This window comes from Watersipora subatra, chromosome 5 (genome assembly GCF_963576615.1).
Source record: "Watersipora subatra chromosome 5, tzWatSuba1.1, whole genome shotgun sequence".
In the NCBI taxonomy this organism is placed as follows: Eukaryota; Metazoa; Bryozoa; class Gymnolaemata; order Cheilostomatida; family Watersiporidae; genus Watersipora; species Watersipora subatra.
In genome coordinates this window covers 61,258,400-61,373,707 of record NC_088712.1, presented here as the reverse complement: position 1 = coordinate 61,373,707, position 115,308 = coordinate 61,258,400, and the positions used below count along the sequence as shown (strand labels likewise).

Below are 115,308 nucleotides of genomic sequence, written 5' to 3'. Positions count from 1 at the left end.
TTTTATTTATTAATTTTTTTATCATGCAAACATATGTGACCTTGACTGAGCAGCATATTAAATATTTATTTAATATTTTCTGACTTTGGCTTAAAATTGCTTTAGGCTTTCTTGTTTGGAAGCAGCATTTGTTCTTTGGAATTATTACTCGTATTTGGGTCTAGAGATGGCATTGTTTTTGCTAGTCTGTATTCGAAATGATAAAAAACTCCAACCTTTTAAATCACTAAACTTGTCATAATAAAACTAATTTTAGGAGTTGAAAATAAGCGTCCAGTTTTGTTGTTCTTGGCGGTACCAAGAAAAAAAACCAAATGGGAGATTGTTATATAACCGGCCTAATCATAACATGATTCCCTCATTCTAGAATCATCAGTCAAATAAATGGACAGAGTGAAGCATTCATGACAATACTTTTCACATTTTTTGTTGTGAAAAGATAGATAGCAAAAGATTTATAAAAACTATGTTGGTATTTTACATTTAACATAGCCAAGCAACTGAATCCGTGCGTATCTTTGAACCAAAATATTAAAAAGAAAGATTGGATTTTTCCAACATAAAAAGACAATAGAATAGCATAGTTCGTAATTTCTCTATTGAAAGCAGTCATGGCTACAAGCAACAAAAGTCCATGCAGGCAAACTTAAACTAAACTGTAAAAGAACATTAAAATTGAAATGGGAAAACTCTGCCACAGCAATTAAAGATGATCTTATACAAAGTTGTAGCAGATTTTATCAGAAAGGATCGGTATTTTTCTAACACTCGCGATTGTTTTTGATGTTTGAGAGGATCTGACAGCCAACATGTTTCAAGATTAAAATCGACAAAATGATTTGTTTGTCGGGTAAAACGCTCAGATCAAGTGAAAGTGTGATTATGATGTCTATAATTACAAATAGACTGACAGAATAGAGACACACAACTCTACAACTTGAATACAACAGCTGATATCAATTATGGCAACAATAGCGATTAAACTGCTTAGATCAAACATAAGTGTGATTATGACATCTATAATTACAAATAGACTGACAGAATACTGGTACATAACGCTTCAACTTAAATGCAATAGATGATATCAATTATGGCAACAATAGCGATTAAACTGCTCAGATCAAACATAAGTGTGATTATGACATCTATAATTACAAATAGACTGACAGAATACTGACACATAACGCTTCAACTTAAATGCAATAGCCAATATCAACTATCACAACAATAACAACTAGTGACATCATTTTGCATATATTTTTCTGAGCATTCTAACCGCGATCAAGCTTTGTCCCTTTTAATCTAGAAACATATTGGCAGTCAGATCATCACAAACATCAAAAACAGTTGAAATTGATGAAACAATTCCGGTGCTTTCTGATAATATCTAAAATGTTGTGCCAGTTCATCTTTTGAGAATGAGCTAAGAGACATGCAAAACACCCAAATTTTAAAATCTGTGATTATTGTCTAGAGGTTAAAATAACAAACTGCATACAGTGTAGAGTGGACACATATTGAACCTTTGTCAACTCAAAAACTAAAAACTAGAAACATATAAATTGCCAATTTACACTAAAATTTAACAATTATAAGTAATAAATTTAAAAATTAACAATGGCTATTTAATATATCACCTTAGTAACTTCTAACTATACCCATTACATGGACACAACATAGCAGTGGACCTATATAACTGATATAGCTATGTAGCTAATTTGCAGCAATAGTATCAGCAAACACTATTTTTATGTACCACATACTAATTGTTTTAATGGGATTGACAGTAAAATATCAGAACAGCAAGTCAGCATTATTGAATATATCTCTATCCCTTTTGCTGCTATTAGCGATAATTTATTAAATTGTATATGTTTGGTTGACATTTCTTTTAAAGGATGGTCGGAGAATATACTTACTTTCATAAATTGGTTAAAGTTGCTTACATGCCCCTGACAGCACAATGCATAGAAGCTTTGCTAGCATACGACTAATTGGCTAAAATTATTGACAATGCCGCTCATAGTTGACCATGGACACAACAGGTACGTTATTTGAAAATAAGACAGAAAGTATGACCAGCCTACCCAAATAAGCAAACCCTAGAATCTATTATCAGACTGGCTCAGCAGCTGAATAGACAGAGCAACCTGTAATAGTTAGTTAGGCCTTGAATTGTTCTTTCACCAAGTGATCTATCCAAGCGTAGCCAATCTGTTATAAGGACGCAGTCGACTGTTTCCTAGCCCACTTCCAGGGGAAAAGATTTTAGAAGATATTGATATTTAATGGCTGACGGAAATCTCCTTGATATACTACGGAGGCGTCTTTTAATAGATAAGCTTTGGAGATAGCAAATCTTTGTAACTGGCAATAAGAGATATTTCCTCAAGCCTGTCAGTCGATAACAGGTTATAGTCACTCAACAAGTTATGAATAAGAAGTTATATAACATAGTATAATCAACGGCAACATTGTGTCAATTTGGGCTTGCTTTTAAAAAGCTACAAGAAAATTCTTGAAACATTCTATCCATAAAGACAACCACACTCCACTTTTAGGCACATCAATTATTTTGATTAGCCAGTAGTAGCTGCTGCCCTATGATTAATAGGTCAGTGGCTTGAGTCCCATAAGGACCATTGGTGTTGTAAGAAGGGCATCCAACCACAATTACAACCCCATCTGCACTCCAGCATGGAGGAAGAGGGAGGCTAGCAACCCTGCAGGACCAAAAACCAAACCTGACAAAGGGCGGAGGAGCTCCTCTGTTAGCCAATGCCCAGCTAGCTAGCGATGATATCTCAATAAAAACACCCAACAGGAGACAATGGCAATCCACTGTTGAAACCTGCCAAGAACAGTTGTGGTTATAGGCAGTAGAGAGAACCATGATCTCCTACGTCCCCACAGGACACGATAGTTAAAAAAAGAGAATGATTTTGAAATGTGCAACACTGTCATAACAAAATAGTCGTATAAAAAACAGAGTAAACCAAAGCTATTATGGAACCATTTTGGAAAGTTACACAAAACTCTTTGCTTTCTTCTCTCTAACTGCTAAACTAAATTCTAGCTCTCTTTCAGTCGGTCTCTAGACCGCAGTCTGCAATAGGTGGTTGTGCACAAGAGCTCCGATAGATCTCTGTATATCGGCCTGTTCTGAGCTGCCTCCACCTAATAAATAGTTTTAAACTGGTAAGAAATCAGTGATATCTCAAGTCAAAAATCTTTTGATGTCACTCGGCAGGCAGCAAAAATAAGTTGATTCTGTTTTTCCCAGCAGCAGAATGCTTCATGTAAAACTACCGTAAGTCACCACCTTTGTGATTCATGATAGATTCACCACCTTTATGTCTCATGATACAGTCACCACCTCTATGGCCTATATAGCAGACTGTTTTACGTAAAACAGTCACCACCTTTATGATTCATGATACAGTCACCACCTTTATGACTCATGATACAGTCACCACCTCTATGGCCTATATAGCAGAATGTTTTACGTAAAACAGTCACCACCTTTATGACTCATGATACAGTCATCACCTCTATGGCCTATATAGCAGAATGTTTTACGTAAAAGAGTCACCACCTTTGTGATTTATGATACAGTCACCACCTTTATGACTCATGATGCAGTCACCAGCTCTATGGCCTATATAGCACCATCTTTGTGACTCGTGATACAGTCACCACCTTTATGGCCTATGTAGCAAAATGTTTTATGTAAAACAGTCACCACCTTAATGGCTCTTGATACATTTTATGTATAATAAACAAAAAGCGAGTTAAAAAATTTTGAGCACGTATGACAAAAGCAGTTTTTTTTTGTGAAGTGGTTTTACCATGTTTCAAAAGGCTGCTGTTCACACAGGCTTGAAAATTTTCAGTTTTTTTTCAGCTACCAGAGTAAGGTAAGTCAAACAGATGAGTCACCACATATCTCTGTTGACATTTCACACATTTATTTCATAAATTTATTTTCCTTTATTTTATTTTATTATTTATCTAATTTATCGACTTTTCATTGAGCTTTATTACAACTTGTTGCCGTAATCAGCCTTAGTACCATGTTTATGTTTAACTATAGATGTCAATGTGAAGTGAAAAGCTCCGTAAAGATAAGCAGAGAGCTAAATGACCTTGGTACCAGTCTAGACAGGTTGACTTCTCAGGTGGTAAAAGTGATACATGTAGTTGTTGGTATGATATAATTATGATAGCTCTTTGTGAGATCATAGCCTACGAGTTCTAGTCGGTTTGAAAACTGCGTAGCTGTGTTGGCGATTATAGCACATTCCATAGTTACTTATCATAGTTATTATTACTGTTATTATTATACATATTACTCCATAGTTGATTACTATAGTTACATTATAGTACAGAATTTATTTTTGTGTACATTCCGCAATCGAGTTAGGAACTGCGAAATAGAAACTCACATATAGCTATATTTTTTTAATTTTACCTCTAATGAGTCACTTTCGTCCAACAAGCAACAAGTCAGTGAACTTGCTTGGAAACTAATATTTCTGTAACCGGTTTGGGTCGCGTGACTCTCTTATACTCAACACGGGTAAGCCAGTATAAAGTATAAAAAAGTCCCGCCACCAAAACCAGATACAAAAATGCTATTATGCTACATTTGTCTAACATTCCGCAACCGAGTTAGGAACTGCAGGCTAGAAACTCAAAAAAAGTTATCTTTTTTTAATCTTACCGTAGTTGTTAAAGGATTAAGAGATAATCCTCACCGTTAACACCTAGCGAGGAGATTTCAGCGTGTTTTAAGCTATTATTACGATCGGCATTATAGTGGAGGATTGTTGCAGTGTATCTAGCACAGTGAACGTCTAGCATATTTCATCGTAATAATTTGGTACTTGCATCTAATATAGCCGACACCTCATTAATTTGATGATCAAGATATTTGCATGTATTCAATAGTTACATGTGAGATCTAATGAAATTTATGACAGCATGCAGTACTTATACAAGGTACTTCAATTCAAAATCTACCTCGCTTATGTTAGGCTAAGTTGAGCAGCTCTTTAACGACCTTCACCTCTGTTTGGTTGTCTCCAAAGTAATGTAATAAAAAACAGTTTTTTATTATAGCCTTTTTAATTTATTTTCTTGTATATAACTTATGCTTCTACACATACATTTTACAAAATGTCTTTGTTTTAATGTAATTGCAGTTGCTAGCAGTATTTTAATGAGGCATACATGTAGGTTTTTGGGCTAAAGCGCTAATTAAACTATTTACAGTGCATTCTTACAGCAATACTTGTATACCACATGAATATTAGCATCTGAATAAATTAATTTTGTCACATTAAGTATTTAATTATTAAATACTTAATGTGACATGTGCAGTCTTCAACCAAAAACATCCACACAATTGTATTTTAATGCTAATGTCTGAGATACCAATAATTTCCCAAGTTGAAACTTTATTATGAAAGTGCTTAAATCACTTTTAAAGAGTTGTCAGCATTTAGATATTCAATTCACTTTTATTTTGTTTCATAATTCAATTTCACTTCCATTTACTTTCTTTGGCTGTTCGAAATAGTCAAAAGGAATTATTACCTTTTTTTTACAAGCGACTGCTTTCCTACGGCAAAGATCCTATCTACGGAGTAAATCAACAGAGTGCTGCCAACACTCAAATTTATATGGTTATTAAAATATTTTTAAAGTGTTACAAACATTGGAATTTGATAAACTGACAGCTGTCTTGCCCGGCTCAAGTGATAGAAAAAATCTTAAGGATTTTTTCAACCTATAAAAGTTTATGAAGTGTTCAAAGGAATTGATTGCCAGCTATTAGTGATTGATTAGCTATAACTGATCTGCACTGTGGAAGACAATAAAACACTTCCACACATTAATTTCAGTTCATCATTGGGTTATCTTATTTGGCATCTAACAGCGGTCCTATATAAACAAGCTGAAATTATGAAGCTGACACTGTTGACAGGTGCTTGTGAGTTCATCCAAACAATCAGTAAGTTTCTAAGTGCTTGTATTGTCATCTTTATTCATTTTTCATGCTGTGCATAAACTTTGAAGATGTGTATATTTAAATTAAAATGCACACCATTTGAGTTTTTTTGACAAGCTTAAAAATGTTTGTACTCTAAACTACCTTCTGCAGATTTACATCGAGTTCAGCGTGTGGCAACAGCTGTTTTATTTGCAGTCATTTTCAAAATTGATCAGCAATAACTAAAAAAATTTAGATTATCATGTTTTTGTTTTTGCTTCATTCAAATGTATAAAAATTTAGAACTAAGTTGACAACATATTTTAGGTTTACTAAGTAATGTCAAGAACTTGTTTACTAAGACATGTTAGCTAAAACGCCTAGAGTAGGTTTTAATTAATAAGCATCCATAAAAACCCTAAGTACTGTTAATTGTTGCTATTTACTTTTTAAAATAAGCTACTAACAGGCAAATGAATGATCATTAGTGTTTTTGAAAAGCTGATAAAAACTACTGAGTGCTCTTGGTTGACACAGCGACAGCGCAGTTAAAAATATTGGCAGCTGTTTACAGAGCTTCCTGCAAGTTTTTATGATTTCATTACGCTTGTATATCTAGTTTGACAGCTTCATAGTTTTAATGCCATTTATTTTTAAAAATCAAAGCAACTGCTTTGGTGTTCTAAAATAATGGGCCGATTTGAATTAGACGAGGTTTCTACTGTTTTTATATAATTTAACCAGATAGCTTTGAGCCAAGCCTATCAGATGTCAGTTTAGAAAGTATTAGAATATTTAGAAGGCTCAAAATGTGTAAAATCTACAGTGTATATATGTGTTCTACATGTATGTGTAGTATCTACAGTGTATCTATGTATTCTATGTGTATGTTTAAAATCTACAGTTCATCTATGTGTTCTACGTGCATGTGTAGTATGTACAGTGTATATATGTGTTCTACATGCATGTGTAGAATCTACAGTGTATCTATGTGTTCTACATGTATGTGTAGTATCTACAGTGCATCTATGTGTTCTACATGCATGTGTAGTATCTACAGTTCATCTATGTGTTCTACATGCATGTGTAGAATCTACAGTGCATCTATGTATTCTACATGTATGTTTAAAATCTACAGTGTATCTATGTGTTCTACATGTATGTGTAGTATTTACAGTGTATCTATGTGCTCTACATATATTTGTAGTATGTACAGTGTATATATGTGTTCTACATATATGTGTAGTATCTACAGTGTATATATGTGTTCTACATATATGTGTAGTATCTACAGTGTGTATATGTGTTCTGCATGCATGTGTAGTATCTACAGTGCATCTATGTGTTCTACATGTATGTGTAGTATTTACAGTGTATCTATGTGCTCTACATATATTTGTAGTATGTACAGTGTATATATGTGTTCTACATATATGTGTAGTATCTACAGTGTATATATGTGTTCTACATATATGTGTAGTATCTACAGTGTATATATGTGTTCTACACGTATGTTTAGTATCTACAGTGTATCTATGTGTTCTACATGTATGAGTAGTATGTACAGTGTATCTATGTGCTCTACATATATGTGTAGAATCTACAGTGTATCTATGTATTCTATGTGTATGTTTAAAATCTACAGTTCATCTATGTGTTCTACGTGCATGTGTAGTATGTACAGGGTATCTATGTGTTCTACATGCATGTGTAGAATCTACAGTGTATCTATGTGTTCTACATGTATGAGTAGAGTCTACAGTGTATCTATGTGTTCTACACGTATGTTTAGTATCTACAGTGTATCTATGTGTTCTACATGTATGAGTAGTATGTACAGTGTATCTATGTGCTCTACATATATGTGTAGAATCTACAGTGTATCTATGTGTTCTACATGTATGAGTAGTATGTACAGTGTATCTATGTGTTCTACATGTATGTGTAGTATCTACAGTGCATCTATGTGTTCTACATGCATGTGTAGAATCTACAGTGCATCTATGTATTCTACATGTATGTTTAAAATCTACAGTGTATCTATGTGTTTTACATGTATGTGTAGTATTTACAGTGTATCTATGTGCTCTACATATATTTGTAGTATGTACAGTGTATATATGTGTTCTACATATATGTGTAGTATCTACAGTGTATATGTGTGTTCTACATATATGTGTAGTATCTACAGTGTGTATATGTGTTCTACATGCATGTGTAGTATCTACAGTGCATCTATGTGTTCTACATGTATGTGTAGTATTTACAGCGTATCTATGTGCTCTACATATATTTGTAGTATGTACAGTGTATATATGTGTTCTACATGTATGTGTAGTATCTACAGTGTATCTATGTGCTCTATATATATGTGTAGTATCTACTGTGTATATATGTGTTCTACATGTATGTGTCGAATCTAACGTGTAGATATTTTACTAGTTAGCAATGTTGCAACAGAAAATTATTTTTATTTTTGTAATGCCACCAATAAAACTCGTACACTGTAGGCATAAAGGTGTGATGTATATTATATGTATTTTGCTTGTTTTAGATCATGGTTCAGTTAATCATCACTCTGGTGGTTGCATCATTCATTGGTAAGTCGATTTGGAATTCTAGTAACTAAAGTACATGTACTTTTGATGAAGTTTGAAGCCTTCTGTCCGAGTGTGCAAACTGCTGTGAAATTAAATTTTGCTACAAAGCATAAACTTGAGATCAGTTAGAGTCTAGTAGGTCAATTAAGATTATTAGTTAGCATGATGACCAGGTCAGAAAACTTAATTTAAAAATTGAAAGCGATTCAGCAGGATTACAAAGCAACTTAGTTTATATATGATTGCAGGTCTCGCGGCAAATGGAGTACATGCTGGATACGCACACCAACACCCAGCAGGTATTGTATTTCTGCTAATATCGCTGTTGTTTGTGTCTTGTAGAGAATCAAAAGATAGAAACAAATTTGATTGCATGAGAAAAATACTGACAAGCGTATTTAAAACAGAATTTAAATAAAATTAAAACAAAATGGATTATCTATCGTTGGTCTGTCAAACCAGCCTGTAAACATACATGTAGACTCTCAGAGTTTCTGTCTCCGCCATCATAGCACGCTAACTTAATTATGAAACTTTTTTGAAAAATCTGCTTTGATTCTAGATGCTTCTGTTCATATTACTATTTATGCTGTAGCCTATGGACATTGGAGCTACTGGGCAGAGTGGTCAAGCTGCAGCAAGACTTGTGGAGGTGGATACCAGAGCAGGACAAGAGAATGCGAGCGACCTTACCATGTCTATGGGGAGTACAGAGGGTGTCTCGGAGAGGAGTCAGAAACAAGAGTGTGTAACTCCAACCATTGCCCTGGTATGAGATACAAGCCTTGCTGAGCACAATTAGTCTTCAAAAGGATGTTTTCAGCTAGGCTGTACTATGAAAACAATGTTTTGAACAATTAAATATTTTCTTGCAAAACTACATTTTTTATTTAAAGAATGGTAATATACTTATGTCAGTTGAGTTTTACACAAAATACAAACTTTTGGACAAGTACTTTTAATGCACGATTTTTATTATAAAAGTACTTTATTTCACTGTTAATATTAATATGGCTTTTTTCATGAAGCCCATACCGAATAGTCTTTAATTTCAGTGGATGGAGGCTGGTCAGCCTGGTCAGCATACAGCGCGTGCTCAGTCTCTTGTGGAGGAGGTGAGAAAAGCAGAGAGAGAACTTGTACCTACCCTTCACCAGCATATGGAGGTGCCTACTGTTACGGTGACAGCACTGAGACAGTATCTTGCAATGAACAATACTGCCCTGGTTAGTGCCTTTTATATCAGTTGGGCTCTATTTGATGACTCACCCATTATCTAACAACACCCAACAGTTCAGTTCGAGTATGAAGGTGACACAATAATATCGCTGCCTTTGCTGATAATGCTGCTTTTAAAAACACAACATTTTTCTGCACCATTTCTTACAACCTCAATACGCACAGTTTCATACTCATTAATATTGTTAAAAGTCGACCAGTTTATAGACTGACAATTACAAAGTGGTACTTTCCCGTCTGTTGCTTTGAATTAAACAACTAAAAAAGCTGTTTTACTGCCAATAAGATTCATCAGGCTGCCTCCATGAATGAATTTGCAACTTCGTACTCCTTGCCGGTGTAGTGGATGGAGGCTGGTCAGCTTGGTCAGCGTACAGCGCGTGCTCAGTCTCTTGTGGCGGAGGTGAGAAAAGCAGAGAGAGAACCTGTACCTACCCTTCACCAGCGCATGGAGGTGCCTACTGTGAAGGTGACAGCTCTGAGACAACATCTTGTAACGAGCAATACTGCCCTGGTAAGATGCTGTTCATTGCTTGTATAGTAGATCCATGATAACCCTTCAGCAAAATAAAACTGTCTTTTTTCTGGTACAGTTAAATCTTGGTTATCAACTAGTATCAGTTTATTTTGACATAACCAATTCTTAACCAAGCGTCTACCGAGATAGTGGGGGAACAATTGTCAAACAGTACAACTTTCTCAAAGCCATATATAGATTGTAGCTTTGAATTCAGTTCGTTGATTACGTAATTTTGACTATATATATATTTTTTGGTATTATTTCATAATTATATATTATTATTTTATTATTTCTATTTTTTTACAATCTGGTTATTAGCCAGTAATCATAGGAATGCGTGTGTGTTGAGCGTGAATATATGCAACGTCTTTACTGTACAAGAAGCTCAAGGCATCGCCTAACACACTATCCGCCATCACACTGTCATCTAACTGAAAAACTAATTTTAGTTGATGGAAACTGGTCAGAGTGGGGTCCATACGGATACTGTTCAGTCGAATGTGGCCAAGGAACTAAAACTAGACACAGATCTTGTGATAGCCCAGCACCAGCTTACGGAGGAGACGACTGCTATGGTTCTGACAAAGACTCTACTTACTGCCACGCCTCTGCATGCCCAGGTACACTCAGGCTACAGGATTCTATTTTATTGCTATGGTATAGGTTTTAAGTTAGCCTGTGAATCATGCATTGGCGGGTGGGAGGTGAAACTGACATTCCATAACAAAGTTAGTCCATAACAAACAATTATTGTTCTGAGTCTAACACAACATTAAAATGTGTTGGCATTTATTCATGATGCTGATGATGTGGATTTGGACTTGGATTTGTGTGCAAGTTGAGTTGCCATGTGATAAATGTTTCAATGGAAATTTGCATGTTGTCGATTATCACAGGATTATCACAGGATTATCACAGGCGCATTGTGAAAAAGATAAGAGTTTCTATGCCAGTAGTCACAGCGATGAATTTGGGACTTCTCAAATAGAAATAGGAATGACTGAAATGTAAAAGACCTTTCAAACGGAGTAGCTTGCATGGCATTTATTGCGTATTATTCACAATTGGCATTTCCATCTCTCGCAAGCATGCAACATTCAGTGAAAACTTGTGAATAACAAAACTCGCTTGACTTGCAGATTTTTGTTAATTTCATCTTGCGGTTGATGTAAACTTGCAGAGGAACCGCGTCATGAAAACAAAGCGGTTAAGATAGCGAGTTAATTTATGTTATATCTGACTCAGTTGACGGAAGCTGGAGTAGCTGGGACAGCTGGTCATCTTGCTCAGGCGAATGCGGAGAAGGCTATAGAGTGAGGTCAAGGTCATGTACATACCCAGCCCCAGCAAATGGAGGAGCTGATTGTGAAGGCGCTTCTTTTGAGACGGAAAAGTGCCAGCACTATAACGCCTGTGAGTTTATAGCATCAGTATTTCTTATTTACAATCCCCATGTCGCCATGGGTGCAAGATGCGACCTGACTAACAACCTGATTAACGCCTGATTAGGCTTGTCAAATATTAAAATTAGGGAGAGACGGATTTTGAGAATGTTGCGAAGATGAGATTGGAAACTGCATCTTATTCTTACATGTTTACTTCCTGAGTTAGTTTGAGAGTATCCAATAGCAAATCATCTACAATTTATTGCAAATATCTCTTTCACCAGAAAAATCATTAGTAATGACTATGTCACGCAGATATCAAAACGAATTTTTGTAAAATATGCCTTATCTTAATTTCTCCATTTCATCCTCTTTCTTTTTCTCTGTCTTCTGTCTCACCATCTCTCTCTCTCTCATTATCTCTCCCTTTCTCCCCGCCTCTGTCTCTTTTTCATCACTGACTCTGCTCCCCCTTTTTTTCATTTCTTTTTCTCCCTCTCCCTTCCTCTCCCTGCCTCTTCCTCTCTCTCTCTCTTCCTCCCCCTCTCGCTCCCCCCTCCCTCTCCCTCTCTCACTCTCCCTCCCCTCTTCCTACCTCTCCCTCTCCTTTCCCTCCCTCTCCCTCCTTCTGCTTCAATTGGTAACCTGCCTCATTGTAACTATAATGAGATGATAACTCCTTGGAAACCATCATTTTATGCTCACCCTACATTTTAACCACAAGTTATTCCATCTATTTTATCTACTATATATTGCAGGCTACCATCATTCTCACGGTTATTCCTATGATAATCAGCAACATGGCTACCCTTCCCAATGGTAATCAGAGCTTCTCACTGACAACACGGTTGATATTAAAACTGAGTTCAAAATCGAAAATGGAAATCTAATAATCTTCCCTTTAACTACCAGTCATAGCGCCATAAACTTATAAAAGTCTTGCATTCTCAGGCTGTGGCTAGATTGTTAGTAGTCTGCCCTCAGGCTAAATATGATACTCAAGATTCGTAAAGAATGACAGGTCTACCCTTGTTTTAGGATAACCATGACCTTTTTGTTGCATATGTTCAAATGTTGGCTGTTTTTATGCATTTTGCATTTACTGGTTCTATGTTTGTCACTCAAATACAAGCGTATTATGATTATACAATCTCATGAAGATTATACTCTTACAAATATCAGTAAGTTCTCACAGACAGGCTTCTAATCATAGCCGCTAGACCTGAGCTGGTCACGCGGAACTAACATGATGATTAACAATGACTCAAAGTGATATTGAACCAAACAGTCAATCTTAATCTGACATAATACTAGATAGAGGGACAAAGGCTAGTTTTACTACTTACACTGACGATATGTTCAGCGCGCAATGACTCTGACATGTGCAATGTTTCTGCCAGCCTTTGCATATGCATATGAAAAAAAAACGGCGAAGACATTCATAAAGATAAATCAAAAGGTGCATCCATTTAGTATTTATCAGTGAATGGTTTGACTAGGAACTACATAATTATAATAACTGTAATAAGATGCCTTTACACTATGCAAATCATGTAATCTTGGTTATTATAAGGGCAGTGTCTGTCCATCCGAAGCCAAATTTCGCTGAGAAAAAGATTGTATCAAACAGGATTTGAACCCATGGCATTATGCTTTGCCACTACCCACCTCACCCTACCACTTGCTCTAATAAACCATCTTGCAGGTTTTCAGGATTATTGTGCATGTACTATAAAATCTCTATTTAATGCCACTTTTATTTGAACACCACCTCTGATACACCGCCACCACAGAACAATGGTTGAAAAATGCAATGCACCCTTTATTTGAATGACACCTTCATTTGCGGCCACTTTAATATTTTTTGGTTTTTACGAACCCATAATAGAAAGTGATCAGTGCTAAACTGTCCACAAAACAGTACAAATAATGACTCAGTTACATCAATAAAAACCAACCTTTTTGTTGTTGCTGTTGTGGTTGAAATGATTTTAATGATGATGTACCTGAGAAGATCGATTGTCACAATCATCAAATGTACACTCTGATTAAAAATCACCAAGGCCTACATCCTATCTATTGTTCTCAGACTTGTCTATAAAGTGGTTTACAATTTTACCTGATGACTGTAAAGCGTTTTCATGAATGATGACAAAACTCTTCAGAAAGATCGGACGACGTAATAGCCGCCATTGTCATAGCGTTTTCTAAGTTGAAACTGTGAAAAAATGTCTATAAAACTTTTAAAAAAATGTCCGTTTTCTAACTCTAAAGCTTTATGGTTTTTAAACTCTGAACTCTACATCATCGAAATAATTAATTACAAGGATGGAGCTGAGAGGTTAAAACATAGTTATTGGCATGAGTCATGCTGTGAGCTACTGCAATAGGGTTAGTTACGAGTTTCTTCTAGGTCAAATTGACAGATATTGTGTAGTGAATACAAAACCAAATCTCTTTGTCATAAACTGGTTTGTATTAACATCAAAGCTACTGAACTTTTAAAACACTTTCAGTTTTTATAATCTGAAAATTATAGGATTTTTCACTTAGATATAAAGGACAAAAATGAAAATGCTTTTTTGCAGCTCAATATATAATACGTTTCTGTATAGCTAAAAGAAGAATGACTCCATAAAAGAGCAAACAAATGTCAATCCTGTGTTGAGCACCTGCTGCCGGTGTCGTTCCAGGCTCATCATCAAATATTGTCAGTGCAATCTCATTAATCGTTAGCTGTCTTCTAAAGGGGTCTTTATCAAAGTTGCGACCCATTAGCACAGCTGATGAAATCATCTTATTTTTACCAGTGATCTTGTTTTCTCTGCCTTCCTTAGTGAATATCCAGTCAGTAGTAAAATTTGTGTCTGGTGTGACAACTTCAGGGAAAACATACTGCGTCTGCATAGAACCGAAAAGAGAAAAGAAAGTAAATTCTGTAACTGTTTCGTTAGTGACCAATGTGTTACAGTCAGTGTAGTTGTCTGTACATCGCACGAGCAAACATATTTCGAAATAGTACTCTCCTTCAAGGGTGTGCATGCCATCAAACGCTCCAAGAGCATATTCATCAGCTGTAGAAGTTCTGGTGAAATCAAGATTACAATGAACCTCTCCATGGGACAGAGCAACGTTACCACTTAGACCGGTGAGAGCGGTAAACGTAAAAAGATCTCCAAATATTTCCAAGGAAAATGTTTTATTCTGAAAAGGAAGCTGAACAGAGACTCGAGACTCTGAATGTTCTGCAAATGCTTCCAATTTTTGAACGACTGGAACTTCTGCTACCAGGAGGGTACCAAATTGTTTAGTAGTGTTAAATACAAATTCGATAACTCCTTCAGGACCATAAATTCCACTCCCTACCAACCGACCTTTAGGATAATGAATATTAGAAGCAAGGAAATTCACACCAAGGTTTCTCGCCCATCCAGAATGGTAGGCAACAGAGAGGTAGTGAGGATAGACGTTCATCCAGGCGGTAGAAAATATTACATCAGTTACACCATAGTCCTCAACGAGAGTTATCGCTGGTTCTTTGAACACTGCATCAAAACACACCATCAAGCCAAACCTTCCAAACTCTGTATCGAAGTAAGAATACTCAACCTCTGGAACATCCCACATCAGCTTTTCTACCTCAAAGAGATTTCGCTTGTGGTACTTGGCTATGAGACAGCCTTTTCTATTAAACACCACCTCCGTGTTATACTGATAGTGGCCATTAGAAGGACAGTAGAAATGCTTACCTAAACATGGCTGCTGATCAGCCATGTTTACTGCCAGGTACATTTGGTTTGCTCTAGCCAAACTGCTCAGACGATAAAGCACTTCCGGTCCAGCTGGAATGGAGCTGTTCAGACTTGGGCAATAAGGAGTCACAATGGACGGCTCTGGGATAAATTCCGAGAACATGCTTGCACTGGCTCTTCCATCTAGGCTGCCGTACAGTCCGTACTCAGGAAATACAAATATATCAGCTCCCTACAAGCGGTCAGCATTAATTTAGGTCTACCACACATTTAGTTACCATATGATAAGCGTTTCAGCGAACATTCTCATAATGCGGATTTACGCGGGCGCTTTGTTAAATAAATAAAGATTTCTATGTCCAAGGTCATAGCGACTCATTCAAAACTTTTCAAATTGAAACAAGAACGACTGAACTATGGAAAATGCTTAAAAGGGAATAGCTTGCTAGTAGCAACTTTCTAGAACTTTCTAGTAGCAAGTGAGTTCCAAAACTTGCTTGACTAGCAGATTTTCGCCGTTTCTATCTTAAAAATGACGTGAGCTTGAGGACTACCAGTACCATGGAACCATAGTTCGTGAACCACGGGCTAGCCGGGTCACGCGTGAACCTTTCATACAATTTTATTTCCAACATAACAAGCAGGCTAATTAACTTCAACTACAGCTATTATAGGAAAGGCCTTCGTTAGCTGCTTCAAGCAACACGTTGAATCTCTGCTTCACATTATATTTTAAGAATAAAATAACTTGCTTTGCTTTTACTTAAAAACTGCATTTATCACTCAAAGGGAAAAGGAAGTAGCATAAATTGATTCATAAAGTGAATGGTTGTATCCAGAAGGATTACACTCGGAATCTGTCACAGCTATTTGAAACCATAGCACTTTCACAAACTTCAGCTAAGAAGAGGAGTATTAATTTACCTGCAACTTTGCCTCAGTCATCTGTACTTCTAAGATATCCAGATTTTTGCTCATTATGGCAAGGGCAGCTGATCTGTTGGTCGCTTTATAAGTATTGAAGGTGATAGCATGGTCATAGACAGCAGCAGTGTAGAATTGAGGTCGGCTAGCGGCAGCTGTTAGAGAGAATACTACAGCTAGTAAACCGATAACAATGTGGTACAACATTTCAACCCAAGTCTGTCCTGATGACTGGTCATGTAGTAACCTCATGCAGTAAACATTTATTTTTGTTATAATAAATGGCTGCCCTCTACATTTGGGGCAAAGTCCATATTTACTTGCTAAACATAAACTTGTTCGGCACAAGTAAACTAGAAGAAAGATGTCCTAGCATGACTGCAAATAGTGCAAGTGTAAAAACTTATGTTGTGAATCGAGTTTTATTTGTGTGACTAGTAAACAAGAAATAGCTTTACATTGACTGCTAATCTACCTCACAGGATCTATTAAAATCCTCTGTTTTTCTCACATCTTTTACTCACATATATTTTGAGTTTTCTTTCACTAGGTGACAAGTCAATTCCTCAAATCGTTGGTAAGCTGCTATCAAGTTTTGAGTGCTTCGTAAATAATAGTCTGTAATGTTTACAGTATCATAGTCGGAATAAGTTGGTTGATGAGCCAATGAGCCGCAATCTTTAAAACATGCATAAAGTTTTTAAAATTTGATTTATTCTTTTCCTTCGTAAAAGGCATGAGGTTTGTTATTTCCTTACCGCTTACCCCAGCACATGTTCGGCCATGTTACTGTATATATTGTGTGTGTACTACAGTTCAATCTTGAATGGGAATTGAACTTTGGTTCAGAAGCTATAGATAAGACTTTCACAGCTCTTATCATAAAATCATAACTAGCAATCTTGTAATCCTCCTGTGTGATGTACGAGTAACCAGTGACACTAGGAACTTGATCTTAATTGGGGTATGACACGGGCGAGTTTTAATAGCTTTTCCATTACAGTAAAGTCTCCTACAGCGTAAATATTGGTTCTCAAGAGTTCTGAGAATGTTTAAGCTAGAGGGAAATCCGTTGTTTGAACAGTAAAATACCTGTAAATTACATAGTTCATTGCATTCAATGACCTTCCTAAACTCACCCCATTGGTCCTTCAAATTGAAAAAAGCTAACCGTAACTTTTTAATCTAGCGACCGAACAGTAGCAATAGTATTGTTAGTTTGTATTGGAAACTTCTCTCATTTTATTATCACTTTCACTCGCTTTAGTGTTTGTGATTACCGTAATTTTATGTCAAGGTAAAAAAACCGCACACCTTCAATTTCAATTTAAATCAGTTTTTTTCCTACTTTTAGAAAGAAAAAATTGAAGGTCTAAAATGATGTAAAACACAGATATTCATTTGCTATCAAGACAGGTTTCTGTCTGTTCAACCGTTTTTCAGAAGCCATGGCTAGATGAAACCAGGAGTCAAGACTCCAACTCGTAGCATTCAGATCGGTATATGGACACTCTAACACCTGCACTGATCGACTGTTTTAGGTATTTTTGAATAATTATGCAGCTAGTTGTTATCTAGACTGCCAGGGTACTAGTATACGTGTATAATAAAGATTATCCTATATATCATTGTATCTCCCAAAAGCGACAAAAGAGAAAATGATATTTTGCAAAACTAACTATGAGACTCTCGTTATTTAAATCGAACTTGAGAACTTGCACCGACTTGGAGCTTTACATTATATGGAATTTTTTACATAATGCAAAGCAAAAACTTTAAGTACTCAATTTTTGTGTTCAGTGGAATTTATGCTACATGAGTGCTCACTATAACAATTTTTTTATGCTAGGATTTAGACCAAAACTGATTATAAATTTGTTTGACATGCGCTGGCTTTTGTACAACGTGCTGCTAATCCGCTGAGCACCATGCAGTATACCGTGAAACTGTTATTTAAACAACCTATGGCGATGCAAATTTCAGCCTTTCTCTCACAGTAGCATATTATTACAGCTAAAGTTCCACAAAAAGGTTGCGCTGTATTTTTTGACTAGCTCGTTAGAATTTTGGGGAAATGAATGTAACCCTTTTACATGCAAAATGTTGCTAATATTGCTTATAATTTGCACTCTTCGGGAAAAGCGACATTAATGCCATCGACCTTATCTTTTTTGTTAAACATTTTTTTATAAATGTTGAAGTGTCAGATCGAGTTGAACAAAGAACCACTTTGATTAAAAGTTATTAATTAGCAAAATACAGTTATTAATTATTGGAAGATTTTGCATGTTTTTCTATTATTTATACAAGTTAAATAAAACTAAAGCAAATGACCCACTAATATCACACTTTCTAACCTTTGACCTATTTCTCCAGGATACTGTTGTGTTTGCATACTTGCAAGACAACTCCCTTCTCTGCGACACACATTACTTTTCCAGCTACTGTGAAGTTTTATTGCTCGGATAACCCACTAACCCAGTCCCAAAGTAGGTGGCTAATCTTAACAAACATGCATACTTTTGTCTGGGCTGCATTCTTCCTCCAGAATAAGACGTGAATTTCACAAATTCTTTCTGCTGCCTCTTTTGTCCAATCAGGTTTGTGTTTTGAAGCATGTATCTGTACTGATTGATTTATTGTCTTCAGTTGGTAATATTCATAGGTACTTCTTGGATCAAAAGAGAAGACAACTACTTGTCACAATAAAAGGAAGATGAAGGTACTGCTGATTGAGATTCATCTGGTCATGACTTTATCACTTTGGTTAATATGTTTATATAAAAACTAGTGAAATGTCCGGCGTTGCACAGGTATTAAAGGTTAGCTTATAAACAATGACATAAAGTTTAGTTGCCTGCCACTCATTAATAGCCTGGCAAATTGCCAATGGCTAATTTGAGTAAACTTACTAACGAGAGCTAACTACTTGCTCTCAGGATTGAGCACGGATAAAATTACGCTATTTCTATCCATGCGCCATAACGGAGAGCAGTAGCTTATTTGCACTCGTATAATGACATACCTATATTGCCTAATGAAACCATCAAGCTGGTGTGGCTTAATTGGCAAGAGATTGGACTGGTTATTGGTAGGGTCTGCGATCAAATCTTCTGAAATATGGATTCTTTATTTTAAGAATTAACTAGCCATAGCTGGACATACACAGACACACAAAATTTAAAAAGTATACATGTATATAAATAATGAAAAATGAAAAAATTCAAATGAAAATATGGAAAAAAAGGTAATTGTTGGCGTTCTTTGCTAACCAAGCCGAGTGATTTTTTTCATTTTGTAAGGTTACACTCAGTAGGGATAATAAAATAGGGACAAAGAAAGTTTCCACACACAGCCTGGTTTTCTAACCAACACAGCGTTTGTGTCATAAATCAATTTGGTGCCACTTTAGAGAGAGTGAGGTCTGCTGCCATATGTAGTCTACCAAAGCACAACTGGAAGTATACTGTGTGACGTACCCTCCCTGCACCTGTCCATCGCAAATACCGCATGACACCTTCCTCTCACTTACTTATTGAACAGGGAACCTAAAATAGTTAACATTTATTAAGATTATTTCAAAATTTATGTACCGTATATATAATAATATATACGGTATATAATTATATATTATATATATTATAATATTATATTATTGTATTATAATATTATATATACGGTATATAAGTATATATTATAATATTATATTATTGTATTATAATATTATATATACGGTATATAAGTATATATTATATATTTATATAAATATGTTTCAATGAATATCACAAAATGCTAGATTTTTTGTTTGAAGCTGCGACGTTATAGTTATCAGACTTGTAGTGACCAAACGAAATATCGATGAATATGTAGAAGTTTCTCTGCAATCAGAAGATCAGCACTTTCTTGGTGGTCAGCATTCTATCGTCACACTCGTCTTAAAGGTTGCCTTTTGATATTTTGGTCCTTCCGCCTAGAAAATATAACATTAAAGCATGGCTTGCAATGTATAGTTTCATAAAATGTGCAAAGCAATGAACAATAGCATGTGTAGTAACTACTAGCAACTAGGATTGGCCCTTGCCTACAATTACAACCGATAGCCAGAGTTATTGACACTTGCCAAGAGAAAGCGCAACTCCTACTCTTTTCTTCACAAGCCATACAGCAAACAGATGATACACTGTTTAGTGAAATACAATGTTATAGTCCAAGTTACCAATTTCAATGTAAAATACGATGGTATGGGTGTGCTGGTAAAGTGCCGGAGCTAGCCCTGCGTTGAACACAACGTTATATCCCCTGAGCGCACTCTGCAGCTTTCACACTTTCATTGCTGGCTCAATAAATATTTAATGTGAATGATCATAAAGAATCATAGCATTACAAATGGAACGGATTTTGGCGTATTGTTTTTTTAAGGAGCTGATAAGTACTGTATGTAGTTATTTCATGATTTTCGTTTATATTTTATGTATAATTTTATGTACAAGAATTATGTACATTGTAATTTGCAGTTGCCACAATTAGGATCTGCTTTTCGGTTTTTATTTTTATACTTTTTGTGTTTTTTGTAAAGTAAAACTTTTAGCAGTCACAAAGACTTATCATTTGCAATTGTTTTGTGATGTTTGATTGGGTATGACTGTCAGGATGTTTCAGAATGTGATTATGATGTCTATAGTTGCAAAGAGATCGATAGAATAGAAAAGCATAATGCTGCAACTTGACTGCAATAGCCAATATCAACTATAGCAATGATAGCACCTAGTGATACCATTTTGCATGTATTTACTTCTGAGCGTTATAACAATGATCAAGTTTTTTAAAAATTTTAATCTTGAATCTTACTGACAATCAGATCATCTCAAGCATGAAAAACAATTCTGAATGATAAAAAAATACCAATGGTTTTTGACAAAATTTACCAAAATGTTGTGCAAGTTAATTTTTAAGCATTATTGTAAGATGATGGAGTGGAGTGGTGAAACTAAATAGACGACTAACTAGAGTATATCATCTGTTGGCTTTTAGTAGTTCAAAAGTAAAAAGTTAGTTGAAAACAAGAGAAAAAGTGGAAACAAAACTTTAATGAGCCTAAAGAAAATTTAGGCTCATTAAAGTTTCCACGGAGACAGACAACTTCCGATTGTTCATATTGGGTCATGTCAAGATATTGAAAAAGTCTGGACATTGAAATTGAGTTCTGTATTAAACAGCCTATATAATCTCATACAAATAATCCCAATATACATAAGAGAGTAGAATATGGTTATATCTACAATAGGGTACAGTATAATATTAATAACAGTACTAGTAACAAATAAATATTACAGTACAACACTCTAGCGGGAAAATCAAACACACCCATGATACTTGCGCTGTTTGTGGCGAGGGCAACCTATTGACTAAATTGTTATTCTTTAGACAGACACGGTCACCTTGAACAGACGTCCAAACATCAAACGTTGTTCGGACAAATGGTAATAAAAAAGTGGATTCTAAAGAAACGGCGTCAACTATATCGTTGAATCGCTACATGCGGAACATAGCCATTATTATTATTGCTGTAACTCGCGGAAGAAACAGCTTGTTACTATTGCAACTAGTCTATTTATGATTTTATATACAACAAGTACACATTTTAATATGAATAAATACAAGCATGATTCTTTTAGTTCATAAACGGAAGACTATTGTTTTTATTTTGCTCAAATCTGCAAAAATATTTCATCTTTGACTCTCAAACTTATAAAAGTAGCAATTATAATATAAAACAATTAATTTCCAGTATAAAAAATCAAGAAAAAGCACTTAAAGTAGTTTTATACAATTATTGCGTCATATTACATTAAGGCATAAGTTCGGAGTTGTCAGCTCTGAGTCTGATGATTTCTAAAAATGCATGCTAGTTGTAGCGACAAGCCCTATAAAAACTATCTTTTAATATCATTGAGCTTTCTAAAATGCAAAATAACATTTAAAGAATGTTTCAGCTAGACTTTGCATATTTCATCTACGCTCTTTAAAATTTAGCAAAGAATTAATAGTTTTCTCTACTGAATGTGTTGTACAAACGAGTGTGTAATGTAAATGCTTATACTATTGCCTATCTATATTAATAGATCTTACATTGTTATTGTGTGCGCTTTTGTCTCACTGTTAGTTTGCGGAAACGATATTTTTTCCACATTTTTTGCTGATTTCATCTAAACTCAAAATAAATAAGTTCAGTGCATTCTGCCAGATCGCTAAAATATTTGGTTGCAAACTCTTTCACACTTTTGAGAATCAGCATCTTAAACACCCACTCGGGCATCCACTGCACACCCACTCGCGCACCCACCGCACACCCACCCGCGCACCCACTGCACACCCACCTGTGCACCAACCCGCGCACCCACTGCACACCCACCCGCGCACCCACCTGCGCACCAACTTGCGCACCCACCCGCGCACCCACCTATCTCATGAAAAGTGAAAAAAATTCTAGACACCACTGAGCTTACTTCTAGTCTGTTCATAAACTTTTTATAAGTTTTTAAAAACAATCCTTCACAAACATGACTATTCTGAAAATAAATAATGATAAGTAGATTTTATCTTTACATATTTATTGTTTTAAAATCTTTGGACTTAGGGTATCAAAGTAAGACACTTACTTCATTTTGATTTTTACTCAATATAATTAAAAGACCAGTGAGATGCTTGCGAGCCAAAAGCTTGTAGCCTGAGAACCATGAATGTATGTATCATAATATGATCATCTTTAAATACCCTGTTTAATACACCGAACTAAGTTTAGATAAATTACTCCGAAACTGAAGATGCACAAAATTTTGATTCAAAGAAAGGAATCTCTAGCAGTTAAAAGGTTGCTATTCTTTGACAGCAGGTACAATTCATGTCAATATTTGTTACTCCTTTTATTAGAAGCTTGGAGAAGCATCCAACAAAGCGGTTATACAGATGAACTAATGAGAGATAATGATATCTTCTTAACTTCACTCCCTGGATTAGCTTCCATAAACCTTTGTGCCAACATATGTTGGCACAAAGGTTTACGAAAGAAACTTGCTTGATAGCATATTATGCTACCAAGAGGGTTTCTACGGTTTTTATGATATTTTGGAGTTGTCACTTCCCTATATAGCCTGCATTTCTCTGTACACTAAGTTAGGAAAATGAAGCATTTATGAAAAAGCTAAAATGCAAGCCAATGAGGTTTTTTGCATTTCGTCGATCTTGTTGCAGCAAATTCATCACCTCAAATCAAGTAAACTAGATGTGGTGAACTAGTGATGGTAAAATATATATGTAATATAATACATTTGTGTAATAACAAAAGGCAACAATGTTTTGTTGTGCTAATGGGCTGTCTTGGCAACAGTGCAGGTACTTTTGATTTTAATTACCAATGTTAGCTATTTTTATGACTGGTAAGCATAATTGATCAGATTTTTTCACTAAATATAGCACAGTTTAGCTACCAACTAGCTAGTCAGTCACCATTTACTGCAGGATCAATCAAATTCAGCACCGACTATGTAAATATAACAGATACTAGCACCGCTTGTACATTGCTGCCTCTAGCCTGAGTTCAAACTTCAGTTTAATTCGTAATGACTTATTTAATTTCATATTTGCAAATAAATGTTTTTTCAATGGAAAATGATAGGAATCACTAATATGCTGTCGTGCTACTATTGGAGCATTATAAGCTGCTTTTTGATGCTCTCTCCCTACTTTTACTCATCCAGGCTTTTCGTTCTTTGGGCTACAGACTTACAAAGAATACATTTTGTAGAGACTTTTATGAAATACTGGACTCATCAACCAGAGCTTGGTCAGATTTTAATTGCCCTTGCGAAGGTAACGACATTGAGTTTTGATATGATATCTCAGTCTACAAAATAATTACAGGTAGGCTGTACATTGAAGGTATGTACTTATTTAAAAATATAGTTGCACCAACTTTTAGTTGATTTTATCATAAAGTATAGATATTATCGTATCAGTTGCTATTTTTTTTAGGTTTGAGATGGCCTGACTGCTAAGATGTTTCAAGATTAAAATCGACAAAACTTTATCTCTGTTAAAACGCTCAGAAAAAAAGTTTGCATAGACTTGCCCAAAATGATGTATATAGTAAGACAGCCTGTCTCTACCTCTCGTATTTACATCGACTATTGCAATAAAAATCTAATCCTATACGTGGCTCTATTGGCATATATTTTATTTTGTATTTGCTCAAGATTGCTAGAATAAAACTTTAAATCTAGCTACAGATACATCATTATAAATGTCTCAAACGCCACAAATAAAGGTAATTAGAAATTTGTTATATCAGTTTCCTCTAAATGCTGTGTAAACATCTGAGTACTGACTCTGATTCTGCCGGTCTACAGTAATTAGGTCGTCGAGTTAACTTATTTCATCACGGGCTTTATATCAGCGAAGTTCTCAGTTCCTAACCACACCGGAAACTAGTTACTAGATAAAATAAGCGAGCCACATCTTTGAAAATAATGTGTTCGAATATACAACGAAACCAACTGCATTCCTGAAAAAGTCATGTGTAGTCAACGCTATCTAGTCATTATTGGTATCAATTTGTAGGAAAAATTTACTGGTCACATTTGATTAGTTAATTCAAGTACCAAACAAATGGTTTTTGAGTTGACCAAACTAGTGAATGCCAAACAGTGTCAATTTTTATGAAATCAATTGACACACCGATTCTGGTAAAGAGTTAATAAAGCCATTATTGCACCGGGTTAGCGGTTTGTAGCGTGGACTCACCTGTTTAATTTAGTAGTGAGGCCCATATAATTTCTCGAGTAGCTTTTAATATTTGGTCTGTTGGAATTGAGTCGAGCTATGCAAAAATACTTCGTCAATGCAACTCAGATTTTGGCATAGGTGGCAACCGAGCTATGATGTGTTCAATATGTTCTGCAAATCGTGTTTTGCATTATCTTCAACATTATCATTTTATTATATAGTTTTTACAAGTCAAAAGATTTTCATCTCAGCAAAAAGTTTTCATTAAACAAATCCATTCAAGTCGTGACCACTCACATAATTTCAGCTCATATAATAAGACAATTAACTTTACTGCAGTAAACTCAAACTCTGTATGTATCGTATCTGGATATTCTTCTTTGTCTTTAGTCCTAGGATATGTAGCGCTCACTATGTTGTGTACGCAGGTTGGTAGTGATCACCACTATGCTTTTATAAGTCCTTCTGGGTATGTCCAAAATACCAATGATCTGTAGGTGCATGATTTCCTTTGTCTTCACATACCAGGTTGAACATCTCATGTTCCTTCAGCTTTTCAGATGGTTTCAGACATTTCATATCTGGATACTAACAAAATATTAAACTTTTAATATCTTCAAATAACTTATTGAATGTTGCTTTGAAGTGATAAGAATCTAGTAAAATAATTAGCAATAAAAATACAACTAGCTACAAAACTTACCTTGGTAGTGTCGGTCATTATGAAAGGCCACGTTCAATTGACCTGGTTTTATAAGGTCTGTAATCTCCTGCAATTCTGCAACACACTTGACACCAGTCTGAGAAACAGAATGCCACATATCATAGTTTGTGCAGCACACATTCACGTCTCTCTTTTCAGTGTATGACACTTTTCACACTGGCACCCCTGCTGGCGCTACATAAACATCCTTTAATCAATAAAACAAATGTAATCAACATATTTCATTCATCGATATACCGTTCTAACATGTATCTGCTGAAAGTTTTCAATTTAGGAGTTAGATTAAGAGTGTAAAATTGCAAAATGAACAAATGTTTAACAAAAGCATAAGTACGCCAAGCCAACAATTCGAAGCTTTGTTTCTGAGAGTTGAAGATGAGTATTGATCGATACATTTTCTTTCCTTTTTACAAGTGAGAAGTGAACATAAATTCTAATCATAAATCTAATTTACTAGCTAAAACTGTCTAAGAAAATTTGAAGCAAACATAATAGTTAGGTGAAACGATAAAAAAGTTATGAAACAATGAGTGGTGACAGCAAAAATGTATAATTTTATTAATTAGTAAATGTATTCATGAGTAGTAAAATTAGTACTTTTAGTTTAGTATATAATGTATTTAAGAGAATCAAAGTTAAAGATAGATTCACCTCCATTCTCCTATCTGTCTGCCGCAATTTTTAACCACCTGATGCTCATGAAACTCTTCGTCACTTTTGTTGAAACTGGAAGAATTGTTACAATTCTGTTGTCCATCAATAAAATGTGTCTATGCAGCGATCTACTAATATAGTAAATTAACGATGTCAACCAATTCAGTAAATTAGATAGCGATGTCGATGCGCAATCTAGCAATTTAACAAATTCCCTAATAATGAGAATCTTCGAGATCACAGACAACGCGTTTTACTAGCAATAACATTTATTAAGACCTATATAAAAATTTCGTTCTGATGATTGGTCAAAGAAGAGATCATATACATGTATTTATCCCTCATGGGTTTTTTCATATACGCTTGCTATATATGTCGCGAATAAAGCACCTGCTCGAATCTGAGCATTTCAAACAATGGTCTTGTTTAAACGCCTATATCTCTGGACAGGGTTAGTCTACAAAGACCAAAATGACATTAAATTGTAGCTGATGTTTTACCCTTATAGTGGTCCTAATTTCATTTAAATGACTTCAATGGTGTAATCACATCTTTAAAGACAGCTGCAGCATCGGCATCATTAATCAGTTATGGATGCGATAATTCCTGTTGTTAGTTGTAATCATATGGTGCCAGCCAGTGTTACGGACTCCATTAATAGCTATATTCATGTGGTGCTAGCTGGCGGGCTAATCACCAGTACAGTAGACGGTCCTATAATGTACATAATCCAATCTAGGAACATTTACGTTATAGAGAATTTACGTTATAAGAACAGTAAAATACATGTAAACTGCCTTATTTGTTCTAAGATGTTTCCAAACTCAACCCTTTAGCCTTGCAAAAAAGAAAAACTTTACTTAACTCTTTTGATTTGTGGGCTGTACCGTAACCGCAGTATTATTGGTTTGCATAAACAACTTTTCTCACTTTTATGATCAATCTCACTGGTTTTATAGACCATGATTGCGGTAAATTTACAATAAGTTGATAGGGACTGCACATTTTCAACGATCATTTACAATGGTTTGCTTATTTTTCTAAGCAGCAAAGTCTATTCTGCAAAGTATGACTAATAACAAATATTTTGTACGTCTACAATAAGACAAAACAACAAAATCCTTTTACTATAAAAAAGCAGTTCTAGCTGTTTGTCATCTATCACTACTCAGGGGTCAAGGTTAGGATAAAGATAATTTTCGACGATACTCCAACTCGTGACATTACGACTAGTAGACTGACGCTGTAACACCTTCACCAATTGATCCCCTTTGTATTTATGAACAATTGAGCAGCTATCCTATTTGGTTTTTTTTCCGACACGTTTAACGATCTATTACGACAAACTAGAATGTCGCGTAAGTTATATATAATAGATATAACACTAAGCGCAAGGCACTTTTTCTTCTACAAATAAATAAACTAACATTCAATTCAATTTTGAAAACTTGCCCGACTTGACACTTTATGCTATATGAGATCTTTTACATAGTAAGAAGCAAAAACTTCACATAATTTTTTTTACGTCATCTGGAATTTACGTTATAGGAGGTAAACGTTATAAGAGCGTCTACTGTACTTGCTGTAATAACTTGGGGCTAGCCAATATGCCAGTCATTACTGCTAGCTGTAATCGTATGGTGCTGTCCAGCGTGCCAACCATCATTATTAGCTATAACCAAATGGGGCCAGACAGTGTACCGGCCACTATTCTTCAAGGTTGACTTGCAACAAAGTTCACATTACAGTTACTTGGTATAAAAAGGTTCAAAATGTCTTACACTGCTGTGCTGTAGGTGCAAACTATGCAGAAATGTGATTACAAGCTCTTAAAAGCTAAAAAACGAACAGTTAATCGCAGCCATCACGAAAACGCCGTAGGTTGGAATTCCTCTCAAAATGGCTCAATTGTGATGTAGTTGAACATGATGTGCTCCTGCTTATGCTTTCATGCAACCTCTTTTGTTAAAATATTTTTACAAATATACTTCTTGCATTCAATAAAACCGTGTCTATTGTCTTTACGTGTCTATTTCATCATTATTGTAATGCTGTCACTTTGAGCAGTGATATCTCAAAACCTAGTCTTAAAATTAGTTTAATTTTATGTAATTTTAGTTTAATACAGAGGCCCAGAGGCCCAGCAACAAAAGGAGCCACCTGCATAGAAAAAGATAAAACACAGACCAGACGGCCCTAGATCCTAGCCACTAGGCCACTAGATCATCAGTCATCCACTAACAATAAAAAGTTGATTAGTCAAGAAACTACCCGTTTTGAACACCCTGTTGAGCAGCTTGAGACATGGGCCCGGCTGGTTGCTCCACCTTTTTGTATTAGTTAGACACGGTCTCTTATGAAGGTGAGTGTGTGGTTTTGTATTAGTTAGACACGGTCTCTTATGAAGGGGAGTGTGTGGTGGACACCAGGCCATGACTTTCTATTTCTTGTAACTATTCCTATAGGTATATATCTTGCATGTTGTGTTTGCTCTTTTATTATATCGTTAATAACTTATTCGTTATACTAAATCGCTGTTATTTTTTGCCTTTGTTTATGTCGTATTGCTATTGTAATGTATTATAGCCATGCCAACGCATTAACGGCTCCATTTATATTTATTGTTATACGGTTTTTCTTACTTGGCTCCATTATTCGGAATGGGTAACATGAATGTATATAAACGGAGCGCGCTCGATAAGAGAGTCAGAGCAGTAGTCGTAAGCTCCTCAACTAATGGGTTTTCCTTTATAAATAAAACGAATGAAAAGCCAGACTGACTTTCTTTTCTTTATGCAGCATTCTAGATTGGGCTAAAGTAAAGGCAGGCAAATTCCTTTACAGAATTTACCTGTTTTTTACTAATCACCCTGTTTATTTTGTTAATATTTGCGCATATTCTTTTTGTGTTTGTATGCATGGTTGTTCTGATATGCTGTATACAGGGCAAAATTAAACGAATAAATCAAATCAACTAATGAAAACATCTATTTGTTGGTCGCCATTTATATATCCTAATCAGATACTACCAATTACCAATGCAATTTCGTAGTTACTAGTTGGTTGTTAGTTCGTGGTCGCCTACAGCTAATCGCTCATAGTGTGTACACCTTATCGTTGGTGATGAAGTCAAAACAGCTAATCGGCAATGTCAAATTTTAGTGATAGTGTATGTGGACCTTTAGCTGCAACTATATGGTGCTAGCCAGTAAGATTATCTATTAAAAATAAGTTGGTATGTGAGACAAGCGTTGCCATATGTCTCATGTTTAATGAAATATGTGTCTTTCAAAACTGATTTGTTTGTTTCTAAAAACTTCTGTTTAGAAGGCTTAGACTTCTAATCAGAAGTCCAACTTGCTACACTATAAATCTTTGTTTTTTTTTAATAAAAAGCTTAAATTTTCAGAATGTTAAAAATATAATGTTAGTTTAATTAGGAAGTGTTAAAAACTACTGACGCCTCTTTGGTGAAATTTACCACTCGTTAAAGTGGTAATAATGGAGTAGTAGAGAGTAAATTTGAACGCAATAGTCGATATCAACTCTAGCAACAATAGCAACTAGTGACATAATTTCCACATTTCTTCTGAGCGTTTCAATGGAGATGAAGTTTTGTCAATTTTATTTTGGAAACATCTCGGCAAACTACCTCAAACATAAATAATGCAAATGATAAACTTTTTTTCTATAAAATTCGGTAAAAGTTTTTGTAAGTTAATCTTTGATGAGGGTTTATGTCAAGAAGCCAGCTTAGAAAAGGGCCTAAAGAAAGCTATAGATTTAAGTAGTCTGCTCAAGACTGTTTTTCTGAAGATAAACTGGTTTTCGTTGAAAGCTTTCCTAGCTTGAAACCATAAGGTTTATATGCTTACTGGCTAATTAGAATTCTTACAGCTTAATAAGATAGAATTCTGAAACAATAAAATATTCTTAAATCTTACAAAACAATAGAATTCGTAATTAAATTCTATTGTTGTGTGTAGAGCCTGCAGTAAGCAGTGGTTTTTGTTTAATTTACACTGCTATTTTGGAAGGTCTGCCTGGTGCTAAACACTCCACGAATTATATATACTTCTAGATTGTGCAATGTATTTAATAAAATATTAAGTATAGGGATAATGTACAGCAACATATTCAAATATTTTATAAACACATGATGTATACACATGCATTAATACTTGAATATAATATGCAATACATCATATTCAATGTATAATGACCTTGTTCATTTGAGCTTAGCTTGCTGAACTTTTATAGAGTTGCTTTCTTCTGCAGGTTTTGGAGCTGCCATGAAGTATGTATAATTAGAGAAAAAGTGATGGCATGCTAACTGTTTCAGATACACTGCCTGCAATAAAAATCTTTTCACTCAAGGGTTCATTATCATTACCATGTACATGTAGATAATATACGGTAGCCATAGTAAGGTATCGGTACCATATATTATCTACCATCTAGATAATATATGGTACCATATATTGCATATAAATATACATATATACATATATATACATATACATATATATATATATACATGTACATATATATATACACACACACACACACACGCACACGCACACGCACACGCACACGCACACGCACACGCACACGCACACGCACACGCACGCACGCACACACATACATACATACATACATACATATATATATATATATATATATATATAAACTAAAAGCAAGTGCAAAAGCATATAAATAGAGAACTCTACACTAAAAACCTAAAAGATTATTAGTGGAGTATGAAATATTTGAAAAATTATTGCGAAAAAAGTAAACTTTTAGTATTTGCGTTACAAATTTGTTTCGTGCGGAGCACTCATCAGACGCGATTGTACTAAAATGGAAAGCTTTTTATTTTAGTACAATCGCGTCTGATGAGTGATCCGCACGAAACAAATTTGTAACGCAAATACTAAAAGTTTACTTTTTTCGCAATAATTTTTCAAATATATATATATATATATATACATGAGTATATATATATATATATATATATATATATATATATATATATATATATATATATGTATATATATATACTCATGCTACAGACAGGACTGTTTCGGCTATTGAAGCCTCATCAGTGCAGCTCAGAGCTCAGGCAAGGGACACGAATCATATTACCGATGAGAGTAAATACTTTACTTCTATAAGTAAAGTATTTTACATATACTAGCTGTGCTACCCAGAGTTGTCCGGGTAGTAAAAAATTATTTGGACAGAAAACTGATTTGTAGTTAACATAATTATAACAACAATTGCCGTTTTAACTTTCCAACTACATATCATGAGAAAAGTGTTTGGTGTAGTTGAAATAAATTAAAAAAGAAAATAATAAAACCGGTAAAGGTTTTCAAACTTTTTCAAACAACTGTAACTTTCAAACTTCATATCGTGAGAAAAAAGTTTTGAGAGGGGCAACTAAATTAAAAATTAATAAAACAATTGTAAAGGTTTTCAAACCACTGTAAATTCAAAATTTCATAAATTTTAGCGACGTATATCTTTTAATAACGTACAGTGGGAACTCGATTCAAAAAGCGACTTGTTCGAGATCCGAAACAATTTTTTCCATTAGAGTGAATTAAAGTAAATTTTAATCCAATCCAATGCGAAAAACAACTTCGGTCAAGTATTTTACATTTTACCCTGTAAACTGTACTGTATACTGCATACTATAAAAACAGGTAGATATAGATCGTGTTTAATTTTAATAAAAGGTTTTCTATTTATGATGAAGGAGAAAGAAAACCAAAGTAAACATTTTGTATGTTTTGCTTTTAAAACATTAAAAGTATTAAAAGTTAAAATACAATGACAACAATTGCAGAAATTAATGATGGAGCAGCAAAAAAATGCAACAGTTTAGTTACATCAAAGATTGTACGAAAAGTAAAATATAAACAGCAATGGCACGTTTACTTCACATCTTTGACAGAAAATCCTCTTTCAAAACAATTTAGGGTAACTCGACTGGAGGGGGTATTTCTTTAGCAAATAATTATGTTCAGTAAATCTCTTTGTCCCAGATGGTTCCTCCCTCTTTGTAAATAATATATGAAGCGTAAATTGCTTCCCCGCTTGTTAACGATTGTTTTCATGCTGTTTTCGGAGCTGTTCTAATTTCAATGCGCATGCTCTTGAATTTAGGTTCGAGATCCAAGACGAACAAATCTCAAAATCTTTGGTTAATAACTGAGTTGGTCGAGAACCGAAGCGTCCAAGAGCTGAGGTTCCACTGTATATAATCAGTACACAAATCACCAAATATTAAGTTTGAGATAAATTATTGTTGATATCGTGGGGCCGAATAAATTAGCCCTAACGAAAAAAGATGAATAAGCATCACGTTGCATATACTTAGGTCCCAGTATATTTCTGAACAGGAGCATCATAACTTGCGGACACAAGGCTAAAATAATTCGTACGTCCATAGGGTATGCGGTATATGATAAAGAAACAGATCACTATGTCGTGCTGGCTGAGTGGTAGAGCGTTCGAATAAGAACCTTGTTGATGCATTCGTCGTGAGTTCGAGTCCATCAAAAACAGAATTTTAAAATCAAGATTTTAATATATATAGCTTGAGAGACACACATGTCCACACACATAACCACACACATACTTTTAGAAATATATATAAATATATAATAGATAAGTAGTCAGGCCTACTGCTAACAGCACTCTACGCTCTAAAAAGCGCTGAGTGTTATAACTAACTAGAGTGTTAGAATAGGTTAATGTTACTTATCTTTCTTCCAGATTAATGTTTTACTCTGGGGTCAAGACAGGTCTGTTTTGTGTTGGTGCACTCTTCAGGTGACTTGTGTTAAATGGCTAGTGGAATTGCCTCTCCTGGTGTTGTTGGTGGTAGGTGTATCTCCACCTCTGCCTGGATCGCATTGGCTCGGAAGGTATTCAGCTTAGATAAAACATTGGACTATACAGAGACGATGAACTAGCCATCAGCACAGCCTGCCCACAAAAAATTGAACGACTCAAAAAATTGATATGCAAAATATTCAATCAGCACAAACTAAAATTAACCATCAAAGCTAATAAAAAGTCTGTAAATTTTCTTGGCGTAACCTTTAACCTCAACGCAAACACCTACTCACCCTATGCCAAACCTAGCAACACAACACTATATATTCACAAAAACAGTAACCACCCACCTACTGTAATAAAAAATCTACCACACAACATTAATTTGTGACTAACTACAGTACACTATCCAGTAATGAGAATGAATTTAACAAAGCAGTACCACCTTACCAAAAAGCACTCAATGACAGTGGTTACAACCACACACTAAAATACAAACACATGCCTACTCAGCTAGTGGCTAATAAGAGACAGCGTAAGCGGCACGTAACATGGTACAACCAACCTTTTAACACCAACGTACAGACTAACATAGGCACACAATTTATAAACATTATACAATGTAGATACATGCTTCCCGCCTACTCATTCGCTGCACAAAGTATTTAACAGACACACAATAAAACTCAGCTACTTTTACATGCCGAACATAAAACAGCACATAGACTGCATAACAGACGCTAGTTGAACAACCAGCAGAGCACGACTACAAGTAGGGCTTGCAATTGTAGAGTAAGGAACAACTGCCCACTAGAGGGAAACTGCCTAGCTACAAACATAATATACCAGGTCATAGTGACTCAAGAAGATACAGCAGGCACCGAGAGCACCTACATAGAACTATGCACAACTGACTTCAAATCCAGATTTAGAAACCACACGGCCTCTTTCACACACAGTGGCAAACAAAACAGCACAGAACTTAGTAAACACATCTGGAAACTTAAGAATGACAATACAAGCTACAGGATTAAATGGAAAATTATGCAGAAAGCTAGACCTTATTCAAACCAAACAGAGAAATGCCATCTGTGCCTTACTGAAAAGTATTACATCATTTGCAGGCCAGAAACAGCCACCCTAAATGAAAGGAACAAGATAAACAACACATGCCGACACTCCAAGAAATACCTTCTGAGCCAATACAATCTAGGCAGAAGCGAAGCTACACACACCACCAACAACAGCAGGAGAGGCAATTCCACTAGCCATTTGACGCAAGTCACCTGTAGAGTGCACCAGCGCGAAACAGACCAGTCTTGACCCCAAAGTAAAACATCAATCTGGAAAAAAGATAAGTAACATTAACCTATTCCAACACTCTAGTTATATATATATATATAAATATATGTATATATATATTTTTAATTATATATAAATACAGTAAACTTGTAGAACTGAAATCAGAGTACTCAATGCATAAAGCAGAGCTAAAATTAAAATATTACAGGAAAAACATGAGTCGGAGTTCAAATCAATTTATTACTAAATAGTTTCATGCATCTGCGAGGCAATCATCAGATAAAATGACTTGCTCAATAAAAGCAGTAAATATACACAGGTTGTGGTCACAAACATACAGATTAAAACTAAAGCTGAATCAGGCAGATAAGTTGGTAAGAGCTAAGTTACACTACTGTTCTTAAGCAGGTATTTGACCGCGTGTCGACATGTAGAGACAAGTTCATTTCACTTATTTAGAGATGACATAACAGGCTTGCATAATATATGAAGGCTTTGCATAATATGAAAAACTTGCAGTTTTTCATATTATGCAAAACTGCAAGTTTTGCATAATATATATATATATATATATAAAAATATATATATATATAAATTCGTAGGTGTGTAGGTGTACGTAGGTGTATATTACGTATAAATTCCTACGAATTTATATGTAATATAAATTCGTAGGTGTGATAGTTGTTTTGTACTGTAAAATTTAGGACATTATGGATATACATATATAGATGTTGACTTCATATATATGTATATATATTTATATATATATTAGTTGTTATATATATATATAGTTGTTATATATATACATGTATATAGTTGTTATATATATATATATATATATATATATATAGTTGTTATATATATATATAGTTGTTTTGTGCCGTAAACTTTAGGACATTAGGGATATACATTTACTAGCTGCATTACCCGCCTACAGTAACAGATTCACGTGCAGCATAAGGTTTATTGAGAGTTGGCTTTCATACTGTAAAACAACTCCAAATATGCAGTTACATCTCCCTCTCTCCATCTCTCCCTCTTTCCCCTCTCTCCCTCTCTCCCTCTCTCCGTCTCTCCTCTCTCTCCCCTCTCTCTCCCTCCCTCTTCTCCCTCTTTCTCTCCCTCTCTCTCCCTCTCTCTTTCCCCCCCCTCTCCTCCTCGCTCTCCCTCTCTCTCTCCTTCTCTCCCTCTTTCCCCTCTCTCCCTCTCTCCCCCTCTCTCCCCTCTCTCTCTCTCCCTCCCTCTTCCCCCTCTCCCTCTTCCCCCTCTCTCTCCCTCTCTCTCTCCCCCCCCTTTCCTCCTCGCTCTCCCTCTCTCTCCCCTTCTCTCCCTCTCTCTCTCTCCCTCTCTCCCCCCTCTCCTCCTCGCTCTCCCTCTCTCTCCCTTTCTCTTCCTTTCTCTCTCTCTCCCTTAGTTCAACGCAACACTTGCGGATAGACAACATTTTTGGTTTTTCTGTCGGGCGTACGAAGAAACAGTTTTTGGCGTGTGCCTACTTTTGAGCAGGCGACATATAGCCGGTCATAGCTGATGCAGGGTGACAGTAAGTCGATAGCAGCTGCTCTCATTCTTTTCACAATAGCGTATCGCAACCCTCGGAGCACTCGTGAAAGTTCTGTAATAGTAAGTTACAGTAGGCCTACTCGTAGCTGGAAAAAATTAGTAACTCGGCTGCTGAAGGAAATGAACATGACCCACTATCACGAACAGCGGCAAATCCAACGTTGTTAAGTAGTGGAGGTGTGGCAATTTATAGACAATACAACATCGTATAAGAAACACTTACCTTTTTAATGTGGAAATTTAGTAGGTGAGAAATGCGTTTTTTCAGTGGCTCCAAGAAACAAACGTTTACGTGACCTTCTCGGTACACGTTGGCAGTAAATATTAATTGCATGTAAATAACTACTCGTTAATTTATTTTATTTAATGGATAGTACATTTGTATAGCTGTATAGACACCTTTGTATAGGCCGCAGAACTCAGGAAAGGTGCTTTTTAACACGGCAGAAAATTTGCCGTTTAAAAAGCGTGCTAACCAAGGATTTCGGTTAATGCGCTCGAGCCGTGAAAGAAAAACAACAGAATCGCCACACCTTTATATAAGCCGTTTGGCTCAAATCGTCAGAGAAAAGTAGCGGCTAATAGTCCATATTACGAAATTACGATAATTAGTACTGAAATGGAATTCGCCCTGGTTAGGAGCAGACAATTCGCACTTCGGTAATTGGGGTCTTTTTCCCAGTGATTATTTAATCTGGTTGTCCTACGAGCCTACGTTAAAGGTTCAGTAGCAATAACCAAAGAACAACACCACGATCAAGATCAATACAAGTCAAATTATTATTAAGCACCATATAGAGATATCATATAAAAGTTAGCTTACCAGGGTTACCGTTATTACAAAATATCATAAAGGAAAGTCAAGCAAAATATCGTAAAGCAATTAAATTTCCGAAACACAGTATATAATAAAAGAATGAATAAATATACGTCTTGACGCAAACAAAACAGAAACGTTTCCTAGCTCGGCCAATTCAAGAGTGTCTCTAAATCCTAACACAACAAATCCGTCCTAGCTTTTGCGAGACTTCTTAAGAAAGCTAGCCTTAGGGCAAAAGCAGACTACTGCGGCGACAGGGCAGCTAACCAGTCGTTGTGGGTCCACGGCCAGCAAGCCACAGAATCGAATCTCACTGACTCGCTAAATCCGGAAATCCATAACAGTACTTATATTAATTCGGTTGGCTTCGTTCAACCGAATGGAAAAAGAAAGACCGCTCTATAATTTATTTACCGTTACTACACATATTAATTCAGTTCGCTTCGTACGACCGAAATTCGTACGACGATAAAAGGAAAGACCGCTCTATAAGGCGGACAATCAATCAATCAGACAGACAACGCTTGCCGTTTATATAGTAGATAAATGTTGACTTCATATATGTTGACTCCGGTGTCATGTTAATGTCTTCTAACAGCTTCTTAGGTATGGCCCTGCTAACTCTTCGTAGTGGTACCCTGCTTCCATAATCATTAGCAGCTGACATCCTGTTGATGATATTTTCCGCAAGCTCTCTCACCCTTGGGTCAAGGTCCAAGTTTGACCCTTGGGTCAAGGTCCAAGTTTGCATGTCTTCTTCAACCCGTGAGTCAATCTCAACTGGATCAATCAGTAAGACTAATGCCTTAACCTACAGTACAGCAACCGTCATCTTGGAGGAGATGGATATTAAGCCAATGCCAACAAGGCTTCAAGCCATTCCATCCTGGCAGCTGAGGCTACAAACGGACGGTCTGTTAAGACAGCAGGAGAAGGCAAACCAATCTTGCCATGACTTGGATTGGCTACAAAAAGGCCTATGACTCAATTCCCCATAGTTGGATAGTTGAGTGCCTCAGTATGTACAATGTTCACCCTGTTTTTGTGGCATTCATCAAGATGTCAATGACCAAATGGAAGACAGAACTGGAGGCTAATGGCAAAAAGCTGGCGAGTGTACAAATTAAGCGAGGCATTTATCAAGGTGACTCCTTATCACCGCTGCTCTTCTGCATATGCCTAAACCCTCTAAGCGATATGCTGGAGGAGACTCAATATGGGTACCAGTTTAAGAGTGGCACCAAGATAAACCACCTCTTCTACATGGATGACATCAAGCTGTACGCTAACAAAGAAAGAGACATTGATTCGCTAATACACCTCACTCAGGTATACAGCAAGGAAATCGGAATGACCTTCGGTATTGAGAAATGTGGAAGGCTAATTCTTAAGAAAGGCCATTCTATGCTCACAGATGGCCTAAGAATGCCAAATGGTACTATCAAAGATATAGAAGAAGGGTACAAGTACTTGGGGATTGTGCAAAGCAACATCAACCACAAAGCCGAGGTACGTCACATAGCCATTACCGAATACAAGAAACGCCTTCGGCAGGTCTTACAGAGCCAGCTCAATGCCAAGAACCAAGTCATGGCAATAAATACCTACGCACTGCCAGTAATAAGATATCCAGCAGGCATAATGAAGTGGACTGAGGAAGCCATCAAAGAAACAGATATAGCAACTCGTAAACTGCTGACCATGCATGGAGCATTTCACCCAAAATCTGATACTACTAGATTGTATCATGATAGGAAAGATGGCGGTAGGGGACTCAAAAGTGTACAGCAGACAGTGAAAAAGTAGGAGCAAAGCATCAAAGCATATGCAGCCTCCATGGCCATCTCAGATGAGTTGCTAGCTGAATTTCAATCGGCTGCTCTTACAACGGACCTACGCCCTGATGATGAGGAAATTGACTGGCACACGAAACCTCTTCATGGTGCTTACCACCAACAAATATCTAAGGTTGGCGATCTTCACCAGACATATTTGTGACTGAACAAAGGAAACCTAACGGCCAATACAGAGTCGCAAATCATGGCAGCCCAGGAGCAAGTGCTCCCAACAAGGCAACTCCAAACGAAAATCTATCACACTAGAGACGATCCTAGATGCAGACTGTGCAAAGATGCACCTGAGATCATCCAACACATCATCAGTGGATGCAAGCAGCTAGCAGGAAACGCATACACTGAGCGGCATAATCATGTCGCAGGTGTTGTGTATAGAAGTCTATGTGATGAGTATGGCCTTAATAAACCACAACACTGGTGGGAAGCTCCTGGTAAGGTCAATGAAAATGACCGGGCTAAGATCCTCTGGGACTTCTACATCCAAACTGACAAACATGTCCTAGCAAACCAACTAGATATAGTGGTGGTAGACAAGGAGAACAAGAGGGCTACTGTAATAGATATAGCAGTACCCAATGACTACGATATAGCCAGCAAAGAAAAAGAAAAGGTAGAGAAATATCACCCTCTTGGAGAAGAAATTGAAAAATGCTGGAATGTAAGAACAACTGTAATCCCAGTAGTCATTGGGGCACTGGGCGCAATAACACCGGCGCATAAAATGTGGCTTGCCCAAATACCAACAGCAATCAACTCAGGTGAGTTGCAGAAAAGTGCGCTATTGGGAACAGCTAAGATCTTGAGGCGAGTGCTCAAACTCCCAGGTCTCTGGTAGGAGACCCGAGTTAGAGCAGAATTTACCACCCATACGGGGTATCCGCGGTGAAGAAACAATTTATATATATATATGTATATATATATATCTATGAAGTCAACATTTATAAATGTGTATCCCTAATGTCCTAAAGTTTACAGCACAAAACAACTATCAAACCTAAAAATTTCCTAAAAATGAACCATTTATGGTGAATGCAAGTAACAAACACAGAATGATCTATTGAAAGAAGAATAACTTGTAAAACATTTATTAAACTTTTTGATTTTGTAAAACTAAATATGATTGAATGGATTTAAAAAATTTATTTGGGCTGTCAGACATTTTCTTGATTAGCAATGGCAGTGTTTCTCAGATCTTAGGATTGACTATGAAATGTATGAGCAAAGAGTTTTAACATTTTACTTTGATAACACAGGAAAGTTGATGGCATTTGAAGCAGGTGTTACAATTACAGAGTTTTCATAAACCAGAAAATCTGAAGGCATTTGATCCAGGTGCTACAAAATATAAAATAGTTTTATCCTAATCAACAAAGAAAGGCTGTCACAAGCTAAGGCTGGTGTGATTTTAAATGACACAAGTGCATTTTAAACCACAACAGTTTAGTACCACACTGCTATGGGAATAGTTTTTAATAAATAATTTATTGTAGCAACTCTCAGTGCAATATTTAAGTGCTTTTCAGTGTCATATAATATATATTAAATGTTTATAACATAATCAATAGACAGCTACACATGACAACCGTTCAATTTAAGTCGACGTCATTTAGCTAGATCAATGTATGGACAATTGATTGTAACAGAGAGTTTGTGTGAAACCAGTCGTTGACTCATTTTAAGCAGGTTCATGAGTAAACTGAGGCATGAAAGAGCACCTGAGTTGTGACATGTTCAGCCAGTGTCTGCTGAGGCTCATAGTGCTGTGTTATGGTGGACTACTGGTTATTATTTCACTAGGAAGAGGTAAGACTGTGTTTAGTACTGCTGTCATTTATGGGAAATAACAATATGCATGGATGCTGCCCTTTTTCTGATTTGTGTAAACATGAGCATTAAACAAATTTCTTGTGCATTAAAACTTGTACAATTTAAAACAGTTTTAGACAGCTAAAAAGCGATGAAGCCAAAAGCAATAAGGAATATACTCTGATTAACTAGTATTAGGCAATTTACTTGTTACAGCATTCATTTTCTTTTGAAGTTATCTGACCATTTCTGATGCAGTTACACTTAAATCAGTAAAGAAGTTCAAATTATATCATAGCATGAGAAAAATCTGTTAGGTGGTACATTTCTAAAAGAGTGGTTATGTAAGCAAAATGTTAAACCCTCTTGACATGTTGTTATGGCTTTGCACCAAATAAAAAGCGTTGAGTGAAGCTCATTGTCATTAATGAGCTTCTATAACGAGGACTAATGCTTGTTCACAGAATATCTCGTACATCAGTGTTGTCCTCTTGGCAATTATACATCGATTATGTGCACCGCAAACAAAAGGCATCTTTGAGGCAATGCAGATATTTCAGCATAATTTGAAGCTGTCAAAATTTTCCGATAATTCGACGAACATCCACAACAGCCTGTACAATGCGTACCACTTCAGTAATGGTGATTGGCCATCGTGGATGTTTAAATCCATCTTTGATTTTATATTGGTTGCTGCGGGATTGGCATTTTGTAGCTTCCGCGACCGCGTAGTACAATTAATACACTATACCGTGGCCAATTCGATGATGTAAACGCGGATGGCTTTGTGTGAATGTGAACATTGTCATGACAGATGTTCATCAACGTATCGTGCCATTACCACCGATATACAAGGATGCCATGTAGAACAGCCTTTAATCACGATTAATGAAGAGTGTTTAGCCATGGTTAACTCTATGCTTATTAAAGCTGCAGGACACTATTTGGGAGCATTGACTAGCTCTATGTGCAGTAGCATGAACACAGGCTAATGATATTATTAGCCGTTTTCGTCATAATGCTCTTTGCAGGTTTTTGGAAAGAAAACAGTTGTCTTAAGCAATTAAACTAACCTAATTTGATATCTTGGCACAACTTCATCATAATGGCTAGCATAAGACTTCCCACAACTTTTCAAGTTGCACAAAGTGCACTGATCCGGCTAAAAGATTTAGATAACCAAGAGTAAAGATGCAATGGTATCCTAAATCAACACCAACATGCTGCCTTTAAGGTCAAGGCTTCCCATGATGTTACCAATATTTGAGATAGGACCCAAGCTGGTATACCTCTATCTTAAATGTGTTATTTCTTTTTCTACCCAATTAACTTTTTTACCAGAATACAATGCAAATTTCACATTGTTATTGTGTATTAAATTCTGTTAGTTAAATTTTCGGTACCACCTATAATTTGACCAAGGTATACGGTATATAAGCTGTCATAATTTTTGAAACACAAACTCTATAAAAAAGATTATGATGCCAAAAAGTTGATCTACATGTAAGTCAAATTTTCCATCAACTGATGCTATGAAATTAGGCCTGAATATGTGTTGCAGAATGAGCTCTAACATTTTGTTGGCCCCTTTCTAACTGCGGTGGGTAACAACTCGAGTGTCTTACGGAACAAGAAGGTTACCATTACCATTGCTTACGGCGTTATCATCATTGTTTTAAATAAACTGATCACAGTTGCTTCGCAGTCACATGTAACGATTAATCATCAGAAGTTCATTGATCTACAGTTTGCCTTTGATCGGCAGCTGTATTGCGCCACACATCCGAAGGCATTGTAAAGGAAATTTTGAGATAACTATTATCATTTTTGTCAAGCGAAACTCAACTGTAAAAAATTTTTCTATTGGTTCATTGCATCCAGAAAACTTTTCCCTTTCATTTAAGAATGGCCACGATAGGCTAATTAATTAATTAAGCGCTAATCAAAAACAATTCGTATGATGCTTACTAAAGCCGCACAAGGCGACTCTTGGCCAAATGAAAATGCTGTACCACGAGCTGAGCTGGACATAGAGTTACAGCACTCTTAGTGTTTAACACACGCAGTGCTCAAGGATTTTTATAAACCAAAATTACAATCACATCATTTCTTAGAAATCCATAAGAAGTTACTTTCAGTAAATTCAATATGGTTGCTAGCTACATGTAACTTAGAATAACCTTCTGTAATTTTCTGTAAACTTGATCGTAAATAAAAACTTATTGTGCTACTACACCTCATGTACATGTATATTAATCAACACATGTTGTCATTGTGTACGTATGACTGTTAGTCTGCATAGGCTATGTATTTCCACAAGTTATGGCCAATTTCATCCACATTTCACAGGCATTTGCTCTATGCTTTTTCTAGGTTGCTAAACATATTTATTTTCAAACTTCTGTCTGGTTCGTGAGACTCAACCTCTCAAACACCCACCTTTGGAATATATTATTAAAAATCAAAGAATTTCTGGCAGCGTCCGGCTTAATGATAGTAATAAATAGAATCAGATACTCTGACGAGTATAGACAGAGTTTACTCACGAATGCCATGCGGTGATTGGCTACCACAACCAAGCTTTCCACCTCAACTAGTCAGCGCTAACTATTGCCAATGGTTGCTGACTTTACCAGCTTTTTTTCCTGTACATTACATCAGACAGGTTTCAGAATTTTATTGAATGAGTCCATAGATTGATGCCAATTGAAGCACTAACGTAACAGTCTTTTAAAGTAGTTTTTTAGTTAAGATATTTGTGTGTTTGATTGTAATTGTAAAGTTTTGCAAGTTTCAGTGGTGTAGTCAGCTATGTTTATTGACCTGGCACACATTTCATGAGGTTTATATGCTTTACGTGGGTTAAAGTTATCTCTTAGCATTTAAATAGTTTGAAGCTGTGAAGTAATATTTTCAAGAGAATCCTCAGTAAAGCCTGGTTTCCATATGACAGCGCAATGATTATGCGCGGCCCAGTGATTGTGCGTAATGCATTTCTCGAGCTTCGATGCAGTGTTTCCATAGCGCGCATTGGACAGGGTGGATAACTTCCTTACCTTTTCATATGGGAAACCAATTTATTTGGAAAACAGCCCTCCGCTGCGACCTTGCGCTGTCATATGAAAACCAGGCTTACTCTTTCGTACGGGAGACCGGTTTCTTCAGAAAATAGCCCTCCGTTTGAATTGTAGGATAGGCTGAAAAGGTCGAGCTGTGTAATGTGGGATACATCATCACGCGCACCAGTCGCAAGTATCCATTCTGTTGGATCCATGCGATCAGCGCACGCACGCACGTCACGCGATCGTTGTGCGTTGACGTTTCCATATCCCAGCCAACCTATGCATGATGTCGTGTGCCTTGTTGCGCGCCTTGCGCTGTCATATGGAAACCAGGCTTTACTTCAGTTACTGCTGAGTTGAAAACTGTCAGCCCTGCAATATTGTGACTATTAATAAACCTGGTGTTCCTACTTTTTGACCTTCATAATACGAAGTAAGGCAAAAGTCTAATTGTCATAAACTGATCATTAACTCTTTCCGGAAATCATTTCTGAAAATGTCCATATTTCATTAGATGAATGACTAACTCTTTATATTGATTTGACTTTAAGGTGAGTCACTAAAGCTGGTCTACCAGGGATGCTACGAAGACTCTACAGAGAAAAATCTCTCCTTTACCCTACTACCTGGACTGGCAACAGCAACACTTTGTGCAAACAACTGTAACCAAACAGGTTGGGAGTTTTTCTGTAACATTTTCGGGTCACAACAGCTGCTATGATTTTACAAAAAAAACTAACTTCTGCTTTGGCAGTGAGCACAAGTGTTTCGTTTTAATATTACTGAAAAACTTACTTTAGACAGTAACCTTATCATTAAGTGAAAACCAACAGTAAAATGATTTATTTGTTTACATGTATTCAGTAGATTTGGTTAATGAACTTCTATAACAATAAAACCACTAACGACTAGTAGAAGTGTTAATCTTTGTAAATTGTCCTTTTGTTTGTTTTAGGTTTTCAAATATTTGGCTTGAAATCATCCAATCAGTGCTTCTGTGGAAACATAGATGGCCGGTACAGTGGGCCCGCTATGGCTGAGTCTGAGTGTGATCAACCTTGTAGTGGGGACAGCAGAGAGTTCTGTGGAGGTGCTGAGAGATACTCAGTATACAGGACAGAGAAAGGTAATGTGTACATGCCTAAAATAGTAGCTTTTAATAACTGATAAATTCCATGAATGCTTTAATTTATAATAATGAATCACCGAGACAACCACTACTGTTCTTGGGGTCAGATGCCCAGTTGACCCCAGGACCGACAAAATTACTGAGCTGAGCCCCGTTTTGGCAGAAGAAACAGTTGCCGATACAAGACCGAAAGACTAATGGGGCAGAGCCAGCAAGTGCTGAGACGGTATGTAAAGAGACCAGATGAGACGAGAGAGCAGAGACGGCTGGCAGTCTCTCGCATGTTATTCTTTCTATGATCACACACTGAATTACATGCATTCATATATATTGTTAAAGTATTAACACTTATCCTATTGCCTTGCACTCAGTGGTTTTGATTCTTGTGAAGCAATAAAGGGGGCTCGACAGTTCCCTTTACAAACCTCATTTTGTCATTGAGTGTCTGTTAGTGCGCATAATGGCTATGTGTTCCCGCACAGTGTTTGCCAATTTCATCCAAACTTTGCACATATATGCTTCAGGGGTCAATAGGTCAATAGGTCAATAGGTTGCTAAAATTATTCTGCTTCCTATTAACAAACCTCCTTTTACTAAGTTGGAGGTTTAATTTAATTTAATTTTAATTTTCATTATAATTATTTGGTTTCAAAACTCCTTTTGGTTCATGAGAGCCAGCGTCATAAGTAACCACCAGAGAGCTATCTGATTGAAATTTAATAAAATAGTAACATCGTAAGTCTTACTGCAATGTTATACAAAAGTGTTAGATAGATTACTTGTATTCTAGCAATCGCATATGCAACAAGCATTCAAGTTTACTGTAAATACAACCTTTGTTGATGATGTAACTATTTTAGCCTCACAGCCAAAGTAATTTGTCTTTCTCTGTATACTCTTCTAAAAGAAAAGTCGGAAAAATAAAATGTTAGAACAGTGTGAATAAATTATAGTAAAATTATTAGAAACCTTGCAATCTTGTTTGCCATTCGTTTGCGTGTCTTTACAGAAATGCATTGATGCTTCAGTAACGAGCAAAAGTTTTCCGTTTTTTATTATTCGTAAAAAAGCTTAATTTAGACATGAATACTTTTAATTTACATGTATACATTAATTCAGTCCCTCATGAAGAAACTATAAAATGATCTATCCTTATTTACTAGCATTTTACACATGATAGCTAATGATTCAACAATACGCAGTCAAAGCACAATCTTTTGCTACTTTCAACTACCTACTAAATAGCTAGTTTCGTGTCAAATTATGAGTAGCTTTAGTCCAAAGTCCTTTGTTTGCTCTTTTGCAGTTTTATGACCTCTAGTTTTCTAATCTCAATTCAATCTGATGACTTATTTTTGCAAATTATATTTCAATCTTAGTTGATATTATTATTGCTAGGTGAAAGAAGCTCAAAGTGTTTTATGCATATAAACTCTGTGTTTTGGTTATTCTAGAAGTAAACATTACATCAAAGCATGTTGGATGCTACATCGACGGAATGAACCGTGTCCTCAGTGTGATGAAAGACGGATCCGTAGCAAGTGTTCAAGAGTGCTGCCAATTCTGTTATGATAATGGTAAACTTTTAATGCAACTTCAAGTTGCTATAAAATTGTTACAAATGATAATATTTGTAATATTGCGCGCCATACACTAATACCATAATAATGAGTACAAAGGTCTGTTAATACCAATCAATAATTTTCTCATGATTCTGGTGCTATTACCTGTAAGGTAGTTAAATAACAACAGTTTCCTCGTTTTCCATAGCCTCGGCTCCTAATTTCAGTTTAATTTGCTGGCAGTATGGTCAGAATGAAAGACAGTTGTTTTCTCATCTGCGTGATATACATTTTAAACTATAGTTTATACATTTTTTTTAAGAAGTGGGCAGTATGTAGCTGACTGTATATAAAGTTAATAAATGTATTAAATTTATGGATTAAAGTTGTATTGCATTTTTTGAAAACTCAAAATTTGTTAGACGATGTACAATTCAAACTGGTTGTTTTAGTTAACTGTAACCAAAAACCTGATATTAATTTGTAACTTGATTGCCAATCAGTCAGGACAGTTATTGACTGACCTTTGTATTGCTAAGCAAAACGTGGTTTCGCTGTTGATAGGAAACTAATTCTAGTATTGCAAAGAGTGAATATACTTGCTCTTTCAACATCTTGATTATTTAACTAGCAGCAGAACTTTGAATGAAAATAAGATGCGGCAAGCCACAATATGAAAACCTCTAGGGTCTCACCATAGGGTTGACATTGACAAGTAGATAAATCTCATTCACCATTATAGCGATTGGCATACCTTAGCCATTATAAATTAGTTCCAGTTCCATGTTTTACTTGAGTTTGCAAAAGGAAACTTCAAAAAATGATAGTGACATATTTTGTTAGTTGGTTTTATGCCAGAATAATCGTTCAGCTAAATTGGTTTGTTTCAACGTTCAAACTATTGGTTGGCCGGTTTGTGACCGGCATTAAAGAAAATTTATGCAGACCTACCGATAAGTCAAACATTTGCTACATTTGTCCTTATGTTAGATCTGAAATTATTTTCAGTTATGTTTAGTTACTTTTAACCACGTTTAGTTACGTTTAGTTATGTTTAGTTATGCTTACCCATGTTTAGTTACATGTAGGTTTAATTATGTTTTTGACCTAAAATGGTTAATGTTGCCTTACACAAAAAAAACGAATAAGCGTGTTTGTCCCAAACATGTTTATTCATTTTATATTCTTGTTTTTTATATCAGCCATATACAGTATTTTATCTATGCTGTGTATATTAATCACGTTCAGTATGTTGCCTACGGTGTGTATATCAATCATATGCATTATGTAATCTAAGTTGCCTATATGTTTTGTATACAATATTTTATCTACCCTAAAACCTATAAATAAGTTTTTCATCTCTTCCTCTATTATTAGTGGCGGTCAGTTTGAGACAGCCTTCAAATCGAGGCTAGCAGTGTATTTTTCCAATGGCTCGTCGGACTTTTGGGAAGATTAATTTAGCTCTTATTACGGGCGAAGCAAATACCATCTATATTTTGTTTTCTTTTACTGCTAGAGCAATATTAAACTTTTCAGATGCAATGAATTTGCTAACTTGCCTCCACCATGTTAAAGGTCTTCTAATAAATATGCATCGAGAAACTGAGAAATATCGCCATTAGCTCATATCCATTGTTTTCTAATGACCCGCGATTACATCACAGGCAGTGTCCTTTTTTACACTTTGTTGGCATTTAAAATTTTTATTTCATTTTGAAATTGAAAACATATTATTTTTTATTTCTGTTTAAAAATGTTACATAAAAGCTCATTGCACTAGTTGATATTTTCGCTACAGTTTGCAGCTATTTATGTGCAATAGAAAAGGAGATATGAGCGTCGATCAATTGTATGATCAGATTACCGCAATGAAGCTATCAAATAATTTGCTATAACTTTTAAAATTTATAAGTCATTTAATGATAATCTACCAAATGCTACACATATATATGTACATTCATGAACAAGTAACATAAACGTACCATACTTATATTACATGCAGAAACAAAAAGTAACGTTTTTAAAACAAAAATATTTCATCATTTGCCCAAATAGCTGCATACTGGTCGTAGCTATCGATGGAACTAACATTTTTTGGTTGTCCAATACTTTCCAAAAGATCTTCTGACCTCATATCTTTTTCTGCACTGCAGAACTAGTCAATATTAGCATCCAAACAATCATTTGGCATAGCAAAACTTTTACGCATTGCGTTTAGCACAATTGCAACGCGAAAACGTTTTGCTCGCTAAATGTAGCTTTGGGCCCAAAACTTGAAACAGGTTTTTATATATGTAGGCTACTTCGAAGCAGAAAGAATGCGTTTATCAAAAGATTACCATTAGCCTGAGATAGTTATTAATTATTTCTAGTGTTGCTTCAAAGTTCATCTACCATTGTAAAATTGAACCGTATTTTATAGATGTACATGTCCTTCGAAGTATCAAGACCGCGTTAAACCAGGAGCTACTATTAGCTTGAGACCACTATTAATTATCTTTATGGTGTTGCTTTCAAAGTTTTAACAGGAAAGGTGAAAAGCTTTGGAGTTGGACAATGAGAGAGTTGATTGTTATTAATGTAAACTATTCATTATTACTACGATTTTGTGGACACTTTTCTCTATTGATCACTTGATATCATGGGTTAATAAAAAACAAAGATAGTCAAAGTGGTGGTCAAATGAAGGTGGCGTTCAACTAAAAAGAGGTGCTCTATTTTTTGAATCCTTTTCCCATAGTGGCGGTCAAAAACAGGTAGCGTTCAAATAGAGGTGGCATTCAATTAGAGGTTTCACGGTATGTTGTGTATATCAGTCATATAAAGTAGGTTACTTATGACTCCAACTCAGATTAGACTTCAACAGTCTGTAGGTGTTGAAGTCTAACATGAGCAGCACCAACAAATACTAATCTGTAAGGCAGAAGCGCAGCATGGTCTATGAGACGGCAGTTTTGCCTTATTATGGAAATCAAGAAAAAATTATTTACAACATTACTGCAACTTGCAGGTTACAGAGTGTTTGGAACAGAATACGGGGGTGAGTGTTTCTGTGGGGACAGTGGCTATGACAAACATGAATCAGCCGATGAAACAGAATGCTCTATGAAATGTGCAGATGGGTTGCCCTGTGGAGGCCCGTGGAGAATATCGATATATTTACTTACTGAAGGTAATGAGTCTCTCTAGCTTGCATTATCAAAATTAGTATGTAGTATATTGAAACTGCATACTTTCATTGCTGCGCAGTACACATACAGTATAACTATTTTCTAATGAACAGTAAGCTATATCAGTGCAGTGGCAGTATTACCTACTGAACAGTGTGCAGTGGTGGATACAATGGGGTGTTGCTAGTGTGTATTTTGGTTATGCGCATGCTTGAACTTTCATCTTTACTGATTCTATAAACAAGCTTAAGAGTTAACAAAGAGAATCCTGTGAATACGATGATATGAACAGGTAGACTAAATATTTTATAGATTATAAATATTTATCTCATTATATATTAGTTTTTATTATGCGTTTGACATGAGCCTGTTTTTTTAGATTTGTTCTTCTAGTTTTGAGTTGGGAGAAATTGTTGCTTCTAGATAATGAGGCCAGCTTAGTTTAGCAGTAATTTGACACACCTGTAATGGTAAAGCGCCTGCCGAGCTGACCCTAGGGTCGACACCGCAGCCAAGCCAAGTCCTGGCTCAGCATAAAATCTAGCCAACAATAAAAACTTGATCGGCCAAGAGTCGGCTAGAGACAATGCATATATAAAGAGGCTAGAAAAACAACGAGGTCAGAAATCGCTAGCCGCTTTTTGTATTTAGTTCTGTTGTAAGCACAAGCACTGAATCTGTGTATTCCTGTATACTCAGTAAATATATATCTGTCTTATTAGAGTGTCAGAGTGGCTTAGTGGTAGCATCTTTGACTATCAACCATGTGGTTGGGGGTTAAGTCCTGCTTAATACTGATCTGACAAAAAGCTTTCAGCAAGCTTTAAACCCTAAATTGCTGGGTCTTTCGGTTCTAGACCATAACTTGAAGGCTCCGTGTTCCACACTGAAAATGTGGACACGGTAAAGATCTATCTCTATCATTCACACATTGGGCAAGTGAAATGGCTACCTGGACATGAAAATGGCATGAAATGACATGAAATGGCTCCGTCAGACTGGACATGTTGTGAAATTCATATCTACAGGTTAATCTAGCAGTTCCAGAAGTGGTATATACTGAGAACTGTATCCCCTAGCCTCCATTCTCCTATCTTTCTCTGCAGCATAACACTGCTGGTGCCTGTCAGCTCTAACCACAAGCTGTCTGCTCTAATCTTTAACCATCTAATGCTCAGAAAACACGGAGCTGGTGCTAGAAGCAATGTTACATATCTGTTGTCTGTCAATAAACCTGCCGATGCAGTACTTCAGTAAAATAAAGGTGACAATTAATTCAGTAAATGCTGATGTGGATCTGTGATCTAGTAATTGAGTGAAATTCTTAATGACAAGCATCTTTGAGTTCACAGACAACGCGTTTTAATAGCAGTAACATTTATTGTGACCTATATAAACTTAGGTGTTGATAATTGGCTAAAGAAGTGATTTTATATTTGTCGCTTGTGGACTTTTTTCACATGTATCACTGTAAGCGTCACGAATAAAGCACTTACTCGAATCTGAGCATTTCAAAAGATGATCTCTTTCAAAAGCATATATCTCTGAACACGGTTAGTCTACAAAGACAAAAATGACATCAAGTTGTAGCTGATGTTATAGCCATCTATTAGGCTCAATTTCATTTGATTGTCATTTTTGGCGCAGTCACATCTTTAACACAGGCAGTGTTTAATGATTTTTATGAACCAAAATTACCATCACAGAATTTTCTAGAAATACATACTGTAAAGGTTTTGTGCCACCTTTACTTTCCTCCACTAGTACAAGACTTGGTGCATGAGTTTATACATATATTTTCTGCTTCATTCATAAGAGTACAAGAATAGTCAAGCACATGCAATGAACAGGCCCAGAACAGCTCTGCTCTCTAGCACAAATGTGACCCCGGCGGTCAGAATGTGCAATCGTGCGGTAATTCCATTGTTCATAATAGCGCGCTAAGCATGCTTCACGCTATTATATGACTCACCGTCACCAGTGTCGTATAGTTTCACAAAGTCCCGTGACCAAAAGCCGGAAACAAAACGCCCGATTCCAAACAAACCCGATCGACATACTGATCTCTAATGGAATATTCTTACCTTGCTCTCAACGTCTCACTCTTTTGCATTTACTTTACTTTATTACAAAAAATCATTTGTCGTTTCTTGTAGAGAATTTTGTCCTTCTTCAAATGGTGTATAATACAATAATCAATTTCAAAGGGACTGCTAATGGGAGTAATTTTTGTTGGTTAGTGTTGCGGCATCTCCATTATAACTTATATAAAACAATAGTAGGCGTGGCTTGTTTGCTTGGAGCCGTGCGAGCTTTGATATGCGCATCCGTTAGCAGCAAAACTCTGTGAAGTTATACAGCTATGTACGGTCAGAGTCATGTAGCTTTAAAAAGTCTCGCGACTAAAACCGGAAACAAAAACGTCCGATTCCAAACAAACCCGATCGACATACTGATCTATAATGGAATATTCATACCTCGCTCTCAATACCGCTCTTTTTGCATTTACTTTACGTTTTTACAAAAAACGTTATTAGCACCTTTATGTAGGAAATTTTGTTTTCTTTCAAATGGTTTATGATACAACAATCAATTTTAAAGTGACTGCTGATGGGAGTAGTTTTTGTTGATTAATGTTGCGGCCTTCCTATTTTAACTTATATAAAAATAGTAGGCGTGGCCTGTTTGTTTGGAATCAAGTGAGCTCCCGTATACGCTTCTGTTGGTCGCGGGACTCTGTGAAACTATACGGCTCTGACTGTCACTATTTTAGTAAACAGTGGTTTACAGTGCATTCAAACCTGCTAGAGCCATTGAGTGTTACACTTGATGGCTCTGAACCCTGCTCTTTCACATGGTCTTGTTTATTTTTGTGCCTGGCCAATCATAAAGCCAGAATTGCCATTTAACTATACCCATATCGGTGGTTGCTATGGGATTTTTCATAACCCAAGATCATAAATGTAGGCTCTAACTGCGGGTGCGCGCATGTATGTGGCCATTTCTTGTTTTAATGCTTCCGGCTAGAACAAAATAAACAATCGCAAAAATTACGGCTAGTTGATGCTAGAAGAGTATTTCTACTTAGAATCTGAATCAGCTGCCTCAGATCATAGTGAAAGCGATGTTGAGATAATACAATCTGCATACGATTAGACTGACTCATGTTTACTAATTAGCATTACTGTTCTACAATTTCCAGTTATCTTCTCCTTTGTGTTTTGTTTACACTTCGTAGTTGTCTTCTCACCACGAAACATTTTTACATAACTAGTGGGTACCAAGTGTGTATCGATGTCTATGCTATATTACTAAAGCTTATAAAAGCTATGTCTATGTTCTTTCTTTTTCCTGTTTTATAATAAAACGACTAAAATGTATTTTGTAAGATACCAAAGTTATCCATCCATCATAATGGCATCTGCTCAGAACTCAACAGGTTATGGGCCCAGGACGAGACTATACTTTGATGGTAACCCAACTTCATTTCCAATATGGGAAACTAGATTCCTGAACTATCTGTATACACAGGATAAAGATGTTCACAAATCTATTATTCCTAAACCTACTGATGGGGAAGACCCAACTAACTTTGAGGAGAAAAACAGGATGGCATATGCGGAGCTTGTGCAAGTACTGGATGAGAAATCCCTATTGCTGGTTATGACTGACGCTGCAAATGATGGTAGGAAAGCTCTGTCTATTTTGAGACAGCATTTTGCCAGTACCGAAAAACCCAGAGTATTAACTCTCTATGAAGAACTCACAACCCTTCAGATGCAGGACCACGAAGATATAACTGTCTACATTATAAGAGCAGAAAGAGCATCCACAGACTTGCGAACGGCAGGTGAGCAAATTACTGACAATTTAATAATCGCCATGCTTCTAAAAGGATTGCCCGAGTCCTGTAAGCCCTATTTAGTGGTTCACACACAACTAGACAAGGTCAAAACTTTATCTGAATTCAAGGCATCGTTAACAAATTATGTCAGTACCGAGGCCATCCGCTACCAACATGAGTGTTCAACTGCTATGACAGCTCAAACATCCTCTAAAACACAATGTAAGGCATGTGCTAAATATGGCCATTGGTCCCTCAATTGCTCTGTGAAAGAAAGTCTTACGTGCTCCTATTGTAATAAACCACGACATGTTGAAGCTGTATGCTTTCTAAAGAAAAGAGGTGTAAAACCTGTGACCTCACAGAATTCAACAAACCTAACATTTACTTTTCTGACGAATACTACTACATATGCTGACAACATTTCACAGCCAAAATCAATGATGCATGACAAACTTCTAGTGGACTGTGGGGCCACGGCACACATAGTCAACAATCCTGATCGTTTCATTGCATATGACAATGAATTTGTCCCAGAAAGACATTACATAGAATTGGCAGATGGAAGGCGTAGCAATAAGCTAGTTACAGCCAAAGCCAGTGCAGTATTCAACATATTTGACTCAAAGGGGGAGACAAAGCAGATTACTCTCAAAAATTCTCTTCTGGCACCAAGTTTCCCTACAAACTTATTTTCTGTTAGCGCTGCTGTTGGAACTGGTGCTCAAGTCACATTTACGCAGAACAGAAGTACTCTATCATCAAATCACACAGATTTCAACATTATAAAGGAAGGGCAACTCTACTTTCTGCAAACTCAATATGAATCAGCATACATTACAAAAACTCTTGACCAGTGGCACAAAGACCTTGGCCACATGAACTACAACGATATCATCAAACTACAATCTGCCACCAAAGGTATGAAAGTTGACAAACCAATACTAAAACCAAAAAGCTGTAAAACCTGCAATCAAAACAAAATAACGGTGCAACCAAAGTCTCAAGATGACACATCAACACATGCCACAAAACCTTTGCAAAGAGTCCACAGTGATATAGCTGGACCGATCAATCCCACATCAAAGGATGGACAGAAGTACATCATCAGCTTCATCGATGAATACTCAAGCATGCTTTTCCTCTACTTTCTACGCAGTAAAGAGGAATCACACCGGGCACTAAAAAGATTCCTAAGTGATGTGACACCTATCGGAAATGTTCAAGAGATACACTCTGATAATGGCGAAGAATACACTGGTACAGAATTTCAGAATGTCTTACTAGATAACAAAATCAAGTTCACGTCTACAGCACCATATTCCCCATATCAAAACGGGAAAGCCGAGCGTAATTGGAGAAGTCTGCTAGAAATATCCAGATGCCTGCTATCTGATGCCAATCTAAGCAAGAATTTGTGGCCATATGCCGTGCGTCATGCTCAATACTTACGCAACAGAAGCTACCAAAGGCGCACTAACAAGACAGCATATGAACTCCTCACGAATCACAAACCAGATATGAGACTCATTTATACTTTTGGTGCACCATGTACATACTACAATGAAGCACATAAATTAAAACTGGATGCCAGAGGTTATGAAGGTACCTACCTCGTTATCAATACAACTAGTCAAAGTTATTATGTTCTCAAAACAAATCAACAAGTGGTCACCTCAAGGAATGTAACTGTAAATTCAACTTCTCCGCTAGCCATTTGTGAACAGGAAGCCCTCATGGTTCCGCTCAGTGCTAATCAAGGTAAACGCACAGAGCCTGCTGGGGATGGTGATCTGTCATCTGGTCCAGCTACCCGGGTGTCTCATCCAGAACAGAATGATGATGCACACATATCAGCCGAAGAGCTAAATGAAACAAATGGTACATCTGATATAGCTGTACCAGAGGACAGACCAACACGAGAACGTAGACCTCCAAGGTACTTATCTGACTACTACCTAACCACCACTGATTATGCTTACAAAGTACTGATGGATATCCCAAATACATACGAAGAAGCTATTCGTTCTAAATATGCTGAATGCTGGAAGGCAGCAATAGACAGAAAAATGGATTTGCTGAATGCTAACGAAACGTGGGAGATCAAGCCATTACCCAGCGATCGATCTGAGACCAAAGGTCGATGGGTATATACGTTGAAGCAAGGAAAAGAAAAGAATCAAGTTGAGTACAAGGCACGATACGTCGCAAAAGGCTACTCACAAACAAATGGGGTAGACTACTTTGACACTTACTCTCCCACAACTAGATTCTCCTCAATTAAATCCATACTGCAAATGGCAGCCAACAGTGACCTCATACTTCACCAACTAGATGTTAAGGGGGCCTACCTTAACGCTCCAATAGATACAGATATCTACCTTGAGCAACCAGCTGGTTATCTTCAAACCGATGAAAGAAATACAAAGCTCACCTGCCACCTAAAAAAGTCGATCTATGGCCTAAAACAAAGTGGACGTAACTGGCACCAAACACTAATTGAGTTTCTAAAGACGGAAGGTTTCCAGGCTGTTCAGAACGATCCATGTGTTTACAAGAACAGAACTGCAGACGACGAGCTAATATACATACTGTTCTGGGTTGACGACATTATAGTGGCCAGCAACACATTCACATCAATCAATAGAACCAAGCAGAAACTAAGTCAAAAGTTCAGCATGGATGACAGGGGTGAGTTGAGATGGTTTCTTGGCATTGACTTTTCACGTCTTGACAATGGCAACTATTCAATGTCACAAGAACGCTATGTTGATAGTATTCTAAAAAGATTTAACATGACTGAATGTAATCCTACTCAAACACCTGCTGATAAACATGTTGTTTCAGAAAAAGCTACTGAGAACGAACACAACAAGGTTCTTAAATCAAATTATCCTTACCGTCAAGTGGTCGGCAGTTTGATCTATCTCATGACTGCAACACATCCAGATTTCAGCTGGATAGTCTCCAAACTGTCACAATTTCTGGAGAAACCAGGACCGCAACATGTCATTGCAGCCAAACGCGTACTGAGATATCTCAAAGCCACCAAAAACTATTCACTGACTTTCAAACCAACAGATAATCAGCTTATTAGTTATACTGATTCAGATTGGGCTGGGGACACCGAAGACAGAAAGTCTACTACAGGCTATGTATTCACACTCGGGCAGTCCAGTGCACCTATTAGCTGGAAGACACAGAAACAGCAAACCGTGGCTTTATCATCCTGTGAGGCAGAGTATATGGCACTAGCAGAAGCTGTCAAAGAAATGATCTATCTTCGCTCATTCTGCTCCAGTCTTGGCATTGAACAATCAAACGACAACACAATCTTCTCCGACAATCAGGGTACTCTATCACTTGCTAAAGGTGATCCAGTTAAACACAATCGTACAAAGCATATAGACATTCACTATCACTTTCTCAGAGAGCAGTCTAACATCAAATATCAATACATCCCGAGTTGTGATAACCCTGCAGACTGTATGACTAAAGCGCTGGCGAAACCACAATTTACCAGTGTTGTAAAACGCTTGGGTATTGCAGATTGAGAGGGGCTGTTGAGATAATACAATCTGCATAAGATTAAACTGACTCATGTTTACTAATTAGCATTACTGTTCTACAATTTTCAGTTATCTTCTCCTTCTTGTGGTGCATCATACTTTGCGCTTTCTCCCTCATTGTATGCGGGACGATTTCTGTATCTTCTGTAAAATCTCCTGCGCCTGGGTGGTCTTTTAGCCCCTCCGTCTACTGGTTCCCCATCTTGCCCAACATCTCCTTCTCCGGTCTCCGTGCCCTCATGCTCAAATCTTCTATAGGCTCGTCGTCCATGGCCTCTTCCACGATAGTAACCACGATATCCTTTCCTTCTATCTGCAGCATATTTGCTACCCTGGACTGGCTCTCCATCAGGACCGGTCACATTGGCAGCTTCACTGCCTTTTTCACCTTCCACTACATCAAACTTTGCAGTTTCTCCATCACCAACCAAAAGAAGGTATTTCTTAGGATTGTTCTTAACTATGGCCGTCTGATGAACAAACACATCTTCTTTTGTATCATCTCGGTTGATGAACCCATACCCGTTCCGAACATTAAACCACTTCACGACACCCGTCACCTTGCATGCTGTTACTTTTTTTTCTTGAGTAACAGGACTTTGTGGTGCAGGCTCTGGTTCAACTTCATTGGAGGACATGGTCATTTTGATGGTACACAGGCAAGTGATGTTATCAAGAGCCGCCTCTTGGATTACGTCTTTCTTCTCCGGCTTTTTCGTTCTTTTTTCTTCCTGTTTTATAATAAAACGGCTAAAACGTATTTTGTAAGATACCAAAGTTATCCATCCATCATAATGGCATCTGCTCAAAACTCAACAAGCGATGATGAGGATTGTGATAATAGGGCAACTTTAGAAATACTGCTGCTTATGCAATATGTGGCTGCTAACGATAATACGAATTCATTAAATCAAATTACAGAGAATAACGATCAGCCTATCACTGCTGATAACATTGCCATTCTAGCTGTTGACATCAAACTAAATGGGTGCAAATGTAGGAAATTATGCACTAGTTTTATGTCATCTGAACAATTAAGCCTCATTAGAACTGTGTATCAAGGATTGCCGAAGGAAACATTGGATATGGTTGTGTTGGGACAAATTGCCACTAGCATAACAAACAAACCTCTCCAATGCGCTACAATAAATCTCTGCAGCGTACTCGTGCTACACTGTGTAAGTGTTAAACTACATAAAAAGAGCTCTAGATTGAATAGTCACTTGATGAGTTGGGTTGATATTTTCGCATCACATATTTTCCGCATCGTTGACCTTACCACGACCTTCTGTATAGGTAGAAAATTCTGAATACACTTCCAGCTCTTTGTTAAGTTGTTGGGCTGCCATTATATGCAGTCATAGCAATATAGCTTGATGAGAAGTGCCCAGTTTGAAGCATACCCTTTTAATTAATATATCCAGGACAGTGAGCTTTTAGCCACATATATTAACCTTTCCATGACCTTCTTTCAAGCTAGTTATGACTGAAGTCAATAAATCCTGTAGAGAGATCTTACCTTCGCTGTCCATCTTCTCAAGTGCTCTAACCTCATCTAGAGAAAACCAGTGAAAGAAAGTTTAAAAGAAAAACTTTGGTCGCGTCCGTGAGGACCGTTTTACCACTTTCCTTTTCGACCTTTGGACCGTTTTCCGACAGTTCATGGAGCGTAGCATACCCCATCTCCATACTGTTCCAGCTTTCTAGTGGTCCGGGCCAGTTTTGGATTGCGTCGGACTGGAGCTGATAGGATTTCTGGAGTTGCAGTTTCTCCAGCCTCCTCCGAATTTGATTCCAGTTCTCCCAGAACTTTGCCTAGTGGGACCGGATTGACTTTTACTGAACTCGGCCTTTGGTGCTCCCTTTCCTTCGGTCCGGTTAGGTTTTCTTCAGGAGTTGTCTCCTGCCTTTGCTTTTCTGTGGCCTCCATCAACAGTTTTTCCCAGTTGGGGGGGGGGCGGCATTATTGGCCCTGGGCTCCTGACCTCCTCCGGCTTTCTCTATGGCCTGCTGGGTCGAGCCCCCTTCATGTTAGGGTCTCTTCTTGGCTACAGAGTGGCCAGGGCTTGTTCCAGCTTTTCTGGACAAGCATGGCAGGGCTTCAGCCTTGCCTCGTTTTGGATGGAGGACTAGCCCTGTCGCTCCACCAGATATATGTGGTTGCCCCAGGCCTCCACGACCTAGTATGGTCCCATGAACTTTGCCTGTAACTTGGGGTCTTCTCTCCATTTTCAGTGTTTGCTCATGAGCCACACCCAGTGGCCTGGGGCCTACAGCAGTGGCTCCTACCAGTCTTCCGGTCTCATCTTTACCTGACTCTGCCGAACTGCCTCATGCACCATTTGTAGCCTTTGCTGCACTTGGAAGGCGTGTTTGTAGACAAGAAAGAACTCGGTCGGTGGGGGTGGCTCTCCAGCTGGTCTGGCAACCTCAGCTTCCGTCCCAACATCAGCATGTTGGCTGTTACTCTAGTTGCGGAGTGGGGTGTGCCTCGGTATGCCCTCATCAGTTGGAGAAGCAACATACCCCATTCGTCCTGTCCTCGGGCTAAGAGTAATGCCCTCAAGGAATCTCTGAGTTCTGGTTATTCCGTTCCGAGTGGTATGTGTATTCTCTACGCTCTAGAGTTGGCACAGTTCGGCCATCAGTTGGCTCTCGCACTGCGCTCCATGGTTTGTGTAGATCTGCTTTGAAAGCCCCAGGTAGCAGAACACCTGCTCATCTAGCGCGTTCGCGACCACCAGTGCCATGGTGTCAGGCAGCGCCATCGCGTTCTGCCATCAAGTGAAGTAGTTGGTGAGGACCAGCACCTACTTATTTCCTCTTGGAGTGGCTGAAAATGGCCCGATGAGATCTACGACCACCTTCTGCCAGGGTTTTCTGGCATAAAGCTTCTGTTAGTTTCTGGCCATCTTTGTCCCTCTATTCTTTTCAGCCTGGCACACCTCGCAACTCTTGATGAGCCGTCTAACTGTGGACAACATTCCGGGCCAGTACCCGGTCAGCTGGAGGCGACTTGTCGTTCTTCTCACTCTAGAGTGGGTCAGGGCGTGTGTTTGCCATACCATGGTTTCCTGCATGGCCGGCGGGCAGATGGCTCACCATCTAGCGCAGCCTTGCGGGGCCACGCGTGCATCCAGCACGTCGTCCTGTCGTATTTGCAAAGAGCCTTGCATGTGATACAGCATAGCCAGTTCTCTGCTTCTGACTTCCAGGTGTTCCGCCAATACTACCCGTGGGGATTGTCCGGTACATTATGGCCCCCGGTACCTGTCCGGTGGCCTGTAGCCTTGCCAGCTCACAATTCTGTCCTGACTTCTCTGGCGGGTCTGGTAGCCCCTCGGGGGTACCATCGGCACTCAGGTTCATTCTTGCCACTGTTGGGCCGGAGTCCTATGCAAGATACCGGTCAGCACCCCGGGGTATGTTACGTTGCCCAGGATCAACTTTGCTCTGTCGAGGGCAAGATTCCCATCCAGGCAACTAGTCGGTACCCATCCAGCTAACAGCTCTTGCTCTGTGAGGGCCTCCATCCTTCTGTTCAATACTCGCACATTGCCGGCAGCCCTTGCAGGTTTGCCTACTCAGCCTATCTGCATTTTTGTGGTGAGTTCCTGACTGGTGTTCCAGAATGTAGAGGAACTCTGCCAGGATCTCGAGTCACCTGGTCAGTTGATTCAAAGGTTCCCTCCTCCTACACAACCACCGGAGTGAAGCGTGATCTGTCCGTAGAAGGAACTCTGGTCTATACAAATAGGGCTGAAAGTGCTTCACCGCTTTGACCACCATGAGCAATTCTTGTTGAGTGACGAGTAAATGCGCTCTGAGGAGGTGAGAGTTTTGCTGTAATAGGCAATGACCCTCTTGCAGCCCTCTTGTACGTGGAACAGCATGCCCCCTACTCCACATCTACTGGCATGCGTGGCCAAGATGTACTGCCTCTGGGGGTCCAGGTAGGCCAAGATCGGAGTGGTGCTGATGCTGTCATTCAGTTTGGTGAAGGTGATCTGTTTTTCTTCCATCCATCTCCAAGACTGTCCCTTCGCAGTCATCCGGTGCAAGGGATGCGCTATATTAGCGAACTCCGGGATATATTGTCAGTAGAAGCCGACTGTCCTGAGGAAGCCTCAGAGTTCCCTCACTACACGCGGATTCAGCCACTACGTGACTGCTTTTACCTTGTCAGGGTTCATAGAGACTTCGTCTTGGCTCACTATATGACCCAGGTAGCGGACCTAGGGTTTCAACAGTTCACATTTGAATGGTTTTAATTGTAATGCTGTTTTGTAGAGTCTCTGGAAGACCTCTTCTAGCCGATGCAAATGTGTGTTGAAATTTGGTGCAATGACTATGATGGCATCGAGGTATAGCAACAGCGTTCTTCAGTGGAGGTCATGAAAGACGCATTCCATGAGCCTTTGGAAGGTGGCTGGGGCAGATGTCAATCCGAAGGATAACACTTTCCCCTTCCACAATCCGGATCGTGTTGAGAAGGCTGACTTCTGCTGTGCTTTCACATCCACAGGCACAAGCCAATACCCGCTCACCAGGTCTAACGTGCTGAAGTAACGACTCCCAGACAGCGCATCCAGGCTGTCGTTGATTCTCGTTAGGGGGTAAGCGTCCTGTTCGGTGACGGCGTTCAGCAGCCGGATAATTGACACAGAACCGCTATTTCCGGTCTTTCTTTTGGATCAGCACCACGGCTGAGCTCCAGGCTCCTCTAGCTGGTTTGATGAGCCCCCTCTTGAGTAGGTCCTGGACCTGCCTTTCGGCCTCTGCCTCCTTTTTCAGCTCGAGCCTGTGAGGGGGCTGCCAAATCGGACGAGTGCCCTCTTTGAGTGGGATGAAGTGTTCCACCTCGGAGGTCCTTCACACGCCGTCGTCGCCCTTACTGAACACGGTGGCACGCCGACTCAGCAGGAGGGCCGACGTTGCCAACTGACTCGCCCCTTCACAGTGAGGTCGGGCCGACTGAAACAACTCCTTCAGGTGAACCGGCACTTCATTGGCTGGAGTCGGACCGGCTTTGTATAGTAAGGAGTCGTTTTCCTCGACCTGTGGAGTATCCACCATTGTGTATGTGCCAATGGTGGCTACAGACGGCAAGGTCAATGGTTGCTCCGTTGTGTTCATACAGCGAATGATGACCTACCTGCCCCTTGGGTCTCGGCTGATTTAGGCTACTTGCCACTGGGGGTCCATCCAGAAATCCTTCAATCAGCCCCATGGGGCAGTAAGTCTGTGTGGTAATGGGACAATGTATCACCATCTTTGTTTGGGCTAGAACCACCACCCCCTGACTACCTGCACTTTGTTCTGTAACCGTCGTCTATGCCAGTCCGTGCTGACTAGCTGCCTTCCATCTACTTGGACAACTGGTTGTTCATACTAGAGAAAACACTGATGGGCCACAAAAAATGACATTCCCAGTATAGCAGTCCTCGCTTAGACGACTGCCTACAAAAACTTCCTCTGTCCTCACATCTCTCAGACGAATTGTTAACCGAATTATTCCATAAAAGGGGAGCCGTGTCCTGTCAGTCAGTAGGCCGTGGCTGTCGCTTTCCTCGAGCTGGTCTCGTACAGCTCCAGGTAATCGGTCAAAGACTTGTTTATTTAGCAGGTTCGTGGTACACCCCGTGTTCAGCGAAAACTGGATGGGCCGCCCCTCCACTTTCTTGGAAAGAAATAGCTGGTGGAGTAAGGTCTGCTGAGATCTTGCGCCATAGTTGTATTCTCCAGGGCAGTTTCTGAGGAGCTTGAAGTACCCTTCTTTTGCAATTGAGTGAAGTTAGTCCTTGAGGCCGCCCCGCATCTGGGGTTGATCCGCAGCTCCTGAGGTTGCGGCCCCTGAGGCGGGGAAGGTGCCGGCACTGCCACTTTTAAGGCAGGCTTCTGACTACCCCTTTTTGTGGGAGTGGTCCTCCGTGTCTTGGGTGGGGGGATTTGGTAGTCACCTTTCTACATTTCTAGTTACGTCCTTGCCGCTTGCTCAGAGGGGCACAGGTGGCATCCGGGATTGGAAAAGCATCGGGGTTGGCCTCACTCAAGGACTGCTAATAATTTTGTGTCTCCACAGGCTTTTCCTGTGCATGAAAATTCTTCGGTCTAGTCCTTGCTGGTTGAGACCATCCGTCAGCGTTCACCGAATCCCGTGTGGCTTTGGTCCGTCTCTGGAGTTGTTTGGCCTTGGCACAGTCAGTAGCCGGAGCTACTGCTGAGGCCTTCCATCGTTTCCCAAAACCGGTTTCGAGTAGCGGGGCAGTTCTTTCAAACATGCCCTGGCTGACGACAACCCCAGCAAAATGTATCTAGATGGCTTCCTCCCTCGGTCTGTGTGTGAACTCACTCCTGGAGTCATTTCACTTCTTTTCTGAGAGATTGGACTAGCCGAGTTAATCGAGTTAGCGTTAGCCTTCGAGTTAGCCTCCTTGAATCTGGAGGTAGTCATTTCAGGCTCATACAGCATCAGCTAGTGTGGTTGTGTGTATGGCAAACAGATGTCGCTGCAGGGCAAGATCCCTCAGCAAGCTACAGAACGTCTCCATGGCCATGTTATTTTGGTGTCGGTTTGGCAGGTCTTCGTACGCAATGCATACCAGCCTTTCGACCTCTATAGCATGCTCCTAATAAGACGTTCCTTCCTCTCATCTAAGGGCGTTAAGCTGGCTTATTGCCTGTCTGGCGAATAGCCCGAGTCTTGCCCGGAGAGCATTGAGGATGGTCTCTTGGTCCTCAGCCCATCCACAGTCCTCGGCCTGTTTGCTCAGTGCTTTTCGGAAGTGCAACAGTGTTGCTCCTTCCGTCTACTGGTTGGCATCGGCTACCTCCAGAAAGCGGGCAGTAAAGTATTCTATATTTTTCTTTTCTGTGTACTGGAGAGTCCTGTAGTGTGGTGCCAGCTCCTGATCTTTTGGCATCAATAGCACCCGTTCTAGTGCTTCAACTAGTCGATCGGGTTTCGGATGGGCTCTTCGTGTCCTTCTATTGGCCATGTTTGGGGCTTTCAGTGGGTTCCTGCTCCTGTCCACAAGCAGTGCATCTGCTGAGTCTGCTCCTGTCCATAGGGTTTTACGCAGCTCTCTCTGGGTTTCTTCCTGTTGCCAGAAAGTTCTTCCAGTAGGAGCAGTGCTGCCGTTTATCAGGCAGGCCTTTGTTGTCTGGGTTTCTTCCTGCTGCCATTTTTTAGGCAGTAGAAAGTTCACCCAGAAATCCAGTGATCCAGTACAAATCTCTAGGTTCAGTGTTTTTTGGGATCGTAGTATCCCACCGCTGCCACTAGTGTAAGGGTTTTGTGCCACCCTTATTTTCCTTCACTACCACAAGACTCGGTGGATGAGTTTATACATATATTTTCTGCTTTGTTCATAAGAGTACAAGAATAGTCAAGCACATGCAATGAAGAGGCCCAGAACAGCTCTGCTCTCTAGCACAAATGTTCAGGCTTATATAGCAAGTAGGCTCCATCCCTCGTTTTTGGCTGGTCGTGACCCGGTTCGGCTCGTCTTTGGCTTGGTTTGGCTTGACTCTACTCAGCTCGGCTCGACTTGGCTCTGACTGGCTTAACTCTCACCTCGTTCTTCTGCCTGACTGAGCACAGCCCGGCTCGGCTCAGCTCAGCCCAAGGCTAGGCTTTCAATGGATCACATTTCACAACAATATGACAGTTGCTTTTAAAAAATATAATATGATTGCTAGCTAACATAGAATAACCTTCTCTAGTTTTCTGCAGATTTGTCAGTAAATAAAAACTTATTATGCTACTACTTATATTAATAAAACAAATTTTTTGTCATCGCGTGCGCCTGTCTGTTAGTCTGCATAGGCCATGCGTTTCAACAATTCATGGCCAAATTCATTCAAACATTACAGGCATTTGCTCTGTGCTTTTTCAAGGTTGCCAATCATATTTATTTTCAAAATTTTGTCTGGTTCGTGAGACTCAGCTTCTTAAACACCTATCTTTGGAGTATTTTATTAAAAAATAAAAGAAGTTCTAGCATCACCCGGCTTAAAGACAGTAATAAATATAATCAGATACACTTACAAATATAGACAGAGTTTACTCACAAATGCTATGCAGTGATTGGCTACCACCACCAAGCTTTCAACCTCAACTAATCCGTGCTAAGTTCTTGCCAATGTTTGCTGACCTTTGCAGCTCCTTTTTACGTACATCACTTATGACAGGTTTCAAAATTTTATTGAATGAGTCCATAGAATGATGCCAATTGAAGTACTAAGATGTAAGTCTTTTAAAATAGTTTTTTAGTTTAGATAGTTTTGTGCTTGATTGTACTTGTAAAATTTTGCAAGTTTCATTGATGTAGTCAGCTATATTTATTGACCTGGCACACATTTCATAAAGTTTATACCCTTTACGTGGGTCGATGTTATCTCTTGTCATTTAAATAATTTGAAGTTGTAAAGTAATATTTTCAAGAGAGTCTTTAGTTACTGCTGTGTTGAAAACTGTCATCCCTGCAATATTGTGTCTATTAAAAGACATGGTGTTCCTATTTTTTGACCTTCATAATAAGAAGTAAAGCAAAAGTCTAATTACCATAAACTGCTCATAAACTCTTTCTGAAAATCATTTCTGAAAATGACAATACCTCATTATATGAGTGTCTAACTCTTTATATTGATTTAATTTTAAGATGAGTCACTAAAGCCGGTCTACCAGGGCTGCTACGCAGACTCTGCAGAGAAAAATTCCTGTACCCTATTAGCTGGACTGGCAACAGCAACGCTTTGTGCAAACATCTGTCACCAAGCAGGTGAGAGCTTCTCTGTGACATTTTCCATTCACAACAGCTGTTATGACTTACAGAAATGCATGCCTGCTTTGGCAGTGGCACAATTTTTTCATTTTAGTATTACTGAAAAACTTATTTTAGACAGTATCTTATAAATTGATTTAAATAAAACCAACAATAAAATGATTGCACGTATAACAATAATGTAAACAATGTAAACAATAATGCATGTATTCAGTAGTATTGGTTAATAAACTTTTATAAAAATAAACCATTAACATTTAGTACAAGTGTTCATCTTTGTAGTTTGGCCTTTTGTTTGTTTTAGGTTTCCAAATATTTGGCTTGAAATCATCCAATCAGTGCTTCTGTGGAAACATTAACGGCCGGTACAGTGGGTCAGCTACAGTTGACTCTGAGTGTGATCAACCTTGTAGTGGAGACAGCGGAGAGTTCTGTGGAGGCGCTGAGACATACTCAGTATACAGGACAGAGAAAGGTAATGTGAACATGCCAAAGTAGTAGCTTTTATTATCTAATAAATTCCATGAATGCTGTAACTTATAATAATAAATCACCGCGACAACCACTACTGGCCCTGGAGTCAGGTACCCAGTTGACCCCAGAGCCGACAAAATGACCGAGCTGAGCCCCGTTTTGGCAGGAGATACAGTTGCCAATGAGAACCTGATCGGCAGAGAGACAGTTGCCTACACAAAACTGAGACAATGTTGGGGCAGAGCCAGCAAGTGTTGAGATGGTATATAAAAGACCAGATGAGAAGAGAGAGCAGAGATTGCTGGCAGTCTCTTACATGTTTTTCTTTTTATGCTCAAACACTGAATTACATGTATTCATATACATTGTTTAAGTATATACACTTATCCTATTGTCTTGTACTCAGTGGTTTTGTTTCTTGCGAAGCAATAAAGGGGGCTCGACAGTTCCCTTTACAAACCTCATTTGTCATTGAGTGTCTGTTAGTGCGCATAATGGCTATGTGTTCCCTCACTGTGTTTGTCAATTTCATTCGAACTTTGCACATGTATGCTTCATGGGTCAATAGGTTGCTAAAATTATTCTGCTTCCTATCAACAAACTTTTTATTAGGTAGGAAGTTTAATGTAATTTTAATTTTAAATTTTATTTCAACTATTTGGTTTTAAAACTTCTTTTGGTTCATGAGGGCCAGTATCATAAGTAACCACCAGGGAGCTACATTATCTGTTTGAAATTTAATAAAATGGTAACATCGTATGTCTTACTGCAAGGTTATATAAAAGTTTTAGATAGATTACTTGTATTCTAGCAACTGCAATGGTAACAAGCATTCAAGTTTACTATAAAGACAGCATTTGTGGACGATGTAACTATATCAGCTTTGCAGACAAAGTAGTTTGTCAGATACATTTATTAGAGGTGGAATGCAGACAGGTTTTTTAAGTTCGAGATGAGACTCGAGACACTGTCTAGTAAAAATTCGAGACACGAGACAGTAAAATAATGTGCATTTTGTGATGATTTCAGTACACAAGGACTAGCGCACTTGATATATGAAATTGATAAACCTCTTTTTAAATTGAATTTTTTCCTGGTGTAAACGATTTAACTACAACATTTTAATTGCAATATGCATGTAATTTTTGTAAACAAAAGTGACACAAACAGCTCTAAAATAGCGAAGTTATATATTTCCAAGAACTGGGAGCTTGATTGATAATAATTATTATAAACATATTGCTTTGTACATGTATATTTTTACCATCTGTTGAATAGGCTTTACTTTATGTTGTAATTAAATGTGTATTGAAACTGATAGCCGCCGATCTACTAAGAAGTACCACAACTAAAAGAACACGCAATAACACTTTCATTTTTATTGTTTTATTTATGTTAAGTTGTTTGTGTATTACCAGTAGTATGTGAATTATATTTAAATTTTACTCATAAAATTATATGAATTACTGTATATATTCTTAAATTGAACTTACGATAATGTCATTGTTACCCGGAACAAGAAATATAGTCGACACAGCCTTTAGTTTGTTTCTACATATCCGGCCAAGTTTTACCCACAATCAGTTGTATATAAGAGGCCCGAATTTTATGAAGGGCAGTTGGTGTTTGAACACGATACGATAAAATGCAGATATTTTACCCACAACAGTCTTATTTATTAAATTGAATTGTCCGGAGGGTAATTGGATACGACCCGGTATCTGTTTTAAGGACGCAGAACCGGACTACAATATATTAACAGGGCCGTTGTCCGGACTACATAGTTAGACTTGGTGGCCAACATGATCAATAACAACAGGTAGTAACGAACCGAGTATAACTTTAAAGTCAGTTGCCAGCAATCCTTTACAATATATGGAGTTGTTGTTACCGCGAGAAGCCATGTTTTAACAGCTGTGGGCAGGTGCTTTAGTTCTACTTCCTGTCTCTCACGTTTGGCAATAGTTAGGTTGAGACGAGATCGATCCGGGGACGAGACAGGTCGATACTCGAGATGTCTTGAGTCTCGTTTCACCTATAACATTTATATCTTCTAAAAGAAGAGTCGGCAAAATAAAATGGTAGAGCAGTGTGAATAAATTTTAGTAAAATTATCGGAGACAATTTTGTTTGCTATTCGTTTGCATGTCTCTCCAAAAATGCATCGATGCATTTTTATTAGTAGAAAAGCCTAATTTAGACATGATTACCTTTGATTTACATGAATACATTAATTTAGACCTTCCTAAATAAACTATCAGATGATCTTGCCTTATTTACTAGTATTTTACACATCATAGCTAATGATTCAGTAATACGCAGCCAAAGCACAATTTTTTGCTACTCTCAACTACCTGATAAAAACTAGTTTTGGATCAAATTATGAGATCAATATCAAAACCCTTTGTTTGCTCTTTTGCATTTTCATGCCTTTTAGTTTTCAGATCTTAATTCAATCTGATGACTTTTATCTTGAAAAGTTATTTTTCAATTCTATTTGATATTATTGTTTCTAGGTGAAAGAAGCTGAAAGTGTTTGAACGCATATAAACTCTGTGTTTTGGTTATTCTAGAAGTAAGAATTGTATCAAAGCATGTCGGCTGTTTCATTGACGGAGTGGACCGTGTGCTCGGTGGGATGAAAGACTACTCGGTAGCAAGTGTTCAAGAGTGCCGCCAATTCTGCTATGATAACGGTAAATTTTAAGTGCAACTTCAAGTTGCTATAAAATTGGTACAAATAATAATATATGTAATATTGCGCGTAATACACTAATACTACAATAATGAGTACAAAAGTCTGTTAATACCAATCAATAATCAATAATTTTCTCATAATTCTGGTGCTATTTACTATAATGTAGGTAAATAACGACAGTTCCGTCAATTTCCATAGCCTTGGGTCCTAATTTCAGTTTGATTTGCTGGCAGTATGGTCAGAATAAAACACAGTTGTTTTCTCATCAGCTTGATATACATTTTGAACTATAATTTTCAAATAGTTGTCTCTTTACCAGTAGAATAAAATGCTTTGTATGCAGACTCCTTCTGATTAAATTAGATGGTGATCACATTCTTTTTCTGATCCTAATGATAAACACAACTTAATTTCGTTAATACCGGCTTACAAAAAAAATGAATAAGCGTGTTGATCCCAAACACCATCTAAATATACTTTAAAAAAGCAAGCACATATAATGCTGGTACTAAGAGGAATTTTTGTGCTGAAAGGAATAATTATTCTGTATTTATAAACATTACATCATGTTTTAATGATAGTTCTTCAAGCTTTATAGAGTCAGCTTTATGTGTATAGCAATTTACTAGCTCTGTAATTGATATGGCAGCAGCTGCTGCTATTCAGCTCAACAAACTGAAGTTTATTTGAAAAAGTAAATTTGTATTCTTGTTTTGTATATCAGCCATATACAGCATTTTATTAGTGTTGTGTATATCAATCATGTACAGTATGTAATCTAAGTTGCGTATATCTTTCGCATACAGTTTTTCATCTACCCTAAAAACTCTAATTGAACGGTGTGACACTCTATTTTTCAACCCTTCCTATATAGTGGTGGTCAATTAGAAACAGCATTCAAGTAGAGGCTGGCAGTTTATTTTTCAAATGGCTCGTAAGAATTCTGGGAGGATAAATTTAGCCCTTTTACAGACACAGCGAGCACTGCCTATATTTTGCTTTTTTTTCCCGCTAGATTTGTATTAACCTTTTGGATGTAATAAACCTGCTAATTTGCCTTCACCTTGTCAAAGATCTTTTAATAAATGTGCATAGAGGAACGGAGAAATATTTTAAACAGTTGGTATCTATCGCTTGCAATTGACCTGCAATGATATTATACCTTGCGTCCTTCTTTGCAAATTGTTGGAACTTTCAACTTTTATATCATTTTAAATTTGAAGGTAAATTTTTATTTTATATTTATTTTACCAATGTTGCATAAAAGCTCATTGCACTTATTGATATGTTTGCTTCATTTTGCAGCTTTGTATGTGCAATACAAGAGGAGATACGAGCATCGATCAATTGTATGATCAGATTACGCGATGACGCTACCAAAAAATATGCTACAAATTTGAAAATTTATATTTTCTGTAAAGATAATTGACAAAATGCTACAAATATATATTCTTCAACAAGTAACATAAACGAACCATACTTGTATCACATGCAGAAACAAAAAGTAACAATTTCGCAACAAAAATATTTCCACCGTTTGCCCAAATAGCTGCGTTCTGGTTGTTGCTATCGATGAAACAAACGTCTGCTAGTTGACCATTACCTTCAACAATATCTTCTTACCTCAAATCTTCTTTTGCATTGCTGAACAAGGCAATATTAGCATCCAAACAATTTTTTGGCAGAGCAAAACTTGAACACGCTGCATTGAGCACAAATGCCCGTAATAGTTTTGCTCGTTATACGTAACCTTTGGCCCAAAACTTGAAACTGTTTTTTATATATGTAGGCTACCTCAAAGCACAAAGACCACATTAAACAAGGATCTCTACCATTAGACTGAGATAGATATTAAATATTTCTATGGTGTTTCTTTTAAAGTTCATCGACCATCGTAAGTTTAAACTGGTTTTTATATATGTACATGTCCTTCGAAGTGTCAAGACCGCGTTAAGCAAGGAGAAACTATTCGCCTGAGACCATTATTGATTATTTCCATGGTGTTGCTTCAAAATTTTAACAGAAAATTTTTGGAGTTTGACAACGAGAGAATTGATTGTTATTAATGTAAACAATTCATTCTTAATACAATTTTGTGGACACTTTTCTACTGATCACTTGATATTATGGGTTCATAAAAATAAAAAAATATTTAGAGTGGCGGTCAAATAGAAAAGGCAGTCAAATAGAGGGTGTTGCTCTATTTTTAAACCCTTCACTTATAGTAGCGGTCAAATACAGGTGGCGTTCAAATAGAGGTGGCATTCAATTAGAGGTTTTAGGGTCTGTTGTGTATACCAGTCATATAAAGTATGTTATCTAGGTTGTGCATGTCAGTGATTCGCAGTATGTTATTAATGGTGTGTATAACTGTCATATAAAGTAGGTTACTTAGGACTTCAACTTAAATTATGCTTCAAAACTCTCTAGGTGTTAAAGTCTAATCTGAGAAACACTAACAAATTCTGATCTGTAAGGCAGAAGCACATCGTGGTCTATGAGACGGCCATGTTACCATATTACGAAAATCAAGAGAAAAGTATATACAACATTACTGCAACTTGCAGGTTACAGAGTGTTTGGAACAGAATACGGGGCTGAGTGTTTCTGTGGAGACAGTGGTTATGACAGACATGAAGCAGTCGATGAAACAGAATGCTCTATGAAATGCGCTGATGGGTTGCCCTGTGGAGGCCCGTGGAGAATATCAATATATTTAATTACTGAAGGTAATGAGTCTCTCTAGCTTGCATAATCAAAACTACAAAGTATGCAGCATATTGGAACTGCGTACTTTTACTGCTGTGCAGTATGCAGTACACATGCAGTATAACTATTTTCTAATGAACAGTAACCAGTATTGGTGCAGTGGCAGTATTACCTACTGAACAGTGTGCAGTGATGGATGCAATAGAACTGTTGCTAGTGTGTATTTTGGTTATGCGCTTGCTTGAACTTTCAACCTCACTGATTTTATACACAAGCTCAAAAATTAATAAAGAGACACTTATGAATACGTTGATATGAACAGGTACATTAAATATTTTATAGATTATAAATATTCATCTCACTATTTATTAGTTTTCATTATACGTTTGACATGAGCCTGTCTTTTAGGCTGGGTCATCTAGTTCGGGTTTGTGAGAAACTTTCGCTTCTAGATAATGCGGGGCAGCCTGGGTTAGTAGTAATTTGACACACCTGTAATGGTGAAGCGCCTGCCGAGCTGGTCCTAGAGCTGACACCACGGCCAAACCAAGCCCTAGGTCAGCATAAGATCCAGCCAACAATAAAAACTCGGTCGGTCGAGCGAAGGCAGCCGAGATTGACAGATGATCAAAAGAACCAATAGGGTCTGTTCTCTAGCTGTTCTCTAGCTGACTCTGTTCATAGAGCCAGCTAGAGACAATGCGCATACAAAGAAGCTAGAAATACAACGAGGTCAGAGATCGCTGGCCGCCTTATGCTTGTTGTTCGGTTGTAAGCGCAAGCACTGAATCTTGTGTATTCATGTATATTCAGTAAATATATATCTGTCTTATTAAGGTGTCAGAGTGGCTTAGTGGTAGCATCTTTGACTGTAAACCGTGAGGTTGGGGGTTCAAGTCCTGCTTAATGCTGATCTGATAAAACCTCTCAGCAAGCTTTCAACCCTAAATTGCTGAGTCTTTCATATCTAGACAATAACTTGCAGACTCTGTGTACCACATTGATATCGTGGGCACATTAAAGATCTATCTTCCTTCACACACCGAGCAAGTGAAATGGCTACCTGGCTCTGTTAGACTGGTCATGTTGTGAAATGCATCCCTTCAGGACAATCTGAAGGTTCCAGAAGTAGTATATGCTGAGAACAGGGCCACCTCTAATCTATCATACTGATTGACCAATTACCATGGTCAATTTCGACAGACAGTAAAAAAAATCTGTTTTGTTGCACTCAGTGGTTTTGATTCTTGTTGAGTTGTAAAGAGAACCAACAGTTTCCTTTTATTATCCTACTACTTGCTGACAAGCTAACTATCACAAAGCTAGTAGGGAAATGTAAATTGAGAGGTTATCCTTATAACGGACATGAATGCCACTCTTGGAGACACAGCTTTCCTTTAAAGATGAACTTACACAAAATTTTGGTTGATTTGATAAGAAAGTATCAATATCTTTTATAATTTGACCTAATCTAAGAACTCTCTAAGGCAGCACTATTGCATGTTAAAGAAAAAAATAGGACAAAAGCTAATACGGCTGAAAGCTGATTCACAAAGATACACACATGTTTAGCTAACCATGATGCCTTAGCAGAGGCTCATAAACTGAGTTTATCTTGGTGACAGGTTACAATCAGTGACTTTATCAACTTTGACAGAGAAAATTACTTGTCAATTTCATTGAGCATAAAACAGTATGATGCATGAACAAAAGAAATTGAAACTGTTTGATGCTTATATGTCATATACTTATACACCTATCTGTTTTACATCTTGTTTTACACTTCTGCTGTTTAGGCTGAAAAATCTATCATCAGAAAAATATGGCCATTTTCAAAGACGGTATAAAATATTTGTTGTTACTTTATTAGCAATAATTTCATTTCAAACCAAAATACTTTTCACACTGCTTGATACAAGAATCCTAAAAATGGCAATAACCAGTCAAATCAAATAAACAGTTTGACAAACAGCGCTTAAATTACTTTTCTCTGCTAAGAGAACGGCTATTAGGTTGAAGACTGTTAAGGCAGCTGGCAATGATATTTTCAAAATAATTGTTAGATGTTGTATGCAATTTTTTCATATCACAAGTTGGAACTTATAATTGTCACAGAAAAATCAAAGAGTTCAGGAACTTGAGTCAACAAACTCTGTATAAAGTCGCTTATACACATTGCATGTGTGTTAAAATATTCCAATTGTATAACCTGTTTTGCAGTGCTTGATAATTATGGGAAGTCTTTCAGCCGCACTGACCACACTAAGCGCTATGAAGTGACCAGAGAAATCATCTCAACATCGCCTGGTCTTTGTGCACTGGACTGCCTTAGTAACAATGGTTGCGTTGGATACAGCTATGTCGGTGGAAGTTGCTTTCAGTTTCAGCCAAACTGCTCCTCATTGTCTAACCATACCTTTCCTATCTACATCAGCAAAGAGTTGGGAGTCAAACATATTGATAATGGTAAGTACCAGCCTTGGTGAATTTTACTTATTAGCAAGTGTACAAGTGGCTTCATTTATTCAGTAATTAGGTTTTATTTTGATTGGCTTAATTTAAAATTTAATTGTTTAGTTGAAATTAAAACTAAATTGATTTGTATCTAATAATTTTTAATTAAAGATGACTAAATTAAATTCAGTTTAATTTTCAACTGATTTCACTTAATTCAATTAGAATTAATTTAAAAATTAAATTAAAAATTATTCAATATAATTAAATTAATGTACTTTTTCAATATTAATTTAATAATGCTTTTTGTGTCTCTCTAGTTTACCTTTGAATTAAAATTGTGTTATTACTCAACAGACATCTTGCTGACCACTAGTTCTGGAAAGGAGACAACTATCCAAGGAAGTTTACTGCCATCCATGTTTTTTGAGCAAAGTAACAGTCACTGGCTAGCTATTGATATGAACTCAATCTACAGTGTTTGTGGACTTTGGGTTCAAACTTTTGGAATTATAGGTAAGACTAAATGACTTCCCACAAAGTTGTGTATACAAAAAGTTTTAAGAGCTAAGGTGTATCTGGTTTGATACTCAATATTAGTATCAACAAATCTTTTCGGTCATCGTTCTGGTTAGCTTTATGAGTACAAACAAGTTTCAGAGTAGCATCGGGAACAACCTCCTTTTGATTAGGTCGTGTTTAATTTGAATAATTTCACTTCAGATGAGGATCTCACGCGCCTCTCAGTGCTGTTTGCCTACCATCCAGATCTACTCCCAAATGGGCCAACTTGCTATGAAAACTCTTCGCTAGCTGATTACATTCCTTGCAATGCTGATGCAAGATGCCTCAAGATAGAGTTCATCCTCATGCGCTATAAACAACTTACTGTTGAGGATATCTACGTAGAAGGCTGGAAAAGAGAAAATATCTAAATAGTGTACAGAGATGTAGAAAACAGTTTAGTATGGCTGCATCGCAAGAAACATTTGGGACCCTCAATATTATGGCTTCTATTTATAGCCAGCACAATGTTTAAAGGACTACTTCAGCTCTAAGGCTTCCAGTTAAGGCTCTGTTTATTCTGCATGACTGCTACAGAGTATAGTTACATGGGTCTGTCACAACAATAGTTGCTAAAGGTGTAGATTTGAGCAAACTAAATATTCCATCCATTCATAAAGTGCTTTCTCTTATACGAGGTGCTTTCTTAAGCCAATTTGAAAATTATGTAATTCTCTTTGAATCACGAATAAAAACCGCCTACAAATAAAAATATAATTTCTGCATACACACAAAGTTTAGCTGGCTGCTCAAATCTTGAAATTATTGAAATCGTCTTCTTTCATCAGTTAATTAATGCTTTGAGCTTTGAAAGACTAAATATACGACCAAGCAATATGCTGCAGAGCGCTTATTACAAATAGTTCATCGACGACAAACCCTCATTTATTGAGCCCGATTTGTTCAGTGGATGGTTATATTAAATGAAATGCTAAATTAACACATCCTCTTAGAGATTATGCAAACTGCCTCTCTTTCCATACTAACTCTGCTATACTTTGCCAGTGTTTGGTGTGTTCTGTAAAATACTGATATTTACCATGTATTCCAAGCTCCTAAATGTAACGATTTGTCCATAAGACAATCAATGCTAATGTTATGATACTCATCACAGCAACTGTTGTACCTCTGTTCAGTGAAAAGGCTAAGGTTTTTGCTGAGATCTACCAGTTTAACAGAGAAGTGGTAAAACTAATCACTTTAATAGAATGAGATGTAAATTGTAATGTTGAGTTGTGCGAGCTATAGCTTGTGAGAGGTTAATCAGTCATGACGTTCACGTGTAAGCAGACAGATGAACAATTGTTAGTTTCTTTATCTCCAGTACACAAAGAAAAATATACTGGTAAATTGATTATGAGGAGCACGGCGATTCAAAATTTTAATTTGCATTATAATTTGTTGAAACTTTGAATTCCTACTCATAGGGTCATACGGCGTGGTACACATTAAGTATTCAGATTCAGGTTGCACACTGCTGACATTTTTGTAACAGCTACTGTAGTTTTTGCTGCAATTGTGATATACGAGATTATGTAACAACTGAGACAAATAAAATTCGTTGACCGGCAAGAAGTGTAATAATGGTGATGCATCACTGAAAACTGTTGCTTGAAGTCTTTAGACACTATATGTTTTGATGACACACATGATGAGCAAGTTTATGACAATCCACAAGAGATCCGCATCATGAAGTTTTTAATCCGCATCATAACAAATGAGCAAGTTAAGCAAGTTTTACTATTCACAAATCTATATCAAACGTTTCATGCTTGCGAATGATGAAAACGGCACTTGCGAATGATGCACATTAGAATATTGCGCAGGCTATTCCATTCTAAAAAAATTCACACTCAATCATTTTTAATTTTATTTGAGCAGTTCCGAATGCTGCCAAGCAAGACAAGACTGCATTGCTAATTATTGACATGTGGGGTCAATAATTAACGACACAGTCTAGTCTTTTTATCAAAGTGCTGAAGTTAAATGCATCGTGAGCATGTTCATTGAAACATTTAATTGTGCGACAACTCAACTTGCGGACAATTCCAAACGCGTGTCTCGGAAACATAGTGATAAACATTTCATTGCTTTCAGTCTGTGATAAACAACTGCTTGCTATGGTGTATACCTTTTGTGTGTTTTAGTTGACTGCAAGTGTTTAATCATAGTATAACAGATACTTTGAGTAAATATGTTATAATACTTTCTTGTAGTCATATCGTTGTCTTTTGTCTTAAATATTCTGTAGTTGCCTAACTGTCTTAATATATATTGTTTATACCTTTACCTCCTCTCTATTTATTGATCAAGTGATTGCATAACTGTCTCATTATATAGTGTTTATACCTCCACCTCTTCTTTGTCTATTGATCAAGTGATTGCATAACTGTCTTATTATATAGTGTTTATACCTTTACCTCCTCTTTGTCTATTGATCAAGTGATTGCCTAACTGTCTCCTTATATAGTGTTTATACCTCTACCTCTTCTTTGTCTATTGATCAAGTGATTGCATAACTGTCTTATTATATAATGTTTATACCTTTACCTCCTCTTTATCTATTGATCAAGTGATTGCATAACTGTCTCATTATATAGTGTTTATACCTCCACCTCTTCTTTGTCTATTGATCAAGTGATTGCATAACTGTCTTATTATATAGTGTTTATACCTTTACCTCCTGTTTATCTATTGATCAAGTGATTGCCTAACTGTCTCCTTATATAGTGTTTATACCTCTACCTCTTCTTTGTCTATTGATCAAGTGATTGCATAACTGTCTTATTATATAATGTTTATACCTTTACCTCCTCTTTATCTATTGATCAAGTGATTGCATAACTGTCTCATTATATAGTGTTTATACCTCCACCTCTTCTTTGTCTATTGATCAAGTGATTGCCTAACTGTCTTAATATATAGTGTATATGTCTTCTCTTGGTATATTATGTAATGTATGTATCTGCGGTCAGTTGAATACAAAAGTTTAGTATTGCAAAATGTACAGCTTGCTTGCTTAGAGTTACATAGAACCCTTACTTTGTAAAGCCTGGTTTCCATATGACAGTGCAAGGTGCGCAACAAGGCGCACGACGTCGTACGTAGGCCGGCTGTGATGTGGAAACCTCATCGCACGACGAACGCACTTCGAACGTACAATGATCACAAGGATCCAACCAAATAGATCCTTGCGACGGGTGCGTGCGATAATGTATCCCACAATACACCACTCGACATTTTCAATCTATCCCACAATGCAAATGGAAGGCTGTTTTAGTCATTACAAAAAATCAGCATGGCAGAGCAAGCAAAGAAATTGGTCTCCCATACAAAAGAGTAAGCGGAAATTACTCACCCTGTCCAATGCACGCATGGCGCCTACGCGCGCTATAGAAACCTGCTTTGCAGCCGACACAATGCATTGCGCATGGTCACTGCGTCGTGCACGATCATGGCGCTGCAATGTGAAAACCAGGCTTTACAAATACATTCGAGGTCATATGCTTTTGTCAGATATTATCTCAGGTCATCGATTGGGTAATCACTCTGTCAGTCAGAATTTGTGAAAGGTCATTCAAAGGGTAACTAGGGTACCCCTAGTTACCCTTTGAACAAAAGGTCGTTCAAAGGGTAACTGTAAGTTTTTCAATATGCATAGAGATGTATGAGCACTTATCAATTATCTGCTCAAGAAAGATATTTTGCATTATAACCGGCACTCTCTAGAATTGTTTGCTTTTATGTACTTTTTAAAACTTAAAATATGATGCATGCCCATCACTAATGCACGACCATTAACCAATTTGTACAGGTGCCTCTGATTGGATGAGAAAGACGGGAGATGCTGTTTTTGTAAGCAGCCTCTCACATACTCCGCCTCCTAATGGTCGCATTGAAAATTGTCTCAATTGATCATGTCCAAAATTTGTCTCATATCTCAGAGCAAAAATCTTGCATCTCAAGTTTCTTATCTTTCAAGACACAAGTATGTTGAGGTGTTACTGTACTCTCTTCAAACTCTACACAGTTAGATGATTGTACTCATAATCTAGTCATGCTACCACACTGTACTGGTCATAGGAATTGACTCAGAAAGGTTTCAAAGATGCTTTCAAGCCAAATATTGGAAAATCTGATCTACTTAAAATTTTACGAGCGGTTAGTGTACGACCTTGTAACTTTAGTGAGCCTGTTAACAAGTATCAGACCTATAATTTGATCTAAACAAACATTTGCTAAACTCTAGTAGGAATTTGGTATCACTGACAAGCATGACCTATATTTAATGAAGTCTTCCACTGTTTGACACACTAGTTAAGCTACAGTTATATAAGTTATGTTTTGCAACCTGAAATTATTATAAAAATTGTTAGCTGCTTGCAAAGCTATAATGATTGGCAAAAAATGTCACTCATTCAATCTTGGTTAAGACCCAACATTTATCTAAGCATTATTTATCTTAGATGCTCCTGACTTTAGTTGTAATGCATTCAGTAAAAAAGAGTAGAGATAAAATACTAAATGAAGATGCGTAGTTATTTTGCTAATTTTTCTGTAAATTTTTGAAGTTGTTTATACTTTTTCAGAAAGGGTGCAACTCTGACTCTTCCTCAAATTAGTAGAATGTCAGGTCTACATGATAAACCTGCTCTAATTAGTATTGGCAAGTTATGGTGAGAATATTAAAATAATACTTGAGTATTTTTGTTATCCTGTAAAAATTCGGAGTTGTGTACACCTTTTAAAGAGGGGGCAACTATGATTCAAATATGTGAATGGTCAGGAGTAAATGATGAACTATCGACAATGAGCGTTAATAAACAAGTGGTTTCTGATTTAGTAGCGAAGTCAACAAAAGTGTAGTAACCGAACTGCTTTGTAAACTTCAAGTGGTTGGCATTACAGCAAGCCTGCTGTGAACGGAGAACAATATGTTACTTTTAATTTAGGTGCCCAGTAGGTAGTCAGCCAAGGACTAGTGCAGAATATATCAAACTTTTCTATTTGTTGATCTTGTCAGCTTATTCAGCAGTGAGAAGACAACCCTTATATTTGCTGCAGTACACAACAGGCCACTTACTCACATTATTGCAAGAGTTGGAGTTTGTTACTAGCTAATAAGCTTTCAAAACTTAAGTCTTACGCAATGAGTAAAAAATTGTTAAATTAGGCAGCGTCTGTCAAGTATTTTAAAATGACCCAATCTCAACTCAATGAGGATTTTAATAAAAAGAGTTCCGATGATGATGTATGAATATTGAGGAGATAAATCTTTGCAAGAATTTTCAGTTTTTATCACATTTTGTAATTAGTGATTTTTAGTCAAAATAGACAAAAGATCTAAATTTTAGTTTTTCATGACGATAATATAACATGTACTTTAGCATAGCATGAATTGTAGCATATGATGTATAGGATATTTATATACAACATATATATGTTATGTCTATCCATCTCAGTTTCATATCCATATCAGTTACATTGCCCTTGCACTCAAAATAAATAAGTTTCTATGATATTTAGTAAGAATAATCTAGATAGTATTATTTTACAATGCATTTGACTTAGTGGTTCAAAAGGCCTGACCTGCTAACAACACGTTCAATTTCCAAGAAAGGCCACTGATGGTGACAGGAATAACATCCAATTTTAAACTACTCTCTGCAACTGGCCTGTCTCTAGTCGTCAAGGTTCTGTGGCTAGTTAACTGAAACATATCCAGCCAAGTTCACAGCCATTTTTTGTGCAATATAGCTACCATAAAATAGCATACAGCCTCTGCTTGCGGTAAGCTAAGCAGACTTCGCACTCAATCTTTGAGTGGTTGTTCATCCGTTGCGAGCCAAGCTTTTTTTAACAAATATACTGTAATTAGAAAGAATGGAAAAAAGATTTTCGAAAGCAAAAGTAAAAATAACCTAGATTGGGACTTTTGGTGGCAGATATTCTGACGCAAAAAGTTTTAGCACAGACATTCAATTATAAGTTACGAGCTCAGTGTTTATCCACTCCTTGTGGTGAGTTACGGCCTAGCAAGTTTGAAGTAAACGCACATAAGAAAAATTTGGACATAGTAGCTACATTCACACGCCTATTTGACAAATCTAGTTCACGAGATCGTTCAATCAAGTTTGGTGATGTGAACATGAGCATTCATGTAAAGGAAGAATTCACACTAAAGATGGTGAAGTGATTAATGAACTAAACTAACATGGCCACAGATAATCAGCTGCATCAATTCAATATGATCATGTTGAATGTGCAAAAAAAGGCCCAGTGAAATACTGGACTGAATGAGTAAAATATGTCAAACCCTAAACAAGTTTCACTTTATTTTTCTTAGCTGTTTAAGATGAAAAGGTAATATGTGAGAAGATGCATGAATAAAATAATATTTTTTTGCATTTCCTTGTTATTATCATTGCTTTATTTATTTACTGTTTGTAAGCATAAATATCTTCTTTATAAAAAACACTGTTGAAAAGTTTAGCTCCACAAAGACATGTGTCACAAAGTTTTAGATTGAAACTGACTAATACAAGGAGTAGTTTAAAAACCAAGAAAGGCGCAGAGTTTTTTAATAATGATAACTTTAAGTGACCTTTTCAAATCAGGCACTGTTTTCCACATTCAACTTTTTAGGCCTCCCCTAAAACAGATACACAATGACATATTGCAATAAAAACTATTATATAATGTTGCGCCGTATTGTGTCATAAATCTTTTAGCTAGGCTCTCTTTTTTCCTACTGTGTTATGCCATATCAAGCTGCCTCACATCTTGTTACATCGCCTCACCTCATATGGCCTCGTACGAACGCAAAACGCCTCACTTTTCTTACCACACCACTCGATTTAGTTCATCTCAGTGCTCTGGGTTGCATCACATTTCACTGTAATGCACCATACTAAGCTGCTTTGAAACACTTTACCATGTACTGCATCATTTTGCCTTACCCCTTGTTTCATTGCATTGTGTTTTCTTGTATTATATCATATTGTATTGAATCACTTCATTTCACATATAATCGCTTTTCTTTGTGTCATTCTATATTTCATTGGATTGAGCTATGCTGAATTACATGTATCGCAGCATAGGGTATATAGTACATTCAATTTAGGGTTGAAAGCTCTCAGCAAGCTTTCAACCCTAAATTGCTGGGTCTTTCACGTGTAGACCATAACTTGGAGACCCGGCGTACTACACAGACAACGTGGGCACGTTAAAGATCCACCTCTGTCCTTTATACACTGGGCGAGTGAAATGGCTACCTTGCTCTGCTAGACTGGACATGTTGCACTGGCATCCCTTCAGGCTAATCTGACAGTAATAGAAATGGTAGATACTGAGAACAAGGTCATCTCTTCTCTACTATAACGCGACAGACAGCAAGCCATATTCACATAAAACATATATATACTGTGTGTTATATATGAATACCCTATACACCATATGCTACAATACAGGCTATACTGAAGTACATGCTATATTATAGTCATGAAAAAATAAAATCAAATTTAAATTAGACCTTTTGCCTATTTTTCAATAAAATCACTAATTACAAAATGTTGTGATAAAAACTAGGAAATTCTAGGCAAAGATTTATTTCCTCAATATTTGTAGATTGTAGAAACTCTTGTTATTAAGATTTTCATCGAGTTAGGATTGAGTAATTTTACAATTATAAGCAAACTCTGCCTAATTTAACAATGTGTTACCCATTGTATATGACTTTAGTTTTCCAAGCTTATTAACTAATAGCAAACTCTAACGCTTGCATTAATGTGAGTAGGTAGCCTGTTGTGTACTGCAGCCAATATAAGGGTTTTCTTCTCACTGCTGAATAAGCTGACAAACTCGACGCATAGAAGAGCTTGACATATTTTGCACAATTCTTTGGTTGACTACCTACTATACGTCTAAATTAAAAAAACATCTTGTTCTCCGTTCACAGCAGGCTCGCTGTAATGTCAACCACTTGAAGTTTACAAAGCAATACTGTAAGTACGCTTTTGTTTACTCTGCTAAAAAATCAGAAGCCACTTGTTTATTAACGCTCATTTGCAATAGTTCATCATTTAGACCTGACCATTCACATATTTGAATCATAGTTGCCTCCTCTTTAAAAGGTTTACACAACTCCGAACATTCACAGAATTGCAAAAATACTCGAGTACTCTTTTAATATTCTCACCATAACTTGCCATTACTAGTAAAAGCCACAGCTACGTGTACAAATTTTCTTATGTAGACCTGATATTTCACTCATTTGAGGAAGAATCAGATTTTCACCCTTTCTGAAAAAGTATAAACAACTACAAAAATTTACCGAAAGTTAGCAAAATATCCAAGCATCGTCATTTACTATTTTTATCTCCACTCGCTTTTACTGAATGCATTGCAACTAAAATATGGAGCATTTCGAATAAATCACTGTTAGATAACTTCTGGGTTTCAAACAATTTTACCTGAGAGATATTTTTTTGCCAATCATTAAAGTTTTGAACAAAGCTAATAATTTTTATAATAGTTTCAGGTTGCAAAACATACCTTATATAACTGTAGCTTAACTAGTGCATCAAGCAGTAAAAGACTTCATTAAATATAGGTTGTGCTTGCCAGTGATACCAAATTTTTACTAGAGTGTAACAAATGCTTGTTCAGATCAAATTATAGGTCTGATACTTGTTAACAGGCTGACTAAGGTTACAAGGTCGTACACTAACCACTCATAAAGTTTATGTAGATCAGATTTTCCAATATTTGGCTTAAAAGCATCTTTAAAGCCTTTCTGAGTCAATTCCTATGAACAGTACAGCGCGGTATTAAGAATAGATTATGAGTACAATCAACTAATTGTGTATGATTTGAAGAGAGTACAGTAACACCTCAACATACTAGGGTCCCGAGAGATAAGAAATTTGAGATATGAGATTTTTGCTCTGAGATATGAGACAACTTTTGGACATGATCATTCGAGACAATTTTTGATGCCGCCATTAAGAGGCTGAGTATGTGAGAAGCTGCTTACAAGAACAGCATCGCTCAACATTCTTATCCAATCAGAGGCACCCGTACAAGTTGGTTAATGGTCGTGCATTTGTGATGGGCGTGCCTCTTTTTTATTTATTTTAGAAAGAAGAAAGAAGCAAACAATCCTAAATAATGTCCGTTATAATGCAAAATATATCTCTTGGGCAGATAATTGATAAATGCTCATATATCTTTATGCATAATCAAAAACTTAGAGTTATTCTTTGAACGACCTTTCACATTGTTTGACTGACAGAATGATTGCCCAATCAATGACCTGAGAAAATATCTGACAACACCTTATAGCTTCAAATGATTGCATTTGTTACAAAGCAAGTGTTCTACCTTACTCTAAGCAAGTTGTACATCTTGCAATACTTAACTCTTGTATTCAGCTGACCTTGAGATGTACAGTATACCATAAACAAAGAAAATACATGTAAATAAATAGGCTACTATATAATAAGACAGTTATGCAATCATTGAATGATAGACAAAGAGGAGGTCAAGTTATAAACACTATATAAAAACATTTATTCAATCAATTGATCAAGAGACAAAGAGGAGGTAAAGGTATAAAAACTGTATAATAAGAAAGTTATGCAACCACTTGATCAATAGACAAAAAGGGGTAAATGTATAAACACTATAATATTATAATAAGAAAGTTACACAATCACTTGATCAATAGACAAAGAAGAGGTAATGGTATAAATACTATATAAAGACAGTTATGCAATCACTTAATCAATAGACAAAGAGGTAAAGGTATAAATAATATATAATAAAACAGTTAGGCAACAACATAATATTTGAGAAAAAAGACAATGAAATCACCACAAGAACGTATTATGACATATTTACTCAAAGTAATGGTTATATTATGATGAAGTATTTGCAGTCAACTAAAACACAAAAACCTTGCCACTGCCTGAAGTCTTTATACTTCTCACGCATGTCATGGACACACGTGAGGAGTATAAAGACTTCAGGTGTACAAAGACTTCAAGCAATAGCTTTCAGTGATGCATCGCCATTAATACACTTTTTCCCGGTTAATGAATTCTATTTGTCTCAGTTGTTACATAATCTTGTATATCACAATTATAACAAAAACTACAGTAATTTTTACAAAACTGTAGACTGTTTAGATATTTTCTCTTTTCCAGCCTTCCACATAGATATCCTCAACAGTAAGCTGTTTATAATGAATGAGGATAAACTCTATCTTGAGGCATCTTGCATCAGCATTGCAAGGAATGTAATCAGCTAGCAAAGTGTTTTCATAACAGGTTTTACCATTTGAGAGTAGATCTGGATGGTAGGCGAACAGCACTGAGAGATGTGTGAGATCCTCATCTAGAGTGAAATTGAACACGGCCTAATCAGAAGGAGGCGGTTTTTGCTGTTACTCGTAAATTTGCTTATATTCATCAACCTAACCAGAATAACGACAGAAAGAATCTTTTGATATTTATATTGAGTTTCAAACCAGATACACTTTAGCTAGAGCTCTTAAAACCTTTTGTATATAAAACTTTGTGGGCAGTCATTTGGTCTTACCTATAATTCCAAGAGTTTGAATTCCAATTCCACAAACACTGTAGATTGTGTTCATATCAATAGCTATCCAGTGATTGTTACTTTGCTCAAAAAACATGGATGGCTGTAAACTTCCTTGGAGAGTTGTCTCCTTTCCAGAACTAGTGGTCAGCAGTATGCCTGTTGAGTAATAACATAGTTTTAATTCAAAGTTAAACTAAAGTTAAACAACAAATCATTATTAAACTAATATTGAAAATCTAAATTTATTAAACTGAATTAATTTTTAATTTAGCTGTTGAATTAATTGAAATTGAGTTAATTGCAATAAGCTAATTAAATTGGAAATTTGCTTAATTTAAATTAATTTTACTTGTTATAATTAAATTAAATACAAATTAATTAAATTTAAATTTCAGTTAACTTATTAAATTTCAACTAATTCATTAAACTGACCGAAATTAAAACCTAATTACTGAGTAAATGAAGCCACTTGTAAACTGGCTGACAAGTAAAATTCACCAAATCTGGTATTTACCAATATTAATCTGTTTGACTCCCAACTCTTGGCTGATGTAGATCGGAAAGGTGTGGTTAGACAATGAGGAGCATTTTTGCTGAAACTGGAAGCAACTTTTACCGACATAGCTGTATCCAACGCAACCATTGTTATTAAGGCAGTCAAGTGCACAAAGACCAAGCGACGTTGAGATGATTTCTTTGGTAACTTCATAGTGCTTAGTGTGGTCAGTGCGGCTGAAAGACTTCCCATAGTTATCAAGGGCTGCAAAAAAGGTTATACAAGTGGAATATTTTATCGCACATGTAACATGTATAAGTTCCTTCATGCAGACTTTGTTGACTCAAGTTCCTGAACTCTTTGATTCTTGTGACAATTATAGGTTTCCAACTTGTGATAAGGAAAAATTGCATACAACATCTAACAATTGTTTTGAAAATACCATTGCTAGCTGCTTTAACAGTCTTCTACCTAATATTCGTTCTCTTAAAAAAGAAAGGTAATTTAAACTGTGCTTGTAAAACCATTTGTTCGATATGCTTGTTTATTGTTCTTTTTAAGATTTTTGTATAAAAAATTGTAAAAAATATTTTGGTTTGAAATGAAATTATTGTCAATAAAGTTATAAAAAATATTTTATATCGTCTTTAAAAATGGCCATATTTCTATATATTTTTCTGATGATACATCTTTTAGCATAAACAGCACAAGTTTAAAACAAGATGTACAAACAAACTTGTGTATATTAATATGACATATTGTAAAGGTTTGTGTACTGCCTTCACTACTCTATCAACATAAGACTCAGGGCAAAGAGTGTATACATATATTTCGGTTTTGTTCATATGTAGTTCAAAAGCATGCAAAAGGCAATGAAACAGGCGCAGAACAGCTCTGCTCTTTAATCATGATGTGTGCTCCTATACAGTATAGTGGGAGGCTCCGCGTCTCTGTTCCACTTGGCCAGACTCGGCTCGGCTTGGCCCACCTTGGCTTTTCTTGGCTCAGCTTGGCTCTGCTTGACTGAGTCTGGCCTAATATTACTCAAACATTCCATTACACACTCTCCCCATTGGCAATTCAGGTTTCCAATCAACGTGTTGGGAGAGAGTCAGCTGGGCCAGAGCCTCGCGCTCGCAAGTGCTCCAGTGGAGGCGTTCTATCTCCTCTTGAAGGAGTCGTCGTTCTCTCTTCTCCAACTTTTTGTTACGCAGCACAGCCCGCATATCCTCAGCTGCCTTCCTCCAGTGTTTGGCAGAAGAGGGTAAAAACAGTCTCGGTGACGGCGGCTCTATGCGTTTTTATGCAGCGCCTATGGCAGCCACCCGGCAGACTTCTTCTACTTCCTCGGTTAGAGTTTTATCTAATAGTGCCCCTGAACCATCATCATTGATTTTCAAAACAACTGAGTAGTGTTGGCTTGTGCTGGTTTCATTCGTGGCCTCCTTCCATCCTCTATCTTCTTTATACGCTACCACATTTGCCGGCTCTGGTTTACGCAGTGCTCCCTTAGCTCCTTCCAAGCTTTTTGTGACCAAAGCCAGTAACTCTTGCAGAGAAGTTTCGCAGGCATTGTCCATGTTTTCTAATAAACTGAAAGCGTCCAGAGTGAGCAAGTGCTTTGATAAGGCCTTAGTAGCAACTGTGAGAGCTGTTTTGCCATTTTTCTTTTCGACCTCCGAACCGCTTTGTGGTGATTTTATTGAGTAATACATCCCATCTTTGAAACGATCCGGCCTCCTAGTGACTCAGGCCAGCCTAGGGTTATGCCGGACTGGTACCAATGGGGCTGTTTCAGTCGGAGCCCTTTCGGTTTTAGCCGAAGACATTACGGGTTCTGCCGGAGCCTTCTTGGGTCCGGCCAGATCATCTGCCAAGCTCGGCTTTTGATTATTTTCTTTACCCAGCCCGCCTGGACTTTCTATAGAAGTTGTCCTCTGCTCAAGGCTTTTTGCAACCTCTATGAGCAGCTTCTCCCAGTCGGTGGGCTGCAGCATTGGCAGGGATTCTTTTGGAGCCTCTACTAGATTCTTCATTGGTCTGCCTGATCTGGCTCCCTTCATGTTGGGGCCCTTTTTTGGCTCTAAAGTAGCTGGGGCTCAACCTAACCTATCTGGGCAGGCGTGGTAAGGCTCTAGTTTTGCTTCACTTTGTATTGATGATTTTCCCTGCTTTTCTGCCAGGTATGTGTGGTTGTTTCAGGCCCTGAGAACCTGGTATGGTCCCACAAACTTTGCCTGCAACTTGGGGTCTTTTTCCTATTGCCTGCGCTTGTCCATGAGCCATATATAGTTGCAGGGTGTGCATAGTAGGGGTTTCTCCCGGTCTTCTTGCCAGATTTCTATCTGGCTCTGCTGCAGAGCTTCATGTACCGTTTCCAGTCTCCTTTGTACTTTTAGTAAGTGCTTGTAAGTCGGAAAGAACTAAGTCGGTGGGAGATGACTTTCCAGCTGGTCTGGCAACCTTAGCTCTCGTTCCAGCATAAGCATGTTTGCGGAGGGGGGGTCATGCTGCGGAGGGGGGTTGCCTCAGTATACTCTCATCAGCTGGGAAAACAGCATGTCCTCGTCTTCTTGACCGCAGGCTAGCAATAATGCCCATAACGAATCTCCTAGTCTACAGGAAATTCCTTCCACTATTACATTTGTCTGTGGGTAGTATGGGATGGTGTGAGTCTTTCCCACATTCCAGAATTGGCACAGTTTGACTATTAGTTGACTTTTGAAGTGCGCACCATGGTCCGTGTCAATCTTCTCCCGCAAAACCAAATAGCAAAAATATCTGCTCATCCAGAGCATTTTCAACTACCGGTTCTGTGGCGTCGGGTAGTGCCAGTGTGTTTTGCCACCTCATAAAATGGTCTGGGCGGATCAGAACCCATTTGTTTCCTTTCGGCGTGGTAGGGAGTGGGCCGACTAGGTCAACTGCTACCTTTTGCCAAAGCCTGCCCCCGTATAGCCTCTGCCTCTCTCCAGCTGTCCTGGTTCCTTCATTCTTTGCGGCCTGGCACACCTCACAACTTTTTACTAGCTGTCTAACAGTAGAGGTCAAGCCTAAACAGTACCAGGTTAACCTGAGGCGTCTCGTTGTTCTTCTCACCCCAGAGTGAGCCAGGGCATGTGTTTGCTACACGACAGTCTCTCGCATAGAAGGCAGACGGACGGCGCACCATCTGGCGCGGTTCTGAGGGTTCATGCATGCCTCTAACACACCGTCCTGCCAAATGCAGAGAAAACCTCGCATGCGGTTCAGTATGTCCAGCTCTCTGTTTCCTACTTCACTGGCACTGGTTCATGACAGCCACTAGCCCTTGTCCGGTGGCCTGTAGTTTTGCCAACTTGCCTTTTCGACTCGGTTCTCCAGAAGTTATTTGCACTGCCATGAGCCCCTACGCGGGTATGCCATGTTGCTCAGGTTTAATCCTGCCTTGTCAAGGGCGGGGGTCCTGTTCAGACCACTGGTTGGTACCCGCGTAGTTGGCAGCCCCTGTTCTTTAGCCAATTCCTTTCTTGAAGGGCCTCCGTCTCTCTGCTCGATGCTTGCGCACAGCCAGCAGTCTTTGCAGGTTGGTCTACTTAGGCCGTCTGTGTTGCCGTGCCTAGAACCAGACTTGTTTTCCAGCGTGTACCGAAACTTGGCTAAGATCTCGAGCCATCGCGCTACTTGGTTTGATGGGTCTTTCTTTCTGCATAGCCAGCGAAGGGAAGCGTGGTCAGTTCGGAGAGGAATTCCTGGCTGTACAGATAAGGCCGGAAATGCTTTACCGCCTTGACAACCGCTAGCAGCTCCGTGGGTGATGCAGTAATTGCGCTTCAAAGGGGTTAGAGTTTTACTATAGACTGCGATGACTCTCTCGGCCCTCTTGCATCTGAGACAGTATGTCTCCTACGCCGTGTCCACTTGCGTCGGTGTCCAGAATTTACTGCTTACGGGAGTCCAGATAGCTTAAGACTGGTGCAGAACTGATGCTGTCTTTCAGCTGGTCAAAAGTGGTCTGTTCCTTGCTTGTTCATGTCCACGTTTCTCCCTTGGCCCCCATAGCTCACCCTCTGGTCATAAACCAATGCAGGGAGTGGGCTATTGGGGCGAACTCTAGGTAGGATATACTGTCGGTAGTAGCCAACGGTCCCCAGAAAACCTTAGAGTTCCTTGATCCTACGTGGGTTCAGCCATTCCGTGACCACCCGCACCTTTGCTGGGTCTGTCGAGACCCCATACTGGCAGACAATGTGGCCCGGGTAGCATGCCTGAGATTGAAACAGCTCACATCTTGAGTTTCAGTTAGGCCTTGGGGAGTCTCTGAAAAACTTCTTCGAGACAGTAGAGGTGTGTATCGCAGTCTGGTGCAATGACTATAATGTCATCGAGATGTAACAACAACATTCTCCAGTGGGGGCCATCCAGGACGCGTTTCATAAGCTTCTGGAAAGTGGCTGGAGCAGCGGTCAGCCCAAAGAGCAACAACTTTTATTTCCACAGGCCAATCCTTGTAGAAAAAACCAATTTTTCTTGTGTGTCTGCATTCAGCGGCATTTGCCAATATCGGCTGACCAGATCAAGTGTAAAAAAATATCGTCTGCCTGAAAGGGTGTCCAGACTATCGTCGATCCTGGAGATGGGGTACGTGTCCTGTTCGTTAACAGCGTTTAGTCACTGGTAATTGATACAGAAACGCCACTTTCTATTTTTTTTTGACACGACCACGAGGGAACTCTAAGCTCCACCGGCTGGATCGATTAGGCCCTTTTAAAGTAGTTCCTTTACTTGTTGCTCAGCCACCACCTCATTCTCTAGTTCACTTGTTCATAGTCCCAGTTTGTGGGGGAAGCTGTCCGATCGGTCGAGTCCCTTCTTTGAGAAGTATCAAGTGCTCTACCTTGGAGGTCTTTCCTATGTCCTCATTGCCTGTGTTAAACTCAATAGCATAACGGTTCAGTAGGATGGCCAACCTGGTTGCTTGGCCTGCTTCTGCACAGTTTGCTTGAGCTACTTGAAACAACTCCTCAAGGTAAGCTGGCACTCCATTAGTTTGAGCCGAACCAGCTGTCCATAATCAGGGGTCGTCCTCCTCAACCTGTGTAGTGTTTACGCTGGTATACGTGCCAACGGTGGCACTGAACTTGAGAGTCAGCAGTTGTCCCGTAGTGTTCAGGCATTTAGCTATGACCTGGCCTTTGAGTCCAAGCTGGTTTAAACTGCTTGCCACAAGGGGTTCGTCAAGGAACCCTTTAATTAGTCCCATTGGACACTAGTTCCGAGTGGTGATATGGCAGTGCAGTGCCATCTCCATCCAAACAGGCACCACTATCTACCTGATCATTTGCACCTTGCTTTAGAGCAACTGTCCGTGACTGTCGGTGCATAACAGCAGCTTTGCGTTCACTCAGACCACTGGTTGCTCAAGTTCCAGAGAACATTGGTGTGCTAGTAAAAACAGCATGCCCAATATGGCATCTTCATTTAGTTGGCTAACTACAAAAACCTTCTCTGTCTTAACTTCCCTCAATAGAATCGGCAGCCAATTAATCCTGTAGAACAGAAGTTTAATTCCATTGGCTAACAGACCATGACTGTCGCTTTCCTTGAGCCGTTCTTGCACGGATCCCGGCAGTTGGTTAAACACTTGTTTGTTCAACATGTTGGTGGTGCAACCCATATTTAGTAGAAACTGTATGGGCAGATCCTCCTCTCTTATGGGAAGAGAGTAACTAGTTGAATGGGGTCGGCTGAAGGCTTGCACCATAGTCAGATCCCCTGGGCAATTCCCCGAGAGGTTTGTGATTCCCTCCCTTTGCGGCGTGGCAAAGTTGGTTCCTGGAATTGCCCGATGTTCAGGGTCGACCTGTTGTTTTATCGAGTGGGGTTCCAGATATGGGAAAGGCTTTGACCTTGCCGCTTTTAAGGCAAGCTTCCAGCTGTTTTGCATTGTAGGGGTTGCTTCTATAGTTCTTGGTGTCTTGGGCGGGAAGGATTTGGTGAGACACTTTGAAGGCAGCAGAAAGTCCTTTCCAAAGGAGACTTGAGGGAAGGTTTATCGGGAATCGCCGTATCCCACTGCTGCCACCAGTGTAAAGGTTCTGTGTGCTACCTTCACTCCTACACTAACATAAGACTCAGTGCAAAGACTGTATACATATATTTCTGTTTTGTTCATAAGTACATGTAGTTACAGTCAAAAGCATGCAAAAAGCAATGAAACAGGCCCAGAACAGTTCTGCTCTCCAATCGTGATGAATGCTTGAATATAGTGAGAGGCTCTGCCTCTCTGTTCTACTTGGTTAGACTCGGCATAGCTCGGCTTGACTCAGCTTGGCTCTGCTTTGCTCAGCTTGGCTTTGCTTGACCGAATCTGGCCTAGTATGACTCGAAGATTTTATTACAATATAATCATCAAACAGCTTCAGTTTCTTTTCTTAGAGCATCATACTGGTTTACGCTTTAAGAATTTGACAGGTAATGACAGGTGAATTTTGTCTGTCAAAGTTGACAAAGTCATTGATTGCTACCTGTCACCAAAATAAACTCAGTTTATGAGCCTCTGCTAAGGCATAACGGTTAGGTATATATTAAAACAGTGTATTTTTGTGAATCCTCATTCATTCGTAATAGCTTTTGTCTTATTTTTTTCACAGCATGCAGTTGTGCTGTTTTAGAGAGGTCTAAAGGCTGGTTCACACTATATCGCCGTGAACCACCGTTCTCCTTTTGGCGTTCATCGTTGATTACGTGAACTGTGGACAAATGGCAATGGCGAAGCACCGCGAACACCTCAGGAAAGTTTGCAGCTGTCAAGCTTTCCTGATACCTTGCGGAGCATCCACGACCGCCTTTAAATGTGAACCATTTCAGCGATGGTAATTCGTGGTCGCAGACAGTGTGATTTATTCATATCCATTCATGATAGTCACTGCCGAACTATTTTTTTATTCCAGCACGCAAAACAAAAAGGTTTCTTCACAAAAATTTTAAAAAAGAGATGAGAACACTACGACACGGAGTATTACCTGATGCAAACGGGGACTAGTTTGTGATAGTGTGAACATTGTTATCAGCGACGATCACCAAAGTATTGTGGCATCAACGCCGAGATACGACGATATAGTGTTCGCCGGCCTACATCAGCTGGCCTGTATCAGCCGGCCTATATCAGCCGGCCTAATGGCTGATACAGCATGTTTTCGTATAAACTCTTTATACAAAATGATATAACGTAAGAGTTTTTACAATAGTAGCACTCAAGGGCCTGTTACACTCATTCAGTCAATAACAGATGACAGCATAATGGACAAGTAAATTGACAAGTAAAATAATTAGATAATCACCCAGCCAATAACAGGATAAAAAACAGTGAGCAGCAATCTGCATCTATGCAACTCTGTGTCAATTGTAGACTGGTATCAAATCAGCGACTACTGCCTATTAAAAAAACAGCTATTAGCACCAAAACATAGTACTATTTGTTGCAAAAGACTTGCATGTAAAAAGTGAGCGAAGCAGCAATCTGGCAATTGCATCTCTTCGCTTGTTGTTTTTATTTTGTACTTTGTCCAATTTTTTCAAGATTTAGATATCTTGAGTTTAGGAATTTTTGGCACCCATTTGCTGAATGTTTAATAAAAGTTTTATCTGTGAGCTTCAAAGTACATTGTTGTTTTTTGCCATTTTGTTGAGAATCAAATCTTGTGACCGGAAAACTAAGGTACAATCCATACTTCCTACAATGAACCGTTTTCCACCAAACACAAAGAATCTCAAACTGAGTTAATTAAAGATGAATTTACACAAAATTTTAGTAGATTTTATCGGATAGTATCGGTATGTTTTTATCTGTAGTGATTATCTTGAATGTTGGAAGTGATCCGACTGCCAGGATGTTTCAAGACTAGATCGACAAAACTTGATCACGATTCTAATGAACAAAAAACAAATATGTGTAAGATGATGTCACTAGTTGTTATCATTGCTATAGTTGATATCGGGTATTGCGTTTAAGTTGAAGGCTTATGCGTCTCTATTCTGTGGATTTCCTTGCAACTATAGACGGCATAATTGCACTTACGTTTGATCTAAGCTTTTTAATCACTATCAAATTTTTGTCGATTTTAATTTTGAAACATCCTGGCAGTCGAATCCCTTCAGACATAAAAACAAATTGTAAATTCTAAAAAAATACTGATAGTTTCTGATCAAATCAACCAAAGTTTTGTGTAAGTTCATCTTTAAGGGAAACTGCATCTCTTATACGGCAGCCATGTTTGTTATTATAGGGAGGACCTCTCAATTTAATTGTTTTACTGGTTTTCTGTGAGTTACCTCATCAGCAAAAATATGTTAAAAGGAAACTGCCGGTTCCCTTTACTGCTCCACAAGAAGCAAAGCCACTGAGTGCAAGGCAATAACACAGATTTTTTTTCTGGCTGATTGTTGAAATCGACAATGAATTGTATGCATCTGCTAAGATGCAATACTGGGTCAAGCAGTATGGTAGAGTGAAGATGACACTGTTCTCAGTATCTACCTCTTCTAGAACCGTTAGATTAACCTGTGTGAAGTGTGAAATGGCACAGGTAGTTATTTCACCTGTGCCATTTCTTTGTCCTTCACACTTCACCAATGTGTGAAGGGCAGAGGTAGATGTTTAACGTGCCCACAATGTCAATGTGTTACAAGGGGCCTTATTATGATCTAGATCTAAAAGACTCAGCAATTTAGGGTTGAAAGCTTGCTGAGAGCTTTTTTCAGATAACCATTAAGCATGACTCAAGCCATCAACATCATGGTTGACAGTCAAAGATGCTACTGCTAGGCCACCCTTACACCCTAATCAGACAGATATATATTTAGTAAATATATATGAATACACAGTATTCAGTGCTTGCGCTCACAACAGAACAAAACGCAGAAGGCGGCCAGCAATCTCTGACGTAGTTGTTTTTCTGACTTTTTTATGTACGCATTGTCTTTAGCTGGCTGTGCCCTATCGGTTCTTTTGGTCATCCGTTGGTCTTGGCTGACCGAGTTTTTATTGTTGGCTAGATTTTATGCTAAGCCGAGACTCATTTTGGCTGTGGTGTCGGTCCTGGAGTCAGCTCGGCAGGCGCTTCACCAATACAGGTGTGTCAAATTACTGCTAAACCAGGCTGCCTGCATTATCTAGAGGCAATAATTTTTTACAAACCTGAACTAGAAGTATAAATCTAAAAAGACAGGCTCATGTCAAACGTATAATGAAAACTAATAAATAGTGAGATGAATATTTATAATCTATGAAATATTTAGTGTGCCTGTTCATATCGACGCATTGTCAAGTTTTTCTTTGTTAATTTTTGAGCTTGTGTATAGAATCAGTAAGGATGAAAGTTCACGCATGCGCATAACCAAAATACACACTAGCAGCACTCCCACTGCATCCAACACCGCACACTGTTCAGTAGGTAATACTGCCACTGCATCAATACTGCTTACTGTTCATTAGAAAATAGTTATACTGTATGTATACTGCATACTGCACAGCAGTAAAAGTATGCAGTTCCGATATACAGAATAATAATATAGATTATGCAAGCTAGAGAGACTCATTACCTTGCATAATTAGGTATATCGATATTCTCCATGGGCCTCCACAAGGCAGCCCATCGGCACATCTCATAGAGCATTCTGTTTCATTGACTGCTTCATATTTGCCATAACCACTGTCTCCACAAAAACAATAAATCCCATATTCTGTTCCAAACACTCTGTAACCTGCAAACAGCAGTAAATGTTGCATATAATTTTCTTTTGGTTTCCATAATAAGGTAATATGGAGGTCTCATAGACCACGATGTGCTTCTGTCTTACAGATTAGAATTTGTTGGTGCTTCTCAGATTAGACTTCAACACCTACAGACTGTTGAAGTCTAATCTAAGTTGAAGTCCTAAGTAACCTACTTTATATGACAGGTATACACAACATAGATAACATACTGCAAATGACTGACATACACAACCTAGATAAAATGCTGTACATGATTGATATACACAATATATCTTGAAACCTCTAATTGAATGCCACCTCTATTTGAAAACCACCTGTTTTTAACCGCCACTATGAGAGGTGGGTTGAAAAATAGAGCACCACTCTCTATTTTAATGCCACCTCCATTTGACTACTACTCTATGTTTGATCTTAATGATCCCATAATATCATTAGATCAGTAGAAAAGTGTCCATAAAATCAGATCAATAATGTGTCATTTTTATTAATAACAGCCGATTCTCTCGTTATACACCTCCAAAGATCTTTGCTTTGTCTGTTAAAACTTTGAAAGCGACATCAAAGAAATAATCAATAATCATCTCAGGCTAATAGTAGCTCCTTGTTTAACACGCTCTTCATACTTCAAAGGACATGTACACATATAAAAAACAGTTAAAATTTATGATGGTAGATCACTTTTGAAAACAACACAATAGAAATAACTAATAACTTTTTCAGGCTAATGGTCATTGTTTAACATGGTCATTTTGCTTTGAAGTAGCCTACATATACAAAAAAAGAGTTCGCAAATTGTGGGACAAAGGTTAGGTGTAGCGAGTAAAACTTTTACGCATTGCATTTGTGCTAATTGCAGCGTGTAAAAGTTTGTTTAGACGCTAATATTGAATAGTTCAGCAGTGCAGAAAAGTTGAGGTCAGAAGATATTGTTGAAGGTATTGCGAAATTAGAAGATGTTCATTCCATCGAAAGCAACAATCAGAACGCAGCTCTCCGAGCAAATGATAGAAATATTTTTGTTTCTAAAAACATTATTTTTTGTTTCTGCATGCAATATAAGTAGTGTTGGTTTATGTTACCTGTTCATTAAAATATAATTGTAGCATTCGCTAGATTATCATTATATAACTTATAAATTTTCAAATTTGCAGCACATTATTTGATAGCATCATTGCAGTAATCTGATTGTACATTCATTGCCTATAACTCCTCTTCTATTGCACATAAAAAGATGCAAATTGTAGCAAACATAGCAATGAGTGCAATGAACTTTTATGTAACATTGATAAATAGAGATATAAAATAAAAATATGTTTGCAGAGGTAGAATGATAGGAAAATTGAAAGTGCCAACAAATTTCAAAGAAGGACACAAGCAATTATATCATTGCAGATCAATTGCAAGCAATATATATCAACTGAAAGAGATTTGTCATGGTTTCTCGATGCATATTTATTAAGAGAGCTTTGACAAGGTAGAGGCAAGTTAGCAGATTTATTGCATCCAATAGGATTAATATTGCTCTTGCGGAAAAAGAGAGCAGAATATAAGCGACAGTCGCTTCACCCGTGGTATTGCTAAATTTATCTTCCCAGAGTTCTGACGAGCCATTTGAAAAATACATTGCCAGCCTGTATTTGAACACCGTCTCCAATTGACCCCTACTATAGAAGAAGGGTTGAAAAATAGAGCGCCTCGGCATTCAATTAGAGGTTTCAGAGTAGATGAAATACTGTATACAAAACATATGCGCAACTTAGAGTACATAATGCATATGACTGATATACACAACATAGGCAACATACTGTACATTATTGATATACACAACATAGGCAACATACTGTACATTATTGATATACACAACATTAATAAAATACGCTATATGGCTGATATATAGTACAATAATACAAATTTCCTTTTTCTAATAAACTTCAGTCTTTTGAGCTGAATAGCAGCAGCTACTGCCATTGTGATTACAGAGCTAGTAAAAGTGTTATACGCATAAAGCTGGCTCTATATTGCTTGAAAACTTATCATCAGAACCTGATGTAATATTTACAATACATGTATCTGTACATGTACATATACAGATCAATTATTCCTTTCGGTACAAAAAATTGTCTAGTATCAGCATTATTCATACTTGCTTTTTAAAAGTATTTTTAGATGATGTTTGGAACCAACACGCTTATTGGCTTTTTTTTCTGGGTAAGGCAGCATTAACCACAAGGTTTAATCATAACTAAACATACCTAAACATACATAAACATACCTAAACATAACCAAGCATCACTAAACATAACTAAACATAACTAAACATAACGAAACATAGCTAAAGATAACTAAACATAACAAAACATAACTAAACATAACTAAACAAAACTAAACATAACTAAACATAACTAACATGACTAAATGTAACTAAACATAACTAAACATAACTAAAAACAATGAAACATAACTAAACGTCACTAAACGTCACTAAACATAACGAAACATAACTAAACATAACTAAACAAAACTAAACATAACTAAACATAACTAAACATAACTAAACATAACTAAACATAACTAAACATAACTAAACATGACTAAATGTAACTAAACATAACGAAACATAACTAAAAATAACGAAACATAACTAAACGTCACTAAACGTCACTAAACATAACGAAACATAACTAAACAAAACCAAACATAACGAAACATAACTAAACATAACTAAACAAAACTAAACATAACTAAACATAACTAAACATAACGAAACATAACTAAACATAACTAAACAAAACCAAACATAACGAAACATAACTAAACATAACTAAACAAAACTAAACATAATTAAACATAACTACACATACTTAAACATACCTAAACATAACTAAACATAACTAACATAACTAAACGTCACTAAACGTCACTAAACATAACGAAACATAACTAAACATAACGAAACATAACTAAACATAACTAAATGTAACTAAACATAACTAAACATAACTAAAAATAACGAAACATAACTAAATGTCACTAAACGTCACTAAACATAACGAAACATAACTAAACAAAACCAAACATAACGAAACATAACTAAACATAACTAAACAAAACCAAACATAACGAAACATAACTAAACATAACTAAACAAAACTAAACATAACTAAACATAACTATACATACTTAAACATGCCTAAACATAACTAAACATAACTAACATAACTAAACGTCACTAAACGTCACTAAACATAACGAAACATAACTAAACATAACGAAACATAACTAAACATAACTAAATGTAACTAAACATAACTAAACATAACTAAAAATAACGAAACATAACTAAATGTCACTAAACGTCAACAAACATAACGAAACATAAACAAACATAACTAGACATAACTAAACGTCACTAAACATAACTACCCAATACTAAACATAACTAAGCATAACTCAACAAAATTAAACATAACTAAACATCCCTTAACATCACTAAGCGTAACCAGACATACCTAAACATACCTAAACATACCTAAACATAACTAAACATAACTAAACATAACTTAACATAATTAAACTTAACAAAACACTACTAAACATACCTAAACATAACTAAACATAGTTAAACATAAATAAACATAACTAAACATAACTAACATAACTAAACGTCACTAATCGTCACTAAACATAACGAAACATAACTAAACATAACTAAACAAAACTAAACATAACTAAATGTAACTAAACATAACGAAAAATAGCGAAACATAACTAAACGTCACTAAACGTCACTAAACATAACGAAACATAACTAAACATAACTAAACAAAACCAAACATAACGAAACATAACTAAACATAACTAAACAAAACTAAACATAACTACACATACTTAAACATACCTAAACATAACTAAACATAACTAACATAACTAAATGTCACTAAACGTCACTAAACATAACGAAACATAACTAAACATAACGAAACATAACTAAACATAACTAAATGTAACTAAACATAACTAAACATAACTAAAAATAACGAAACATAACTAAATGTCACTAAACGTCAACAAACATAACGAAACATAAATAAACATAACTAGACATAACTAAACGTCACTAAACATAACTAACCAATACTAAACATAACTAAGCATAACTCAACAAAATTAAACATAACTAAACATCCCTTAACATCACTAAGCGTAACCAGACATACCTAAACATACCTAAACATACCTAAACATAACTAAACATAACTAAACATAACTTAACATAATTAAACTTAACAAAACACTACTAAACATACCTAAACATAACTAAACATAGTTAAACATAAATAAACATAACTAAATATAACTAAACATAACTAAACGACACTAAACATCACTAAACATAACTGAACATAACTAAACATAACTAACCATTACTAAACATCACTGAGCATCACTAAACATAACTAATCTTAACTAAGCCTAACTCAACAAAACTAAACATAACTAAACATCACTAAACATACTTAAACACCAATAAACATAACTAAACATCACTAAAAACATAACTAAACATAACTAAGCATAACTAAGCATAATTATACATAACTAAACACAACTAAACATAACTAACCATCACTAAACATACTTAAACATAACTAAACATAACTAAACATAACTAAACATAACTAAACGTCACTAAACATAACTAAACATAACTAACCATTACTAAACATACCTAAACATCACTAAAAATCACTAAACATAACTAACCATCACTAAACACCACTAAACATCACCAAACATAACTAATCTTAACTAAGCATAACTAAACATAATTCAACATAACTAAACATCACTAAACATAACTAAACATAACTAAACATAACTAAACCTAACTAAACATAACTAAACATAACTAAACATAACTAAACATAACTAAACATAACTAAACATAACTAAACATAACTAAACATAACTAAACATAACTAAACATAGCTAAACATAACTAAACATAATTTACCATTACTAAACATAACTAAACATAACTAAACATAACAAAACATAACTAAACATAACGAATAATAACTAAACATAACTAAACATCACTTAACATCACTAAACATACCTAAACACCACTAAACATCACTAAAAACATCACTAAACATCACTAAACATCACTAAACATCACTAAACATCACTAAACATCACTAAACATCACTAAACATCACTAAACATCACTAAATACAACTAAACGTAATTAAAAATAACTTCAGATCTAAGATAAGGACAGATGCAGTAAATGTTTGACCTATCGTTAAGTCTGCATAAATTTTTCTTAATGTGGTTCACAAACCGGCCAACCAGTGGTTTGAATTTTGAAACAAACCAACCTAGCAAACGATTGTTCTGGCGTAAAATCAACCAACAAAATATGCCACTTTTAATATGTGAAATTTCCTTTCACAAACTCAAGTAGTTTAAACTTGGAACTGCAAGTAATTTATAGTGGCTAAGATATTCCAATCGGTGTAATGACGAATAACACCTACCTACTTGTCAATGCTAACCTCACGGTTGGACAAAAAGTTCTCATATTGTGGCTTGCGGCATCTTATGTTCAGTCAAAGTTCTGCTGCTGGTTAAATAATCAAAAAGGTGGAGGAGCAAGTCTAGTCACTCTTTTCAAGACCAACAGTTGTTTTCCATCAACAACGAAACAACATTTTACTCAGCAATGGGAAGGTCAGTCAATAACTATCCTGGCTGATGGCTATATGCAATCAAATTACAAATTAATATCAAATTTCTCGTTACAGTAAATTAAAACAACTAGTTTGACTTGTACATCTTTCAACAAACTTAGTTTTTGAAAGATACAATACAAATTTAATACCCCAATTTAATTCATGTATTAAATTTGTGTACAGTCAGCTATATACTGTCCACTTCATAATGAAGAAAATTAAGTTGTGTTTATCATTAGGATCATAACAAGAATGTGATTAGCATCTACATATATTCTAATCAGAAGCAGTCTGCATACAAAGCATTGTATTTTCTTAGTGAAGAGACAAATATTAAAAGATTATAGTTTAAAATTTATAAATTATAGTTTCAAGGGTATAATAATGTTTGGAGAAAAAACCTGTCTTTTATTCTAACCTTACTGCCAGCATAGGGAGCTGAAATTAGCTTCCAAGGCAATGGAAAACGACGGAAATGTCATTATTTAACTGTCTTACAGCAATTAGCACCAGAATTATGAGAAAATTATGAGTTTTTATAAACAGACCTTTGTACTCATTACTGTGTATAATTTCATTATGTGCATTGTTACAAATATTATTATGTGTAACAATTTTATAGCAGCTTGAAGTTGCACTAAAGATTTACCATTATTATAGCAGATTTGGAGGCACTCTTGAACACTTGCTACTGAGTCGTCTCTCATACCACTGAGCACACGGTCTGGTTTGTCAATGTAACAGCCGACATGCTTTGATGTAATGTTTACTTCTAGAATAACCAAAACACAGAGTTTATATGCATAAAATATCTTCAACTCATTTTACTTCGAAGTAATAGTATCAAATAGAATTAAAGAATAATTTGCAAAGATAGAAGGCAACAGGTTGAATTGAGATCTGAAAACTAGAGGAAATAAAACTGCAATAGATCAAAGGGTCTTGAATTAAAGCTACTCATAGTTTGATGCGAAACTAGTTTTTTATCTGGTAGTTGAGAGCAACAAAAGATTGTGCTTTGACTGCGTATTGTTGAATCATTAGCTATTATGTGTAAAATACTAGTAAATAAGGCAAGATCATTTGATAGTTTCTTCATGAAGGTCTGAATTAATGTTTTCATGTAAATTAAAAGTATCCATGTCTAAATTCAGCTTTTCTACTAATAATAAGAAACGGAAACCTTTGCTCATTACTAAAACATCAATGCATTTCTGTAAAGACATGCAAACAAATTAAAACAATATTGCAAAGTTTCTAATAGTTTTAGTAAAATTTATTTGCACCACTTTACCATTCTATTTTGCCGACTCTTCTTTTATCAGATATAAATGTATCTGATAAAATACTTTGGCTGTGAGGCTGATATAGTTACATCATCAACAAAGATTGCATTTACAGTAAACTTGAATGCTTGTTGCCAATACGATTGCTAGAGTACAAGTAATCTAACACTTTTATCAAAGAAAACAGAGTATTTTTTGCAATCAGGCGACAAAGCATATGTCTGCAAAGTTTGGATGAAATTGGCAAAAACAATTCGGAAACTTGGTATTAATGCACATGAACACACTCGATGACAAAATGAGATTTGTAAAGGAAACTGCTGAATCTTCTCTGTTACTCCACAAGAGTCAAAATCTCTCGGTGCAGGGCAATAAGATAAGCACATTTATTTTAACCATATATACGAATACATGTAATTCAGTGTATGTGCATAGAAAGAATAACATGCAAGAGACTGCCAGCAATCTCTGCTCTCTCGTCTCATCTGATCTTTTTATATACCGTCTCAGCACTTTCTGGCTCTGCCCCATCAGTCCCTTGGTCTTGTGTCGGCAACTGTGTCTTCTGCCAAAACGGTGCTCAGCTCAGTCATATTTTCAGCCTTGAGGTTGGCTGGGTATTTGACTCCAGGGCCAGTGGTGGTTGTCTCGGTGATTCATTATTATAAGTTACAGCATTCAGGGAATCTATTAGTTATTAAAAGCTAATACTTTTGGCATGTTCACATTACCTTTCTCTGTCATATATACTGAGTATCTCTCAGTCCCTCCACAGAACTCTCTGCTGTCCCCACTACAAGGTTGATCACACTCAGAGTCAGCCATAGCGGACCCGCTGTACCGGCCATTGATGTTTCCACAGAAGCACTGATTGGATGATTTCAAGCCAAATATTTGAAAACCTAAAACAAACAAAAGGTCAATTTACCAAGATAAACACTTGCAATAAGGGTTAATGGTTTTATTTTTATAGAAGTTCATAAACCAAATCTACTGAATACAACCAAACAAAAATATCATTATACTGTTGGTTTTCTTTTGATTAAATTATAAGGTTACTGTCTAAATTAAGTTTTTTTTCAGTAATAGTAAAATGAAACACTTGTGCTTACTGCCAAAGCAGAAGTTAGTTTTTTTGTAAAATCATAGCAGCTGTTGTGACCGGAAAATGTCATAGAGAAGATCCCGACCTGCTTGGTGACAGATGTTTGCACAAAGTGTCGCTGTTGCCAGTCCAGGTAGGAGGGTAGAAAGATTTTCTTTTGTAGTGTCTACATAGCAGCCCTCGTAGACCAGCTTTAGTGCCTCACCTTAAAATCAAATCAATATAAAGAGTTAGTCATTCGTGTAATGAGATATGAACATTTTCAGAAATGATTTCCATAAAGAGTTAATGAGCAGTTTATGGCAATTAGACTTTTGCCTTACTTCTTATTATGATGGTCAACAAGTAGGAACGCCATCCCAATTAATAGACACAATATTGCAAGGTTGACAGTTTTCAACACAGCAGTAACTAAAGACTCTCTTAAAAGTATTACTTCACAAGTTCAAACTATTTAAATGAAACAAAATAACCTTGACCCACGTAAAGCATATAAACCTCATGAAATCTGTGCCAGGTCAACAAACGTAGTTAACTACATTACTGAAACTTGCAAAATTTTACAACTACAATCAAGCACAAAACTATCTAAACTAGAATAAATATTCTAGAAAACTTTTACGTTAGCGCTTCAATTGGCATCAATTTATGAACTCATTTTCGGAAATTCTGAAAAACTTCTAATGTACTGTAGGTAAAAAGAAGCTGCTAACGTCAGCAACCATTGACAAGAACTTAGCACTGATTAGTTGAGGTAGAAAGCTTGGTTGTGGTAGTCAATCACTACATAACATTTGTTAGTAAACTCTGTCTATATTTGTAAGTGTATCTGATTCCATTTATTACTATCATTAAGCCGGGCAATGCCAGAACTTCTTCTATTTTCAATAAGATAGTCCAAAGGTGGGTGTTTAAGAGGTTGAGTTTCACGAACCAGACAGAAGTTTGAAAATAAATATGTTTAGCAACCTTAAAAAAGCACACAACAAATGCGTGTGAAGTGTGGATGAAATTGGCCATAAATTGCGGAAACCCATAGCCTATGCAGACTAACAGACAGATGCACACAATGACAAAATGTGATTTATTAATATACATGTAGGTAGTAGTGCAATAAGATTTTATTTACCGACAAGTTTACAGAATACTAGAGAAGGATATTTTATGTTAACTAGCAACCATATTAGAAAGCATTACGAAAGTAACTTTCTTATGGATTTCCAGAAAATGCTGTGATTAGTAATTTTAGTTTATAAAAAGCATTAAACACCACCTGTTAAACACTAGAATTGCTGTAACTCAATGTGTGGCTCGGCTCGAGGTACAGCACTTGCATATGGCCAAGAGTCCCTCGGTGTGGCTTTAGTAAGCATCATGTAAACCGTTTTTGATTAGAGCGCAATTAATTAATTAACCTGTCATGTTGATTCCTAAATGAAAGGGAAAAGTTTTCTGGATGCAATGAACCAATAAAAAATATGTTTACAGTTGAGTTTCGCTTTGCAAAAATGATAATCGTTATCTCAATATCTTCTTTGCAATGCCTCCCGATATCAAGGACAATACAGCTGCTGAGCAAAGGCAAGTTGTAGATCGATTATTCGTTAAATGTGACTGCGAAGCAACTGTAATTAGTTTATTTAAAGCGATGATAATAACACTGTAAGCAATGATAATAGTAACCTTCTTGTTCCGAAATACACTCAAGTTGGTACTCAAAGCAGTAAGGAAGAGGCCAACAAAATGTTAGAGCTCATTCTGCAACACATATTCATACTTATTTTCATAGCATCAATTGATAAAAAAATTTGATTTTGATTAATTTGGTATCATAATCTTTTTTATAGGCTTTGTGTTTCAAAAATTATGGCAGCTTATAATTGCCTTGGTCAAACTTTATGTTGAACAGAATACTTAAGTAATGGAATTTAATACAAAATAACAATGTGAAACTTGTATTGTATTCTGGTGAAAAAGTTATTTGGGTAGCAAAAGAGATAACACATCTAAGGTAGAGTTATACCAGTTCCGGTCTTATTTCAAATGTTGGTGACATCGTGGGGAGCATTGACCTTAAAGACAGCATGTTGGTGCTGATTTAGAAAACTGTTGCATTTTTTACGCTGCGTTATCTGAATGTTTTAGCCGAGATCAGTGCACTTTGTGCAGCTTGAAAAGTTGCAGAAAGTTTTATGCCAACCATTATGATGACTTTGTGCCAAAATATCAGATTAGGTAATTTGAATAGCTTAAGACAACTGTTTTCTTTCCAAAAACCTGCAAAGAGCATTGTGACAAAAACCGTTGTTAGTATCATTAGCCTGTGTTCATGCTACTGTACATAGAAGTGGTCAATGCGCCTAAAAGGTGTCCTGCAGTTTAATTAAGCATAGAGTTAACCGTGGCTAAACACTCTTTATTAATCGTGATTAAAGGCTGTTTTACATGGCATCCTTTTATATTGGTGTTAATGCCCCGATACGTCGGTGAACATCTGTGATAACAATGTTCACACTATCACAAACCTATCTGCGTTTACATCATCGAATTGGCTACAGTATAGTGTATTAATTGTACTACTAAGTGTATTAGCTGTACGATGCGGTTGCGGAAGCTACAAAATGCCAACCCCACAGCAGCCGTTTTAAAATCTAAGATGAATTGGTTGATCCGCGATAGCCAATCAACATTAACAAAGTGTTACACAGACAGACTAACAGACACTCGATGACAAAAAGAGCTTTGAAAAAGAAGCTGCCGAGCTCCTTTTATGCTCTACAAGAATCAAAACAACTGAGTGCAAGGCAATAGGATAAGTGTATATGTGTATATACTTAAACAATGTATATGAATACATGTAATTCAGGGTGTGCGCATAGAAAGAGTAAAATGCAAGAGACTGCCAGCCATCTCTACTCTCTCGTCTTATCTGGTCTCTTTGTATACCGTCTCAACACTTGCTAGCTTTGACCCATCAGTGTCTCGGTCTTGCGTCGACACTGATGGCATGTCTTTTTGTCGACCAGGTTCTCATCGCCAACTGTGTTTTCTGTCAAAATGGGGCTCGGCTTGGTTGTCTTGTTGGCCCTGGGTTCAGCTGGGGTACCTGACTCCAAGAGTGGTTGTCTTGGGTATTCTTTATTATAAATTACAGCATTCATGAAATCTATTAGTTACTAAAAGCTACTGATGTTGGCATGTCTACATTACTTTTCTCTGTCATGTATACTGTGTATCTCTTAGCGCCTCCACAGAACACTCTGTTGGACCCATTGCAAAGTTGATCACAGTACAAAGCCAGAGATCGATTTTTTTCTGGCTGTTGAAATCAACAATGACTGGCATCTTAGCGATGCATACTTGGGTCAAGCAGTATGGTAGAGTAGAGGTGACACTGTTATCAGTATCTACCACTTGTGGAACTGTTAGAATAATCTGTATGGATGCATTTCGCAACACATCCAGTCTGACATAGACTGATAACCATTTCACTTGCTCCTTCTGTGAATTGCAGAGGTGAATGTTCAATGCGACCATGATGTCAGTGTGGTACACGGGGCCTCCAAGTTATGGTGTAGATGCTAAGGACCCAGCAATTTAGGGTTGAAAGCTTGCTGAGAGCTTTTTGTCAGCTCAGCATTAAGCAGGACTCAAACCACCAACCTCATGGTCGACAGTGAAATATGCTACCACTAGGCAACCATGGCACCCTGATAGGACAGATATACATTTAATAAACACTGTATATATGAATACCCAAGATTCAGTGCTTGCGCTTACAACAGAACAACACACAAAAAGTGGCCAGCGATATCTGACCTCGTTGTTTTTCCGGCCTTGTTATATACGCATTGTCTATAGCTGGCTCTACTTCATCGGTTTTTTTGGTTGTCCATCAGACCTGCCTGATCTGCTGCCTTTTCTCAGCCGACTGAGTTTTTATCATTGGCTAGATCTTATACTGAGCCAAGGCTTAGTTTGGCCATGGCGTCAGCCCTGGGTTCAGCTCGGCAGTTGCTTTGCCGTAACAGGTGTGACAAACTACTGCTAAACCAGCCAGCCCACATTATCTAAAGGCAATAATTTCTCACAAACCCAAACTAGAAGTACAAATCTAAAAAGACAGACTTATGTCAAACGTATAATGAAAACTAATATATAAAGAGATGAATTTTTATAATCTATAAAAGATTTAGTCTACCTGTTCTTATCGATGTATTCACAAGTTTCCCTCTGTTAACTCTTAAGCTTGTTTATAGAATCAGAAAGGATGAAAGTTCAAGCATGCGCATAACCAAAATACACACTAGCAACACCCCCATTGTATCCACCACTGCACACTGCTGAGTAGGTAATACTGCCACTGCACTAATATAGCTTACTGTTCATTAGAAAATAGTTATACTGTATGTTTACTGCGCAGCAATAAAAATATGCAGTTCCAATATACTACATACTAATTTTGATAATGCAAGCTAGAGAGACTCATTACCTTCAGTAATTAAATATATTGATATTCTCCACATGCCTCCACAGGGCAGCCCATCTGAACATCTCATAAAGCATTCTGTTTCATCAGCTGATTCATGTTTGTCATAGCCACTGTCTCCACAGAAACACTCAGCTGTGTTTTCAACTCCAAACACTCGGTAACCTGCAAAGAGCAGTAAATGTTGTATATAATTGTCTGTTGGTTTTCATAATAAAGTAATACAGCCGTCTCATAGACCGCGTTGTGCTTCTGCCTTACAGATTAGAATTCGTTGGCGCTTTTCAGATTAGACTTCAACACCTACAGAATTTTCAAGTCTAATCTAAAGGTCGGTTCACACTATGTTGCCGTATTTTGGCGTTGATGCCACAATACTTCAGTGATCATCGATGATAAACATGTTTACGCTATCACATACCCATCTGCGTTTGCATCAGGAAATACTCTGTGACGTATTGTTTTCGTTTATATTTTTAGGGTTTCGAGAAGCAACCTCTTTGTTTTTAAGTGCTGGAAACAAAAACTAGCCCCGGAGTGACTATCATAAATTAATGCATCACTCTACCTGCAACCGCAAATTACCATCGCCAAAATTATTCACATTTGAAAGGCGGTCGTCGATGTTCGGCGAAATATTGAGAAAATTAAATGACTGTCGTCGATGCCATCAATTCACAGTTCACATAATCGACAATGAACGCTTAAAGAGAAACACTGACAAATGGCGATATAGTGTGAACGGGCTTTTAGTTAAAGTCATAAGTAACCTACTTTATATGGCAGGTATACACAACATAAATAACATACTGCGAATGACTTACATACTCAACCTAGATAACATACTGTATATGACTGATATACACAAATAACACCTCATATACACATAACACCTCTAATTGAATGCTACCCTCTATTTGAACGCCGTCTCCATTTCCCTGCCACTCTGACCATCTTTGATCTTTATGAACCTATAATATCAAGTGATCAGTAGAAGAATGTTCACAAACTCGTATTATTAATGAATCGCTTACATTGATAAATTTTTTTCACTTTTTTTTTTAAACTTTAAAAGCACCACCATGGAAATAATCAATAACGGTCTCAGGCTAATAGTAGCTCCTTGTTTAACCCAGTCTTGATACTCCAAAGTATATGTACACACAATGTACATGTATATAAAAACTGTTTAAATTTACGATGGTGGATGAACTGTGAAAGCAAAGCCTTAAAAATAGTTAATAACTATCTCAGGCTAATGGTAGTTCCTTTTTTAATGCAATCTTTCTGCTTCGAAGTAGCCTTCATATATCAAAGCGGTTTGCAAATTTTGAGCCAAATGTTACGTTTAGGGAGAAAACTTTTATGCACTGCATTTTTGCTAAATGCAGCCCGTCAAAGTTTTTCTTTGCATAAATATTGTTTGAAAAATAATTTTGACAAGTTCAGCAATGCAGAAAAAAGTTGAGGCAAGAAGATATTGTTGAAGGTATCGGGCAACTAGAATATGTTTGCTCCATCAGAAGCCACAATCAGAACGCAGCTATCCGTGCAAACAATGGAAATTTTTTTTAAACTTTACTTTTGTTTTCTGCATGTAATATAAATGTGTTTTATTTATGTTACTTGTTCATAAATATTTAGTTGTAGCATTTGGTAGATTCATTTTATAGCTAACAAATTTGCAAATTTGGAGCATATTATTTGGTAGCATTATTGCGGTAATCTGATCATGCAATTGATCGACGCTCTTAACGCCTTTTCTATTGCACATAAAAACTTAGTATTGGCTTTCAAATTGTTGCAAACATAGCAATGAGTGCAATGAGCTTTTATGAAACATTGGTGAACAAAAATATAAAAGAAAAATATGTCTTCAACTTTAGAATGAAACAAAAATTGAAAGTTTCAACAAATTGCTAAGAGAGACACAGGCTATAATATCAATGCAGGACAATTGTAAGCAATAGATATCAATTGATAGATATGTTATACTAAACATAAACATAACCAAACATCACTAAACCTAACTAAACATCACTAAACATAACTAAACATCACTAAACCTAACTAAACATCACTAAACCTAACTAAACATCACTAAACATAACTAAACATCACTAAACCTAACTAAACATCACTAAACCTAACTAAACATCACTAGACATCACTAAACCTAACTAAACATCACTAAACCTAACTAAACATCACTAAACATAACCAAACATAACTAAACATAACTAAGCATAAATAAACATAACTAAACATAACTAAAGATAACTAAACATCACTAAACATAACTAAACATCACTAAACATCACTAAACATAACTAAATATAACTAACCATTACTAAACATCACTAAGCATCCCTAAACATAACTAATTTTAACTAAGCATAACTCAACAAAACTAAACATAACTAAACATCACTAAACATAACTAAACATAACTAAACATAACTAAACATAATTAAACATCACTAAACATAACTAAACATAACTGAACATCACTAAACATCACTAAACATAACTAAACATAACTAAACATAAATAAACATAACTAAACATAACTAAATAAAACTAAAAATAACTTCAGATCTAACATAAGGACAAATGTAGCAAATATTTGACCTATCGGTAAGTATGCATACATTTTCTTTAATGCCGGTCACAAACCGGCCAACCAGTGGTTTGAACTTTGAAACAAACCAATTTAGCTGAACGATTATTCTGGTGTAAACTAACTAACAAAATATGTGATTCTCGATTCGTAAAGTTTCCTTTAGCAAGCTCAAGGAATACATAGAACTGGGAGTAATTTATAACGAATAAGGTATGTCCATCTCTGTAATGACAATTGAGATTCTCTTACTTGTCAATGCCAACCCCATGGTGGGACAAAAGTTTTCATTTTGTGGCTTGCCGCATCTTATTTTCAATGAAAGCTGTTCTGTTAGTTAAATAATCAAGATGGGGAACTAGCAAGTCTATTCACTTTTTCCAAGACTAAAATTAGTTTCCCATCAACAATGCAACAGCATTTTGCTTACCAATGCAAATGTCAGTTAATAACTATCCTGACTGATGGCTATTGTTAATAATATTAAATTTTGTATCAAATTTATGGTTACAGCGAACTAAAACAACTAGTTTAAATTGTGCATCACTAAATAACTTCATGAGAAGATTATAGATTGTTATTAACAGACCTTTGTACTCATCATTGTGGTATTATTGTACTGTGTGCAACAATAAAAATATTATTATTTGTAGCATTTTTATAGTAGCTTGAAGTTGCACTAATAGTTTACCATTATCATAGCAGAATTGGAGGCACTCTTGAACACTTGCTACGGGCCAGTCTGTCATACCACTGAGCACACGATTCCAACTGTCAATGTAACAGCCGACATGCCTTGATGTAACTGTTACTTCTAGAATAACCAAAGCAAAAAGTTCGCATGCATAAAATACCTTCATCTTCTTTCCCTTTAAAGTAATACATGCAATATTAAGAAAAATTAAAAAATAATATGCAAAGATAAAAGTCAGCAACAGATTGAATTGAGATCTGAAAACAAGAGGATATAAACTGCAAAAGAGGGTTTTGAACTAAAGCTACTCATAATTTGATCCAAAACTAGTTTTTATCAGGTAGTTGAGAGTTGCAAATGGTTGTGCTTTGACTGCGTATTACTGAATCATTAGCTATTATGTGTAAAATACTAGTAAATAAGGCAAGATCATCTGATAGTTTATATATGAATGTCTAAATTAATGTATTCATGTAAATTAAAGGTATTCATGCCTAAATTAGCTTTTCTAATAATAATAAAAACAAAACACTTAAGATCGTTACTAAAGCATCGATGCATTTCTGTAGAGACACGCGAACAAATAGCAACAAGAATATGTTTCTAATAATTTTACTAAAAGTTATTCGCACTGCTCTACCATTTTATTTTGCCGACTCTGATTCTAGACAAGCTGTACTACTCGAGGTTGCTCGAAAATAAAAGTTTTTTAATATTTGTGAACATAGGTCATTTCAACACCACCCAAGAGGTAAACAAATGGCGCATCACTCATTTTTCAAAGTGGAGGATTTCCCACTAGGCTAATAAACAACCAAAATTGCATACATTTTTATGGTAGTTTTATGAATCCTTATATGCAGTACATAGAAGCTACCTAGATCTTGTCCCAGTCATTGGATATTACTCAAACCTATTTGACTTTTTATCTAACATGTTTCGGAGTCAACTTTGCTCCTAGAATGTTCTATTGTTGTAATATTCTTTTCTCTTTACTATTCCTTTTTCCCTTCACAGTTAGGATTTTAATTTATCTGTTTTTTTCTATCTGTTATAATAAAATGTGTTCACAAACAGATAAGTGATCAAATTAGAGTTAAAGATTGAGAGTTAGCCCAAACACTTTAGCTACAATGTCATGTCATGTCACTCTAGCTACAATGTCATGTCATGTCACTCTAGCTACAATGTCATGTCATGTCATGTCACTCTAGCTACAATGTCATGTCATGTCACTCTAGCTACAATGTCATGTCATGTCATGTCACTCTAGCTACAATGTCATGTCATGTCACTCTAGCTACAATATCATGTCATGTCATGTCACTCTAGCTACAATGTCATGTCTGTCATAAGCTGCTTGTCTATCTATGAGAGCTTCTTTGATATCCGTCCATTTTGGATTTCACGCTAATGTTATAAAGAAATTTGGCCTTCCATGTTGTCTGATATAAATCATAGCATATTGGACATGCTCATGCATTTATCAAGGGCTACTAGTAAAGGAAGAAGAAAGAATAACAAATTGGTCACTTTTCTGGGCATCATCTTTTAGAATAGCGTCTCTTAGATAAATTTAACTGTAAGCTCTAAGTCTTCTTTGTTTATGTCTAATATAAGACAATCTTTCAATTTCAGTTTCTGAGTACATGTCTGTCAGAAGTTAATGAAGCAAGTGTCTACATCTGTGCGAGTGGTTTGATCCTGTTTTTCGCATCATTATCCTGAAAGCATAAAAATCCATGACAGATGCTGTCTTCCTTTGTACTTCATTACTGGTGTTTAGGTCTACCTGCCTAATTGTAAGATGATATCCATCATGTCCATGCCAGTAAATGATTGGGTGCTGTAGCACATCGTAGGATATATATGTTTCAAAAACTCTTGTAAGTCCTGATTGTCACTTATGCAACACGATATCTCTCTTATCAAAGTTCTGTCCTACAATAACAATTACTGGTTTGTCTAGCTCGGGTGCATTGTATCTTCGTTCATGTTCTCTAGCTGGCCGCCTATCTGCACGTGTTACAATTTTAAAAATGTCATCTGTTAGATTTCCCATGGATGTTTTTACTTCCTGAACATAGTTGTTGTAGCAGTAAAAATAGTATTGCAAATCCTGAACAATGCTACACCTGACACCTGAGACATGTTGATATCTTTGATTTACTTCGTCTTCAGATTTGCCCATGAAAAATATTCGCAAAAACTTGTTGCTTTCATTTTTGTTGCTGGCAAAAGCAATACGGGCAAATGATAAATCTGTCCTTGCACTTTGAAAGTAGGTAAAAGACCTTGCTCGCAAATTTCTCTTGAGGTTCCAAAATATGTCATCTGAAAACAATTGTTATATTTCTGAATATTAGCGAGAAAGTGGCAAGGAAATGCACTATCTCCAAGCATTAAACTTTGCAATGCTTCAGGAGGTGCAGCAATGACTGGTATTTCAACTTTTCCATTAGCACAACACATGCCTGGAGCTTCGTCTTTCTGCTTGAATGCTTGACAATGGTGACAAACTTTATTCATATTTCCTATAAAACAAAAAAAATCCCTCTCATAGTTAAAGGAACAGTCATAAAAAAATGCTGCATTAAACTTTTCTTGCCAAGATGTACGTCTTGCAGCAATCCTCTTTTGATTATTCTTGGAGCACGTTGTCTTGGAGCACGTTGTTAGTCAGTCTCTAAAGATCTTACAGTTGCAATCCTTTCTCAATTAAACGCTTGTCTTTGTGGACGTTGTTCATCAGTCTGGGGTGCTTGAAGTTGTGCTCTCTTTTTTTTAGCTTTTGCTAAGCGTTTGTTTTTCGCTGTTCCGTTTTCAAGGCTTTAGCAGCGGCTTTCCTCAGCCTGTTTTTTCTAAGTCTTTCTTCTCTTTCCACTGATGAATCATGGCAGGTTCTTTTCTTTGGAAGGATTAGACAATGTGCAACTTCTGAGAATACATGGATTTTATCAGACTAATAAAAACGTATGACAGAATATGGTAGTAATTTGTAGCTGAATTTTTATTAGAATGATGTCTGCCAAAAATGGTTGAATGAAAATTAATATTAACAATAAAGATCAGAAACTAACCAAGTAATAATAACAGTGATAGGAAAATGAATAACGTTTAAACTTCAAATACGATACTCGAAATATGTTTAAAAAAATGCAAGTTTGTATATTAACAATAATGAAACAAACTTTAAAAATTTATATAAATTAATATATATATACACACACAAAAAATATATATATATACATATATACACATATGTATACATATATATATATATATTTATTTATTATTATTTATATATATAAATAATAATAATATATATATAATATATATATTATATATATATATATATATACTCAAAATATGTAGGATGGGAGGCCCCCTAATAAGAGGCCTTCGTATATATAAAAATTATCTAAAATGTGTATAGCAAGTTGATAATAGGAGGCGGAACATTTTTGCCTCCTATCGAGGATATATTTTTAAATTCGTTAGAGGTAGTTTTGAACTTGGAGTTGTCTCCTCAAGGATATGTGTCCAAAATTAATGAATTCATAGGTAAAATTTGTACACACTTAAGAGTTAAGTCTCCTTACCCCAAATTTTGCAATAAAATGCACAACTGATGGCTGCCAGCTGAGCTTTTATAGGCAGGTTTTTATCAGGCATGAAATCAAAGTGTTATGTGATGTGAATAATAAACAAACCAATTATGAATTGAATT

The 115,308-nt window shown here is 37.0% G+C and overlaps 4 protein-coding genes across 4 annotated transcripts; 2 read left to right on the top strand and 2 right to left on the bottom strand.

The window, feature by feature from the left end:
• Nucleotides 1-5,992: 5,992 nt before the first annotated feature.
• On the top strand, nucleotides 5,993-12,883 carry LOC137396577 (coadhesin-like). The gene is made up of 9 exons (XM_068082889.1): nucleotides 5,993-6,016; nucleotides 8,550-8,595; nucleotides 8,844-8,894; nucleotides 9,191-9,364; nucleotides 9,651-9,821; nucleotides 10,178-10,348; nucleotides 10,804-10,974; nucleotides 11,600-11,767; nucleotides 12,498-12,883. Exons 2-9 carry the CDS (start codon nucleotides 8,553-8,555, stop codon nucleotides 12,560-12,562), a joined length of 1,014 nt encoding a protein of 337 aa, XP_067938990.1. The 5' UTR covers nucleotides 5,993-6,016; nucleotides 8,550-8,552; the 3' UTR covers nucleotides 12,563-12,883.
• A 1,233-nt stretch (nucleotides 12,884-14,116) lies between these two features.
• Nucleotides 14,117-16,665, bottom strand: LOC137396421 (pantetheinase-like). Its single transcript, XM_068082697.1, has 2 exons — nucleotides 16,416-16,665; nucleotides 14,117-15,723 (listed from the first exon to the last, which is right to left on the bottom strand). Exons 1-2 carry the CDS (start codon nucleotides 16,620-16,622, stop codon nucleotides 14,329-14,331), a joined length of 1,602 nt encoding a protein of 533 aa, XP_067938798.1. The 5' UTR covers nucleotides 16,623-16,665; the 3' UTR covers nucleotides 14,117-14,328.
• A 21,282-nt stretch (nucleotides 16,666-37,947) lies between these two features.
• Nucleotides 37,948-75,162, top strand: LOC137397557 (uncharacterized). The gene is made up of 11 exons (XM_068083848.1): nucleotides 37,948-38,017; nucleotides 44,785-44,955; nucleotides 46,413-46,535; nucleotides 49,534-49,695; nucleotides 65,770-65,889; nucleotides 66,197-66,367; nucleotides 68,940-69,062; nucleotides 71,632-71,793; nucleotides 73,994-74,239; nucleotides 74,585-74,743; nucleotides 74,951-75,162. Exons 1-11 carry the CDS (start codon nucleotides 37,948-37,950, stop codon nucleotides 75,160-75,162), a joined length of 1,719 nt encoding a protein of 572 aa, XP_067939949.1.
• On the bottom strand, nucleotides 57,172-57,824 carry LOC137396681 (Y-box-binding protein 3-like). The gene has a single exon (XM_068082996.1). It carries the CDS (start codon nucleotides 57,748-57,750, stop codon nucleotides 57,172-57,174), a length of 579 nt encoding a protein of 192 aa, XP_067939097.1. The 5' UTR covers nucleotides 57,751-57,824.
• Nucleotides 75,163-115,308: the final 40,146 nt, after the last annotated feature.

Bases quoted from the DNA above. Each gene is read 5' to 3' on its own strand.
- LOC137396681 (XM_068082996.1), bottom strand. From the start codon at position 57,750: ATGACCATGTCCTCCAATGAAGTTGAACCAGAGCCTGCACCACAAAGT.
- LOC137397557 (XM_068083848.1), top strand. From the start codon at position 37,948: ATGGATATTAAGCCAATGCCAACAAGGCTTCAAGCCATTCCATCCTGG. The intron at 44,956-46,412 runs GTAATGTGTACA...TGGTTATTCTAG, and splicing joins AGTATACAGGACAGAGAAAG to AAGTAAACATTACATCAAAG. The intron at 74,240-74,584 runs GTAAGTACCAGC...ATTACTCAACAG, and splicing joins AGTCAAACATATTGATAATG to ACATCTTGCTGACCACTAGT.
- LOC137396421 (XM_068082697.1), bottom strand. From the start codon at position 16,622: ATGTTGTACCACATTGTTATCGGTTTACTAGCTGTAGTATTCTCTCTA. The intron at 15,724-16,415 runs GTAAATTAATAC...GACCGCTTGTAG, and splicing joins TGACTGAGGCAAAGTTGCAG to GGAGCTGATATATTTGTATT.
- LOC137396577 (XM_068082889.1), top strand. From the start codon at position 8,553: ATGGTTCAGTTAATCATCACTCTGGTGGTTGCATCATTCATTG. The intron at 8,596-8,843 runs GTAAGTCGATTT...ATATGATTGCAG, and splicing joins GGTGGTTGCATCATTCATTG to GTCTCGCGGCAAATGGAGTA. The intron at 10,349-10,803 runs GTAAGATGCTGT...AACTAATTTTAG, and splicing joins TAACGAGCAATACTGCCCTG to TTGATGGAAACTGGTCAGAG.